This window comes from Besnoitia besnoiti, chromosome VIII, assembly GCF_002563875.1.
Source record: "Besnoitia besnoiti strain Bb-Ger1 chromosome VIII, whole genome shotgun sequence".
NCBI classification, from domain to species: Eukaryota; Apicomplexa; class Conoidasida; order Eucoccidiorida; family Sarcocystidae; genus Besnoitia; species Besnoitia besnoiti.
The window spans coordinates 535,934-671,167 of NC_042363.1; the positions used below are offsets into that span (position 1 = coordinate 535,934).

The 135,234-nt window shown below is 60.4% G+C and overlaps 16 protein-coding genes across 16 annotated transcripts in view; 6 read left to right on the forward strand and 10 right to left on the reverse strand.

The window, feature by feature from the left end:
• The window catches only part of BESB_082120 (uncharacterized protein), a gene marked incomplete at both ends in the record, with an annotated part of 5,545 nt that extends 3,782 nt beyond the window's left edge, over positions 1-1,763 (reverse strand). The window contains one exon of the mRNA XM_029366562.1: positions 1-1,763. This exon is cut by the window's left edge and continues 826 nt beyond it. Within this exon, the coding sequence (XP_029217022.1) occupies positions 1-1,763 (1,763 nt within the window).
• Positions 1,764-3,236: 1,473 nt separating this feature from the next.
• On the forward strand, positions 3,237-4,046 carry BESB_082130 (uncharacterized protein; the record flags this gene model as incomplete). Its single annotated transcript, XM_029366563.1, has 1 exon — positions 3,237-4,046. One exon carries the CDS (start codon positions 3,237-3,239, stop codon positions 4,044-4,046), a length of 810 nt encoding a protein of 269 aa, XP_029217023.1.
• Positions 4,047-8,073: 4,027 nt separating this feature from the next.
• On the forward strand, positions 8,074-13,540 carry BESB_082140 (uncharacterized protein; the record flags this gene model as incomplete). The annotated part of the gene is made up of 5 exons (XM_029366564.1): positions 8,074-9,396; positions 9,771-10,226; positions 10,652-12,067; positions 12,620-12,989; positions 13,404-13,540. 5 exons carry the CDS (start codon positions 8,074-8,076, stop codon positions 13,538-13,540), a joined length of 3,702 nt encoding a protein of 1,233 aa, XP_029217024.1.
• A 2,614-nt stretch (positions 13,541-16,154) lies between these two features.
• On the forward strand, positions 16,155-18,879 carry BESB_082150 (ribulose 5-phosphate isomerase; the record flags this gene model as incomplete). The annotated part of the gene is made up of 5 exons (XM_029366565.1): positions 16,155-16,187; positions 16,916-17,077; positions 17,522-17,695; positions 18,280-18,573; positions 18,775-18,879. 5 exons carry the CDS (start codon positions 16,155-16,157, stop codon positions 18,877-18,879), a joined length of 768 nt encoding a protein of 255 aa, XP_029217025.1.
• A 1,461-nt stretch (positions 18,880-20,340) lies between these two features.
• On the reverse strand, positions 20,341-21,835 carry BESB_082160 (BolA family protein; the record flags this gene model as incomplete). The annotated part of the gene is made up of 4 exons (XM_029366566.1): positions 20,341-20,473; positions 20,758-20,819; positions 21,354-21,398; positions 21,731-21,835. The coding sequence occupies 4 exons, from the start codon at positions 21,833-21,835 to the stop codon at positions 20,341-20,343; spliced, it is 345 nt and encodes a 114-aa protein (XP_029217026.1).
• Positions 21,836-25,238: 3,403 nt separating this feature from the next.
• On the forward strand, positions 25,239-26,976 carry BESB_082170 (ribosomal protein RPL37; the record flags this gene model as incomplete). The annotated part of the gene is made up of 3 exons (XM_029366567.1): positions 25,239-25,359; positions 26,267-26,342; positions 26,880-26,976. The coding sequence occupies 3 exons, from the start codon at positions 25,239-25,241 to the stop codon at positions 26,974-26,976; spliced, it is 294 nt and encodes a 97-aa protein (XP_029217027.1).
• A 2,222-nt stretch (positions 26,977-29,198) lies between these two features.
• On the forward strand, positions 29,199-38,727 carry BESB_082180 (uncharacterized protein; the record flags this gene model as incomplete). The annotated part of the gene is made up of 9 exons (XM_029366568.1): positions 29,199-31,025; positions 31,836-32,911; positions 33,378-33,921; positions 34,655-34,838; positions 35,520-36,340; positions 36,653-36,886; positions 37,473-37,634; positions 37,698-37,756; positions 38,544-38,727. 9 exons carry the CDS (start codon positions 29,199-29,201, stop codon positions 38,725-38,727), a joined length of 5,091 nt encoding a protein of 1,696 aa, XP_029217028.1.
• A 1,320-nt stretch (positions 38,728-40,047) lies between these two features.
• On the reverse strand, positions 40,048-51,518 carry BESB_082190 (RAP domain-containing protein; the record flags this gene model as incomplete). The annotated part of the gene is made up of 8 exons (XM_029366569.1): positions 40,048-40,495; positions 40,726-40,823; positions 41,280-44,290; positions 45,118-46,582; positions 46,802-47,992; positions 48,629-49,632; positions 49,933-50,209; positions 50,790-51,518. 8 exons carry the CDS (start codon positions 51,516-51,518, stop codon positions 40,048-40,050), a joined length of 8,223 nt encoding a protein of 2,740 aa, XP_029217029.1.
• Positions 51,519-54,258: 2,740 nt separating this feature from the next.
• On the reverse strand, positions 54,259-57,418 carry BESB_082200 (uncharacterized protein; the record flags this gene model as incomplete). The annotated part of the gene is made up of 3 exons (XM_029366570.1): positions 54,259-54,663; positions 55,302-55,931; positions 56,423-57,418. 3 exons carry the CDS (start codon positions 57,416-57,418, stop codon positions 54,259-54,261), a joined length of 2,031 nt encoding a protein of 676 aa, XP_029217030.1.
• Positions 57,419-57,462: 44 nt separating this feature from the next.
• On the reverse strand, positions 57,463-58,278 carry BESB_082210 (uncharacterized protein; the record flags this gene model as incomplete). Its single annotated transcript, XM_029366571.1, has 1 exon — positions 57,463-58,278. The coding sequence occupies one exon, from the start codon at positions 58,276-58,278 to the stop codon at positions 57,463-57,465; it is 816 nt and encodes a 271-aa protein (XP_029217031.1).
• Positions 58,279-61,037: 2,759 nt separating this feature from the next.
• Positions 61,038-83,157, reverse strand: BESB_082220 (uncharacterized protein; the record flags this gene model as incomplete). The annotated part of the gene is made up of 11 exons (XM_029366572.1): positions 61,038-62,521; positions 62,938-66,694; positions 67,198-67,289; positions 67,670-68,089; positions 68,215-68,701; positions 69,118-73,392; positions 74,060-75,773; positions 76,107-76,802; positions 77,222-80,545; positions 80,872-80,955; positions 81,302-83,157. The coding sequence occupies 11 exons, from the start codon at positions 83,155-83,157 to the stop codon at positions 61,038-61,040; spliced, it is 18,189 nt and encodes a 6,062-aa protein (XP_029217032.1).
• Positions 83,158-86,322: 3,165 nt separating this feature from the next.
• Positions 86,323-91,730, forward strand: BESB_082230 (uncharacterized protein; the record flags this gene model as incomplete). The annotated part of the gene is made up of 6 exons (XM_029366573.1): positions 86,323-87,573; positions 87,849-87,955; positions 88,618-89,365; positions 89,560-90,724; positions 91,098-91,138; positions 91,467-91,730. The coding sequence occupies 6 exons, from the start codon at positions 86,323-86,325 to the stop codon at positions 91,728-91,730; spliced, it is 3,576 nt and encodes a 1,191-aa protein (XP_029217033.1).
• Positions 91,731-94,214: 2,484 nt separating this feature from the next.
• BESB_082240 (uncharacterized protein) lies at positions 94,215-104,865 on the reverse strand (the record flags this gene model as incomplete). Its single annotated transcript, XM_029366574.1, has 10 exons — positions 94,215-98,857; positions 99,139-99,707; positions 99,797-100,128; positions 100,441-100,717; positions 101,052-101,135; positions 101,435-101,566; positions 101,910-101,989; positions 102,217-102,628; positions 103,094-103,206; positions 103,684-104,865. The coding sequence occupies 10 exons, from the start codon at positions 104,863-104,865 to the stop codon at positions 94,215-94,217; spliced, it is 7,824 nt and encodes a 2,607-aa protein (XP_029217034.1).
• Positions 104,866-110,049: 5,184 nt separating this feature from the next.
• On the reverse strand, positions 110,050-119,515 carry BESB_082250 (uncharacterized protein; the record flags this gene model as incomplete). Its single annotated transcript, XM_029366575.1, has 9 exons — positions 110,050-110,474; positions 110,815-111,663; positions 112,181-112,459; positions 112,999-113,155; positions 113,629-113,940; positions 114,420-114,556; positions 115,322-115,475; positions 116,064-116,455; positions 116,743-119,515. The coding sequence occupies 9 exons, from the start codon at positions 119,513-119,515 to the stop codon at positions 110,050-110,052; spliced, it is 5,478 nt and encodes a 1,825-aa protein (XP_029217035.1).
• Positions 119,516-124,384: 4,869 nt separating this feature from the next.
• On the reverse strand, positions 124,385-125,353 carry BESB_082260 (protein kinase; the record flags this gene model as incomplete). The annotated part of the gene is made up of 1 exon (XM_029366576.1): positions 124,385-125,353. The coding sequence occupies one exon, from the start codon at positions 125,351-125,353 to the stop codon at positions 124,385-124,387; it is 969 nt and encodes a 322-aa protein (XP_029217036.1).
• Positions 125,354-125,475: 122 nt separating this feature from the next.
• BESB_082270 (protein kinase) lies at positions 125,476-130,813 on the reverse strand (the record flags this gene model as incomplete). Its single annotated transcript, XM_029366577.1, has 5 exons — positions 125,476-128,098; positions 128,293-128,501; positions 128,838-129,333; positions 129,510-129,749; positions 130,134-130,813. The coding sequence occupies 5 exons, from the start codon at positions 130,811-130,813 to the stop codon at positions 125,476-125,478; spliced, it is 4,248 nt and encodes a 1,415-aa protein (XP_029217037.1).
• Between the last annotated feature and the right edge of the window lie 4,421 nt (positions 130,814-135,234).

The window sequence follows — 135,234 nt, forward strand, 5'->3', positions numbered from 1 at the left end:
CCTTGGTGGTCAGACAGGGCCGTCCTCCTCGGCTTTTTTCTCGGCAAGTCCTCGTCTTCTTCAGGCGACAATCGCAGCTCATCTGAATTTGCAAGCGGCTCGAACCTCTCGGCGCCGAACACCCCGGGGGCCTGCCGCAAGATTTCTGCCTCGCCGCCTCCTTCCTCGCCGACAGGGGGCAGCGGGGGGAGGACGCCGCCGCACAGGAGCGCTTCTTCCGCCCTTCTGCTCACGCTGGCGACGGAGAGCAAAGCTTGATCCTCTTTGGCGGCGAAGGGTCGCGAGAAAAAACTTTTCGGCACCGCGCCCTCCGCCTCCCTCGGCGCGCCTCTGCTGCCGCCTCCTGCCGCCATTTCCCCTCGACTTCGAGAGGAGCCGTTCGCAGCCCGAAAAGGGACAGCTCGCTCTCTCTCCGCGGCAACCTCTCGGCGGCTCCAGGCCGCCAGCCCCGAGGCAGACGCCGAACTGAGGGGACGCGCCGCCCCACGACCCCCCGAAGGCGCACGCCGCAGTCCACCAGCAGCCGCAGCAGAAGCCGACGAAAGAGACGCAGAGCTTGAACTAGAAAGAGAGAGTCCACGGGCGAGTGGCTGTTGACGCGAAGAGGCCGCTCGGTGCGTCTCCTCCTCCTCCAGGGAGGTTCTTCCGAAGGTGTCTGACGCAGCTTGCTGTCTGTGGCAGTTAGACAAGGAACGCGAGGAGCGGAGAGAGAGAGGGAAACGGAACGACGCGCCGTCGCGTTTTCGCTCGGCAGCAAACTCTCTTCGGGTCGCGCGGGGAATCGCTGAGGGGAGCGAGACGCGACTTCCGCCGATCTTCTTTGTCGGTTCGTCGAGCAGTCGCCCTCTACGGTCTGCGGCCGCCTCTATTCTAGAGAAGGGCCGACCGAAACGGCTCTCTGTAGAAGTAGATTCGGCGCTCCCCTCCCTCCGGTAGCGCTCTCCCGTCGCTGCCGGTCTGCAGGACGGCAGTGCCCATTCCTCGGCGTCGTCTGTTTGCCCGCCGCCTTCGCCGAGCTCCCGCCTCAGAACCGCGGCGCGTCGAGAGGACGCTGAGCACGCGCGCGTCTGCGCGAGACGATGCTGCTGGGCACGGGTTGTCGGCGGCAAAGGGGGAAGGGGCGCTTTTCGCTCGGCTCGCGGCACAGCCCTCTGCGGCGCCTCAGGCCTCCTGAGCGCGTCGTCGAGACGCAGGGAGGCCTCGATGGCCTGTGCACGCAGGCGAGAGGCGCGCGTCTCTCGGGGTTCCGAGGAAGGGCGTCTTCGATGCGGCGACGAGGCGTGCTCGCCTCTGCGCGACTCGGCAGACGAGGCACACACGGAGGACGCCTGCCGAACGGAGGGAGACGCCGAACGACTGTATGCCCTCGGAGGGGTCGCGTCTCCGCGCGGCGGCCTCTGCGAAGCCCTGCTCTCCCTCGACTGCGACCGCGTTCTCTCGAGCAAGCGCCGGCTGGCCTTGACACTGGGCGAGCTTGCGCGAGAGGCGAACTCCCCTCCCATTGAACTCGCCGACGAATCTACAAGGAAGCGATCGCCTCCAAATCGGGAAGCTCTCTCCTTTCCGCCGGAAGCCACATCCGCAGGGAGCAGCGCACAAAGAGCCTCAGTCGGCTCTCGAGAGGCTCGGCGCCGCCCCGAGGCGCTGCGAGGTTCTGTGAGCGTTGACGCGGCGGCATGACCTCCCAGAGACGCAGAGGAGAAAATCGAGCTCGACAGATTCCGCTGACGATTCGTCTCCCTCTCAGCGCGTAGGGTCGCCATTTCCTCTCGAGTTTGCGCGGCGCAGGATCATGGGGAGCGACGCGCGTCGCTCAGAAGGTGACTGCCCGCTTTCCAATCGCAGTGACCTCGTGAAAGGGAACTCGTCTTCGGAGAGACTCAAGAGACAGGGGAGTAGCTCCTCCGTGAAAGCGATTCAGAGATTCGGCGTGGCGCTCTCGAGATACACCTGAGGTCGAGGGATCTCCCCATTCTTCGAGTTCCCGGGGAGAAGAAGAACATTTGCCTCACAGCCTCCTGAGCCGGGGGACGAACGAATTTCAAACAAGAGTGGAGACGACCCCAGCGGGAGCGCGTGCCTGTGCGGCTGCAGGGAGGGCGAAACCCCCCTCGCGCACGCGTGGGACGGCAGCGCCAGTGTCTGGCGGCCGAGCCAATGTCTGAATCACGAAAAACTCTGAGCTGGACAGCCTGTAGTTTGAAACTCACAAGGTTCCTGAGAGCGACGAGAGCTGTTCACCTGACAACACACCCTAGGTAGCCCGGGAGACAGATAGGCAAGCGAAAGATTCGGGTGTATCGGCTTCGCGATTCGTCTTGAGCGGCAGCAAACACGGCGAAGGCAGCGAACACACTTTCGAGAAAACGGGGGCGCCGACGAAAGAATGCACAGCTCGCAGAGCTCCGCGCTCTCAACTACGATAAGGTTCTGCTGCGACCGGTTTAGGGAAGCTGTCCTCTCTCCCGGACGGGACCCGACTGCAGACACCCCCCTTGAACCTTTTCACATACGGATCAACGACCCCTTTATGAATAAAATGCGCAGCCAGGCCAGCAAGCTGCGAGTGCTTGCCGAGGCATTCCGTGCTAGTGCTTCCTGCGGAAGTACGCTGTCAAGACACCACACTGCGCGCTGCCGATCGCAAACTTGCGTGACTTTTCGCAGCGGCCTCGATCGCCGAGTTGCCCTAAAGCCGCGTGCAGTGGCAGGCTCATCATTCTGGCGCGGGCGCGCCAGGATGAGTGGCGCGGGCGGGTTGGGCGGTTTCTCTCTGTGTCGGCGAGAGTCCTGGCGTCGTGGTTTTCGCATTAAGGGCATAGGTCTCCTCAGCGTGCAGTCTTGACGTTCTTTGGATTGTGCATGCAGAGGGACGCTCCACCAGGCCCCTCGATTCTTGCCTCGGCGGCCCGTGCATTAAACCGACGCACTCCGTGCTTCCTCATTCCGGGACTTCGAACCGCCGGGTTGGCTGCGGCCGCTCGCGGCGAATTGAGACTTCTGGGCGACGAGGCTTCCTCAGACCTGACCGAGAGGCGTGGAGAAATCCTCCTCACCACAGCGTGCCCAGTCTGCTTCGGGCGTCGCGCCCGCGCAGATCCGCGCGCGGACTCAAACGGAGCCGGGACGCGCGGTGTTTGTCATTCAGCGCACAGAAGCACCACGTGGCGGCGTTGGTGGAGCAGTGAATACTCGAGTTCATTTTATCTTCGTGGAGACCGCGTTACTGAGCGAAGATGGCGGAAGCATTCGCGCATGCGTCCCTGCCGCCGCGTCGCCTGCTGGCCGCCTGCGGTTTCGCCGCGATGGCCTTCGCAACCCCTTTGCTGGCGTATGGAACTGAAGGTGACAGAGCACCGCAGAGGAGCCCTGAAGCAGCCACCAGCCCCTCTTTTTCTGAAGGTCGGCTGATGATGCGAAGGGGAGGCGCTCGCAGCGCCGAGGGCGCACAGAAGGACGCTGACCCTCGCGCGGCAGCGAAGCTGCGTCCGGAGGACGCGGTGAACCAGTTGATGGTAGAGCTCCTGGAAGACAACGCAGAGTATCAAGCGCTTCAGCGACGTCGCCACCTGGAGAACATTGTTAAGCGCTATGCGGATGAGGAGTCGGTGCACGTCGAGGACCACGCGCTTTTTCAGAAGGAGCGCCAACGCCTTCTTCGCCTCGACAAGAGATGGAACATGTGGGTGACTCTTCTGGGGACGACTCTTCTACTGACGCTGGCCGCCTCAGGTTCCGCACTCTTCCGCGAACACTTTTACGGCGAATGGCAAGACACGCCCGCGGAGCGTCTCCACGAAAAGTTCTTGACTCAACTCCTGTGGGCGACGGCTTTCTTGAGCGCCCTCGTGAGCGTGTTCGCCAACTGGAGACGACAGCGAACCAACAAGAAATTCACCGAGCAGGGCGCACGCCTTGAACGCATGACCTACGAGGCAGGCGCTGGCGTCGACCCCCAGCGTGAGCCGCTGCTCGGTCCCACCGCTGAGGACGAGAAGCGACACCAGAGGGAGATGAGGAAACGCGCAGCGACGGAACAGCAGTGATGGCCACGCCCGAAAGCCAGTGCAAAAATAGTTTTACAGTTGCGCTTTTTGTAAAAATGAAGCCTAACCCACAGACCACAGCGAGTGAACGCTCGGGCCAACGCAAAGGACCGCCCAGACCGCTTTACGGTTTCCGGTACGGATCCCAGTCGTGGATTCGTTGCGCCTGAGACGTTGCTGGCGAAGCGCGTGTTTTTTGACGAGTATTCTGTCCCCGTGTCTTGGTCCACACAGTTTGCAGCTGTCACAGTGCTATCAGCTGACGTAGCATTCCGAGACCCCAGTCCTGTCTGTCCCTAGACGCCCTCAGCGGGCGTTTGACTTCTTAGAGAAACTGTATCAATTGTTCGCAACTACGGGGTATGGGCCGCCACTCGCACCGTGGAAATGCGCCACCCCTCATTGGGAACTCAGACACAGAATGCCAAGACATTATACACTTTATTCGCAACCGACTACGCTGCCCGCTGCGTGAGTTGACCAGCCACTCGCCTTTCCTTCCATGCATTTAAGGGATGTGAGAGCTAACGTGCCTCAGATGGCAGTGCACCGATGCTATTGGATTTTTGCCAGAAGGGTTGAATGCGACGGAAACTCCGCCACCGCTGCACCAACGGGGGAGAACCGACAAAAGCTTGTTTGGCATGCAGTGCCGCAGTGAATAAGAGTGCCGGTTACCCACTGCTTCAGCCTGCTGACGGTGCGGACAGGCGCGCAGTGCAGCGCTCTGACTCGTTTACTACAAGTTTGGAGCACCCTGACAAGACGTCTCGGAGTTGAATCAGCAGTCGATGACGACAGCGTACGGAAGTGATGAGCCCTACGACGGACCCGAGCGGTGCGGGGGCGGGGGCGGTTTTTACCACCCTCCAGCCCCATGGTGTGGAATTTCTGAAACCCGCAACATACGTACAGCAGAGCAGGTCTCTCTGCCAGGAAAACTGCAAGCGAGACAACTCCGTCACAGCGTTGTTGCCCTCCAAGGATGTCGACGTAAGGGCACTGCCGATCCGGTCACTTCGTCACCGGTACGGGGTCTGTCTGCGCCAGGCGAAGAGGCACGCCATGCACTTACGGAAAAGATCTCTTGGGAGGCCAGACACATGTGGATCCGCGGTGGCAGATGCTTACACATCGAGATACATACATATCGCATAACGCTGCAGCTGTGCTCCAGCGGATAGAATCAACCAGGTAGTAGCCGACGCACCTAATACACAGAGCCACGCTTCCCTCCTTCCTCCGCCATTCGGAGACCGCATGAGCCTCTTAGTTCCCACAGTCTCACATCCGCAGAGTACGCTGCCTACATTCCCGTCTTCAGAGCCGCGGACACTCGAGCAGCCTACGCGCTGCGACTTCTGCGCTCCAGCAGATCCACGACTGTCAAATAGAGGTGAGACCGCTCTGTAGAGCAGTGCGAGGCCCTGTGCTGTGAGCATAGACGCGCGAAGTGACATCTTCGGCAAGAACTCAACGCCATAGACTCTGGCCGCCACGCCTTTGAACCTGTGCGGCGGAGGATCGCTCCGGGTGTTTGCGCCACTAGCGTCCGTTTTTTGCCTGGGGATGATGACTTATGCCACCAGGGTACATCTAAACCATCTAAACGTGGCTGCCAGTCGTGAAGGCCGAGGAGTAACTTGGGATTCGTGCAGCAATGACCAGGAGGAAGAAAGGTCACTGAAGTGAGGCCTCGATTCACCCGCGCGCAAGAGGGTCGCTCCCGCGCGCTCGTGAACGACGACGTTGCACCAGATCCGCGAGAAATGCTGCCGGTATGTCTTGTCGTAATTTTCGCGGGATGCTTGGTGAACACCGTCGTACGGCTTCTTGAGCGAACAAGGGAGCTCTTCACCTCCAAAATGCCCTGTCGAAGCGTCAGACTTTCTTTTGTGGACTTCGATGCTTGGCGGGGCTTGGCGCAGCCAAGGCGCGGCGCTGCACCGGCTCTCTTCGGGGTTCGATGCTGAGCTCCGAGTCGCCGCGGATGAGGGCGCGGTTCCTGCGCGAATGCAGAGTTCTGACTCGAAACCCTCGCGAAACGGCAGGGTTGAATAACCTATTTTAGCCGTGCTGCAGATATCAAGCCAAACATTCTACTTGTGTGCAGATCTCCAGTCCGCTGGGCACGTTCTTTACAACTTGTCGCGCACGGATTTCCCGTGGCTGGCTGCCTTGCGCTCAGTTGCGAACGCGTGGCGCCCGTTTGTGATTCTCCATTTGCTTTCTGCCGTCCTTGTCCAACCTTCATCTGTTGGCTTGAACATTTTGTCGCGCGTCTGGTAAAGTCGCCAGTTCACGCTTCTGCCGCTGAATGACCCTCTTTTTTTCCTTCACCAGAGTTGCAGTGAGGGCGACGCCGACGAGCCAGCGCATGTCCCCCGCAATCGCTCTTCTAGCTGTACGAGAAAGAGGCCTTGGCGTCGATGGCATGTCTCCATCCGCGGCTTCAAGCGACTATGCATGGCATTTTTCTGTTCAAGATACTCGATTCAGCCAACGCAAGCTCACGCAACCTGCATGGAGCAAGCGACTGACATTCCCTGTCCTGCGCTCTGCTGCTCCCTTCCAGCAGACTTCGCGCGCCCGTGCGGACCCCAGTCGCAGACTCAGAAACTCTCGCAGTTTTGAGCAACTCTCTGTCGACGCCGTGGGCGTTTTTTTCGTCGTTGAAGGCTGGTGCTGCACTTTGTTCCCGCCTCACCGACCGACTCAGCTGACCCTTCTCAACTGGATGCCTTCACTCGCCTCGTGTTTGCACGTTTTTTCGCCTTGAGATCCGCGGCACCTCAGCGCCTCCTCTGCGATTGCAGCTATCTGCATAACGGCTTGACACTCCCTTAACGGGGAACGACATCCAAGGTCTCCATCTCTTTCTCGGCCTAGCATCTGAGACTGCGTCTTTTCTGTCCTCCCCTCCTCTGCTGTCACCTGTCTTATGAGTCTGCCTGAATTCGCCGTCGCCATTCCCGATGTCTCGTTCCCGCGTTCCCTGCCTTCGCAAGCTAGGCACGGCGTTTCGCTCGCTGTCAGCTGCACCATGAGTCCATTGAATTCAGCTCTCGCTCTGGCCTCTACCGTCCTCGCAGACGCCTTCTTTCCTGTCGCAGGATCGCCACGCTCGTCTCCTCGCCCTTGTCCCCTCCCCCCCCTCTGAGGCTCTCATCATCCATCGAACGGCGACCTTGCGCATCCCATCTTCCCTCTTCACTCTGTCTCCATCTGCTCACTCCTGACGTCTGGAGAGGCGTCGGCTCTGTCCACGCATCGTCTTCCTAGCTCTTCACTAGCTACCGAGGGGAGTGCGCGGCGTTTTGTCGCACTCCTCCTACCGCCATTTTGGCGATACGAACTCTCTCAGCTTCCTGGTTCGGTGTTTTCTCCCTCGCTGCGGCTTTGCTCTGAGAAGGTGACAAAGGGAGACCCAACAAGGTCTCCCCTGACGGCTGTGTATCCTTCCATCGGAGGGTCGCGTCGGCTGCGTGACGGGAGTAGGTCACGGGCTCCTCCACGTCTTGTCGAGCCCGCAGGGCGAGATCGTTTTTTTTTTTTTTTTCGGTGGATGGGGTTTCAAATCACAACAAAAGGTCGTCTCCGTCCCTTTTGTCGTGAGCGTAAGGGCTTTGTTTCAGGGATCGAGAGGCGGCATCTGCACGCGCCGGGGTTGACCTCAACAGTTGCTGTCTCGTCGCGCATTTTCCCGCCACAACCGCAGCTAGGGCGTCTGGCGTAAGGACCTCTTTTTTGTCGCCTCGCTCGCGGACGTGTTCCTCTGCAGTCTCTTCCTGCTTTCCTTCCCGGTCTTCAGAAATAGAGAAGAGTCTATCTCCGTTCCGCTGGACTGCCGCCTCCAGCCGAGCCTTCCCACGGGCTACGCAGGCGTCTTCTTCCTTCTTTCGACGGCTTCACCGCCTCTCTTCCATGTTTCCCTCGAGACTTCCGTTTCTTTCCTGCCTGCATTGCCAAAGCGCCAGCTCGGCCAGCGCCCCTCTCGCCCTCCCGAGGGGGCTCGGTAAATCGGAAAATGGCGGACATCATAGGAGAGGCTCGAGACACCTCTGCCTCCCGTTACTTAATCGCGGATCTGGAGGATTTAGAGTCCTCCAGCGGAGACAGTCTAGTCCCGTACCGGCATTCGAGCAAAGTTTTCTCCGGCGCGGAGGTCTCCAATTTGTACAGTTCTGCTCCCGATGCGTTGGGCGGCTTCCGCAGGCCGCGGGGCCTGCTTGACGACGACCCCGTTGGGCTCCACGGCCAGGCGCTGTCGCCGGTTAGGGACAGCTCCGGCGTCGGCCGGCGCGCGGCTCCTCAAATGTCTCCAGCGGACTTGAAGGCCCAGGTGCGGCTGCGGAACATGTATGGCAAGCCCATGCGACCCGACGACATCCTCGTCACGCGGATCCTGACGGGGGAGAAAAGTTACTGGGAAGCCTTGGACGAGCTGAGGAACCTGTGTGCGACGCTCACCGTGGAGAATGAGAAGCTGAAGACAAACAACGCCAAGGCGACGACGCGGGCGCTGGAGCTCGAGCAGAAGAGTCGCGCGGAGGTTCGAAGGCTACAGACTCTGCAGCGAGTGACGCAAGACGAGCTGGAAATGAAGGTGCAAGACTTGACTGCAGAGAATTCGCGCCTCCGGCAAGCGCGAGATGCAGAGCGGACGCTGAAGGAGCAGCGGAGTCAGCTGCAGAAGCAGTTGGACCGGTTTCGAATGGAAAGCGAAGAGAAAGGGAAACTTGCCGTCCAGCGAGGGCGCGAGCTCCAGCTCCTCAGGGAGGAGGCGCGCCGCAGCACGGAGGCGGCTGAGGCCATGAAGGCGCGAGCGGAGAGCCTCCAAGCGAAGCTCGCTGAAGCGATCTCTCAGAAGAATCTCCTCTTGATTCGCGTGAAGAAAGACATACGAGACATCCAGGATTCGGCTCAACAAGCGCGAGAAGCAGTGCTGGTTGAGAAGGCGCGAAGCGAGCAACAGGCCGCCGAAGTCGAGAAGCACGCTCAGATGCAGATTCAGATCCACGAGCGCAAGATTCGAGACCTGCAGCAGACCGTCGCGTCGGAAGAGAGCCAGGGGGAGTACTACCGGCGGAAGTTTGAGGACGCCTCCAAGCAGCTCGCGAAGCTCAAGACGCAGATCGACAGCGCGCAGAATCGAACGGAGACAGATTTGGCTCTCCGGGAACGCAAAGTCCAGGAGCTCAACGAAAGCCTCAACAATGCGCAGAAGGCTCGCGACCGCAGTGCGCAGGAACTCAACGCCCTGCGCTCCAAATTCAACACTCTCCGAGGAGAACTCGAGCGCGCGGAGCAGAAGCGAAATCACGCTGAACAAGAGGCGATTCGAGCCAAGGTAAGAGAAGCTCCGTAGCCCACGGGAGCGCGCATCAGACTTCCTAGCCGTTTAGCCAGCCAGCAGGCGAATCCAGGCAGGCATGGGGATCCCCCCCCGCGAAGACGATCAGGTGGCGTCTATAAAGGCCTTATTCTACGTGAGAGATTTAGGCACTACTCGACTCCTCGCTTTCGTTCTTGGAGGGAAATCCAATTTTTCTGGTCGTCCTTTCCTTGTGGCGTTTCTGCGCTCCACTGTGACTAGGCTCGCTGCTTCCTAGAGCGGATGACGCGAAGCCCGAAAACCGTGGCTGCGGGTGTCTCTCACCATGTGCGTCAAAAGCGCCTCCCGCTGCGACACTCCGGCTGGTGTCGTTTTGTGTCTGCTCGCAGGCCCAAGTTGAGTCTCTGGAGATGGCGCGCAACACGTTGGAAGGCAAGACGAGCGAGATTCAGTTGGAACGGTCGGGGCTTCTGGAGAAGCTGCAGCTCGCCGAGCGCGAGGTCGCGGAGCTGCGCGAGGAGAAGGCCAAAATCAAGTCTTCGCTCGACCTAGCTTATCAGAAGGAGCAGTTTCGCCTCATGGAGGAAAACAGCCGCCTGGGGACGGATCTCAAGGTCTGCCAGCAGCAGCTGGAGTCGCTGACTCGCCAGAAGGAGCAGCTCCAGACGGAGTCCGAGCGTCTGCGCGGCTCCGAGGAGGAACTCAGAGACATGCAAGTCGACTTTCTGAAAATGAAGACGACTCTGCAGCTCGTTCAGGGTCGACCCTGCGAGACTTCGAAACTCGTCGCAGAGGGCGTTGTTCAAGTTCTTCGGGCCTACTCGGAGCTCAAGAAATCGACTGAAGTAGGCCACTCCTGCCGCAGTGAAAGCCCCATACAGACGTGCCGTTCCTTTTCCTCTCCCGGATTCCTGTTTCTCTAGGCTACTCAGCAGGTGTATTCGTCTGCCTTCTGCCCACGCGCGTCTCTGTCTTCTCAACCGGAAGCATCCAAGTTTTCTCCACTCGTGGACGCCGCTCTGCGGGAATTTGTCTCACTCCCTCTTGGCAGCTCGAACATATGCCCAGCGTTCTTCTTTGTTCTCAATAGCTTCGCACTCTCCTGTATCTTCGTTTTTTCTTCCACGCCGAGCTGTGCCTGCTACGCCCGTCGTGACCACGCTCCAGGTTGGTGGGGAGTGCAACTCCGCCGACCCTGACAGACTTTCCTTGCTGCTCGCTTTGCGCCGATTTCTGCGTTTTTTTCTGCGTCTCTGGCTTCTCCTCTCAGGCTCAAGAGCAGTCGATGGCCTCCCTGTCTCAGAAAAATCAGGCGCTGAACCAGAAGGTGAACGAAGCTGCGACGCTGGCGCGTGAGATCCACACGCTGGAGTCCGAGAATCGATCGCTGAGTGACCATATCGCCGCACTGACGAGCGAGCTGAGGAAGGTTGGCGACCAGCAGACGGCTTTGCAGCTCGAGAAGGAGGCGCAGGACGAGGCGCATCGCCAGCAGTTCGATCGCCTGCAGCGAGAGGCTGAGCTGCGTCGCCGCGACATGGAGAATCAGCTGGAGCACGCGCGTGAGAGGCACCGCGAGGAGAGCTCGAAGCTCTTGGGCGAGTTGGATCGCTGCAGAAAGTTTCTCGAGGCGGAGAAAAAGAGGTGCATCGACCTGCAGTCCAAGCTAGACGAGACAGAAATGGAGGCCAGACGCCACGCGGAAGACCTCGAGAAGCGCCACCAGGAGCAGCTGCGCGACCGCAAGGCGCAGCTCGACGCGCTGAGCACAGAGCGGGACGAGGCCGTGGAGGAGATGAAGGCGGAAATCGAGAAGCTGCGGAAGACAAACGACGAAGCTCTGAAGGCCGCCACGGCTGAGAAAGACCGAGCGATCGCGGAGATCGAGAGCCGGCACCAGCAGACGCTGGACAACATGCGAACACAGCAGGAGCAGCAGACCACGACGCAGCACCACCAGAGACAGGAGCTGCAGCAGCGCCTCCAGCAGATGGAGCTTTCTTTCCAGGACACGGAGGCGAGTTTGCGGCGCGAGCTCGAGGCGAAGAACGCAGACCTGCGGGCGCTGCAGAGCAAGAAAGACAGCCTGGAGCGCGAGCTGAGCGCTGCGAAGGAGCGGCTTGAGGAAGAGCATCGCAGCGCGGACAGGAACTTCGAGAAACTCAAGCGCGACAAGCAAACCGAAGTCGAGAGACTCCAGCGAGAACTGGACGAGCTCAAGAGCAGGGCAGCCGACGAGGCCAGCGACGCAGCCGAGAAGGTGAAGGCCGCCGAGAGCGAGCTCAAGAACACGCGCGACCAGCTGAAGGCGACCAAGACGACGGTGGAAGAGAAGGATGGTCTGCTGGAAACCGCGAAAGCCAAGTACGCAGACCTGGCGAACAAACACAATGAGCTGGTTCAGAAGTACAACGACCTCGTAGACGAAAGCAAGCAGCTGAAGAAGGACCTCAATGACGCCGCAGAGGAGAGGGAGGCTCACGAGAAGCAAATCAGGAAGCTCATGGACACCCAGGCCCTCGAGCAACAGGAACTTGCGGCCGTCAAGCAAAAAGAAAAAGACGCAGCTGCAGCTGGAGACAGACTCAACGCGGAACTTGACAAACTGAAAGCCGACCACCGGGCTGCCGAGCTCAAACTAAAGAAAGACATCGATGCACTCACCACAGACAAAGAGGCTCTTGAGGTAGGGAAACGGACAGCCAAAAACAAGCTGGCGTGCTTTCTTTTCGCCAGTCCTTGTGTGCTTCTGTTCTCGCTGCAGCCACACACTAGCGGGCTTCTTTGGGTGGGCGGGATGACAGTTCTTTGCCGCAGGCCTCCTGTTCCTTCATGCCTGTCTCGGGCGCCTTTCGCCGGGCGGTCTTTTTTTCCGCCTTCTCCTCCCCCGTTTTTTGATTCGTTTTTGCTTCTTCGTCATTCAGTGCAGCTTGGGAGGACTGCATTCTACACTCAGGGTGTCGTTGCTTGTCCCTGTACTTCGTTAACGGTTTTCCATCACTTCACTCTATTCATTGCTGCCTGTCCGTCTACTCCGTTCGCTCCTCTCTCTCTTGAGTCCACTGTTTTTTTTCCACCGCTTTGCAGCGTGCGTCTTCTTCCTCGCCGAAAACTGCACCTGAGCTGCGCCGCCTTCTGGAAGAAGCCATTCGTGTGCACCTAGACGGGTTCTGCGGTGCCTGGGCGATCGATGCCTCACAGGTTTTTTGAAGGGCTTTGTTTCTTTTTTTTTCTGCAGGCCAAGCTGAGCCAAGTCCAGCGCATGAGCGGCGAGGACGCGGACTCAAAGAATCGACGGCTGGAGCAGCTGACTCGCGAAAAAGCGGATCTCGAGAAGGTTCGCGAGCGCCTGGAAGAGGAGAAAGCGACGTTGGAGCAGCAGCAGCGAACGGCGGCTAGTGAAGCGAAAACGAAACAAGAAGAACTCGAACACAAGGTCTCGCAGCTCAACAAGCACGTCCAGAGCCTCCAAAAAGAACTCCAAGAAGCGCGAAGCGCCGCGAGCGCCGCAGGGGCGCGGCCAAAGGCCGCCCCCGCCGCCAACGCGCCACCTCCAGGCGCGCCGCAGCAGACCGCCCCGCCAGCTGCAGCGCCTGAGGAACCTCCTGGTAAGAGAGCCTGCATCATCAGCCAGTCTGCATCTCAGTCTATCTGGTTAGCCGCTGAGACGCATATACAACATTCCATGTACGTCAGCGGATCCAGGTTTCCTCACCGGTGCCAATGCATTTACGCCCCAGGCTTGGTCTTCCGCTGCACACGGCCGTCTGCTGTCTGCCTACCTAGGAAGTGCCCGCATCTGGTAGGGATCTGCGGATTACCGGGTTTTATCGAAGCCTGGGGCTTATTTCTTGCGAAGCTGCACTCTTCGGCCTGTTGGAAACCCTATATGGCCTCTCTGCGTCTCGTCTGTCTCTCCTGCGCTGGATATTCTTGTTCGTTTGTCCGTGTCTGTTGCCTCGCGATGTGCGTCCCTCCATCGCCTGCTTCGTGTGTCTCTTCGCTCTTCCTGTTGCTCGCAGCGGAAGGCGGATTATTCTCGTGGTTCGGCGGAGGCGCAGCGGAGCCTCCGCCTGCGGAAGAGCCCGCAGCAGCGGCTGGAGAAGCCGCGGCTCCAGAGAGCCAGCAGGAGGAATCCTCGGGCTGGGGGTGGTGGTAAGGAACTCGCAACTTCTCAGAAAACCAGAAAAAAGGCACGAGGAAGCTGGAAGCGGGCGCACTCGACCCCGGCGGCGCACGCTGGACACCCGTACGCGGGCGCCACCTACAGGTATTGGCCTCCCTATATATATATATATATATATATATGTACATATGCTTGTACGTACATACATATTTATCTATGCGTATGTATACATTTATATACACACACACATCTGTGGATGTGCGTGCTTGCCCGCTTGAAGAAATTCAGTGTGGTGGCGAGGGACCCGGAAGCTGACGTCCTAGAGGACTGAGCTGATGCAGTGGAACAAGGAACGGACAGGTAGAAACAGAAGGGCACAACTGCGCGCCGACGTGCGCCGTAGACGGGGACACGTGCCTGTGTTCTAAGTGTGGAACTTCCTCGAGAGGCGTTTTGTTTTTTGATGAAGCAAAGCTTGCGTGAAGCGTTCCGTGACCGCACTTTCGAAGGAGCGTTGGGTCGTTTCGCGCGAACGATTTCGCTTTTCTTGTCTGTGTTTGTCGTCTGCATACACGGAAACCTTCCGACACACACGGGGGGAGAGCGCACATGACGCGAGAGCCAGCAAACGCCGATGCCGTTTCCCTGCGTCCATGGCCGCCTGCAGAAGGCCAGCTTTGTCAGTCGAGTGCATGCACGCACGTACATTTTGCATCGCTACTCATACGAGTACATGTGAACACACATCTACGCCGAGCCACGTATCCGTTGACTGCAGTTCAGGAGAGCGCCTGTAGGGATATTCAACAATGTGCCTATCTGCGAGAGTCTGTGTAATTCAGCAAATCTTTTTTTGTGGGGGAGCAAGCCCGTCAGCGAAGGCGGTGAGGCGCCGCTGCCGTGATGTTATGCACGAGGTCTGCTGCCGTCTCGGTTCGCTTTTTTGCCTCGCCCTGTTGGAACGCGGACTGCTGGCTGGTTTCCTTCAGCGTTCGTCTGCAGGTTTCCTTCTGTAGACTTTGCTTCGAGTGCAACGCAGTCACAGGCTCTCGTTTGTTCGCCGTTTGTCCTTTTTAACGCAGTTTGCGTTTGAGTTGTAGCCGTTCTCTCGCCTCGTCCATTGGCACTGAGAGGTGTGTCTTTTCAAAGCCTGGCATTTTGTCCGGTTCAAGAATCTCTCACGCGCATGCACGCGGCTATACGTGCTCTCCTCGCAGAGGCAGAGGCTCGTGCAGTGTGCTCTTTGTTTCAGCAGAAAACTGTGGAACCATTCGGATGGGTATTTAAGGTTTCCTGCGTGGTTCGCGGTTCGCCTTGCCCGAGTCTGCGCGGCTGTGGGTGCCGCCTCAGAGCTCGTTCTCTGTGAAGCAAGGCAGCCTCTCGTGATCTTCTCGTAGTGTGAAGAACAGGTCAAAATGTGACATTTCTGTGCGCCGGAGGGTGCGCCCCGAGCAAGTTCCTTCCCTCCGCGGCTTCGCTCGCCGTCAACTCGTGCGACGTTTCCCAGCCCCTAGCGACAACATACACAGCCGAAAGACAAACAAAATTTCTTCCCCCACAGATACGCGTACACACGTGCGCGCAGCTATCCTTTTCGAGGGACGAACCGCTGCCAAACCGGTATATGTATAAATACATATAGGAACGCCGACACGTGCGAAACACTAAAAAAGTGTGAAGGAATTCGTAAGACCGATACTCAGAGCGCCCCGAGATGAGACGCTGAATCGAGTGTTGCGCGGTTGCTCAACAGGCCACAGAGCACATCGGTAGAACTTCAGTTTCCACTGCCGAAGGGCCTGCTCTTACTCGCCCGGCACATAGTTTTCAGCACTGCACTCAAGTCTTCAACTATGCTGCTGAGACTTCTTGCTCTTCCACCAGCTCCATTCCAACGAGCGCGAGGGGTCGAGTAGTTCCGAGTCATGGAAACACCGCAACAAATCCAAACAAGACACCGCGGCGGAGCCAGAAGCCGATTTTGAGAGTATCCAAGAAATGGAGACACACGCCTCTCCAGCGCCTCAGCTGGAAGGGAGGGGGGGCGAGGGGGGGGCTGGACCTCACTGAGACAGGACGGCGGCGACTTGGGGACCCAGAGCCCGCGCCCGAACGTTGGGCTCCGTCGATCTGCGGAGGCGTCGAAGCGAGGAGTTCGTTACCCAGCCCTCGCGGGCGAATACAGCGACCAGATCTAGACACACCCGCTTTTTGCCGTAAACTTCATGCTAAGGTGCACACCGTGCGTGTGCCTGTTGCCTCTGCGGGCACGCAACTTAGAGACAGGGCGACAGTCAACTGTCGTCGTCGCCTGTAGGTCTTCTTTGCGTCGGCACTCTTTGAGTAGTCGTCAGCGCGCGCTTCGCGCTCTTTGCGAAGGCGACTGAAGCCTCTCCGGCCGCAGGCTGGCAAATGTGTTTGCTTTCGAGTTCGAATGGAAACGCGTTTTTTTCTCCTTCGGCAGTTAGCTGCAGAATCTGTTCGCCTCTTCCGGTCGCCACACCGAGGGCCCCCCCGCAGTCCCTCTTCTCGAGACAAGACGTCGCAGCGCCGAGCTTTTCTCTCGCTTTTCGTCGTCCTTCTCTCTGTTGGCCTCTTTCTCTCCATCCGCGGTGAACGCCCTTCTGCTCCCCGTAATCAGGTCAAAATGAGCGCGCAAGACCAGGCAAAACAAGCCGTGGTAAGCAACAACTTTCGCGCACTCCTGTGACGGGCCGTGGGGGAAGGGCTCCCACAACGGCGAGCCTTCTAGAAATGGAAAACGCCTTCGTGGAAACGCGTTCTCATATGCACACGCATTTAGAAGCAGGGACGGGGAGAGACCAGGGAGAGAAGCGGAGGAGGAGACGACGGGAAAAGGTCTCGAAGCCGGCGGAAGAAGCTCACGCAACGCAGACACTCTGCGTTATTCTGTGGGGTGCAATGTAGTAGAGAGCGCCGGAAATGCAGTGCGCTTTCGGTTCTTTTGTCGAGTTTGTCTGGAAGTCAGAAAACGCAGCACTGACGGTCGTTGCCGGCACCTCTTTTCCGCTCTCTTGCGCTCGCCACGAGGCCATCGCACCTGCCTCAGCGCACGCATGCCTGCTCTGAGTTTTCACGGTTCGCATCTCGGACTTGACCGATTTTCACTTCTTTCACTCTTTTCTGTGCCTGACACGGCTTCCCTGTGAACCTTTCTTCCTGCGTTTCGCTTGAGGTCTTTTCCTCCTTCGCCGCGATCCTCCACCTAAATTCGCCGTTCCCTGCTCCACCCCTGTCGCCCTCCGCCGACTCTTTGAACCGTCGCCCGGTCGTCCTGTCTCTCTTGCGTATATGGGCGTGCCTCGCGTCCGCGTCTGCCTTCGTATCGGAGAGATAGTCAGCTGCGTCTGCATCTGCATTTTCGCACCTTCTCTGCGCGTCTCTCAGGGCTACTTCGCCGTTGACACGTACGTGAAGAGCGGCATGCGGCTCGGGCTGGGCACGGGGACTACGGCGAAGTTCGTCGTGGATCGCATCGGCCAGAAGATGAAGGAGGGGACTCTGAAGGACATTCTCTGCGTTCCGACAAGCGAGGCAACCAGGAAGCAGGTAGGTTTCGCGCTTCACGAAGGCGGCAACGCCGCCCGCCATCCCCCCCTCGCTCGCGAGTCTCTCCATATCCACTCGACTTTCGTGATTTCCATCACGCGCGCACTTACCGCACTCACATCCTACGGCTACTCCCACACATGCTAGGGTTAGGGTTTGTGCTGCGCAGCTGTGGAGGACTGCCTGCCTCTTTCTGGTCGCTGCGGGCGCGGCGCCGCGTCGGCTGCGTCTGCTGCGTCGGCTGCGTCTACTGCGTCTGCTGCGTCGGCTGCGTCTACTGCGTCTGCTGCGTTGGCTGCGTCTACTGCGTCTGCTGCGTCTGCTGCGTCTGCGGCGTCTGCGGCGTCGGCTGCGTCTGCTGCGTTGGCTGCGTCTGCTGCGTCCGCTGCGTCTGCTGCGGGCGGGTTACGGGATCTCGAGTTTTCGTTTCTTCGCTTTTCTCAGGCGGAGGCCCTGGGCATTCCGCTGACGACTCTGGACAGCATCGACGGCCGGCTGGACGTGGCGATCGACGGCGCGGACGAAATTCTGCCGCCCGCGCTGGGGCTCGTGAAGGGGCGCGGCGGCGCCCTCCTCCGCGAGAAAATCGTCGCGGCTGCTTCCAAGACCTTCATCGTGGTGAGCAGCGCAGCAGCGGCGCGCGGCCGATCCGCGCCGAGATGCGCCCTCCCCCCTCGAGGGAGGGTTGGGGGAGGGGGGAGGGGGGGAGAGCGAACCCGCGAGCAGCGAAAGGCACAGAGGCCGCGGCAGACAGTGACTGAGGTGGGGGGGGGGGGGGGGGGGGGGGGGGGAGCGAAGGAGGGGAAAGACGACGCTCAAGCGGCTGATGATACAGAGGAAACCTGCAGACTGCAACCTCGACGCAGAAGGAGACGCGCACCAGACAGGGGAAACATCTGATCAAAGTAGGAGAAAGGAGGACGAAGACGGCGCAGAGACAGCGGGAGGCGTAGGGTGAAGGGGACAAGCGGATAGGACAAGGCGGGTGAACGACAGAAGAAAACTCGATACTTTGGAGCCCCGGCTGTTTCGTGGACGCCGCGTGCCGGCGCGCTGTTTCAGTGTTTCCATGCGGGCCTCTTCGACGGGCGCAGAGGTCGCGTTTTTTTCCTCATTCCCCGGGAGAGGGATCTCTGCCATGCACGCGAGCGCCCATGCAGGCCTGATGTTTTGTGGAGTTTCCCTTTTCTTTCGTGTTTCAGGCCGCAGACGGAAGCAAGCTTGTCGAGAACGGCATTGGCTCCACAGGCGCGATGCCGGTGGAGGTCACGGCGTTCTCGAGTTCCTACACTAAGCGCGTCATTGCGAATTTGCCGGTCGTCCGGCGCCACGGCGGCCGCGCGGAGTTCCGGCGCAGAGCCGGCGTGAGCTCGAGCAGCGGCGAGGAGTTGAAAGAGGAAGATCGGTTCGTCACAGACAACGGCAACTACATCGTAGATCTTTACTTCACCGAAATCGTGAAGGACCCTCAGGAGCTTGAAACAGAACTCAAGAAGGTGAGGAAGGAGCGAACACGGAGGAGGGAGAGACGCCAGGCGACAGACGACACGAGGATGGAATAGGGTCTAGGTCGAGGGTGGGTACCGTAGGACTCGAACGCCCCTCTGTACACCTGTAGCCGCCCCAGTTTGGCTGGTGTGTGAGGGCGTCAACGGCTGCTTCTCGCGTTTTCTTGCTGTTTTCGGCTTGCTGTTCAGGTTGCCGGCGTGGTGGAGACGGGCCTCTTCCTGGGCCTCGCCTCCGCGTGTTTGATTGGCAAGCCAGATGGATCAGTACAGACGATGACGGCGCAGCGTGCGTGAACGCATTGCCATTTGAAGACTTCTCAGTTTCTTTTTCTTCGCCCTGCATGAGAAGATGTACATCCCTGCTTCTCGGGTCATGCAGGGGCCTCCTGGAGGCTCTGCGGCGTGTGGAAGGCCCCGAGAGCCTCTGCAGAGAAATGTCCACCGCGTCGTGGTTCAAAAATGCAGTTTTTCTCTGTGCCTCGGAGGAGGACCCTCGCTGGCGGTTTTGTTCTGCTCGCGGCATCTCCGCAGGCGGAAACGGGGCGCCGCTGTTGCGGCGTGTGGTGATAAACCTGTCACTGTGTCGATTAAATAATTTATCTGGAGGAAACTGAACACGCTGGCCGGGCCGCGTGGAGGGACTGCCTCAGACGCGTGTGCCCTGAGGCTGCAGATGCAAACGTAAACACACATACGTTTATGTATATGTAGGTATCGGCAAAAATATTCACATGCATGCATGGCGAAGAGCCAATAGAATACTCGATCCTGGATAGTGTGGATCACTTGTACACAGAACATAGCACAGAGAGCCCGCGTGGAGAGAGATAGACGCATCCGCTGTGAATACGGTTCTTCCGTTGCCACGAGCTCCGTTCGATGCAAAAACGTGGACTCGCCAGGTACCCCTGCAAAGGGGATCGCCACACAACTTGCAGGATTCGTGCGCTCGCGTGCGCCGTTTATACATACATGCGCGGACAGAGGCGCCCATGTACTGCGTAGATTTATATCTGTATCTGTGAGGGAGCAGTTACGTGTGCTTCTGCAAGCAACGCGCCGAGGCGATGTAGCGGCTGCCGGCCAAGAGACGACTAGGTTTCAGGGGCGGCGCTCAGCTCGCCTGACTCTACTATGCTTCGCCGTTATCAGAAGCCACTTTTGTATTGCATGTCCTGCATGCACGTCTGTATAATCCACGTCGATGAGAGGTCGCGGCCAGGACGCGCTCTCAGACCTCAGACATGCGGGCGAAGGCCTTCCGAGATGGGCTGCGCGAGTGCGAGGGCTCCCGAGCGACAGTGACAAACGATCGCGCTCGCGACAGCGCACTTTTCACAGAGTCTTTTGAGTAGCGAACGTGCGTTCCACTCGAGAAATTCCCTTTCATGCAGACAGGGGAAGTAACCGGCAATACCAAGACGGAAGTAGCTTGCCGCACATGTGTGCGCATGCCAACTTCTTCAATACGCACTAGGCGCCGTCACAAGAGGCAAGACAGACGATGAACATGAGTGGGTCTCTGCGGCTTCAGTCCATAAGATAAAAGAACTATAGGGAAAGAAAGAACGATGTCCTCCTCCTGTTCCGTTTTCTTGCTGCCAAGTGATATGTGAGGCAGCTTCGGCGGTGCGCGGGCAGGGAAAGCAGGGAAGGGTATGAGACCAAAATCCTCTTCGCAAGTACTGGGAGGAAACAAGAATACATATGCGTTAAAAGGGGCTGTGCGACACGTTTTCTCCGCCTTCTTGACCACTACTCCGAGGCTTCGGCGTGGATAGCCAACGCGTGGATGCCTTCGTCCAGCTCCTTCTGCAGCAACGCGTAGATTTTGCGATGCCTCTGCACGAGGGGGACGCCTTTAAAGTCCGGGCTCTTCACGAAGATTCTGAGAAAGGACAACGAGGGGAGAGAGCCGCGCAACTTTAGGCACACGCCTTGGCTCAAGACACGTGACTAGCAGAAGCCAGAAAAAAGGAACGGCAGCGGGCACAAACTTCCCGCGGTGAGCTGGTGTAGGCCGAGGGATGCAGACGAGAGATGCAGAGAACGCCGAGTGCGTCGACCTTGAAATAGACACAGACTGAGGGAAGAACGATGCAGAAATGAACTCAGACACGGCAGAGGACTAGAAAAAATACAGGCTCGCACAGCTAGAAACAGAGAACGCACCTGAAGTGCGTCTCCGCTGATCTCAGGCCTTGCGTCCCTTCGTGACCCGCGTGGAGGGGCGTCTGAACAGAAAAAAGGTAAGGGAACACACAGGGAGCAGGAAAAGGTCAAAAGCCGCGAGCAGAAAGAGCAGACGCCCCCAAACACCTGCACCCGCAGAAGGCTCCTTTTTTCCTGCCTGGAGCGGCAACATGTAAGCAGACAATACACGCATCAAACGGACAGCCACAAAAAAGAACGACAACCTCACCAATTGATTGTTTGAAAGGCGTACATCGAGCGAGAGAGTCCTGCTCAACAAGTGTGGTTCAACGCCGCCCACAAACTATATGAATGGAGGTATAAGTATGGCTCTAGTGGAATACCACGTTTATACACATATATATGTATGAATCTATACAAACACTAATTATAGTATGGATTACGGGAGGTCCATCGCCAAAGTGTGCCAAAATATCGACACGAGAAAAGTGACAACTTGTAACGATGTGCGCACATCGCTGGAGCGAAACGCGACGCAGGAATATACCAACCAAAGAGAACGATATCGTAGAAGAGGCATCTTTGCTTTTTCAGTGCTTTCTGAGCTCTCTCACCTCATCAATCACTTCGAGCTGTGCACATTGGAGGCCTTCAGTTAGCTGAGAAGAGCAAAGGAAAGCACGTTCACCGCGTTCTCTGTTTCTCTGCATTGAGAAGCCACACCGACTGCAGAGTTCGCTGGCTGGCTGGAGCACCTAGATCCCCACTCAGCGGACGCCTGTTTCCGTAGATTCTATATGGAGAAAAAAGCTAATACGCTACGTGGAAACCTCGGCACTAAGGACGATGCCGAATAAGGATGCACAGAAGGGAGAGAGCCGCGCTCTTCTTGTGCAGATCGGCAGGCGACGCAGACATTCCATGGCAGCCTGAGACGCCCTTTCCATTCGCGGAAGCGGCTATCTTCCCCCTTTTTTCTCCGCCTCCTGACCTTCTTCTCAATCGCCAGTGCGACGGGGCCCTTCGCGACGGCCTGACTGCGGGGCGGCGCGGGGAGCGAGGAGAACAGACGGCCGAGAGGACGCCGCACAAACATCTCTGCGGGCTGTCGCAGGCTTTTAGAAAACGGGGATTGCGCGCAGTTTCCTCTTGCGCCTGGTGCGGTTCGACAGAACGACGGCGCGAGTGTGTCTGCAGCCCCAGACCGCGCACGGACTCTGCACGTGGAGGGTGAATCCGAGGAAGTGTGGAGCGCGGCGGACAGCGATGAGATTCTCTCGCGCGAGGCGGGAAACACGAATGCTGGAGGCTGTATACTGGGCGTCCGCAGAGAAGAGGGTCCAAGCAGCCGCATACTGCCCGCCCGGAGATTTTTTGGGCGCTGGTTCAGGCCGCGGAAACCGAGGGAGACTGCGTGAAGACGCTGTGTAGACAGGAGGATGCTGAGGAAACAGACGAGCAAAAGGAAACGAGGCGCAGCCAGAACGGCGGTCTGACGACGCAGAGAGAAGAGGACGAGACCACGGCAGGCAGTGGAAGAGCCACGAGCTCCAGAAACGCAGCTGCTTGACGAGAACTCGTGAAGGACTGTCGGCGAAGGGAGCGGCGCGTGTGCGAAGAGGGCGGAGACATCCATGGCCTGGCAGGAATCGAAGAGGGGAGAGGCGCGCAGGTGCTGCGTGGAAAGGCGAGAAAAACAGGTGTCAGGCCGTTCTAGATCACGAAGTGGAGAGGAACGCTGCGGAGAAGAGTAAGGACAAGGGACAACGGTCTGTTTTACCGCGTGAGGAAAATGGAGACGGGGGAGTTCAGGTCCCGCGGGGTTCTGGGAGAGGCACGCGGGGCGGCTTGGAGGCGAAGAAGCGGACGAGAAAAGAGAGGCCGAAGACGAAACGGCAAGAACGCCACCTTTTTGTTCTGAGAAAGCGACGGCAGGTTGCAAATGGCAATCAACAGAGGACGGGACGACAACGGAAGGCCGCGCAGAAGCGGAGGGGGAGAAGACACACCGCGCGCGCATCTGCGCAGCTCGCCGTGTCTCGTCTCTCTCCAGCCTTGAGGCTGCGCTGAACGAGTGGCTCCCATCCTCTTGCTTCGCGTGGCATTTCGATGCAACATTCAACACCTATTGCTCTATCTGCCAGTTCTTGCGCTCCCGAAATCGCGGGGTTTGTCTCGAGGGTTCCGTGTTGCCTGGTCGGGGGTAGTGCGTTACTTCAGTTGAGGCCCTCGAGCGGCGTCGCACACACGCGAGTCTGTCCGCGGAGGAACCCGCCGCAGCGAGAAAGAGACGCTTTCCGGCGGCGACAAATGACCCTGCACGTATGCCTCGGCACTTTTGGTTCACTCTGTTCTGTACTATAGTCTCCACTTCGGAGCGCGCCGGTTCGTGCTGCTCACTAAGGGGGATCTCTACGCGGCCTGGCTGGCTGTCTCACTCTGAATGTGGCGCAGCGTTTGCCTCAATTCTGTGCAGCTTCAGGTTTCGCAGAGGCCATCTCCCGTAGAGGGAGGCACCCGCAAGCTGTCTGGTACGACGTCGCTCATGTCGCATACCTACAGCATGTGAAAATAGAAGTGGACTCGACGGCCGTACGCTGAACTCCTGTAGATCCCCTAATGCTTAAACAGGGCTTAGGGCCTAGAGCGCTGCACGCTCGCGTACAACTTGCTCTGTGAGACTCGGGCTGCGAGGCCAGATCCCAGTTCGAGCGTGTATGTCGTGACTCTCGTGGAGACATGCTTAGGCACCGCGGAGGAAATGATCGTGGAGGAAATCTATAGACCTTGGGGGCGAGAAAGGAATAAGATGACGCGGTAGCCAGACGACTCCATCAAGAGACGCACTATGCCGACGCACGACTTCCATGAACCGCGGCCGTTCTCCTTGAAGGGGCGTGACTCTGACGCGATATCCCCAGCCTCAGAGACGCCTACGAGGAGTTTCCGCGACGAAGCGACCTCTCTTTCACAGAGAGGGAAAGGAGGCTTCTTCCGAATCGCGTCGCGCGCCGCGTAGTCCCTTCTGCTGCGAGGCGTCGCACTGACGAGCAACTTAGGAAGATGACATTTGCGATGTCTGTGTCGTCGTAGATTAGAAACTGGTGCCAGGAAATGAATTCTATGTACCTGGCTATCATCTTGCTACTACCCGCCCTGACAACCGACGTGCGTGTTGTCCAAAGGACAGCCAGAGGAGTTCGTTTTTCGCGTAGCGTGCCACGGAGCGGCAGCGACAGCCGGCGGACGAATGCCTGGTTTCAAGCGAAGCTCAAGCAAACCGGCCAGCGCTTCTTCGTTGGGCACGGAAGACAGCGAGTCGGCGTTCTGTACGAGAAGTGTGAAGCCACAGAAGCAGCACTCACGGTATACCCCAGAGTTATGGCAGTGCTCTGAGTCGCTTTGTCGCGCAAACGACGCGAAATCCACCGACAAACCTGTGCGACCTGTGTGTGCACGACTGCCTCAGCGAGTGGGCATCTAACCCGTTCAGCTGCGCTCATGGCCGACCGGCTCGTTCCAGAAGAGTCAAGCAGCCGTGAACCGTGCGCAATGTCTGTACGACAGCACAAGGGTAGAGTCCTCCTGGCTACTGCTACTGCGGTCAACACGCGCGAGGCGACTGCGTAGAACGAAGGGACAACGACAGCCGTTTTCTCAGGAGCTTCTAATTCAGCCCGAGGTGAGCGCAGCAAGCAGCGCGCGAGCGCTCGAGGGCGATCGGCGGGCCCTCAGACAACGCGTCGCGTCTGCATGGAGTTTTGGTTAGTTTAGTTAGTCTCCGATGTGCGCGACGCCCGCCACACCCACCCGCATATGGAGCACGAGCTTCCAGACACACTCTTTGCAAAGCCTCTTGTCGTATGGGCTCGCGTGCCTACTGGAACCTAAACTGCGTGAAGGGCGGCAGAGTCCCAGCCCTGGCTCAGAGCCGATCAGACAAGAAACCACGCAAGTGCTGACGCGAAGTCTCCCGCTTTGTGGATTTCCCTATGCGTGCGACCCTCGCACTGTAGAACTTTTCCCGTAGCAGAAAAAACCATAGCGACCGCCGCAGTGGCATGTGCTGAACACAACAGCCCGCCTGCACGCGGCCGTGCCCTCTTTCGAGAGTCTCTGGCGAATGAAGTCGCACGACTCGCCGGTTTTCCATGTTTTTCATGCGACTTGCGGTTGCGCGCGAACACATCGGACCCCCCTCGGCTCTCCTCCCACTGCCGCAGGGCGAGAAAATCGCAAGCGGCGCGTGTGGGAGAGACCGACCACACACGTGCGAACGCGCAAAGATTTCGTAGAGGCGCGCCCTCTTCGCCCTCTTTTTTGTCTGGTTGAGCGTCACTTGCATGCCTCCGGGGTGTGAGCGCATACATTCTGGGGCGTAGAGCGGGCGGAGAAGCTGCGCGCGACGGCGGCTGCAGTTGTTCGGGCGGGTGCCGTCTTGTTTTTTTCCTCTTTTTTCGACTTTCCTCTCTCGCGTGTTGTCTCGAAGCTGCGAAAAAATGGGGAAAGCAGGAAAGGGAACGGGTTCCTTCGGTAAGCGGCACGGGAAGACCCACTTCCTGTGCATTCGGTGTGGTCGCCGCGCCTACCACACCCAGAAGAAAACATGCGCCTCTTGCGGTGAGTCTTTCTCCATGAAGTGCCGCTTTCTTCGATGCCAGGGACTTCCATGTCCACGCTCCTCTCTCCCCGCTCTGTCTGCTTTTCCCGGTCTCGAGCGACGCCGCTCCGCAGAGCAAAGCGGCCCTCAGGCCAAGCGCGAGAATTGTGGGGAGGCTGTTGGCCTTGATGGAAGACGAGAGAGACGCCGAGGGTCGCAAAAAACTGTCACCTTTTCGTGGAAAGCGAGGAGATTCCTCTCAGAGAGTGCCGTGGCTCCCGTACTTGAAGGAGACTGATTTCCTGGGGTCAACCCCTTAGATGCCGCGCTCGCTCGTGCATTTCCCTCGCCGGCCCGTCGATTCGCATGCTCGCCGTTCTAGAATATCCTGTTTCCACTTTTCTCTGTTTTCGGTTCACCTCTCGATCTTCTCTTCTGTTTATTTCAGTCGCATCGCCTTGCCTGTGTGCGGTGACGCCTCACCTCAAGGTGTATGTAAAGCTGGGAGCTCCGTGCGACAGTCCTCATTTCCGCAGCCCCGCGTTCCCTATATTCTTTTGCCTTTCATCTTCTCTGTGTTAAGCGTAACCTCGCCTTCTTCATGCTTATTTCCTCGAGTCGTTGCTTCCTCGTCTGCATGCACGGCCTACGAACCGTCTGCGGTTGAAAACATTTGCGCGAGGGGGCGGGTCGGCATGGAGCAGGCAACTGGGCATCTTCTTGCCCTGTTGAACACAGAGTTGCTTCTCCCGAATACTCTTCTTCATTTCGCATGACACCTGCACTTGCGAGGGAGCGGCAGCTCGACTGCTGAGACTTCCTCTCCCTGGTGTCGCCGTTCTGCTACCTGCGAGGATGCCTTCTAACCGACTGTGGAATCGTGGTGAACATTCTTTGGAGTTCGTGTGCTTTCTTCCGCTGGTGCAGGCTACCCCTCTGCTAAGAAGAGGACCTACAACTGGGGCGAGAAGGCGAAGCGCCGCCACACGACTGGCACTGGCAGGTAGGCAGACTGCAAGTCTTACAATGAGCATTATGTTCCTGTGTCACGGCGTTTTTGATGCCTTTCTAGCATCGCCATCTCGCAGAACCGCGACTCGTCTGTGTCGTGCTCGTGTCCTCCTGCGCATGGAGGCGCGTGACCCTGAATGCAGTTTGTCGCGCAGCACTCCACACTCTTACCGCGCGCCGTGCTCTCTCGTCCTCACTTTGGCTTCTGCTTGAAGTTTCTGCGCGGCTACATTCTGTGACTCGATCGGCGGAGCATGTGCCTGCCGTTTCCAGTATCGCGTGAGCGGGATTCTGTGCAGACTTTTTTCTCGATACGTCGCTCGACTCAATCTTCGTCTTTGGCGTCCTGCTTGATTTCCCCTCTTTTCTGCTTTGCCTCTCTGGCCTCGAGCGTTCATTCTGCGCTTCTTGTTTCTTCGTTGTCGGAGTGCGTCTCGTGGTTCACTCGGCAGCGGTTGTTTCCCTTGGATGGGGTCTGCGCGTGCTCACGGTTTCTCCTGACACTTGGGGCTTGCGCTCTCTTTTTCAGATGCCGCTACTTGAAGACTTTGCCTCGCCGCGCGAAGAACCAGTTCCGTGAAGGCACGCAGGCGACCGCTGTGAAGAAGAGAAAGACACAGAAATAAAGGAAAAAAGTGCCGGGAGGAAGACGTGTCTCAGCGGCGGGACACCTTGCTGAGAGGCGAAGATCCACAATGGAGAGGAGAGGCAGGCAAGCGGCGGAACGGCGCGCCCACGCGCTGCTGCGTGCGGCTGTCGGTTGGTCGGTCTGCCTCTCGCTGCGTTGCCGCTTTAAGTTTCAAAGGGCACTTTTTCGTGTTCCCTTCTAGCCACTCAACTGCGAGGTCCCCGCCTCCGTGCGTCGTTCCGACTTCGTTTTCTGTCTCGACTTCTATTTGTCTCTTCTTCTTTCTCTCTTCCTGAGGGAGAGAAACACGGAGAACGTACCGAACTCCTTAATTCTTTGTTGCGTGAAACGCTTGAACGCCACTGTGTTAATCTTTCCAAACGTCGACTTGCGGCCGCGTACACACAGAAACCCGAGAAATAACCGGCAGAGTGGCTCCCAGCTGACGTGTCGTAAACGTTTCAGTCACGACAGCCGCGTCCGCCTGCGGAGGACACAGCCGCTACACGCGCCCGACAGATACTCGTTCCTGAATGACGTCGCAGAAAACATTTTTCGTTCGCCTGTCGGTCTGAGCACGGCTCGCACACACCAAACCGCCCGTTGCATACAGAAAGAGGAAACGGATGACGAACATCCGTTCTAAGAGGGTTTCGAGGCACGACAACTGTAGCAACGACGTGCTGCGACACCCCGCCCTCCCTGCGGCGGCGTTGCACTCTCCGCGACCGCGGGCTCTGTCAAGGAAGCATGTATATATATACATACGTCTATATACTTATATCTATCCATATGTATATCTATGTATAGATCTACATAGTGGAACACCGATGTTGTGAGCAAAGCATGTCAAATAGCGACGGCAGACTGGCTCCCTCGCACGCCCGCCTGTCTTGGTGGAGGCCCGAGGGGCGACCCGCATGATTTGATGTTCCTAGTGGATCGATTTGCGTTCGCCTCACAAGGCTTTACGTTCCCGGAGATCTCTCTCCACTGCGCTGCCTTGACTCAGATCCTGCACACATCTGCTTCAGCTGGGCGTCGGGTGAGGAGACGGTGAGCGACTGCGGTTTTCTGTAAAACCCTCTGGAGCTTGCGCAGGAGAACACAGCAAGCTGCACTGCCTGCTTCGCCGCAGCGCGCAGGCCCTTCTCCCTTATTTCTGTTACTCCGGCGCCTCGCCTCTCCCCACCAACTACTAACTCGTCTGCCGTTGCGAATCTCAGTTGGAGCTGCCGGTCGCCTCGACGGAGGAGCTGTGCATGCGCCTGGAGACGATGCCCCACGTCTGCCTTAGGAGGCATGTTCTTAGACTCAACGGAGCTCGAGAGGAGAAAAATAAGGAAGGGAGCGAAGGGGAAGTCGAACGCAAGAATCCCCAAGACCGTGAGCTGCTCCGCCGACGACGAGGCCGCGGCGGCGGGTGTCTCCGCGACTGCTCGCGCCTCGCGTGTCTCCGTCTGTCTCTCTGCATCTAGGCTCTGGCGGACTCGGCCAATGAACTTCGAAATCCCGGCTTGGCTTCTTATCGAGAGATCCACACTTTAGGGCAATTGGCAACAAGCCAAAATCGATCGTCGGGGTCGGGTTTGCCAGAAAAATCACATGTAGTTTTGTGCCGTAGGAGCGACCTTCGTCCTTCGTACTTCTCGTCTTGCTAAAAAAAGAGAAAATCCTCTCTGCACACGTCTTCCGCCGTTTCACTTGTGATGATGTTGCATCTTTTTTCCGTTTCTTCGTGCTTTGAAGAGGTTGGGAAGGGTTTCTCTACAAGGCAGCAGGCCGGAAGACGTTTGTCGACCGCTCGAGCCAGCTTTTCGCGGTCTCCTCAGTCTCCGGCATACTTTCTCTCTCTATTCTTCCTCCCTCCGCGGTTTCTCTTTGTCCTGCAGTCAATGAACTTCGTCTTGAAGTGCTTCAATCACCTCGCTCTTTTCTTCCGCCGTCTCAGGCCTTTTCCTTTTCTCTCCAAAGACAATCCCGGTGGACTGCCTTCGCTTGCGCGAGAACTCTGGGCTTTCTTCTCGTGAAGCGGCCCCGTGCCTGTATTTTCGCACGTTTTCGACTTCTTCTTTTCCCCCTCTATTCCCCAGTTCTGTGATTCTCTCCGAAGCGACTGCAGCTCGCCGCGAGATGGAGGCACAGGGGCCCCCGTACCCTCGCAATTGGCCTGAAGGAGACTGGGAGAAAATGAGGTCATTCTGACCTCTCCGCGCACAGATGAACATCTTTCTCGTTTCCCGAGGAGGCGGTGTAGGTGGAGTCCGCCGTGATCGCGCCAGAGGCGAAAAAAACCCGCGTCACGCGCGCCTCCGTCTGCGCTCCTCAGCTGCTGCGGCCTTCGCGGAAAACTGGCGGCCTCGCCTCCCACCTCGTCTATTTTCGCCTCCCTTCCTCTCCGTCACCTTGCTACTGGCGAGCCTTTGGAGCGGGATCGACGCCTCTCGTGCCTTGTCCTCTAGCCAGGCCCGTGGAGCCCTGGCCTCCGTCCCTTTCGCCGCCCCCGCCGCCGCACAATGGAGACACCCTTCCCTTCGCCCGTGGTGTTCGCGGCTTCGTTCTGGAGGCGTGAGGCCCTCGAAGAGCCGCCGTGCTACTGGCGCCAAAGAAGAACGGCGAGGAGCTGAGAAAGAGCTTTTCCCTCTGGAGTGGGAGATTCGGTGCCACGTGCACGAAAAAGAGGCCGAAGGACCTCCGGGTCTCGTGAGGAGGCGGGAGGCAGCCAGTTCGCTCAGGCTGACTGAAGCGGAAAGAGACAGCCCGGTCAGAGGCGGAGCAAGGAGAGAGTGGAGCGGAGAAGATGGAGACGTGTCGCACTGGAAGAGCGCAGTTTTCTGTGAGGCTTTTCTTCCGCGCGGTCACCGCGAGTCTGACACGCAGCGCCGTTGCGCGTTCAGTGCTTCCTCGTCGCGGCCTGGCTCTGAGCTACAGGAGCTTTTTCAACGCAAGGATGCCCTTTCAGGGCTCTTGTCTTCACTTCCGTTCTCTCCGCGTCCCGCCCCCTCCGCCTTTGTGGCCTCTCCTTCCGTTCCTCTTTCGTCTTTTACTGCTAGTTTTTTTCCCTTCCTCTCGCTCTCTCGCTTGCAGCCGGCTCGGCGTCCGCCGTTTCGCTCTCTGCGCCCGTCAGCCCCTCCCCGCTGCATTCGCTGCGAGGAGAGCGGAAAGTCCTCCGCGCTGCGGTCTTCGCCGCCGTCGCTGCCTCTCTCCGGGCTTCTTCCGCCGCCATGGATGCTTGTCCCGCCTGCGCTAGCCGCGTACTACGAGCGCGGCGGCGACAGCGAGGCGCCAGGCAGCTCGCCAGCAGCTGATGAAGATGCAGAAGACGACGAAGCGAGCTACGCGGCGGAGGGCGAGAGCGCTGGAGACGAAGGCGCGGGCGCGTGCGAGGCGAGGGCGGCAGGGCGGCGTGGTGTCGCTGCGGCGAAGCGCGAGCCGGGTCCGCCCTCCCCTCACCCTCGCGGAGTTTCCCGCGGCCTCCAGAATGAGATGCCGGCGCTGCGACCGGAGCTTTCGTTTCTGTTTTTTCCGCCGAAAGTGGTCTCCGCGCAGGCGGGGCGCGGCGGCGAAGGCTGCGCGTCCTTCCGCAGAGAAAAGTGTCTGCCGCGGGGCGGACCCAACGGCGCGCCTGGCGGCAGGGGCGGCGACGTTCTCGTCCTGGTTAGGGAGCAGACGCCGGTCGCCTCAAACCCGCCGAGGATTCCGCGCAGACGCGAAGCAGCCGGAGATCCGCAACCACGGCGCGGCGAAGAGAGGGCGGGCGACTTCGACGAGAGCAGCGAGCAGGAAGCGCGCGCAGAAGATGAGGGCGCAGAAGACGACGCAAGCGGAGATCAAGCACCTGAGTTAGACGACACGGGGAGGTGGGGGATCGGAGGCCATGGAGAGGAGCCACTTGCCTCAGGCAGCCAGAGACGAAAGAGTGGAGAGAATCGCTGGCTGCTCAGACGTGCAGAGAGACGCGAAGAGACAGAAGACCTCAGCAGGCGACAGCGCGGCCTGTGGAAGGCTGAAGATGGCGGACGAGGCGGCGGCGACATGCGACAGGGAGTAAGCGTGACGCGTGAGCCACGGCTCCGCACAAACAGGAAAACAGAAAAATAGATTTCGCATGCCAGGAGGGTGGAGATCCAGAGTGCAATTGCCCTCCTCTCGAATCCCGCGAGCGATGCTCCAGACTAGGGAACAGACGCCGAGGAATACATGTCATCTATTCAGAGAATATGCTTCATGGTCCTCCATCGCATGAAGCGCCTCTCGGTAGGCGCAAGCGGATTCTGTCGTTGAAGCGCGTCAGACACACCCATGCATGACTACCTCTTTGTTCGTTCGCTTGTTTCTTCCCGGTTGCTTCAGGAGTCGTGTGCCTTTCTCCAGCCCTTTCTAGCCTCTCCCCATTCCTGTCTGCCTTCACGTGCCAGGCAATTGCCCACGGGTTTCGTACGCGCTTCATTCATGTCATTTGCGTGCGCTTGTCTGTGACCCGAGGCTCTCAGGCCCCCTGTCTGCGAGTCTGCTTCCTCACTCAACGGACATCCCTACATCTACACCTACTTAGTCAGAATATATATGGATATGTAGATTTGCGTACAGGCGCATCTGCTTTCCTGTGTTCCAACCTGGATAGGGGGGAAAACACTGTTGCGGCCTATGCATGCTTCTTTTCTTTGCGTTGTCGACCCATATTGTTTCGTTTTGCGAAGGGTTCGCGCAGGGCTTAAGTGGCGAATTGAGAGCTTCGGCTTACTGTACGAAGACACGTCTGAGAGACGCTGCAACCTGGAGAGTAACTGCGGGTGGGGGGCCTCCAGCCGGTAGCATGAGGATTAATTCTTTTTTTCTCTCGACTTTTTTTTTCAGAGCGCCGGTAAACCAGTGCGCATGTCGGTGCCGCCCAACACACTCGTGCTGGACGTGACAGAGATGGAGGAGGAACTCAGCGCGCTGAAGGAGAGGAGAAACGCATTAGAAGGCGACGAAGGCGGAGACGAAGAGGAACGGGTGATGAAAGACGAACTTCACAAGATGCTCAGCGACGCAGAGGCAGCTGTCGGCGAAGACGAAAAAGCGCTCCCCGGACGAGGAGAAAGCGCGAGCGGAGGCGTCGTGGAAGAGAAACCAGAAGAAAGCGGAGGCGAGAGAGATTGCGAGAGAGGAGAGGAAATCAGCGAAGAAGAGGAGTTTGAGGCCTTTGCTGAGATGTTTGGAGAGTTCCTTCTCAAAGAAGCGAAGCGGGAAAGCAAGCAGAAGCAGAAGCCTCCACTCGGTTCTAGCAGGGCGCTGCTGGTGAACCAGGCCACGAAGGACGCCAGACCGCGGCAAAGAAAGCGCAGAAGAGACTCACTCACCCTTGGGCAGGACGAGAAGGACAGAGACGACGGAGAAGACGCAGAGGAGGAAGGCGCCGAAGCAGCAGCCTTGGAATCTTTTTTCTGTTCTCTCTTCGGGCCGCCCAGCCGGCGCGCAGACGTGGCGAAGAGAAAGAAAAAGCAGGAGTCTTTCTGCGAATACGGCGACAGAGAGGGAGACAAGAGACGGCACCACGGCGTGCGGTCTCCAGAGGAATCTGCGGCGAGTTTTGAAGAGAGGGAGGGTGAGGGAGAGAGAGGACGCGGAGACGAGCGAAACGAAGAGGAACGAGGAGAACGAGAAGGCAGAGGCGCAGAAAAACGAGGCGCAGAAAAACGAGGCGCAGCCGACAGCGGCGGGACACGGCGCGGAGACAGACGCATGACACGCGGCGGAGCTGGGGAGAGCAACGACGCTGACGAGGAAGATGAAAAGGAAGAGCAAGAGAGAGACGAGCTGGGAGACGAAAACGGTCAAGAGTCTCCTCCGGCGATCCACGGCGTCTACCTCAGTCGAGCGGGACAGCAGCTCCTTCTCGCCCGAGGCGGAAGGGGAGGCAGAGGCAACGCAGCTTTTCTCACAAACACGTAAGCAACAAAAACAACCTCCTCCATCCTTGTTGCTTCCCCTATTCGTGTGTTGATGCCGACGCCCACACAGATGCAGCAGGTGACCGTGCGTCACCTATTTTTGGCGGGGCTGCGATGCCTCCACCTTTTTCGTCTTCCGTAGATTGAGCACTACATGTATGATTGCATGGCTGGCGAGGTCAAGAGATAGTCTGCGTACGACGCGCGCTGTACCCTCCCCTCCCCCCCTTTCAAGGAGGCGACATCACAGGTGCAGGACACCATGCGTCGTGTCTACAGAAGGCGGGGCTTCATCCGGCTTCCACGTCTCTATGGGTCTTGCTCTTGTCCGGCCTGCGCATGTTTTGGCTCCTTTCTCCGCCCTCTTCTCTTCCTTGACTTTGCCCCTGGGTGTGTGACGTTTGGTGGCACGCGACTCCGCGTTTCTTTGTGACTTCTTCGCGTGAGCCGCTGCGTTTCGCAGGAATCGATATCCCACGACAGTCGAGCGCGGCGAAGAAGGCGAGAGACGCCGGCTGCTGGTCTTGCCTAACTTCGCGGACGTCCTCGTCGTTGGATTCCGAGGATCAGGAAAGACTTCGCTTCTGCAAAGCGCTGCACAGGGGGTGGCTCAGCAAGACGTGCCCCCTGCGTCTGCGCTTCCTCCGTCGTTCCTCTCGCCAGCCCTTCCTGGCAGCGGCGCGACGTCGCTGGTGTGTTGGCCTTCTGTGTCCGCCGTGGCGAGTCCGCCCGCAGGGGAGTCGCAGCGAAAGGGCGAGAGAGGAGACTCCTTGTCTCCTACCGCCTCGAGCGACCGCGACGCCGCCCACGCGCCTCCGCCGCCGCGGCTTGGGCTGGAGCGCGCGAACTGCGTCTTTCTGCTGGATGCGCCTGGCCTCTGGGATGGCGAAATGGCGAGAAAAATGGGCGAAGCTGCCCCGGCCCCCCTCGCGCCCTCTGCGGCCGCGGTCCTCGGCGGGATGGCGGCGTGCCGCCTCACAGCCATGATCCTCGACGCCTCGAATCCGGTGAGTGCAGAACGAGGAACACCGAGAAGAGACTCCGCCCCTATGCATGAGCCCTGCTCCCGCAGCGACAAAAAGCAAACACGTACAACCGTCGAAACTAGGACCCCAGCGACTTTGCAGCTGCGGTACATTTTGCGGAGGAATACACGAATATATATATATATATATATATATATATATATATATATGTATGTATGTATGTATGTATGTATGTATGTATGTATGTATGTATGTATGTATGTATGTATGTATGTATGTATGTATGTATGTATGTATGTATGTATGTATGTATGTATGTATGTATGTATGTATGTATGTATGTATGTATGTATGTATATAAGCGCATACAGCTATATGTGCGGCGACGTTCAACAGTCCGCAGTCTCCTTCGCCGCCCGCAGGAGCAGGCTGTTGGCTCATGGTAGAGTGCGTTTCCCGTCTCTGGTTGGGGAAATCATAAAAATCTGTGTTTGCGGTGCTTCTATGGAGCCATGCATACATATAAATGTATACATAAATGTCTCTATATGCTTATACGTGCAAACGCGCGCAGGCAGGTATGCCTGCATTCGCCTCAGCGGCGGCGCATTAGGCATTCTTTGCCCGGTGAGTAGTGCTGTGACACCCCCTTCTCGCTCTGGCGGGACTGTCCGTTCTGCAGTCCGTATGCGGCGTTTAGTTCCCCAATGAGTTGCCTGTTTAACCCTCCACGCGAGGTTTTTTCTTTTTTCAGGCTGATCTCGTGGAGCAGTACAAGCGCCTGTGTCGAGCGCTCCACAGCGGCCTGCCGAGCGCGTTGCGCGTGCCGCGAATCCTCGTCCTGTCGAAAACCGATCGGGCGCCGCCTGAGACTCTGCGGGAGCAGGCTCAGGCCTTGCAGGCCTTCACTCTCAACCCCAAAATCTTCCCGGTCTCAGGTGCACGCGACACTCAGCGCCGGTCACCTCGCCAGCGACTCGCGTAGCTCTGCATATCACGTTTGTCAGGAGTCTCTGGAGAAAAAGGCACTAGCGCTCTAAAACATAAACCCTAAACCCTAAACGAATTCGCTGAGGGCAGCACCTGCAGCAAGGGGGGAGAGCCTCCATTGAACAGCCAATTCGTTTCTTTTCTCTAATTAGAGGAATGTCGCCGTCACAGAAGACCGAGTCATCTCCTCGCTGTCGCAGGGTCTACATGTTGACGCACACGTCGCCTGCAGACCCCGGCAGAGACGATCTCGGCGCACCTTCTGAGCTGACAGGAATATTTTCGAAACTCAATTGCTCAAGCGAATGCGAGCTGCAGCGCTTGCCGCGACTTGTCACTTGTGCCTGGCGTCTTTTCCCTTCCATTTTCTTCTGATTTCTTCCTCACTACGTTGCCCTGCTTCTCCGTGTTTCCTGCCCTCAGCGCGCACAGGAGCCGGCATCGAGAGCCTGGTGACGCACACTCAGGCGCTGCTGCGGAGTCTGTTTCTCGAGGCCACTCCCGATCCACCCTCTCGCCTTGACTCCCCACCACTTCTTTCTCTTCTTCTCCTCCTGGATTTTCTCCGTTCGTCCTCTCGCTTTCGCCTCGCGCGTCTTCCGCGCTGCTGGAGACTGACCGCTCGACAGGAGGCTCCGCGCAAAGGCCTGCAGAAGCCGGCCGTCGCGAAGTCTCTGCAGCGCGCGCATCTCCTGTGGGGGACTGCGGCGGCGCCGAGACTGCTGAGACCGCCTCTTCATCTTCCTCTCTTTCTTTTGATCGCCTGCTGGATGTGTATCGCCTCGTGGGCACGCGGCCGGTGAGCGTGCACACGTGGGACGCGCTGGAGGCAGAGCGGCAGCGCAGGCTGCGGAAGAGGAGAGTCGAAAGCCAGGCGAGCGGAGCCTCCTCGTTGCCGCGTGAAAGGCTGCGTAGCGAGGCGGCGAGCTCTGCGCGGTGGTCGCCGACGGTGTACGAGAAAGTCAGCCACGGCCTAAAGAGGCTGCTGGCGAGCCAATCGGAGATCCACATGTCGCGCGGCGAGGAGAGAGGAGACGCCGATCGAGAAGTGAACAGGCAAGACGACGCGACAGGCGCAGGAGGAGCGAGGCAGTGTGGTGAGAGGAAAGAGGATTCGGCTGAGCCCGGTGAAGAGAGGATGCCGGCTTCAGCCTGGAGCGTCAGTCCCGCGGGAGACCCCGCGCTGCGTCTTTTATCAGCAGTGGCGAGAGGCACACAGAACAGAGACGAAGGAGGAGAGAAACGAAGACCAAACAAGAAAAAAAGGATGAAAACCTCAACGACTGGCCTCATCTCCTCGAAGGAGAGAAGCCTCGAAGACCGCGAGGCCGGCGACGCATTCCCCGCCATGCCAAGGATCCATCGCCCGCTTGAATGGACGTGGGAAGAAGAGGAAGCGACGCCGAAAAAAAGTGAGAAAAGAAAGACCTACACGTTCACCTCAAAGAACGTGAGTGGAACCCGTTCTCTGACTTTCTGGTGCTCCTTCTGTAAGTTACATGTCTTCTTATCTCGTGTCTCGGCGACAGTGACTCCATGTAACCCTCTGTTCCTATCTCCCTGCTGTCCCTCCCGTTCTGTCTGTGCGCGCGTAGGTACGTCCTGTCCGTATATGTCTGACTCCGCCGAGCTCCACCTGCCTCTCTCAGCTCTCTCCTTCAGCCTGCCGCCCTATACCCTCCGTACAAAGCACGCGTTAACATATAAAGATCACAGCAATGTACCGTCACTACTCCGCAAATGAGCTGCTGCCTCTCTACAGAATCTGCCTCTCTCCAGCTCCCTGCCTCAGCGAGCGGCCCTGGTTCCCGTGTCCTCGCGTGCATGCGTTGGAGCCTGCGATGTCTCGATTGTCTCGTTTCCAGAAAAACACGCGGGCCGCGTCTTCCGCGTCTCTGGGAGTTTGATAGAAACGCTCACTGGACAAGTGAAGGACTTCGACGGCCAGGCGACTATGCGCCTCTACAGACAGCTCGCAGCGCGGGGGGTCATCGAAGTAAGCGGTTCTCTGCAGCGTCACAACACATACACATATGCATGAATATACCTACATATATATATATATATATATATATATATATATGGATATACACATTTATATATATATATATATATATATATAGTTACATGTATATGGTACATTGTTCTGCATGCGCATGCACGGGGAGTCAACGTCGGCATTCATAGATACGATCAAAGTAAGCGACTCTCTGCAGCGCCACAACGTGTATACATATCCGTGAATGTGCATATATATCTGGAAATACACATTTACACACATATATGTATGCATATGTCTTGGAGAGGTCGCCTCGACCTGCTGTTAGGTTGTGTGCCGCCGGCCTTCGCATACACGCGCAACAAACACACAGGCGAACGCTCCGATGAGTCGCAGGAAAACCCATATATATCGGTCTTCACTCGCACGGGCTTCGAAAGGGGCCGGCATCTACGCAGGCGATGGAAGCTTGGTAGCCGCACATAGGGTCTCGGCGCTAGCTTTCCTTTCCTCTCCAGTGAACCTGTTTTGGGCCTCTGCGTGCACGCGCCATCCTGCAATGCCGCGGCTTTTCACCCCTCAGCAACTCTTTCTCGAGGCGGGGGCCGAGGAGGGCGACACCCTGCTTGCTGGCGACGCGCAGCTCAAGTTCCTGCCGTCTTATAGTCGGAGAATGGAGAGCTTGAAGCCTCTGCTGGAGACAGAGGGCCTGCAGCCCTTGGCTCGCGAGCTTCACGACCCAAAAGCGGATGCAGGCTCAAGAACTAACGGCCGAAAAAAGGAAGGGGAAGGCCTTGGAGAGCTGGAGGAGACGAGCGGTGAAGAAGAAAAACTTGAAACCTGGCTCAACACCGAAGCCGAGATGCCGTAAGTCTCGCTCTCTCTGCACGAGTGCCTTTTGGGGCGTAGGGCTGTCCCCAGAGATTTCGAATCGCGCGGAGCGATTCCGCTGCGTGAGCCGTGACTCGCTGTTGAACCGCATGCCTGTGCCGTGTGTTGCTGACTGCGAGAGACGGGTGCGTATTCCGGATCTCTCGAGCGGAATTGAACTCTGTTGAGAAGGAGGAGAGGCAGATATACATAACGTTTTTTCATAGGGAACAAGACGCCCTTTTTGACTGTGCAGAAAGCGGCAACTCAGCCGCCAGGTCTCGACGCCGTTTCCCCAGTTTCTCTTCGTGCTGGGGATTGCCGCCGCGTCTTGTTTCGGAAACTGCCATGCCCTTCTGCCCACGCCTGAATTCTTTGTAAAAGTTCGTCGGCTTTCGCGTCCTTGCGTCACCTGTCTGCTTCTCGCGTCGTCTTTTTGCTTCATTTCTACCTCTCGTGGTGCATTTCTCGGCCTCCGCCCTCTTGGCTCCTTCCTTCCGTAGCACGTCGTTTTTTCACCACCGCGCTTCAGTCTTTTGCACCGCAACTGCACTGCCGCTCTCCGTCTCCTGGCGCGTGCACACGTTCTGCGTACGCTCCGTCTCCACGTATCTGTGCCTTCGCTTCCTGTGCGGCTTGCTTAGACTGCCGAGAACTTGCAGCTGTAGTTTTCGCTCCGTTCCTGTGCCTTGCGTAGGGAGCGGAGCGCGGTTGTGTGCTTGTGCTCCACGGCAGCTTCCACACATTTTTCTGGATTTTTCGTCATTTCTTCCCCTTTCTTCAGAATGTCACTCTACGATCGCGAGGCGAGGCGCATGTGGACTAGACGACGGCGGAGTTTTTTCAAACACGCGCGGTCGCTGAGCCGCCAGGCGGGCGGCGAAGCGCTCGCCAGGGGCACAGCTGCTGTGCCTTGGAAGCTCTACGGGGCCACCATGGGAGCAGCGGAACGCGAGAGGAAAAAGTGAACACCGCGAGTAAAAAGAGAGAAAGAATCGAGCACAAGATGTCTCGCCGACGCAGCGGGGCGGATATCCACACCTGTGAAGTCTCAAATATCTATGTTCGCAGCCGTTTCGGGCTTGTCTCGCTGGCCTAGCGGCGGGCTAGCCGTTTTGGACATGCATATATATATGCATGTGTATGAGGACGCATGTGCACATTTACGTATCTTCGTACTTGTACAAGTGTCTGTATGCGGGGGCTCCCAAACTGTGGATGTGATCCAGATCGCACTATTTGTCTTATTTTCGTCGTGTTTCCCGCGTTGTCAACCGAGAAGGATAGCTCAGATTGCATTTTGCCTTGTCAAAACGAAGTTGTCGTTGTTTGCCTTGCTTTTGTTGAAACGAACGACATCATTACGTTTTCCCCGGCGTCTGGTGCTGAGAAAGCCTTCTCACAGGCTTCCCAAACTCTCCAGCACGAATGAGACTCCGCCGTCAAACACTTCCTCATCCTACTATATGTGTTTATATATAACTAACTACATATTTGTATATATATATGTATAGGCATACGAGTGTACTGGAGCGTAGCAGCAAGCGGCGCAATCTATGGGACTACCTGTTTCTGTGGACATGCACTCACTCACGAAAATCACCTCTCCAAAATGCGAGGGCAGCCAGATGGGCCTTGTAGACGCATCGTGCAGCTCTGCCATACTTGACACAGCACAAACCGCCGACTGCCGAACTCCAAAATATAATATATATATATATATATATATATGTACTTACCGCACATACATTGCTGCAAGGCGGCGAACGCACTCGTGCCCATAGCCGGCGTCGCCAAAACGCACAGCGACGTAGACTGATCGTTTGACAAAGAGCTCCGCGTACATGTGCGGCTCTATGTACGTATTTACATGCTTTTCTCACAGACAAGAATGTTTCGAACAGATGCATACGGCGGGAGAGGCTAGCGATTCGCTTCTCCGCACAAGTAAGATCTTCGCATCTCTCGGCGTTTCAGCGCGGACATGCCCGCCCGTGTTCGCGCAGGCATGCACAGAAAGATAGAACCGTGAGTTCACGGATCGACTACTCTCTCTGGACAGGATGAAATATGGCGCGAAAAAGGTGGTCGCGCGTTGAGACCCAACACGCCCGCCGTCTGTCCCTTTCCAACCACATCCGCCCCGTACTGACAGTCACCGCAGTGTTTCTCCTTTTTTTTATTTTCCTCTCCAAATCGATTTCGCAGGACGGAGGCTGTCTGGCTCTCCCCCTTTCTCACTTCGCCTTGTCCGCGGTCACCTCCCTTGCATCTCTCTACCGCGCGCGTCAGTATCTCCTGTCCTCTCTCTTCTCCACGCGCTTGCCGCCAATCTTCGCAAAAAGGTTTTCTCGCGCGTCCTCCAGGGCTCCCTTCAGCTCTGTCCCTTTCCTGCTGTCTCGCGCGGTTCGGGCTCCAGTCCCGCCCGCCTGACCGTCTCCTCTCGAGGCTGCCTCGTCTCTCTCCGCTGCAAACGAGGCGCCCGCCGCGGCCGCTCGCCCGCCGTCCGGACCTCCATCGCCTTGAACAAACAAGTCCCACGCAGGCGAGGCTGTCAGGCTTTCCGCGTCTCGCAGGCCAGTTCTCGCCTCGGATGAAGGGGAGGCGCCGAAAGAATAGGTAGAGGCCTCCTTGGGGAAAAGCGCCCTCAGCAGCTGGCGCCGCAGGTAGTGGAGCCGCGCGAGGCGATCTGGCAACGCAGTCCACTCGAAGTGAGGAATCGCCACGACGCGATATCTGAAGGCAACACAGATCAGCCACCTTCGACACAAACTTGCCATCCACACAGTCCCTCTGCGACTACGCATGAATATAAACAAATATATACACATTTCTGAAGTTTCTGTGCACCTTGACGTTTCGCCGCAAATGGAGATCCTGTGTCTCCATGTCTGCTTGTCAGCCTTCACACTGTCCCGAGCGAAAACGGTTTCTATCGCCTTCAACGGATCTTTCCTTTGGGTTACCCTTGAGCGCGCAGGACGCGGTGCCGCAGAGATGTCCAGGCCGTGATCTCAACTTCTGTGCCTTCTGGATCCCGGAAAAAATGATCCGGCCCTCCCACCTGAAAATTCGGAGACGAAAAATAGACGAAAAACCCACTGAAGGTTTCTTACACTCTTCACGTGCAGTCTCATCAGATAACTCAGTCCTTCCTCACATATATATATATATATATATATATGTATGTATACATATTTATGCATTCGTGCTTCCGTGCGCGCTCTCAATACATTTATCCACCCCGCATGGAGCCACATACACGTTTCCGCCAGCTCCTCCTCTCTGTGTAGAACCCTCTGCTTCTACAGCTGTCACGGGAAGCACCTGTGCGCCCTAAACACTAAACCCCTAGATCCTCGAGGGTTCAGATTCTCGCCGAAAAGGCTCGGCTGTCAAGCTCTCTGCACACTGGAGTGAACGCGGTTGGGGCGAGCGCCACAGTTTCACGTCTCGGAGTGTAGAGTCCCTCGCTTCGCGTTGGAAGACGCATGCGGGTCCCTGGACATTGAAGACTTACCTCAAACGCGATTCGGTGCGTCGCATCGATGACAGGCACCGTATACGGCGCCGCGTATACCGCCGTTTGCAGTCTGAGTCGCTCGGACGAGGCATGCAGATGCGAGGAGAGAAGGCGCAAATGCTTCAAAACGTCCCTCTCCGTCTCCGTCAAAGTGGAGACAGCGGAAGCGGGGAGCGGAGACTCTGAGGCAAAGGGAGATGACTCCTTGCTGGAGTGCACCTGAGGCCTGCGAAGTCCATAAATCGACTTTCGCGACCCGAGGCATCGCAGAAGGTCTCCGCTTCGTGCCTCCGCGAGAGACGACAGCGCGAACTCCTGCGAAAGCGAGGACAGAGTCAAGGCCTCTTCGTCATCGCTGGCGCTGTCATCGAACACAGCGGCTCGCTCATCGAATGCGAAGGGAGAAGACGGTGCGTCGGTGCGCTCAATTGCGCCCGCGCCGGCTTCTGTATCTTCGCGGCAACCGGCCTCGAAAAACGGGCTCGCTTTGCCTTGCGCGTTCCCCTTCTCGCTGAGCGAGCGCGTCTGCGCGCCTCGGCAGTGCGCTTCTCCGCGCCTTTCGTCTCCTTCCGAGTCTGTCCTGCGTGCGGCCGCAGAGACTGAGTCGACGGCGAAGAGCCACTCAGGCGTCTCTGCCTCCGGGCTCCGCAGCTCCTGCTGCGCGGCCTGCCTGAGTCCGTGTGAGCTCGGCTCTGAGTCTTCGTCACCCTGTGCGAGGTCTGCTGCCGCTTCGCGCACACGACCCGCAGGCGCACGCGCCGCCGAGACAGCCCGATGCCGGAGGCGATGACGCAGCGCGTCAAGCTCCTTCATCCGACACGCGAGTTCTCTCGTCGCGTCTTGCGCGTCTCCTTCGGCTGTCTCTCCTGGACTGGTGCCAGCGGAAGCGCCGCGGCGGCCGGCGACGCCCTGCGCTGCTTCTCCGCCTGGGGCTGCCGCAGGGCTCGAGCCCGCCTCCCTCTCGCTCGCGCCGCTGACTTCCCACGCTGGGCTCGGTCTCCTCGGCTGTTGATGCCTCTTCGCCGCGCAGAGAGAGGGATCTAGCGCCCTCAGGAGCTGCGCGTACACGTCGAGGACTTCACCCCCCCCCCCCCCCTCGCCCACGGCACGTCTGCCGTGGGCGAGAATCGCCTCTGCAGAAAGATCCAGTTCGAAGACGCAGCGCGAAGCGAAGAGTTTCAGTAGATTCGCCGCGCGCTGCTGTCTGCTGTCGCCTGAGCTCAGGCGCTCGCTCCCGCTGCTGCGGTCGCCTCTCGCCCGGCCTCTGCGCCTCTCCTTCCGCGCGCCTGCCGCCGGGCTCCACGCGCGCTGCGCCTCGGCGAGGATGCGGAAAACCTCGGGAGAACGATGAAACGCAGACAGGTACGCCGCCGCGACCCGCCGGCCGTCGAGCTGCGTCGCCGGCTGCCACAGAACGAACGTCGCGAGAAGGCGAAGCAACCGATCGAACGACACGGAGGCAAGAGGAGAGGAGGAAAACGACAGCGGAGACGGCGAAGAAGACTCCCGAAGAGGGGAGAAAAAAGGGGAACCCGCAGGAGACGCCGGAGAGTTCGCCTGCGATACCGCCAGAGCGCCAGATGAAGACACCGGCGAACAAGGCAGGCCGACCGACGGCGAGATGTCTGCCGCGGCGACCGAGTTCTCTGCTGCCAGACTCTCCGCGTGCGCCAGTGGTCCTGTGCCTTTCGAAACAGAAAAAATCTGCCCAAAAATTTCCCCCAAAATGTCGTTCGCGACCGCCTTCAGCTGAGGGTGCGCGTCCGTCGTCGTGCATCCGAGCCGCACGAGGCCGAAGGCTGCGTCGGAGAGCATATCGAATCGAGTGCCCAGTGGAACACTTTCGCTGCGGCCTCTGCCTCCATCTCGAACCGCCTTCTCCGCCGTTTCCGCGCGTCGCGCGTCCCTCTCTCGAGCGTTTTCCCTCTCCAACTCGGAGTGCAGGAGGCCGCGCCTCAGCCTGGAAGCTGCAAATGAGAGGAACGGCATGTCTCGGCACCCTGCTTGACCCCATATGTGGAGAATGCGACACCAGAGCTCGACCGAGTCTTCTTCGCTCTCCGTGCGTCTACAGACCTCCTCTCGCTCCTTGCTTTTCGCCTTATCGAGCCCGCGCATGTCGTCTTCGCCTTGCGTCCGTGCCGCTTGCCCATCCTGCCTAGGGAAGGCCCTCGCCTCGCGTCTCTCCGGACGCGCGTCGTCCTCGCTGCGTTCCCTGCCGCAGCGCCGTTCCTCCTCGATGGCGCGCGACTGACCAGCTCGCGTCGTCGCGGCGCCCTCCCTCGCAACGCCGCCTCGCTCGAACTTCGCCTTTTCGCCTGCGCGCCCATGCCTGTCGCTCGCTTCGCCGGCGCCCACCCTGAGGACCGAAAACCGGTCATGGATGGCGTCGCCGAGTCGAGCGAACTTTCTCCAGGCACTCGGGCTGAGGCCCTGTTGCTGCGGCGGCGCCGGCCTCGTTCGGGCGCCGTCTCGCCCTGCGTCCGCCCCCTCGTCCGCCTCCTCTCGGTCTCGCCTCCCCCCCCACAGCGCCCGTCTCTCCCGCTCGAGCTGCTTCTCGAGGAAGAGGAAGGCCGCGCTGAGCTCGACGAGCTGCGAAGCAGGCAGCGCTGTGCGCGGCAGCTTCCAGCGCACGTGGCGCCAGAGTTCGTTCAGGAGCCCCTCGAGCTTGCTAACGTCGCCCTCCGCACCCGAGGAAGGGAAAGCACCGTCCTGCGAAGAAGACGCGAAAAGAGCCTCATCCGAGAAGGCGCCCGCAAGCGAACGGGTCGAGGAGTCTCCAAGGTGCGCTCCAGCGACCTCCAATGCCGCGCGGAAGCAAGGTGGGTAGCGAGTGAGGCTCGAGAGCGCGCGGAGGAGATCGGGGAGACTGTACGACGGGAGAAGAAGAAGAACGTGTAGCATCAACGGGACAAAGAGAGATTCAGGAGGGCTGAAGGGCACAGCTGGCGAGGCCGCGAAATGCGAGAAACAGGAAAGTAGAAGAGCGACTTGCCCCGGCGTCCATGCTGAAAAAAAAACGAGACGAAATTACAACGGAGGACAAACGAACGCGGTGTCGCCCCGACTGTGTCTCCCTTGAGGACGCTTCTGACTGTCCTTCTTCCGAAAGCTTTTGCGAACGAAGAGAGAAGAGAACCCTAAAAAACTAAACCCTAAACCCTCGGACAGAAAACTGCCCTTGGCTCGGCCTGCAGGGGTCTCGACATTACACGCCTGTCTGCCCCGCAGCGTGTGCGCGGAGCCTCTTCGCAGGCAAATGCCTGCGGAGGCAATCCGCTACCGCACCCGCATGCATCAGCGTGCTTCGCTGTACGACAGACAGGCTGCCGCCCGCTCGAAAAACTTCCTCCCCTCCCGCAGAGACAGATGTCAGCGTGTGCGCGCTAGCAAGTATATACATGAGCAGCCTCGTTCACGCTCTAGTGCGAATCTCGACGCGCACCTATGCACTCCGGAATGCACAATGACAGACCATACGTTGATATACAAAGGATACGGGATGAAACCAATCATCTACACTACGATTTTATGTTTGGCATCTATCGCAGAGATATTTTCGGAGATACTCACATCAGGCACGCGACTGCCAAAGCAAAGGACATGATATTCCGAGCCTCAGGAAGTACGCACGCATGCATATTCTTAGTCACATGCAAACAGTTGCGTGGAGACATATATGGGAAACACGCCAATGCAGATGGTACAATATTTTTTGGTAAGCCTCTTGCTGGAGGCAGATTTTTCTTCTGCCTGTATGCGCACGCGCGCCCGCCCCTGAACGCCTGCCTGGCTGCTCTCTTTGCTCAAAGAATTATCGCTCAGAGGAACTTACTGGTAGCCAGCTCGCCGTCCTCTGGCCGCAGCGCTTTGCTGCGAAGCGCCACCGCAATTTTTCCTCCGGCGGAGTCACCCGGGGCGGGCAGACTGCCTGCCTCCTCTTCCAGCTCGGTGGCTGATCTTCGCGTTTGCTTCGAAAGCGCCTGCGTGCCTTTGTCTTGGAAGGCCACGATCTGGAGCAGACCCGCAGAGGCGCCTTTTCCCCGTTGCATCTTTTTGCCTCTTTTTTGCTCGCTGGCTTCCTTGCCGAGAAGACTCAAGCGGTCTGCGGTGCAGTGGAGCAGCGACGCCGCCAGCGCACCTTGGAGGGCTTCCCGCGGGAGAGCTCCGAGAGACAGTTGCGAGCGCAGACTCGTCTCTTCTCTCGCGTTTCCTCCGCGCGCGTCTGCTCCTCTGCGTTCTTCCTGCAAGGGCGCCCGGGGGGGCGAGCCGCGCAACTCAGAGAACCAGGAACTCGACTCCACAGCAGCGGGAGGCGAGCGCACGACAGACTCAGACGGAGAGCACGAGGGAGGGGGGCCCAGGGCAGAGAGGCCTTCAAAGAGGGCGAGGATATCCTGGGCCTCGAAGGCGGGAAGCTGCTGGAGCGAGCGCAGAAGAATCCAGGCGAGGAGTGAGGAGGAGGAGCTTGCACGGGAAGGAACCGACGAGAACAGACAGGAGGGAGAGCCTGGCACAGAGGAAACTGCGGGAGGCGAGGAAAGCCAAGGAGAGGAAGCAAAAGACGAAGGGATGGGGAGGGGAGACTCCCACGAGAGCAACGCGCTGGAAGCGTCGAGAGGGCGGCGCGAAGAAGACGAATGAGCAGCCTCACCATACACGAGCTCCTGCCCAACTTTCCCGCTTGGCCCCAGACCTTCTACCTCGAGCTCCACGCGACTCACATCGCCGCTTGGAGAAGGCGTTGCGACGGAGTCTTTGAAAAAACCCATTCCCCCCGTTGGACGAACGCTTGCCGGGCGCAACTGCGTTAGAGCCCAACACGCGGTCGAAAGGGCGATGGGTCCCACCTGCGGATCCGCAGGGGGCTCCGCTTCTGCCACGTCTTCAGGAGACAAGACAAGCGAAGCGCAGGAGGACGATGCGGCAGACAGCGAAGGGCAATGCGAAAGAAGAGTCCGCCGAGGGGCCTCTGGGAACTCGTGCGCGTAGGCGCATTCCCTCGCCTCCTCGCGCTTCGCGTCCCTCCGCAAGAGACACGCCGCATACGCCGCGAGAGCATCGGAGGAGGCCCGCGCCTCGATGCAGTGTGGGGTGTCTCCTGACAGGGTCCCCTTACTCGCCTTGGAGCTCCACCGCGGTCGAAGGGACACAAGAAGGTCTCGAGACAGAAGCGGAAGCAGGGCAGCAAGGCCCTTATCTTCGCGCAGAAGGAGAGACGGCGCTTGATGCTCCAAACGGAGAGCTTGGCTCGGCGACGGAGACGCTTGCATCAAAGCAGCTAACAGTGCAGTCATCGCCTGCGAGAGGACGCCAAAGAACAAGAGACTCATTCGAGAAATGCTCGTGAGGTCTTCTGCGCCTCAGCCTGCAAGCTTGAAAGATGTAGCAGCTCGCTATTTGTTTAGATACAGTGAGCTCTCGACGAATTCCTGCACACTTTGCGGAGTGTGCTGCCGTCTGTCGGGCTGTCGCACTTCAAACCGCGGCGTGATGAAAGATTGAGGAGAGCTGCTTACCTGCGCGCCAAGGCAGGGACCCTTTCTGCCGGTGATTTCGGATTCTCGCAGCTCTCTCAGCAGGCTTTCTCTTTCGCTTGGGCAAGCTGCGAGCTCGCCGCCGTTCGCGCTGTTTCCGCCGACGCGATTTGCGCCTTCTGCTGCAGGGAGCCGCAAGCCATGAAAGACGACCAGCCGGTCTTTCAGAGCGGCGCATATCGCGACGAGAGTCTCCTCCACGAGGCTCTGTTTGTCGTCGACCGCGGTCGCGCCTCTAGTCTCCGCAGCGAAGGGCCTGAGACGGGCGACGTCGAGGGCGAGCGCCGCGAGCTCTTTGGGTTCCAAATCCTGGACGCGGCGTCCGGCGTGCAGGTTCTGGAGGAGACTGTAGAGGATCGCTTGCTCCTGTTTCCGCTGGCGACTGGAGAGAGCGTCCCCGGCAAACGCGCCGGTGCGAAGCGGGTCTCCGCCCGTCCCCCTCGTCAGCCAGCTCGACTTCCGCTCCCGCGCCGGCGCTAGGCCTTGGCGTCCAGCGGAGCGTGGCAGGTCCCCTGCTAGCCCCTCCTGGGCGAGCGCGGGGGCTGGCAGAGCGGTAGCCGGAGACGCGGACGCGAGTTTGAGCTGAAGCGCGAGGTGCCGATCTCGAAAGCCCCAGATGCGCGGCAGCGCAGAGAGCAGCGCCCGCAGGTCCTTCCCAGTCGCCCGCGGCAGCACCGCGAGAAGCGCAGTGCCAAGCACCCCCGACCCATCCAGGCGGCGCAGCGAGAGAGTGAGAGAGGAGGCGAGAGCGGCGTGCTCGGGCTCTGACTCGCCCTGCAGGGAGCCGCCGGCACCCGCCACCGTTCTCGCACTGGCTGCAGCGTCCGCCGCACTCAGTCTCTCCTTCGCCCTCAGGAAGTGCAGCTCCTGCGCACTCCGCAGCGCGTCGGTCTCGCGACTCACTGCCGAGAGGAAGACTGCGAAGTCTCGGCAAGAAAAATCGGCGAGATGAGCCGTCGCAGCGTCCAGCAGCTGGTCGAGAAGCGTCAGGCCCGACGCAGGCGGCGGAGCGTAGAGCCACGCAGGCAGCGCAGAAGAAGAATACGCAGACGCAGGAGACGCAAAGGAGAGCGCAGAGGTCGATGAAGGAGAGGAGGATGGAGAGGAAGGAACGAAGGGCGGCGCGGAGGCCGCCGCGTGGCGGGGGGCGAGCAAGCCGAGGCACTGGAGATCCTGAAGAGACAGGAGCACACGACGCCGCGTACCAAAGGACGTGACAATCGAATCATTCTTTCCTGTGCTGCTTTGGTGTAGAAGTAAAAAGCATGCATTTGAGACCCGCTGCTCCGTGCAGACTCAGTCGAACTTGACATTGCACTGTTCCGCGAGTAGATAAGACAACCTTGGTTCTTTTTTCTCGTCTTCTGCAAGCCCCGAAGCTTGCTTGACTTACTCATTGTCTTTTGTGCGCCTCTCTGCCCGCCACTACTGGTGCACGGATGCCGCCCCGCCGGCGCTCGTCGTGTCCCCCTTTCCTCGTTTCCGCTCTTAGCTGTTCTGTCTCTCTTTCGCCTTCCTTCCTTCCAACCTTCACTCCCTTCGCCTCCCTCCCTCTCTGTCTACACGGTCTTCTTCTAATCCACATCTGCGTCGCGTCACGGCTTGGTCTACCCGTTTCAGTTTCGAACCGAGGGCGGAGACCGCTCACGACGTTTTCCTGCTTTACCATTCTCTAAATGAATTCAATTAAATGAAATCGTTTCATCGTTCAGAAAACGTAGAGGATGAAGTTGACATACAAATTTTGGATATATATAGGTTAATTTCCATTTGAAATATCTGCAAAAGGGTGCGTCATGTGCCTCTTACGTGAGCAATGTTTGAAATCTGCTTCGGCTTCGCTGTTCCCAGAATCTGCGGCAGGCGCCTCAGCAGCTGCTCCTGCACAAGGCCAAGCAGCCGTGACAGCCACTGCACCGCTGCAGGCCGCGAAGCAGACGGGGGACATCCGCTGCAGACTGCGGAGGCCTCTGAGCCGCAAGCTGCTACGGCGGGCGCGCAGCTGTCGACAGCCGCGTCTCGCGTCTGCCGGTCGCCACGCGCCCTGTGGCGGGGGTCGCGCGGAGAGCCCTCGATCCCGTGGAGAGAGAGAACGCAATCCTGCGCCTGGAGAATGCCCCAGTGCGGCGCGAGCGGCGAGAGACTGGCGGGCGGCGCGTCTTCTGGCGCGGCCGCCGGGCGCGGCGGGGACGCGCGCGCCGAACTCGGCGGCTCCGCAAGGCGCAGAACGATCGCTCGGTGCAGGACGCGCTGGGGCTCCAGCAGCGCAGGCCACGGCGGCGCCGCGAGACCCCCCGCCTCCTCCTCGGGCACGAGAGGGGCGGAGGAAGAAGCAGACAGACGCAGAGACAACGAAGCGGACGCGTGCAAGATGCCTGCGACGGCGATGGACGAGAGCGAGGCGAGCTCGTGCGGAAGACGCCTCAGCAGCTGCGCCCACAGGGCAGGATAGGGCGGCAGGACCGACGGCAAAGAAGAAAGACAGTGGGGAGGAGACGCGAGGCTTGTCGCCGCGGAGGCAGGGGGGGCAGCGAAAGTCGAGACAGCAGACGGCGCAGGAGACGGAGCAGGAGACGGCGCAGGAGACGGAGCAGGAGACAGAGAGAGCAGAGACGCTTGAGCGGCGTTGACCGTGTCGATGGTCTCGCAGATCTGAAGCGGGAAGGTCGCCAAGAAGGACGCGACACACGTCAGATCGTGGCCGTTCGCAGAAAAAGGGAGAAAACTCGAAAAACTCCGCACCAACCCGGCAGCGAGATCCGGCGGCGGATAGCGCCGCAGCAGCGTAAACGACGAAGCGACGATGCAGACAGCTGCACGCATGACGAGAAAGAGAAACGCATTCAGCGAGAGAGAAATTAACCTCTCCTCCTCTCCGGATAGACATACACACCCACTTCCATATTGTAAAGAAGATGTAGAGGAGCCCGCTGACGCGTCCCGCTGGACACGCGCTCGCGAAGAAGTCAGAAGAGGGGCAACGAACTTTGAGAAGCAAACATGGCGGACTCGAAAATAGCCACGCGCAGCGCCGAGACAACGGTGGCAGACAGATACAAGTCGATGAAAGAACAGCCAGGCACACCGTCAGTGCGAGTTCGCTTCGCCCTTACATTTCGGCTCCATGAGGTCGAGGCGCTGAGTTGCCTTCTCGGTCAGGAGGCGGAGAATCCCTGCGACTTCCCCAGGAAGCTCGCCTTCTTTGGTGCTTCCTTCTTCTCTCGCTCGCCCCGCCGTGCACCCACTCTCCGCAGCAACTGACGGATCCCGAGGACCGAGAGGGACAGAAGAGAAAGAAGACACACACGCCCGTTTGCCCTTCTTCGAACTGAAAGCGCTTGCGAGGACGTGGAGCGTTTGCGAGACCTCAATGGGGCGCTCTGCGCTTTGCTGCACACGCGAAGCAGGAGAGAAGAGTGCCAGGAAATGTGGGCGGAGGAACGAGAGGAAGAAAAATCGCGACGCGACGAGACCAAGCAGGAACGAAGCGGAAAGGAAGCAGTGCAGCGAGGCGAGAGGCAAGAAAAAGAAGACGCAGAAGCACAAGAGAGAGGGAAGAGACGCAGGCAGCAGACAGCAGGGGCAGGCGCCAACAAGAGGAGGCTGAGCTCAGAGAATGAGGACTCTGGAGAAGCAGAGAATGCAAACAACGACGTCACTCACGCAGAGGGCGAAGCATGCAGCGAGAAGGAGAGATGGCGCACCTTCGGCACATAGCCGCTCGGGAACGAAACGAGAGAGACCGCCAAGAGTGCGAATGAGAAAAGCGAATGGACATCGAGGATGGGAGAGACAGAGAGAGAATAGAATTGCGGAGGAGAGAAAGAATTCCCCGGGGAGACACGAGCAGAGCCAAAGACGCAGAGAAGAAGTCGAGCTTGCCGGCGAAGTTGAAACGATTCTCCGCAGAGGAAACGCGAAGGCGGAAAAGCGTTTAGCGATTGGGCTTGCGAGACTGGGGCTAGCTTACCGCGGCGGCAGAGAGCGTTGTGAGGAAGAGAGAGGTGTCTCCGGTTGAAGCATGGCGCGCGGCCTCTCGACAAAGAGACGAGGTGACAGAACGCACATTTTTTTCGGGTTCCCTCCCGCCCGAGCGGTCTCCCCTTCTCGCTGCCGGGGTGCTATCCCACGATTTCTCCCTGTTCTTCCTCGCCTCTTGCCTCTCGCCTTCCTCGTCGTGGAGGACTTCCAGGTCTCGGCTCCTCCTCCCCTCGCGGCGCCACGCCCCCGTCGCTTGCCCAAGAGAGGCTCCGTAAACAGGACCAGAGGACCCAGCAGAGGAGAGAGAAGCTTGCGGACGCGCAGAAGACGGAGGGCGAACAGGGCTCGAGGCAGCGAGCTCTGCCTCGCCGGAGCCCCGCGCCTCGCGGCCGGGGCGTCTCCTCTCGTTCGCGGGGGGCGGGGCGGGAGGGTCCCGCCAGAGAACGCGCGGCGCGTGCCAGCGCATGCGCGCCGGCTGCCTCGCGAAGACTGCACTGGTCAGCAGCGGCATCTGGAGCGACGCGTCGGTCTGTGTGTCACTCTTTTTCAACGGCTTTTTCGCGGTGGAAGACTCGTGCCGCCGGGCGGACAAGAGAGGCAGCTGGCAGCTCCGCGGCGCTCCAGACGCAAGCCCTGCCGCAGGCGGCGAAGAGGAGACACTGAAGACGCCGGGGCCCAGCGCCCGGGACCTCAGCCTGTTGACGACCACCGGCGCCATGTCACCTTCAGGCGCGAGCAAACGTTGCAGCTGTCATCTTCCGTGTCTACGAGCGCTTCACCTAGCAGACTAGACGAGAGGCGTTTCGAGGGCGGCGTAGTCTTTCACATGTGTGGACGCACAACTGCATCTCTGCAACTTGATAGATCGATGTATTTACTCGCGCAGAAATGCGCCGCTGACTTGGGAAGGAATCGCGGGCAGACACATAACATGAAACAGCGACCCCAAATGTCACTCGAGAACGAAGAGGAGTCAGCTTGCGCCTGAGAAGGCGTTAGAAACAAAGGGTGAGACTGTCGGGACGGCAGGAAACCCCGGAGGAGGCCGTGAAGTCGTTCTAGTCGCGAACAATCGTCTCTTTTCTGTTGAATGGTCGCCAGTCCGCGAGGCAGCAGAGCGGGATGGAGGTAGAGCTCAGTGTGACTTGGATTCCGCACTCCAAAGAGCCCAAACAAAGCTGGAAACAGAGTTGTCCCCAACTGCGTCCGTTAAATACGCGTAGGGCAGCTAGTGTTCTCCGTTTCTTGGTAAACGGGATCTATTTCCACAGGGCCCAGCCCCGATTTTGAGTCCGCATGTTGCAGAGATGTGCATGCATGCGCATGCGCGCCACGCGCGACGGTGTTTCCTGACGAAACTGCTCTCCACCCCCGGCTCGAATCCTTCTTTAATTGTGTTGTGATCTTACTTTTGTCGGACTTTTTCACTCTATTCATGACGAGAGTCATCCGTGACGGAAAAGCTGGCGCCGGCAATCGGCGGCCCGTCGCGCCCCTGGTGCCCGTTTGAGAAGACAGGGCCTCGAGACCCGACGGGTTTCCGTGGGGCGTCTGAGAGGCGAGGAGACACGAAAGCTCTTTAATCAGGAAAGAATCACACCACACAGATCGGCAAGAAGAGACACTGCGGCATGCAGAGACCTCTGGCAGCATCCTCGCCTTCGCTCACCGCATGCGGCTGCTGACGAAAGCTTGGATACGGTGTCCTTCTTGGCATGAAGTTGAAGCCTGGGATATGCTCCTAGGAGCTCTAATGTCTTTGTTTCTTCGGATCTACACTTTGTAGAAACCATGTGGATATCAATCCGCACTACCTTCAGATGATACCTATTGTGGATATAGAGCGAATTGAACACCATGTATTAATACGTGAGCTGCGTTAAAACGTCTCTAGAAGGCGGCTGCATCCTATGCGTTCCTCTGACTGGGGTGCCACAACATAGTCGAGTGTCCAGAAATACTGCAGTTTGCAGCTTCTTGGCTCTAGCCAGGCCAAAGTTGCCTTTCTTGCGGACGGGGCAGCCATATGCACGCAGCTTAGGAAGACGCGCAGTTTTCTGAGCGCCTGTCTGCGGCTTCAGTTTCACGCCAGCAGGCAGCTCGACTCGATCTCCACGGTTTCTGTGCGTATGTGAGGCTGGTTTCTGCTTCCTGGTTGAGAGGATCGAGGTTGCGACCTCTTGTAGTCTCGCATATGTGCTTAGAAGCCTGCCTACCTGCAGATTGACCCGTTTCGCAGTTGCGTGCGCGAGTTCACTACTTCTACTACTCAGCACAGACACTTCGAGTTAGGGGAACGGCGAAACTACACGTCTCCTCCTGAGAGTGGGCGGCCTGCGATGCCGCGGCCAGACTCACCCTTCTGCTTACCATTGAGACAGATGTGCATTCCAGGAGGATGCCTGTCCCTCTCTCCCTTCAACCTGACAAACTTCATGCACTGATGTTCGCAGCCAAGCCAATCAAACTCACGTAACTCTACGCATGCGCACGAGCAGACAGATACGTGCCTGCATAATCATATGTATGTCGAGGATGCACTCACTACCATGTATGTACACGTTCGAGGGAGGCCCTCGACGATGCCGGGGCAACGCAGGCAATTGAGGATGAAGGCCGACACAGGGGAAAACTCGCTGCTAGTCTGAGCTCTTGCCCTGTCAAGAGCAACGTGTTTTTTCTACCTCTGGCCGCAAACTGCGACAACAACCAGTCGTCTGTCGCCAACTGGAGTTCGTTTGACCTTCCTTTTCCCCGAACACATCCGACTTGCGCGTGAGGAAGAGAGGCGGCTAGCCGGAGAATCGAAATCGGTTTTTGCAACCTCTGTGATTTGCGTTGCAACTTGCAAACGGCAACTGCGTGCATCGAGAACTCTATGAGTCTCTTTGTAGGCAGACTGTCGATTTCAACAGGCGAACACGCCTCACGCCGGGGGTTTTCGAAGCGCGAAATGCGCGCCATGACGTCGAGCAGCTTGTTTCATCGCCTCACTCCTGCCGCTGACCGGGTCTCTCTGCGCACGCCAAGCTTTGAGTTCCGATCTCTCTTCGTTCTACGCGCGTGCTTTCTATACGCAGAAGAAGCCCCCCCTCACGGCCCCGTGCCTGCTCTCTGTCCCTCGTCTGTCTCTGCTGCCTCGAATTCGCCTACGCAACTCTCGCTCGTCTCTCTCTGCTGCCTCGAATTCACCTGCGCATCTCTCGCTCGTCTCTCTCTGCTGCCTCGAATTCACCTGCGCATCTCTCGCTCGTCTCTCTCTGCTGCCTCGAATTCACCTGCGCATCTCTCGCTCGTCTCTCTCTGCTGCCTCGAATTCACCTGCGCATCTCTCTCTCGTCTGCCTTCTCTGCGCGACAGAGAGGATGGAGAGGATCGCGATTCGTGATCGCTCCGGTGAGCCGCGTTCCCTTGGCCGCGGCTGCGCGTCGCCTGTGTCAGTTAGCTTCAAGGGCTCGCTAGCCCCTCGCCTCCTGGGCCTCGAGGCCCCAACCCCACTCGTCGGGCGGGTCCCTGGGGCACCAGGGGCAGGGGGCCCGCGTCGGCGGCAGCTCCGGCAGAGGCACCGGCGTAAGCGGCTGGTGGTGCGGCGGAGGATAGGACGGCGGATAATGCGAAGGCGGCGGATAGGATGGCGGCGGATAGGATGGCGACGGATAGGATGGCGGCGGATAGGATGGCGGCGGATAGGATGGCGGCGGATAGGATGGCGACGGATAGGATGGCGACGGATAGGAGGGCGGGCGAGGCGAGGGGACGGGATACACGGGGGTCGGGTACACGGGGATCGGGTAGTAGTACCGAGGCGGAGGCTGACTGGGGTGTCGCCGACGCTGAGAGGGAGAGACGTCTTCGAAGGCGGCCTGAGAGGACGCACATCGTTGGCAGATACAACGGACGATCGCCGGAGTTTGGATAGACGCCGGCAAACAGAGAGAGTCAGCGGCCGCCCCAAAGGGGTACTTCCGCTCGTAGGTCGACCCGAAAAAAATCGGGGACCTCCTTCTTCACTTTACTGGGCTTTCGCGCGTGAGCCAGCGCGGGAAGCCGCCCGGACCTGTTTGCATGTGCCTGACTATCTATCTTTTCAGCAGCGGATTGCCGTCGACGCGTGGCTCCGAGGCCCACCTGTCAACTTCGTTTTCTATATTGACAAGAGTCCCTTAAGCTGCCATTAACTGCTTAGAGCGACATCTCAAGGCACTCCATGCCCAGGTGATGGTCTACTGCCTGCGATAGGGCTGCGTACGGGGGAGTACTCGCCTTGCATCAGCGACTGCAATGAAATCGGAACATCCCTGCACATGCCCCCCGTCTCCGTACACAGATGCATATATATCCGAGAGCTGACACAGCAGCAGGCTGTGCACAAGCGAGAGAGGCGCAGTCCTAAACCGAGCGAAACGGGCTCAGGGAAGGGTAGCTCAATGCATGCGCGGAGCACGGGCGATGCACGACACGCGCCGCCGCTGCGTCAGACTCTCCTTCCTTTTCGTTTTACCTCCTTTCCGCCTTCAGGCTCATCTTTGACGGAAGGTGACATCGTAGTGCCGGCGCGGGCCGCTTTTTGCACCTCGTGAGCAAACCGTTTGCTATTCGCGTGTCCCGCATCCCCTTCCGCTTCTTCGGTCCAGCCAGCTGCGCTGTCTTCAGCGGCCGTGCTGTCTGCATCAAGGTTTGCCCGAGCTTCTCGCTTCGCGAGAGGGCCCCTCTGACGCACGAGAATTTCTTCCTCTTTTGAAACGAGGAAGCCGTCGGTTTCGCGTTCACGATCTCCCGCGCGCGAGTCCAGAAGCCAACTGGGAAGGGCGGAGGGAGCGACGTAAGCGTAGAAAGCCGCGCGAAGTGCCTCGGGGTGAGAGGCGTAGGGAGAGAACGCAGGAACCGCCGCGACGAAGGCAGGGAAATAGTGCGGAGGCGCAGAGCGCTCGGCGAAGTCAAACACAGTGCCAGGAGGAGGGCGCCTGAAGAAGTGCCGAACGAGACCAGGCCACCATCGGCCGCGGGTCTCCGTGCGGTTTCCGCCCAGAAACTCAGCGAGAAGCTCCGCCTCGCGTGGAGCCCCGTCCGCGAAATCCGGAGGCAACGAAGGGGGAAGAAACCCGAGATGCGACTCAGCGAAGGAGGCGAGCTGAAGAAGAGGCCAACGCAACGCAGACGCCACGTGGAACAGAGCGGAAAACACTCTGCGAAGCAAGTAAGGCTTCCCAAACGCAAGTCTCTGGTGGCACGAAAGACCGCGCGACAAATAATCATAAGAGATCCCAGGGGACGAATACGTCTCTATATGAATATATATGAATGTATATGAATATATTTATGCGTGATATTCGTGCCATGGATAGACCAGCGGAAGGTATTGGTGTTCGCAAACTGTATGCAAGTCCACACCAGAGACACTCCTCCGAAGTTCTCCGCAGCGCCTTCTCACAGTGTGGTTTTCTTCTCCTACAAAGTCAGACCCCACCCCATTGCCACATAGACTGCGAGTACGCTTTGCAGGACGACCGTACCCAACAGAAGTGTGCATGTTGAGGTTTAGGGTTTAGGGTTCGCTCACGTAAAGAGCCCACACAGTTTCGTCGCACCACAATCCCCCCGGCCTGGAAACGGACTCTATACCTCTTTTTCAGCTTCGCTCCGACCGCGGAACGCGTCGTCGCCTCTCGCCCCGTGGAGAGTGGGCTCTCGTTTTTGCGTTTGAGCGTCAGGAACCCCTCGTTCTCGTTCGCTTGCCCGGTCCTCTGGGGGTCGCGGCGCTTCTCGCCTTTCGCCTCCCGGGCTCGTGGCTTCGCGTGAGTCTTCGTCTGGGCGGCGGGCGCCGTCGCGCGCAAGGGAATAGTCGTCTTCTTCCCCAGAGTCACGATATGCATCATCGCGATGATCATGACCTTCATCGTCGCGGTCGTGATCACTGTCGTCCTCATAGCCGTCGTCACTGTCGGGGTCGTGTTCATCCCACGGAAGATCCCCCTCGTCGTCGCAATCATGATCGAGTTCTGCCTCGCGATCGCGCTCATCAGCAGGACCGTAGTGTTCGTATCTGCCGTCATGATCATGATCTTCGTGGCCGTCACCGTGATCGCCATCATCGTCACTGTCATCATCTTCGTCGTCATCATGGTCACCATCGTCATCGTCATCACCATCATCGCCATCGCTATCAGAGGGGTCGTCATCGTCATGATCGTGGCCATCATCAGGACTATCTTCGTCGTCATCTTCATCGCGACGATCGTCGCACTCTCGTTCATCAGAACTGCAGCCTTGGTCGCCGCGGTCGTCGTGGTGTGGGTCGGTTTCTCCGCGATGACGAACGAATGCTCCCCCCGCGGCTGGATCACCTCGCTTAGGGCCTTCGTCTCTCTCGTCATCTTCGTGGCCAGGCTCGTGGTGATCTGCTTGATCCTTATCTCCGCTTTCCTGTGGCACGTCCTCTTCGCGTTCGTCTCCCATGCGCCCATCTCCCCGGCTTAGCTCTTCAGGCTCCTTCTTGTCTTCAGACACTCCCTCCATGCTCTCCGCGTTCCTCTCGCTGCCCTCAGTCTCTGACTTTCTCGTCTCTTCTGCCTTCTCATCTTCCGCCTGGCTCTTCGGCCTTCCGGCGGTTTCCTTCATCGGCGCCGCCGCCGCCTGCGCCGTGTCCTCGCTCTTCGGCATCGTCACAGCCTTCTGGCTTTTCTCCCCCCCGCTTGTGTGACCTCTTCCACCACGATCTGCTGCTTCTCGTCCGTTTTCGAATCAACCGAACCCGCACCTGCTGGGGTCTCGCTGGCGGCTCCACTGGCCTCCGGTGCTGGGGCCCTCGGCTCTTCGCTCGCGGACTGCTTCTGCCTTTCTCCCTCGTCTTCTGCGGGACGCTCCTGTCCCAGCGCTTCCCCCCTTTCTCCAGTCTGCAATGGGCTCTCTAGTTTCGGCGTTCCTGAGTCGTTTATGCTTCGTTTCTGCCTCGCCGCGTCTGCGTGGGGCCCGCTCTGCTGTCCAGTGATATTTTCTCTTTCTGCGCATTTTTCCTCCTCAGCCATGGGCTTATCTTCCCGCAGGCTTTTCTCTGATGCTTCTTGGCTTCCCTCTCGAGGTTTTCCTGAGTTCGCTGGGCTTGCCTCAGAGACATCTTTTGTTCGGGTGACGTGTTTTTCCCTTACCGCGCTGGGCTCCGCCGCGCCCAGCTCGGGCGGGGTAACGGAGGGCTCGATTTTCTGTGAGTCGCTTTCATCGGCGGACTCGCGTTTGACGCTCCCGTCGCCGCTACCAGGAGAAGCTGCCTCTGGTAGCGACGAAGGCGCCACCTCATCGCGCGGCGCTTCGACCGTCGCTTCGGCAGCTGCGTCAGCGAGGACCGACTTGGACAGATTCACAGACAGAGACAAAGCTACCGCCGAAATGAAGATTACAGAAATGAAACCATGTCTCTGTAACCGTGAACCCCCACACGCAGGGTGGAAGGGCCGCAGCCCCAGGTTGCGCGTTACCTTCATTTATCCTGCTAGAGAGGATGCAAACGAGGGTACGCGAGTTGAGTTGACGCCTCCCTGCAGGATACACGAGGGTGTAGGGAGGAGTGATTCGCTGTATCAACAGGAGAGCGAAAAGATATGCGAGAGACCCGGACTGTTCAGAGTAAAGGCGTTTTCCAGTCTAGGAAGATTTCACGCGACTGGGGAGCCAGACAGTGGGCATCAGACAGGGTCGTCTATAAACCAGAAAACGCGGGAGGGTGGCGCACAGCCAGTCAATGCGCACGCGTGTATGTATGCGAACTCAGAAGGCAGCTGGCGACCTTACAGCCACACACAAACTTCAGCCAAGTCTTGACGAAACGCCTTGTCCTCGAGACGAGTGAGATTGTCTAAGTGGTGCTGCCACAGCGCCCTTTCACGAAAGGACGGAAAAAGTGCAGCATGCGACAGGACCCCGTACTCACATCTATATGACGGCATGAAATTAAGCATATGACTATATCCACATGAAGGAAAAATGCTAGCAGGGAGACATACCCGACGCGTTTGCCAGCCTAGACATGCCATGAATCCGAGAGGGACGCCACACTCGAGCCAAGACGCGGACGCTGAGGGCTCAACTTGTTTTGTCGAACGACGAAGCCTGGCACTCTGTATCCACCGACTATCGCCGCGAGACAATGTTTCCTTCCGGTAACTTTTGCCAACCGTTACACACTCGAAACATTATCTGAAGGGTCGGACAGAAAAGGAATTCAGACACTGCCGGTTGACGAGCCACTTACGCGGGAAGCCAAGAGGAGTCCGTGTTGACTCGACACCGAAAACCGCTGTCAGCAAAGCAACCGACTTTTGTCCCGACCACTGACAAGACTGCACACGCATGTGAAAGTCGCTTCTGACTCGACCAAAGAGCGAACACGCGTGTTTCGACGGGAATAAAGGCACCAGTTCACCAGCTTTCTCCAGAATAGGATTTACCAACGAAAAGGGAACGTGTTCGCGTCGGCATCGCCAGGGCTACGGGAGCCTTTCCTCTACAGCGCGGCCCCGAAGACCGTGTGGCGTTCATAGACGGCTGATTTGCCATCAACTCTTTTGTTTCGCCCTGGTCCGACTGTCTTATCGTACCTCAAACTAGTTCCCAGCTTAAGGCCACTCCCACACACCAGATCGCGTTGGCTGTAGGCAGACACATGCCCACCTGTGCACTAGATGTCCTAGACCCGAAACGTAGATCTGCACATGCCTACGCACGCAATACGAAATATATATACCTGGCAGTGTCGATTCCCGGCGAGATTTTCTGTCCTGGGGACTCGTGTCGGCGACACGCTCGACGCAGGCCCCCACGGGATTCAGATAGACGACGGCGCTGCCCGTGAATATTCAGGAGCGGGTGAGCATCTGGGACTGACACTACTTCCGCGATGATTTATGTTGCCCACGGAAGATGCGTTCTGCTCTCATCCACTTCGTGAACGTGCAGGCGCCCACGCGCGACATCTCTCCGTTCCAGCTTCAGGTATTAACCTGTGGGGTTCGTTCACTCCAGTTCTTTCCCTTCCTATCGCACTCACAAATGGCCAGGACTTGGTCTCACTCGCGGATGACTCTCCACCCGCCCCATCGTGGCCGTGGCACTCCATAGTCTGTCAAACATCACATGCGTGAACGTAGCAACTCTACGGCGCCGGCGCATGCTTGACAAGACAAGTCTGTGGAGATGTTTCAACGCGAACGCAGCATGACGACGTAGAGGAAAGATGTCGAGAGAAACTAGCTGCCGTGAGCAGAAGTGCGATACGGCTCGGTCTCTTCACTCGAAAAGCGAATGGAGGCGTGGACTCGCAACCTGCTGCCTTCGATGCTTAGCAACTTCAGCCTGAGGCTTTCGGTTTCTGGCAATTTGCCTGTCCGTGGCTCGCACAGGCGGAGGGAGGGAACTTTAGCTTTGAGAGCGGCGCTCTCTCCCGCGGGTCAAGGCTTGCAGAATGGACTTCAGTTTGCGAGGAGCTTCTGTCGTGAATCTACACGCCGCACAGACTTGTGAATCAAATACTGAACCGCCAGTTCGTCTCTCTTTAGACAGAGCCCCGCTCTAAAGCTGTTATGCAGTCCTCTCACGTGCGACCTGTCGAAGGCAAGAGAGGCACTGCGCATCCGTTCCTCTCATAGACAGAGGCTGAATTGTCATGTCAGTGGAAAAGCCTGTAGAAATCCATACCTAAACTCGAGGACTGCCGTGCGAGATTGCGCATAGCTTCCTGTCTGTCATGAATAAATCCGGACGAGACCAGCGACGTGGCGCAGATTTGTTTTTCGTTACTATTGGCATCTGAAGACGCCTTAGAGCTGCTCTCTTCTTTTTACACCCTGGTAACCTCCAGTCTGTAGTTCGAAACTATCTCTGGCCGCCAGTTAGCGCCGCCATATCTCACTCCTCCGCGGGTGTGTGCTGGTCGCGGGCGCGACTCAAGAAGCCGAGCCAAATGAAGAAAACAGACACCACAGAGCCCAGCCAGAGAAGGAATGGCCGCAAACGAAGGGCAGCTGAGTTGTTTATGCGGAGAACAGACACACGTGAGGCCATTTTTATACGGAGCTGAAACCGATACGAAGGCCCTCGCGACGAGTGGAACACACAACTTGCAACCGGCGACTGGAGGAGACCTCATGACTTTGATCACGCGACGCTGACACCTACAAGCGAACACATGCAGCGCTAAACCGCGTCGCGCTGAGCAACTCTGCCTTCGCTGAGAAGAACAATCTTTCTACTCTCTGTCTCGATAGAAGAGACAGTCGCTCAGGCCGAGCTCTGCGAGGACCGGACGCCTTGCAACGGCCGTGTCCTTCCCATCGCTCCAGTCTGAGTCACCTTCGTCTTCACGTTCGCTCCCTGATTTCTCCGCTGTCTCTTCGTCTTGGGTTAGCCAAAGACCTTCCGCCTCCGCCTTCTGCCTCCGCGCCTCTGCGATTTTCTCATCATTCTGCTGCGCGTCGCTGTGGCGACTTCCCTCTGCATCTTCGTGAATCATCACCGCCCCCGGGCCTTTGCGGCCGCTCCCTTCGCGTCCAGGCCTCGCCGTCAGACGCGCCTGCGCAGAAAAGGGCCTGGCTGCTTCCTCGGGACTTTCACCTCCCCCCCTCCTTCCGCGCGCGTCCTCCACGGCTCGCGCCGGGCTCTCTGCGAGCTCCGCTTCCGGCACAGACTCCCGCCAGTTTGAAAGGAAAACGGGAAAGGCGACTACCGCAGAAAACGCAGAGGGCGACGCGTTCGCTGTGTCTGGCGCAGATCGATCGCACGCAGATGCTCCCTCGCCTTCGCGCGCGTCTTCCACGGCCTGCCGCACGCTGCTTTCTTGCGGCCTCGCTGCCGCGCCCGCTTTGTCGCTGGGAGCCGAGACCGCCGCGGACGCGGAAGGGAGCCCGACAGCGAACGACAGCAGATGACAAATGCGACAGCGGAAGTACCTCCACGTCACCGAGGCCTCCGCTTCCTCCCGGTCCGCGATCGCCGCACAGAGACAGCGGGGACAACTCCGTATTCTCTGCGCCTTGTCGTTGAGAACGCTTGAATCCGGTGGCAGTGTCTCGGCACCGAAAGGCCCTTCTTCCTCCCTTCGCGCTCCTGTCTGGCGTCGAGGGCGCTCGCGTGAGTCACCCCCGAGCTTTCCTCTTCTCGCCCGACCTTCTCTGTGTGCACAGACACAGCTGGAGAACGTTGAGGAGCGAGCCGCGGGCGAAGCGTTCGACGCCGCAAGCGTGTCTCGCGGCAGCAGCTGACTGAGGCGGACCTCCTCCGCGTTTGCGAGAGGACCCTGCGTCCCGTCTCGCAGTCCGTTGTCTCCGCCCCCCGCGCGGCCTCTGCTGCCGCCAGCCAAAGCCTGAAGAAGCGAAAGGAGTCCCCCAGCAAGATCTCCTTCCCGGTCGTCCTTCTCGGCATCCGCTTCGCCTGCGCGACGAGGGCGAGGCAGCGGAACAAACACGAGGCGCCATGACAAGCCTCGCAGGCTCGGGAGTCTGTATACCCGGCGCACGTGGAGGGTATAGACGCTGCAGGATCCGGCGAGCGGGCAGCCGCCACAGCGCCAAGACGCGGAGGAGGGCGTTCCACCCTTCTCCGCCTCGTTTACGCGACCCTGCTCACGATCTGCGGGCTCTGAGTGACCTTTGCCAGCATTTTCGTTGCCTCGGCCTTCACCAATTCTCGCCAGGACGCACCACGGCGCTGCCTCTACGGGGGGTGGCGCGGCGCCTAGAGAGGCACAGTGGCAAAGACAGTCAATTCGTCTCTGTGGGTTTAGGGCTGGTGTCTCTTGAGGCGATCGAGGGAGACTGCACTTGCGGGCCGCCTCCTCCGCGCAGCAAAAACGCCCGCGTCTAAGAGGCTGAAGCGACGGCAGTCTCCACGGTGAAGCGCCGCAAACACACGAAAAAGTAAGCGCCGAGGGCATGAGATGCCGCACAGAGACTCGCCGCGCATCACCCCTGGGGGGGCCCCAGGATCTGCCTCGTCGCCGTCTCTCCTGCAGAGCTCCACAGAGAAGTTGCTCCATTCGGCGGACGAGCTCTCGTGAAGGCAGGTTACAGAGGCGCCAAACAACTCGTCGGCGCCAAATACACAGGACGACTCTCTCTCCTCTTCACCCGAGAGCGCTGAGCGCCTCGCACCCTCGAGGAGTTGCATGCGGGGACTGCGGCCTTCGCGTATCGAGAAGCACGCGGGCAAGGTTGCGCCTGGACGCGCGAGAGGCGCTTGCTTTCTAGAGGCCGCAGTTCTCTCGCGAAAGAGAGACGAAAGAACGTCGCGGACGCCAGCTGTCAGCGGAGTGGATATACACTGAGCGCTGAGGAGGCTCGCGGCTCGGAATGGATCAAGCGCGAAACCCTCGATGACAAGGGCAATCGCGCAGGCCACAGAGATTCGCTCGTTCCCGTCCACGTTCTCCTTCTGCTCCTTCGCGAGCTTCTCCTCGCTCTCGCCGCCTAGCCCTCCGTCCTCTCCCGCGCCGGCTGCCTCGTCATCCAGAAAGAGGACGCGCGCGCCCGCGGCCGCCGCCTCCCGCAGGAAATCGAAGAGAACCGGAAGAAAGCAAGAAAACGCCTCCGCCTTCCACGGCCTGCCTCGTCGCGCGGCGGGAGCCCGCCTGCTCTCTACGAGCTCAGTCGCCGTCTCCGGCGCGGCCGAGACCAGACAAGAGGCGCGCCTGCCGGCTGCGTCTTTGAGAGCGTAGATTTGCGTCTCGCTCCGCGCAGACGCAGGCAGGCGCAGACTCGGGCTCTGCAAGTCCCACGCCGTCCGCCGCCCCGAAGAGCGCCCGTTGCGGGAGGGGAGGTCTCTCTCCCCGCCTCCCCCCAGACGCGATTCTGCCGCGGCGAGCGCGAGGGAGAACGCAGAGAAAGACAGCACGCGCTTCGATGCGAACAGCTCGGCCGGCAGCGGACGCGGAAGGAGCCGCGGAGACGCCCAGCGGCCCCCCCCTCCCTCGTTCCCCGTCTTCGGTCGGTAGGAAAGAAGCGGACTCTCTCGCGCCTGACCAGGAGAAGAAGATGGCGAGCTCCGATGAACAGTTTCGCGCGGCGAGACCCCAACCGGCATCCGACAGTCGACGATGTAGGAGAAAGAAGCGACGAGGCAGCTCGCGCACCCAACCTGATGACGCCAGTCGTCACTCGCGCGGGGGCGAGGCCGCCGCGACTCAGAGACGTTGGAACCGCAGAGCGAAGAAGAGAAAGGCGCGGGTAAAGGCTGGGCGAGAGAAGGAGGTTTGTAGGGAGGAAGAGAAGCAGCAGAGACTTCAACACAAGCTGAAACGCGGGGTATCGCCCAAATCTCCACGTCTCGCAGAACACGGAGCGTGTCGCCACGTGCCGCGGATGCGTAGATCGAGGTGGAAAACAGATCGCGAGAAGGCGGCAATACAGAAAAGCCGAGAACGGTGCTATTAAACCAGTCTTCTTCTTCCTCTTCGTCTTCCTCTTGATTCTCTTCGAAAGGACTCGGACTCGGGACCCCTTCTCGCTGTCTCACCGGCTTATTCCCCTCGCTGTCGCTTGAGCGCGCTCCGCGACACAGCTCGGCGTCTGTCTCTCTCTTAATCCTCGCACGCCGCGACGCCGTCAGCTTCTCCGCCATGTGGTTTTCGGCCGCCACTCGCCGTCTTCCGCCCCCGTCGTTAGACTCGCCGTCGCTCTCCGTGTCGAGAGCTGCGCCCAGAAGGGCTGCGCCGCTTGAGGGGGACGCAGGCATCACACTCAGGTAGAAAGGTTGTAGGTTTTCGAGACGAAGGCCGCGTGTCCTGTCTTCTACCTTGCCAGAGGCTGCCCCTCCGGCGCTGCATGCGTCTTCCTTCTCACCCAGGGTTGTCTTCCCTAGCTGCAACTTTTGCCGGCCTCTGTTGAGTTGCACCTCCGCCGCGACCCCGCGCTTCTCTTCCTCCCTCTCGCATCCTTCCGCAGCTCGGATCTCCGCGCCTTCTCTCGCGGGCGCCTCGGCCTCCAGGGCAGTCGCGGCCGCGCGCATCTTCTCCGCCTCGCCTTCTCCACCTCCTCTGCTGCGCGGCTTCCTCGCGTGCGTTCGCGCGCGTCCCTCTCGCAGGACCGCGCAAAGCAGAGAGTCCACAAGGGCGACAACCTGAGCCGCTGCGGGCCTCTTGCGCGGCGATCGCTGGAGAAGAAGAAGAAGGAACGGCGCGAGTAGAGGGTTAATCTTGTCGAGGCTGTCGCGCGCCACGTCGTCCAAGAGCGGCAGCCTCCCCGACAGCCGAAGATAAAAGCACGGATTGCTCAAAAACAGACAGTGACTCGTCACCAACTCATAAAATACACACCCCAGCGCCCACACATCCGCCGCCATCCTCGGACTGTATAAGCCCTCGGAAGAGGCCGCGCACAAAACAGGCGACGCGAGCTCGACGGCGAGAGGGCCTGCGGGAGAAGCAGAGGGCGAGGCAGGCGCCGAAACAGCCGCAGACGACAGAGACGGCGACCCAGCGTGCCTCAGCCGCGCCACAAATCGCCGAAGCGGCCTCGAGGAAGCAAATGCACAAAGGGTGGAGCCGACGACGACGCCTGCGCGGTGCGAGGAAGGCGAAGACGGCGCCACAGGGCCACGCCGCCCCCGCTCAGCCACCGAGGCCCCCGTCCCTGGCAGTCTCGTCTCTTCGCTGTTTCCCGCAGTTGCCGCGCCGCTGCTGTCTCTGTCTCTCCCTTCTTCTTCTTCTTCGCCGGCGGCGGCGCGCTCTCCACCGCCCTCCACTAGCGCGGTTTCGCTTCCGCTCTCGTAGTCGGTCTCGTCGGTCTCCACCACGACAGAGACGTGAAGAAGCTCAGGGCTCTTGTTCACTTCCGTGCCCCTGGACCGCGCGTTCAGCTCGGCGCTCCGCGACAGCAAGCAGGCCTCGCCGAAGTCTGCGACAGCCACCTGCGGCATCAGCAGAGGGCCGTCAGGAAGCTGGACGGGCACCAGCCGGACTGGCGCCTCGCCCGCCTGCAACTCGCAGAACCTCCGCAGGCGACGCTCGGTCTCGACAGCGGAGAGCCGCGGAGGAGATCGACTGCGCCGCTCCTTCGCAGGGCCTTCCTCCGCCTCCGCCTCGCCCCCCGCTAGCGAGCGGCCAGACACAGTTCCAGACTCGCAGCCTTGAGCAGAGACAGAGACGCCGCAGGCATGTTCCCTGTCTGCGCCGCGACCCTCCGCGGCGCCCTCGCTGCCTGCCGCGCCTCGCGCTCCGTGTTTTCTTGATCTCTCTGCGGTCTCTACGGCCGTGGCCTGGCCAGGCACCGGCAGCAGCGTGGTGAAGTCCACGAGGACGTTGTCGCACTTCAGGTCGCAGTGCGTGATGCCTTTCGCGTGGAGCTTCGCCACCGCGCATGCAATCTGCCGGAAGATGCCCAGGAGCAGCGGCAGGAGCGCGCGCTGGAACTCCAAACTCTCCTCGTCTTCGTCTCCTTCATCTCCGCGCGCTGGCATCCCGTCAGGAGCACTCACGAAGAAGGATTCGCGTCCAGCAGCGCGTTCGGAGGCGGACTGCGCCTCCCGCGCGGAGGATCGTGCCGCGCAATCCGCTTCGTCGGCGCGCCTCCTCCGCGCATGCTCCTCGTCGCTGTCCTCGTGAAGCTCCCCGAGCCTGTCGCAGAAGGAAGTGTCTTTTTCTGCCGGCGCGTCGTGTGGGCTCTGTCGGGCGTCGCTGCGCCCTTCGAGGCCCGGCAGGCGCGGGGACGAGGCCTGCGCGTCGCACGCGTCGCGAATACTGCGTCGCCACGACCCCAGCGTGGAACCATACAGCTTCATTTGAATCGCGTAGGTTAGCAGGCCGTCGTGCGCTGAGAGGCCAAAGTCAAAGAGCTCCGCGACCAGCGGCGACGCGAGCCGAAACGTGTCGAGACACACCACCTCGTGGAAAATCGAACTAAAAATCAAGTGACTCTGCACAAAGCACACACCCAACACACTCCGCATGCAGGAAAGAGCCTTCTTGCATGCAGAGCAGAAGCGAGCTACACACACGCCTCACACTCTGCACGCCACGGAACTCGCTGCCTTACGCCCATCGACTGGAAGCATATATATATATTTATATATGAATACATACTTATACTATATATATACATACACGCATATATATATATATGTAGAAATGCGCTGAGAGTGGCGGACTATGTACCGTGCTGCCGCGACACGACGGACAGAGGGGATTCACGACACGCGAAACAAAATTGCATTTAGGCAAGCGAAGTATGCATGCGAAGGATGTCTCCTGAGATGCACACGCAAAAGGGGGGACTCTGTCAGAGAAGGCAATCTGGGAATCTCGATTCAGAACGCCGCGTCTGCGTCCACGCGCCTGCGCCAGTCGATACCCGCGACAGCTCTCCACGCCTATGAGATCGCGATCACAAAAAAATCCGTCTCTTCAGACCTCGCCATACCTTCTCGTCCATCGGCGCAGACACCTGCTTGACGGCGACGAACGGGACTTCGCGAAACGCCGTCGTGCACTGCCATACGCTCCCGTAGGTTCCTAAAAAAGAAAAACGCCGAGAAAACTGAAAAAGCAATGATGCGTGCGCAGAAACGGCGACACTAGGTGGCCATCCGAAAGATGCCGAAACAGAAGTACACTCGCACATGCACCAGTTTACATACATATATGCATATATATACAAACATTCATACATGCATATATACAAACATTCATACATATATATATATATATATACATACATATATACATACATATATACATACATACATACATACATTCATACATACATACACAAATACCTACATACACACATACGTGGTAAGTGGACAGACAGCTCGTGCACCGCGACACTGCGGAGGCGAGTGCAAGGGAGCCCGGATAGCCGCCGGACCCGAAACGAGAGGAGAGACGCTTACCGGTTCCCAGCTTCGTCTCGCGTGTGCCCAGTATCTGCGGAAAGAACTCCGCGGCTACGAGCTTGAGCAGGCGACAGCCGGCCAGCCCCAGGTGACGCGATGTCGTGCAGAGGAGACACCGGAGGAAGTCTCGCGTTTCAATCCGCGTTTCCTCGTCTTCTTCTTCTAGCCTTTCGTCCGCCTCTCGGCGCAACAGCTCTCTCTCGTCTTCTCCGCTGCCTCTCTCGGATGAGGCGTACACGCCGCGCCACCACCGCGACGACTTCGTTCCCCCCCCCGGGGTGTACGTACACTCGAACTTCTCGCCGAGCTGCGCCACGTCTTGTGCCGTGCGCTTCTCTCGGCGCCGCTCTCGTCTCTCCAGGCCCGGTCTCCTCTCTCCCCGGTGGCGGCCCTGGCTGAGAGCGCCCTCCGGCGATTCTGGCGCGCGAACGCGGGGAACGAAAGGTGATTTTGCAGCAGCGGCAGAAGCCGCGCGAAGCCGAGAGTGTAGCCCCCCGGAGGGGCGTGCCCAGGCGAACACAGCGCGTGGGGAAAGAGTGTACGTACACTCGAAGGAGAAGGCGGCCACGAGGGCGCAAGCGTGCTTCTGAAAACATCAGTCGCCCACCCCTCGTCTCGCCAGTTGTTCCCTCTCCAGTCTCGCTCGCTTCGCCTGCCTTCTCTTGCCGATGCCCCAGTCTCTCCGCGGCTCTCCGCAGCCGCGACGCGCAGGCAGGCAGCGTCTCCGCGTTGGTCGCTCTCTTCTCGGCTGTCACTTCCTCCTGCTCCCCTGAGCGCTTCGCGGGGCGCCGCCTCTAGGGCCCGCGCCTCAGCTTCATCGCGGCCGCGGGCTCGCGAGGGCTGCCTCAGCCGCCGAGAAGACTGCAGGCCATCTTTTCTTCGCGAGGAGAACGCTGGCGAAAGCAGGTAAGGCAGCGAACGCTCTGACAGCGAGAAAAGAGGGTGCTGAGCGAGCGAGGAGGGCGGCGAGACGAGCGCCTCGAGGCCTTCGCCGCCATCCAACTCCGACGACAGCAGGCCCCGCTTCCCCTGAAGGAGGAGCGAAAGAAACAAAACCACCGCGACCGCATGCAGGGGCGACTCCTGGCACAGCTTCTGCTCGCTCTGCGCCGCGACCGCGCCCAGAATAAGTTCCTCCAGGGACGGAGTCGAACCAGCGCCGCCCCCCCGAGGCCGGGGCCATCGCAGGCCGGAGAGGGAGCCCGCGGACGGACGCCACGCGCACGCATGGCGCAGCAAAGCGGCGGCGAAGAACGGGGCGCCGCAGACGCTCGCAGAGACGGCGGCGCTGTCTGTAAGCATGTGTGGAGTCCTCCAGGCGCTCGGGGAGGCGTGCGGAGTGAGCGGATATGAAGAGGAGACGAAGCCGCGGGAACACACGAGGCACCACGCGGTGCCTGGCGCTCCTGCGTCGCCTCCGGGGATTGGCCGCTTCCCTGGCTCACTCGCCATCGCTCCGCCTCCTCGTCGCGCGCTTCCCACGAGGTCCCTTCCTCTTTTTCAGCGTCTGCATGCAGTGGCTCCTCGCGCCCTCGCTCTTCGCCGTCGACGGAGAAGACCCGTCGCGCCTTGTTCCACGCGACGAGGAGGCCGGGAGCGACGCGAGCCGCGACCGCGCTGACGGCTGGGGAGATGCCGAAGGGGAAGTGGAGGGGCGGCACGCGGGATACGGACGGGAGCCTAGGCTTCGCCTCTTCGCTGTCCGCCTCGCGCGCCGCCTCTGCGTCTCCGGTTGGCGATTCGCTGTCTCCTCCGCTCCGCGCCTTCTCCCCTAAGGGCCAGAGGACACCTGCAGGCGTTTCTCTCTCACCCCGCGCGCTTGACAGGTTTCCTCTCTCAGTTTCTCCCCCTTCCACGCGGGCGAAGCAGGTGCGTTCTCCACTCGCCCCTTCGGCTTCTCGCGGGTCGCATCGTTCGCCTGCGTCTGTCTCTCCCTCTGCGGGTTCGGTACCTCCGCGTTTAGGGGCGTCGCCTGCAGCGCTGTTGCCTTCTAACGCGCCTTTCCCTTGCGTGCAGTTCGCGACCCCTGAGTGCCCAGGGTCACTTTCGAAGTTTTCTGCATGCGGCAGAGGCTCGCCGCCTCCGTCTGCGACACGCGGCGATGCCTGTCTCGTCAGCAGCACCCGCGGGCCGTGTTCTGCGTGTGAGCTGAACGGAGACAAATCGCGCCGCGTTGCGTCGGTGCCGCTCGTGCCGCTCGCGAGAGGCAGCTTCTCTGACGGGGAGTCAGCGCTCTTTCTCTCTCCATCTCCGACCGCAGCGACCGCGATTTCTCCTCCTCCTTTATCTTCTTCTTTCCGGCCGTCTTCGCCTCTTTCGCCTTCACCGGTCTCGCGCGTCCGCGCCTCTCCGCCGCCTCCGCTCCCCTTCCGCGCCGTGTGTGCGACTTCTTCCTCGCTCAGCGGTCGCTCGGCTGCCGCTGTCGCGGCCGCCGGCCGCACCCAAGAGGCGCTCTGCGAGGAGCTACGTGCTTCACCCTCTTTCTCCGCGCGTTGCATCAGCGCTGGCGGACTCGCTGCTGCAGTCGCTGCCAGACCTCGCCCCTCGCCGTCCGCTGCGCGGCCTGCGTCTGCCCCCGCGCTCGCTGGCAGGGGTCGGGAGGCGTTCTCCCCGAGGGCCACCCATTTCGACGTCTCTCTGTGCGACGGAGACGTCGACGAGGAAGACGAAGGCGCGGAGAGGACGGCGGACGACGGCGAGAAGGAGGAGGAGCCCGCGGAGAGCCCAGAGGGCGACGCGGCGGCCGTCTCGGGGAGCGAGGGCTGCCTGAGGGGCGGCGCGGCGCAGTCGTCGGGAGCCGCGTCGGGCTTGAGCGTTTGCTGCTGCAGGCGCGGGGTGACGAGGGCGGCGAGGAGACAGAGCTTCTGCAGCGACTGAGGCTGCAGCGAGAAGAAGCGGCTGCTCTGTGCTAGCAAGCCCCCAGGCGCGCCGCCTGCAGAGGGCGGAAAAGGAACAGCCGCGCTGGCCGCTCCGGAGGTCCACGAGGCCGGCAGGCGCTGCCTGGCGGCCTGCGGAGAGGAGAAGCGCCAGAGAGGCCGGCTGCCGCCCGCCAGCGCCGCGGCGTCGACTGAGGAAGAGAGGCGCCCCCACGCGTGACGCGCGCTCGCGCTCCAACAGCGCGGGGGGATCGCCGCGGCGAGATCGCGCGCCGAGTCGCCAAACGGAGACCGGAGTTCCTCTTTCCCGTCTACCGCCTTCACAGTTCTCTGCCTGCTAGGCAGTTGGAGCCACGCCTGCCTCTGGGGGCTCGTCCGCCGCTTCGCCCGCGAAGCGGCGGACGAGCCGTCCCGGGCTGCCGCCCGCGCGCCCCCGGCGGCAGAGAGCCTCGGCGAGTGACGCCACCGCGCTCGCGGAGGGGCAGCTGTCTCCGAGGCCGTCGAGGAGAGCCTGGAGCCTTCGGCTCCGGAGTCGTCGTTTGCGAAAACGAGGCAAGGGCGGCTGCCGTGCAGCGGCAGCGCGAGCACCGCCCCGGCAGCGGGATGTCGAGCCCTGGAAGCCTTGCCGGGCAAGAAAGAAGAGAGAGGCGCTGGGCGCTTCGGCTCTGAAGAGGGAGAAGAGACAGCACCACGCGGAGTCTCAGGGGTGCCGTTCCAGCGGGCGCATGCGAGCTCTGAGGACCGCGCTCCACTGCTTCGCGTCCGCGGTTCCCTGTGGGGATCCTTCGCCGCGTCTTCGTCTCTCTCCCTCGCACCTCCGCGCCCGTCGAACTCTTCTCTCTCCTGCGCCTCGAACGCCACCGGCGCCCCGCCTCGCGGTCCTGCCTGTCCTCGGGCTCTCTCCGCGCTACCCCCCTCCGCGCCGCCTTTCTCTGGTGTATCTTCCGCAGTCTCCCAGGAGTAGCGCCGATGCATGGGGTAGCCGCCGGGCGTCCACCGCCAGGCGATATCCTGGCCTTTCTCGGATTGGCTTTCTCGGGCGCCCTGCGCCGCCGCGCTGCCGCCGCGCCCGTCGGCCTCTCGCGCGGAGACGCCGGCGTCTCCTCGCAGCAAAGAGAGAAGGCCAGACACCTGGCGGCGCTGCGCGGGTGGAGGAGACCCCTGGGCCTCTTTTCCCCGCGGGGCGCCGGAGCCCGCGTGGAAGAGCGAAGACAGCGAGAAAGAAGAGGACCCTGGTGCCGTGGAGAAAGGTGAGAGCGAGGCTGAACAGGAGGAACGAGAATGCAACTGCGGGAGAGACGCTGAGGCGGAGGCCGGCGGAGACAGCGCGCCCGCGGCGGCGGGGCTCGCGGCGAAGAGCGGCTGGCGGGGACCAGCCGCAGCGGGAGCCGAGCAGGGCGAAAGCGGCGAGGGCGAAGTGGGGCGCTTCATAAACGACCACTTCTGCGACTTGACGGGCTCCATCTCGTCGCCTTGCAGGGGAGCTCCCGAGTCCGGCGCTGCCTCGCTGCTGGCTGCTCGCGCAGTTGCCTTGCTGTCGCGCTCTCGCGCGCTCCAGGTCCGAGAGACGAATGCGGAGAACGAGGAGACCAACACGGGAGAGGGAGGCGACGAAGCGGATGAAGCTGACCCCGGCAGAGACTCTGCCCGCGACTTCGAGATGGACTCGCCCGCCGCCTGCGCCGGAAGCGCGGCGGAGAGCACCGTCCGGTACTCGTGGACGGCGGAAGTCGAGGACGACGCGCGCAGACTCGTCGCGGGGATGAGACGAGGCACGAGGCGCTTCGCGCCCCTCCGCGCCGAGCCCTCGCGGCCCCCCGCGGACTTCCGGCGCGAAGAGACAGAAGCCCGGAGCCCAACGGGCTCCGGCCAGGGCGACGCCGGCGCGGGCGAGGACGAAGAAGAAGTCCGAGAGGACAAGGAGACTCGCGGAGGGCTCCGCGCGCCGCACGACGACGACGCGGCGGAGAGATGCGGCGCGGCTGGCGACGTAGCGGAGGACGGTGGAGAAAACAGAGCCGCAGCGGGAGCGGATGAGGTGATGCCGAAGGCGGAAGAAGCCGTGGAGACAGAGAGAGACTTCCCGTCCGAAGCCGCTACTTCCAGGACGTCTGATCGCCTCCTTTCCTCGCCGTTTCGAGCTTTCTCCGCCTGGCCGCCTGCTTGAGTCGGCTCGGCGTTGGCGTCCTGTGGCTTCCGCCTCGGGTTCCCTGCGGTGCCTTCGTCTCGCCCGGACTCACCACAAGGGCCTTCTCTCATCCTTGCGGCATCTTTGCTTTCTTGCGCGGCCTTCCGCGGCGCACCGGCGCCTGCTGCTCCCACGGGAGTGACAGACGTCGCTTCTCTACACGCCGCCGCTTCCACCGCCACTCCCTTAGCAGCCTGGTCCGCCGCGCACGCTCCAGCCCCCTTCACCGCCTCCGCTTCTCCCTCGCGGCCGCTTTCTCGATGGCCTGTCCTCTCCCCGTCCTCGTCTCCCTCTTCGTTCTCGATTCCTCCATCGCCGGCGTCGTGGTCGGCTTTCGTCTCTGAGGCGCAGCGTTCGTCGCCGTCTCGTCCGCGCGGCGGGGTCGCTGCCCCGAGTTCCTTCGCTGCCTGCCTCTCGCCCGCAGCTGCCGGCGGTCTCTCCGCGGGCGCTTCCGCCGCGTCGCCGCTCCGCAGCGCCCGTCCTGCGGCCTGCGCGTCGTTTTCTCCGCCGCTCCTCCGCGCGCCGGCGAATCCGCCGTGCCGCGTCGAGAGGGCGTGGTCGACGAGGCGCTGACTGGAAACCGCTTTCCCCGTCGGGGGGCGGGGCGTGGGTCCGTAGCTCACGGCACCTGCCTCCGAGGGCGGCTGCTGAAGATCCTGCGAAGAAAAAACCCGCAAACAGCTGACTCTGCACACTGGGAGCCCCCGCAGGAACCCGAGACACCGCAGCCAAAACACTCGGACAAGCTCGCGGACCTCTCCAGAGACAGGGCCTGGAAGCCACAGGCAGCTAAAGATTAATCAGCCAGAAAATAGCCCATCCGCTCCGGTAGGAGCGGGGGGCGGCGGCCGGGGGGAGGGGGGGGTAAGGAGGGGTTTAGCCTGACGCGCATCCCAGCGCCGCACAGACTCCGTCACAGCGGGAGTCTCTTTTGCGCAGGCGGGAGGGATGCCCGCCAGGTGATCACTTGGAGGCGAACTGCGCGTCTCCCCCGAGGCGACGACACGGAGACGGCGGCTCTGAAGCACACGGCCGATTCCGGGGAAAGAGAGACGGCCGCGAGGCGACACAGACGACACACGCACAGCAGAGAAGCTTGCCGCCGGATTCATCGCTCAGAGCCGCAAACCCTCAACTCAGATCGCAAAGCAGAGAGGGGAGGGCGAGGAAACGTCGCGTCGCGCTACGCGCGTTCTGGGGACTCTGTGGGATCGCTTCGGACAGCGGGGCAGAAGGCGCAATGGCGAGGCTGGTTTCTGCGCATTCTGAGGCGCTGGTGAAAGCGATCCCCAAAGCTTCCTCTGGCTCGATTCGTCGCCTTACCCGGTACGAAGCTGGCGGCGGCAGCGCGTCGAGACGCAGCGGAGGAATGAAGGGCCTACGCAGCCGACCGGCAGGAAACGCCTCGGCCGGTCGGTGGTCATCGGACCGCGCCGACGAGCGCGAAAGGCACCTTCTGTGTCGTTCTCGCGTTTGCCTAGGGGTGCACAGTTTCGCCTCTGGACTCCTTTCCTGTGCGCTGGAGCGCGACTGGCGCCGATGGCTCCGCCTCTCGCGTCGTTCCTCTGCTCTGCGCTCTCTCCCGCGTCGTTTGGGCTCGCGGGAACCTGTCTCCGTCAGCGTTTCTGCCGGCTCTGTCCCCTCCCTCCGCGCCTCCAATCTGGCGGCGCGCGCGTCCCCCCGTCGCCGCCTTCGTCCCGAGTCTCCGTCGCCCCCCCGCCTCAAACTCACTCGCCGTCTGTGCCGCTGCGCGCCTTCCCCGGAGGCATCTTCATTTGACCTTCCAGCTTCGGCGCTTTGAGCAACCGGTTCGCCTGCTGCATTGATCTTAAGCGGCGGAAAGGAAGAAGAGCCTCCAGCGCCGCCTCTGTCTCCGTTCACCACATCGGTGGATCGCGCCCACTCGCACGTCCCACCGTCCCCTCCCGGAGACGGCACCGGCGCCGGTAGAACCCAAGTAGCGGGCGACCCCACAGCGGGGGAGACAGCCGCGGCTGGAGCCGCAGGGGGCTGCGGCTCGAGGCGCGAAGGAGATGACAATGGAGCCACTCGCCACGTCGGCGCTTTGGACGTCGAGAAAGCCGGCGGCAATCTAGCGGAGGCGACGAGGCCCTCGTCCCTGAATGGAGCCCCAGCCGACTGATCGGGGTCGCCGGGACAGAGCGGGGGCGAGAGAGACAGAGAAGACGAACGCTGTTCCGCGTGCGATGGAGAGGAAAAGGGAGAGGGCGAGGCGCCGGAAGACGGCGACGACGTCGTGAGAGGGCCGCTGGATGAAGAGGAGAGCGACGCCGGGTGACGGTTGCTCGGCGAAGCAGGGCAGGAGCAGCCTGAAGAGGAGAAGGCGCTGGAGAAGGACTTGGAAAGAGGCGAGCGCTGGTGAGAAGACGAGAGCGGAGACAGCGAAGACGAGAGCGAGGAAAAGGATGATGAAAAGGAAGACGACGAGCAGCGACTTGACAGCGAAGAAGGCGAAGAGGAGAAGGAACCCGAGAACGCGGAATCCCCAGACAAGGATCGACTGCGGGGGGCCTCGCGGCTCGCAGAGATTCGAGGGCTCTGCCCCGCGGCGTCCGCTCCTCCTCGCTCTGAGGGGAACGCGACGGGAGGCCGTCTATTTGGCGAAAGTCTGCGTGCTCCCCCTCCTCCCTCTCCCTCTCTTCGTTCTGCGGCGCGCATCTCTTCTGCCTCGCCTCCGTCCTGCGAACCGCCAGCCGCCCGCGCTGCCTGCGCTTTGCCTGGCTGCTGCGTCCGTTGCCTCGCGTCATCTTCCGTCGCCTCTCCTGCGCGCAGTCGAGGCATGCGCGCCTCGAGCTCTCTGTGCAGCGGCCAGGCGTCGAGGAGCTTTGGGCGGTGTGCGCCGCGTCTGGTCTCGCGCCTCCTCGAGTCTCTTCTGTCTCTCCGTCTTGCGGAGGAGAGCAGACGCGCAGAGGAGCGGTCGCCCGTCCGCGCTACGCCGGACACGCAGGGCGATCCATCCAGCGAAGGAGACAGCAGGTGGACTGCGAGGAAGTCGAGGACGCGAAAGAGCTGAAACCTGAACGCAGCGACGCATGCACGCCGAACAAACAGGCGACTTCCCCGCCTACGCGCCTACGCAACTCATCGATTCAGCTCCAGGTTCTGCCTGCCGCAAACCTCGATCCACGCGCCGGCCGGCAACGCATTCCTTCGGCGGAAGCATCCCTCGAAACACTCGCCCTCCGCGCCGTCAGCTACACACCGACGACGCACCGACACGCATCTAAAGGCCGCACTCGAAGCATCTAGACAGCGACAAGGAAAAACCTACACAGAGGTTGTCTGCCCCCAGCGTTCAGCTGCCTGCGACCCGTGCGCGGCCCTCCGCCCCATCGCGAGGACGTCTCACCGTCGCATGGCGGCCGCAGGTCGCTTGGCGGCGATGAGGACGAGGGCACGCAGGTGAAGCTCGCACACACGCGAAACCAGCGTTGGAGTTGTCTTCCTCGCTTCTTCTTCGCGCGCCGTTCGCTGTCCCGGCGAGCAGTAGGCCAGGAGAAAGAGCAGGTAGTGCAGGTCGACGAAGGCGACGAGAGCCTCGCCCGCGCTGCAGAAGGCCCGCGAGGGCGGGAGGGCGAGAAAGGTGCGCCCCGCGTCGCACACCTGGACGATCAAGCGCGTGACTCTCTCCTGCGTCGCTTCCTCCTCGCGATCGAAGCCGGCAGAAAGCGCGCCTGCGCTCTCGCGCAGCACCTGGCCTTCCACGGACGACGCACAGACCCGCGAAGGGGAGCAAGACGAGACGCCGCAGGAGGGCGAAGGCGAGGAGGAAGGCGAGACCGCGCAGGACGCGTCGCCGACACGCGGAGGCCTCGGGAACACTCTTGCGGCGTCGTTTTCGCGACAGCGGGAGGGCGCGGACGCGTCCGCTCTGCCGAGTTCGTCATGAGTGTGCTCACTCGCGGCCCCCCGTGCACGCAGACGGGCGAACGAAGCGAAGAGCGCCGAGTGAAGAGCTGGAAGGATAAGGTGGAAAACGCCCGAGGGAGGCTCGAAGAAGAAGTGCAGCCAGGCGAGAAGCGCAGGCGCGACCGCAGAGTTGAAGCTGAGACACGCCGAGCAGACCAGACACGCCGCACACGATGAGAAGGATCCTCAACCCCGAGGGGGAGGAAAGGGGAGGGGGGGAAGACTCGGACCGGAACATCCACAAGAGACGGCGAAAGCCCTGACGCCCGCTTATGAAGATGAACCAGTGGAGAACAGAAAGCGAGTTGGTAACCGAGGCGAAGACGTGGCGAGGCCGAAACAGCACCCCGTGGAGGAGAGGACAGCGCGGAACGACGCGTCAAGAAAGTCATTCATAAAGACAACCTGCGGGACGCCCCCACAGCGCGAATGCATACGATACACGAAATCACATCAGCATGCATATGCATGCGGATATATCACGATGCATTGAAACCCGAATTGAGAAGCCGCCACCAGGCAGATCGGCCGACTGACGCCTCCTCCACGACTTACTAAGCGATCTGGGCCTCGATATGAATATCCCAGAAGACAGGAGTCTTTTCCCCTCTCAGCGCAGCCGCAGCAGTCGGCAACTGCCAAAAATCTCTCTCCTCGTCTTCATTTCCGTCGTCGCCCTGGCAGTCGCCTTCCTCGGCGTCTCCCTCCGCTTCGTCGGCTCCTCCACCTCCAGCCCGCCCCAATTGGCCTCTTTCTTGTAAAACGGATGGTGAAGGCCCAGCGCGCCCAGGCTGTCTCTTCCAGGCCTCGCTCTCGCCTTGCGTCTCCTCGGTTGCTGCGCGCCCTGCCGCGCATGTGCGCGCTTCTGCTGCATGCGCCGGACCATCATCCGTCTCGCGTGAGGCTTCTCGAAGCGAGTCTCGCGCGGTGCGGTCGCCGAAGAACCCAGACGCTGCCGGCGCGGCAGACGGAGCCGCGACGGAAGAAGACGCCGCGCGGGCGTGCCACACGAGGGGGTAAGGAGCCGAGGAAAGGCCGCGGATAGAGCTCTCTTCCTCCGGCGGGTGTGGAGGCGTTTTCAGCGCCGACTCGGTTCTCTTCGTTCGCTTTTTCTCGGCGGAGTCCGAGCCTCGCACTCGCCTCTGCTCCGCGAAGGCGGCACGCGCCAGAAGCGTCGCCAGCGCGCCGACGAACGCGACCGCGGCCAACTGAGCCCGTGAGAGTGAACGGCGGAAAACCTCGAACCAATGCGGACACGCCGCTGGCAACCCACTCGAAGATGGAGCAGGCGGAGACGCAAGAGAAAGAGAGGACGACACGATTTTGGAGGACTCCGGCGTCGATGCAGGGCCATCGGTCCAGTGGCTTGAGCCAGAGAAGCGACAGCGCGGGTCTTCAAAAGGCAGAGAGTTTTGTAGCAGGAGCGTAATCAACGAGGCGAACGCCACAGCCTTCGGAGCTTCTCTCTCCCCCGCTTTCTCCCTCTTGGATGCTGCATCTGGCGTTGCTTGTTTCGTTCCTTCTTCCTCTGAAGAGACGCTGGTCGCGGAGCCGGCGCAGCACGCCGGGGCGAGGTCGAGGAAACGAAGCAGCGCGCAAGCGAGAAGAAGGTGGCGGGGTGACGAGGAGAGCGACCGGAGGAGAGACGACAGAAGAGCGAAAAAGGAAGAAACGAGCTGACAAGAAGCAGAGAGACGAGCCAGCTGATCACGGCTCGCCCCAGCCTGGGCTCCGCCCCAACAAAAAGAAGGGAGTTCCGCGGAGCCGACTGAGCTCGAAACCGCGGCCGCCGAAGGCTCGGAACGAGACGCGCGGCGAGACGAATCCCAGACAGAGCCGCGCAGCAAGAGATTGGAGATTTTCACAAAGGAGGAACAGCAAAGATTCACAGTGGAGGCGGCAAGTCCAGGCGACGCGCCGCAGCGCCGGAGATACTCGCTGGACAGACTGAGGAGCTGAGAGATAGACGAGAGACGGGATACGACAGAGACAGCCGCGTCGTTTTCGTCTCGTGCCCCCGCGTGGCACGCAGCGCGGAGGCTGTGTCCGCTCTGCCGCCGACAAAGAGCTGCCTCTGAGCCAGAGAAGAGGGCGACGCTCGCCGCCCGCGGCCCAGACGCGGCCGGTGTGGGCGGTGGAGACGCCTTCTTGAGGCTGCCACGGCGAGAGGAAGAACGAGGAAGTTCCTGCGACGGCGACGACAGACTAGACAGGCACCCCGCGTCGTCGTCGAGTGCAGTTAGGTGCCTTCGCAGCAGCGCAGACACTGAGAGGAGGAACGCATCCTCACGCTTCGCGTCTGCGGTCGCCGGTGTTTTTCGAGCTCTGCCCTCGTCCTCTTCAGTCTCCGGGCCTCGCCCTGAGGTGTCTCCTCCCCCGTCCTGCCACCCGGCACTGTCCTGCGGCCCCTCGCCGCCTTCGGCGCTGCGACTGCGCCTCTGGGTCTCGCCTCGCTCCCGCGCGAGTCGGCGCAGCGTCTGCCGCTTGAAACCGATGACGAACTGGCGCGCAAAGAGTGCGTGGAGGCGACTGTAGAGATCCATCCAAGACCACACACAGGCCCGAAGTTCCGCCTCGCTGCGAGTCACGTACGCGTCCCGGGCGCCTCCAGAAAAACACGCGCAGACGCACGCGCAGCTCCCCCGCTGCCGGCCGCAGGCCTCTTCGCGCGTCGCGGCGACGCGGTGAGGCGAGACAAGAGCGAACCACGAGCGATGGGCGTCCCCCCGCCTGCGTGTTTCGTCCTGAGGTTCCTCTTCTGGGACAGGCGCGACCCGCGGAGACGCCTGATGCGGCAGCGGCGGCGCGAGAGGAGAATGCGACGACTTATCAGCGAAGACGAACAGCGCACACGTGATTTGACAGGCCGCTTGCGGCGTACATGCCTCAGCCAGCGCGGGCAAGATCCGCTCGTCTTCCACAGCCGCGCCGCCGCTTTCTGGCTGCTCCACCTCGCGATGCGGCTCACGCTTGACGAGTCTTCGAAGAAGACGCGCAAGCGGCAAAATGCCTTGTCGCAGCGCCGTCGTGGAGGACGGAAGAGGCCCGAAGTCCCCCGTCGCCCCTCGGGGCCCGCGCTGCAGGGACATCCCTGGAAGACGCGAATCAGGCTCCACGTCTCTGTTTCGCTGCGTCTCGGCTTCGCCTCGGCCTTCCCCTGCGCCACTGTGCTTTTTTCTCGTTCCATGCTCGGCTCGAAGAGTCTCTACGTCTCGCGCTTCCTCGTTCTCCCCCGCCCACTCGTAGAGGGCAGCGCCATGGAGGATTTCGACACCAAGCGGAATCGGCAGATCCCGTTTCACCGCCGCCAAAAGCCGCAGAGAGGTCCAGTCGAGCCCATTCGCCCGCACCGGCGCGGAGACACGCGAGCCTTGTAGAGCCGCGGACGCAGCGGAGCTCCAGGCCTCGAGCCGCGACACGTGGCGGTGCAAGAGAAACGCACACAGAATGTCCATCGCGGCGACCACCGCTCGCTGCGTCGCCAGCAGCCTGAAGAGGCCGCGGCTCGCGACCTCCTCGACGCCGTGAAGGCCGCTGCGGAGCCTCTCTTCTGCGCAGCTGCCGTCCTGGCGCGGCTGCCACGCGGCTCGCGGCCTCCTGCCTGCGCTCTCCGCGGACGCGCAAGGCGGCACCGAGGGAGAGGCGGAGGCCGCGGCGGCGCAGCGCCTGGAAGACGGGGAATGCGATAGACAACGCAGAGCCGCAGCTGCGCAGGCGACCGCAGTGCTCTGCGCAGAAGACGAAAAGACGGACTGCGCGCGGGGCGAAGGGAGGAGCTCGCGCCGCACCGCAGCGTGGACTGAGGCCAGCTCCGCGCCGAGGAGAGAGAAGAGAGAGCCCTGCGTCTCGAGGAGAGACTGAAGAAACGGTTCCGAGGATCTGCGAAGACAGCGAGACACCCGGGAGCGCACACGAAGAGAAAACAGCCAAGTCTGGAAAGAGACCGACGAGCGGAAGGGAGATCATCCGGAGAACAAACGAGAGACACCGGCTGGAGCGCAGCCAGCAGCAGGTCTGAGAGGAAGGCAGAGGCGCGCCGTCTCGACGGCAGGGCGACCTGCATCTAACGAGGCGGGCAGGATGACGGAAAACAGGTAAAGATACAGCACAACCTCCTGGGGGACGCCATGCCAAGTAGGGGGGGGGAGGGGTGCGAGAGAGGATGCCGCACAGAGAGGAAACCGCTGAAAAAGAAGAAGTCTTACGTGAGCAGGAGAGGAAGGACGGCGGTCGCCTGCCAATGCGACGGAGATATGCGAAGTCGGTCAAGCCACGAGTTCCAAAAAACCCTGAATAAACAGACACGCAATCGCAGACCACGAACTCAAGACCTGCGTAGAGAGTGGGCCGAATCTGAGGAAGAGTTAGCGACATGTGTGTCGCATGTCGTTAAGCCGCTACTCAGGCCCGGTCTAGCCAGTTCTGCGTGCTCACAGTGAAGTCTCTTCCTTTTCAGACGCGAGTATGAGTAGGAGGATCTTCCTTGGAGTGATCCCATCGGAGGCAGGAGCTAACCGTACACCAGCGTTTCGAAGCAGGCCGCACGACGAGTAGGACACCGTGACAGAAACACGCCAGACGACACATTTCCTCGGCACACAGGGCGACGAAACGAAGGCCAAGTGAACAACTTACGTCGAGAGACGCCGCGGGTTACGCTCGATCGCGAGGGTGAGGAGAAGCACGCTGAGAACGTGGGGAGAAGAAAAGTTCTCCTCGCCCAGTTGCACATCTCCCCCGCGCCGCCCCTCGCCTTCTTCTTCTTCCAGCAGGCGTAGGTCACCGTGCGCGTCTCTGTCTCTCGGCGCTTCGCCCTCCGGTGTGTCTGTCTCTGCCTGCTTTGTCTCCAGGGCGAGGGCGTGGGTCGCGCACTCCGCAGCAAGCTGCCCTCCCACCCACTGCAGCAGCGCGGGGAAGAGCTCCCGCGAGAGGAACTCCGCTTGCGAACCGGCGCCCCGCTCCTCGCTGCCGCGACAGGACTGAAAAGAGCCCGACTCCGAGCCACGTCGCGCGGAAGAAGGCGCACAGCATGGCGCAGAGGACGCGCAACCAGGTGCAGCAGACGCCGCGCGCGCCGCACTCGAAGAAGCCGAGGTGGGCGGAGTTGACCGCGGAGCGGAGGCGTCGCTCGCGCTCCAGCGGGAGGGAGCTTGGCGTCTCGACTCGCGCCGCCGCACCGGCGCGAAGAACGACGCAGAGAGGAAGGCGAGAGCGAGCTCGAGTTCGAAGAGGAACGCCGCCAGCGAGGAGAGAAACGCGCGACAGGCCGCTCCGCCGCCGAGGGATTCCTGGCTTTCGTGCGCGAAGCAAAACGAAACGCTGCGAGATGTGGAGCCGCACGGAGACGTTGAAGCCGAGGACGCTGGAGGAGGAAGAGAAGACTCACACAAAGCTGAGTGAGCAGATGCGGACAAACACGAGGCCGGAGTAGCAGGAGACGGCTCCCGCGGAGACGGAGAAGCCAAGGCAGACACAACAGGGGACGAGGGAGAGAGAGAGACCTGCGAGATGACGAAAGGCGGCGCGACCGCCCCGGTTATGGGACCTCTGAAGCGCACGCGAAGCTGGCGAAGCTGTCTCTCGGAAACTGGGTACCTAGAGACAGCACAATCTCCTGTGTGGCTGTTGGTATTCCCCTTCCTCTCGTATGCCTGTTCTTGGTGACCGGTTTCATCCGCGAGCAGGTTGACAGCATTCCTTTCTCCTGGTGGTGTCTTTCTTGACTGCGCCTCTCTCGCTCCTCGCCCGTCCCCTACGCAGCTGTCGCGCGTATCAGACGTTCCATTTGCGGCCTCTTCCTCCTTTGCGCCTTGAAAGGACGCGCGCGCTGGCGGCGGCTCGCGGCGTGACCCGTTCGGGAGGTCTGCCTCTTCCGAGGGGGCTACATACAGCAGAAAGAGTGGCTCTGAGGACGGATGTGCGGCGAGCAGGCGCCCCGCCTCCGCATCGGAGAGGCAGTAGACATAGAGACAGTCATCTGCTTCCACGACGAATCGGCCATTCGCCACATTCTCCCTCCGCTCTTCACGCGAAGACCGACCCGCTTCTCCGCTCGCGCTGCAACGCGCACAGAGGCTTGCGGTGGGGAGTTCTGAGGGAGGTGAGGCGCCATTAGAGAGAAGCGAAGGCGAGGCGCGAGGCGGCGACTGCTGGGCGCCCGAGGGAGATGAAGAGACAGGGCGATGAGGAGTGCGACAGGGCGGCGAAGAAAGACGACGCGGAGCGGCGGACGGCGGAGGAAAACGACGAGGTGATGAGGAAACATGCAAACGAGAAGACGACGCAGAAGGAGAGGAGCACGAAGCAACATCAGGCAAACAGCCGGCAGCGCGGAGCGCAGGCCTCGTGCCCACAGGAGGCGGATATAAGCCAGTGCGCGGAGTCGCAGGGCGCAATCGAATGGCGGCGAGGGGCAAGCCGCGGAGAGGGCTGGAGCGCGGCGAAGGAGGCGAGTCCCGTCGGCGACAGGCGCCCGCCTCTCGAGCGCCCATGGTGTTTGGAGGCCTCGTGGCAGCCAGAAAACCGAGAAAAACCGGGGAAAAAAAAGTAAAACGAGCTAGGGGAGGGCGGCGGAGACACCCGCATGCAGAACCGCAACGGTGGCAGGGCCAGAAAGAAAGAGGAGAAGGCAAGAAGGCGCCAAAAAGATAGGACAAGGGGAGAGAAGAAAAACACAGGGGAAAGCCACACGGGAGACCCGGATCGCGAGCTACGCGCGGGCGAGCGAAAGACACTCAAACGCGAAGAAACACAACTAAAAAAAACCTGTGACGAAAGTGGCAGATCTGTGTTTCCGCTTCAGAAGAGAGAGCTCAAGGGGCAAAGGAGAGCGCCTTGTTTTTCCCTGACTTTCTCACTTCCGCTGGCCATCTTGTCGCAGATGCAATGACTGCAGCACATGCGACAGAGAGATTCACGAATGCATGTTCGATTCAGTTGTCCTGCTGGCTCCCGGCGAAACAGGGAAGCCGCAGTCTTTAGCTGTTGTGCCTGCTTAGTCTCGCCTTATCCATCACCAAAAATGCTTTGGGTCACTTTCGCCTCTAACATGCGCTCTGCTCGCGGCACGCGCCCTCTCAAAGGGTTTGTGCCGCCGGCTCCGCCCGAGGGGGGCTCGTGGCAGGGAAAAACTCAGGCTAAACGGTCGTTTCCGCCGAGCCCACGGGCGATTTTCAGAGCTGCTTTTGACACAAAAACACATGCGAGGTCACGCAACGAGGGTAAAACCTGTCCGGTTCAGCAATTCCAGCAAACACGAGAGGAGTTGAGAGCGCGGAACCCCACGTTTCGAGCCTCGTCACCCTCGTCCTCGACACGGGCACGGTGTCTCCGCCGAAGCATGGCTGTCGAATTTTTGAAACCGAACTGAAGTGCGTGAGACTTTTCCACGCTCCCGTTTTGGGAATTCTGCGGTGAATGCATGCTTCCTTCTCCACCTCGAGGGGGTCGTCTTTCTTCAGGATCCCGCTCCTCTCTATCAGGCTCTGCACACGGCAGAGAAAAGCCGTCATGCGTGAGGGCCTACCTCGCGCGATCAAGCAGATGTGTGCTCAACCCCTCTGTAGACTTTCTGGGTTATCTCACTGCATGCCCCCGCTTTCCTTGTGTGCGGGGCTCTTTGTGGCGGTGAATATGAACTCGAAGAGACATAGAACGCTTCCTTTCGGGCAGAGCACGCAAGCGATGTATTCGTATAGGCATGCTTGAGTGCCGCAGATACGCCACAGGGGTGACCTCCATGGCAAATATCGCTAAACAAAGAGCAGGGCGTCGTTCCTTACCATCTCTGGTAACGCAGTCTTCTTTCGCGAAGTATGTGTGTGCCCTCCTTCAGTATGAAACCGTTTTCCTCGATCTCTGCATCATAGCTAGTGCGCCTGCCTGCAGCATTGGGGGGGTTCAGATGAAAGACACGCCCCAAATAAGTCATCACCCAGCAGCTGACAGCTACCCACGAAACCAGAGAGAACAGAACGGTGCACAAAAAAGAAGAGTCGATGATCCTGGCGCTCAGGCACAGCTACAAGGCGGGCCTTCCGCTGCTGGAGCTCGCGTGTTGCTTGCGATGTACGCACAGGTCAGGGTGTATGTACAGCTGGGGGGGACAGAGTAGGAGGAAAGTGCAAAAAGCCAGAGAAAACAAGCACTACAGGCAGCTGTGCGGCAAGGAAGGCATAGAGAAGGGAGGAGGGGTCCTAGTTGTCCAGTAACAACGGCCGCAGAGCCGGACACCAGCCAAAACGAGCTTGTGCCTCTCTCGTGCGTTGTGGGTGGCGGCACTACAGCCTGAGGAATAACCCTTTCCACCTTCTGAACCCTCCCTTCTGCTGGAGGAACGGCTATGCCATCGCCTTTTCTCTTTCTAGATGTGTTCAATCCCTTTTTTCAAAAGGAAAACTGTGGTCTGAGCAACTTCGTCTTGCCGTTCCCGAGGGACAGTACAGGCGCAGCCGCGCGAGGTCGCCCGCGCCACCCGCAAGCGTGTAGCTACACAGAGGTTCGCCTCACATAGTCCAGGTCAGCGACACACCTCAGCGACACCGTTTTGTAGTTTTCCTATCTTTTTCTCGGCAACTGAATTCGTCTTCAGGCTCTTTTTGCCCCGAAGCACGTGTCGCGGACGACGGGGAAACGCCGTCGCTCAACATCGCCCGCCGCGAACTGCAGGATGCCACGCGAGGGAGGGGCACGCGGTCTGCCTTTCTGCTCGCGTGGCTTTTGCCTGTCGACCCCACGTTTTCTTTTTTTCTTCCTTCGGTGCGCCACTCTGCGGCCTGCACGGGAAAGCCCTTGAGATGCGGCCACGGCACTGACTCGTCGTCGGGACGGCGCGGGCTGCTTCACGGGACAGATGTGCATTTTCTCTGGGTTTGCTAGCTCGTGCCTATGTCAAGGCCCTGCGCGGTTTCTCGTGGTTTGCCCGCTGTCGTCTCGTTGTCCTCGAGTTTTTGATATCTTCCCTCAATCCTGTCCGACCCTTCTCTGCGACTTGCAGGAAGAAAGGCGCAGGGAGTGACAGGCCTCGCCAGCTCTCACTTTTTCGGGCCGCCCCGGGCGCCGCGCCTTCTTCTCCTCCGTCCCTCCCCGGCTCGCCGCCTCCCTTCTGTTGTGTTTTCGTCCCCTCGAATTCCTCTTTTCCTCGCTAGATTCCACTCTTTCCCTGGAACGTTTTCACTTGGTGTGTCGCGGTTTTCCATTCCGTGCCGCCGCCGCGGACGTCGCTGCCAGGCGCTGCATGGATGGGTGAGCCTCAACCTGCGACACTCGCATGCTCTCGCGCGGATGTAGGTCCCGCCATGTCCGCCAACGCATAGGGATAGCGATGTCTCTGTGAAAGTATGTTTTCTTGCTTTGAGGCCTTAGCGAAGGCGCCGCGCAGAGAAAGAGCCGGAGACGGCAGGGCGGCCGCCGGAGCCTAGACTCATCGGGGCAATCCTCTTTTTCACCTCTCCGCTTCTTGTTTGCCACGGGTTTTGTTCGCTGGTTCATCGAGCGCGGCTCAAGACGTCTCCGCTCAGTGCATTCGGAGTCGCTTTCCTGTCGTTCGCTTTTCATTTTCGGTCGGCGTGAGTTCAGGCAGCTTCGTGCTTTGCGCCCTGCATCCCTGCCGCGGTGAATCCCTCCCTCTCTGGGTGTTCGCTCCTTACTTCCTCACAATGACAGCTCTTCCCGACAACGCAACTGCGCCCGTAGGTATCCTCCCCCAGCAGCCGTGCCGCGCGGCTCCCTCTCCAGGTTTGCCTGTCTCCCCGCTGCCTCGTCGTGTGGAGCCCTTGCCAGCAGCCTCCAGCGAGCTGGCGCGAGCGTCTGCGCGACCTCTCCTGGCTGCGGCGGCGCCAGCGCGCCCGGAGGCGAATCCCCGGGGGTGCGCGGACAGAGAGGCCGGCGCGAAGGCGCTGCCGTCTGCTTTCCGTGGCGCCGCGCCTGATCCCTCCCTCGACGCTGCGCCGAGTGAACTCCCGACGCTAGCCACTGCGGCGTCCCTCCTCTCCACGCAGGGCGAGGAGAAGGGTGCCGCTGCGCGTCCGTCTGTCTCCTGCGCGGCGGCCGCGTCCCCCGTGCGAGGCGCAGGCGCTGCGAGGGGGGACGCGGGGCGCGACGCCCGCCGGGGGAGACAGACGGACGCGCCCGCGGCGTCTGCGCAGCCGTGTGGCGCCCCCGCAGCTGCTTTCGCGCCAGCGGCGAGCCTCCAGGGCGCCGGCGGGCCTCAGGCGACCATCCCCTGCGCAGGACATTTCACGTCCGCCGCAGTCGACGGCGCGTCTCCTGGGGTCGGGGGCGAAGACGGGGGCGAAGACGGCCTTGTGCAGCGGTTTCTGAGCCTTTCGAAGAACCTCGTGTTTCGCCGGCGCGTCTTGACGCCAGACGAGCGCCCGTCGTCGCGTTTCGACGGCAACGCGTACTACACGTGGGTCGGCGCGACGCATCTGCCGCACCACGAAGGCGCCAGAAGGACGGAGAGCTCGCTCGGCAGCCACCCCTCGGGCCCCGCGCCCTTCTTCTTGGCCTCGGCGCCCAGCCCCTCTTGCGGCGGCGCCGCGCCTCCTCCGGTCTGTGCGACGAGCCCTGCTGCTGGCGCGGCGCCGGTTGCGCCCTCAGGCACCCCGCGCTCGCTGCGTACGCCGGCTGTCGCGGCGGCGCGACTCGCCGCGTCGCAGCCGCGCGACAAGTCGACTCAGAGCGCGGCGAGCGCGGGGCCGCGTCAGTTTCTGGAGAGGCGCAGCGGCGAAACGGGATCCGTGGGAGCGCCTGTGAGAATCCGACATCTCATCGAGCTCCGCGCCAGCGACAGAGCCGCGGGCGCCGCACGAAGACTGTGCGTAAACGGCGAAGGGGACATCCCGGCGACACTTAAGGCACAGGTGGTGCAGCACATCCCCGGAAGAATTGCCGTCTGGGTGCGGCAGGTACGCGGCCTGCGAGAGCCGAGCCTCACATTCACACACCTATATATGCTTTTACATGCATACTTATATAGACTCACATATACAGGCATATAGTTACTTATACATATATAGATTATACCTATGTATGCTGATACATATTATTTATATAGACTCATATATACACGCATATAATTACTTATATACAATTACACATATACATCTAATGCCCGCGTTTTCGGCTACACGTGTATGCGATCAGATGGCGCTGTGTTTTGTCGCGCTGCCTCCATTTTCAGAGCCGCCGCTTCGAGGCTCCACGCCGCGTGCCGCAGTCGGCAGCGACGGGCTCTCAAGGCGTTGAGGCCTGCAGCCTGCCTTCCTGCGTCATCACCTATGTCCTGCGGTAAGCGTGGAGCGGGTGAGCAACTAGAGCATCCGTTAGCATGCGAAGTCCGATGTCGGTTTACCTCCCGCTCTGGCGTGTTGACTGAAAGCCCGGAGATGCATGCAGAGGGAAGCAGATCTCGACACGGGGTGCGCACTGGGGGCCGTAGGAGGGATACAGAGTCTACGCCGTCGCGAGGTGCATGCGGGCCGTTATTCCTTTCTGCGTGAGCGGGCGCAACGCGATGAGTTCGAGCCTCATCTTTATCTGGTTTTCTCTGGATTATATATATCTGTCCAGGTATATCTCCGCGCACGCGCTGCAGAGTGTGGTGATTGACAATCGCATGCACATCTTGGCGGCTGTCGCGGTGTCGGCGCCCGGCGTCTCCTCTCGCTCGACGGGTGAGGCGGGCGGCGCCGGTCTGCAGCACCGCCCCTCGGCGTCTCAGACGTCGCGGGCTCAAGGGCCTGTAGTGCCCTCTCTGTTTGGCGCGCATGCGCCGCGGCCGTGCGCTTGTGTCTCCTCCTCGCCGTCGCCCAGTCTGCCTCGCTGTCGCCCGGCGTCGCCTCTCCCTCGCAGCGGAGGGTCTCCTCCTGACCGCCGCCCGGCGGCGGTCGGCGCCTCAGCGACCGGCGCGCAGCGCCCCTTCCCGTCGCTCTCGCCTCCGCTCTCTGCAGCGCCGACGTTTGCGGCGCTGCCGGCGCGGCGGTGCGCAGGGGCAGCGGACTCGAGTCTGTCGCCCTCGCTCGACGCCGCCGCCGCGGAGTTCGTGCCGCCGACGCCGTCGTCGGTTTCCAGCGACAGCCTCGCGGGGTACCCGCGCACGACGCGGTGTCTGTCCTGCGCCAAGGGGGGCCTGTCTGCCGCGCGCCCCCAGACTACTATCGTCCGCTGATCTCGTGCTGCTTCGAGAACACGGCTACCCCGCGAGTGCCGGCGTCGTTCTTGCCCCTGGAGGCGCAGCGGCTCCTCGTGGAGGCCACCGCACGGTCGCCTTCGCCGGCGGCGGCGCGTCTCTGCAACGAGGCCTTCCCCCTCCTCGCGGCGACCTTGCCGCGGACACTCTTCTTCGACCCGCCAAACGCCGCCGCGCTCTTCCCCTTCCGCGCAAAGCCGCTGGCGGGCGACGCGCAGACCGCGCCCCAGCGCCTTCCGTGCGGAGGCGCCGCGCGCGGGCGCGCCGGGAGCGACGCCGAGAGAGACAGGCTGGAGGCGGCGCTCCGAGCGAAGGAGGCGGGCGACCGATGCAGGCAGCAGGGCGACGACGAGGCGGCGCCGGCGCAGCAAGACTCCGCGACCCTCGCCAGGCGCACGATGTCGCTCGTCGCCGAGCGGCTGGGCGACACAGACGCGAGACGCCGGGAGGCGCCTGCTCGTCGGCGGCGCCAAAGCAGCGACGCCTACTGCCCGACGCACCTTTTCGAGGTAAGACCGGCTGGGGTGTGGGGTGTGCGTGGAGAACGAGCCACCGATGATTTTCAGGCGTGCAGGGAGTCGTAGAACGTGGGTGTCAGGTTTCGGTCTAGCGCGGCTGTCCGCCTCCGCTTCTCAAGTCTCGCCTGGCGAGGCGCTGAGCGCCGATTGCAGCAAAAGGAACTCGGTGTGATCTTTGTCCTCAGACCTCGCCTGCGCGTCGAACGGACTGGCATCCTCCCTTCTTGGACTCGCGCGCCCTGGAACCCGAGCCGAGCAAAACTTCGTCGCCCTCTCGGCGCGTGGAGTACTACTTCCTCGCCGCGTCAGCGGCAGCCAGGCGCCGCCGCGCGGGGGTCAAGGCGGCGCAGGGCAGCCGGACGCGGGCGGGGACGGGCCCGGCGGTCAGAGATAGGGAGGCCGCCGGCGACCAGCGGGCGGCGGAGCTTGATGACTCGTTGAACCTGGCGGATAGCGCGGAAGAAGAGGAGGAGGTTCCCTCTCGGTCTTCGTCGAGTTTCTCGCTTTCGTCGCGGCTCGTGTCGCGCGAGAGTTTGGGCGGCGAAGCGCTTGAGCGACTCTTCAGCCACGAGTGCCTCGCGGCGACCGGGAAGGAGCCGCAGCCGCGTCACTACTCCGCATTTGTCCAGTGTCGGCGCGCGACCTGCGAGATCTACTCGATGGAGGACGAAGCGTCCAGCGACGGCGTCAGCCTGTCCTCGCGCGCGCCGACCGCGCGGACTGCACAGGGCGAGGAGGCCGCGCAGCGGCGCGACGGCGACGCCGCGACCACCGCCGAGGTGACGCGTGAGAAGTCGGGCGACGAGCGGGGAGTCTCCAGCGGGCGCGCGCTATGTCCCACTCTCCCGCTGCAGGACAACGCCGTGGAGGAGTGGCTCCTGATCAGCGGCGCCAGTCTGCCGCCGCTCGCCCTCGCCAAGCTCGTGGCGCCGGACCGCCCGCCCCCCACCGGCCTCGCGGGCGACTGCCCCGAGGTGGGCGAGGAGACTCCCGCGGCGGCGCAGCACCCGGCGGGCGACGCCGGGAGGGCGTTCGACTCGCCGCGCGACTCTGCGCTGGCGAACGGAGACGCTGAGGCCGAGGAGGACGCCCAGCCTGACTCAGAGCGACGCAGGACGGTGAGCGCGCGAGCGATGCATGCCGGCAAGGAGCAGGCGGGGAGCGTCGAGCCGCGGCGCGCCGCGTCGGCGCAGGCAGAGCCGCAGGGCGACAGCGGCCGAGCCGAAGATGCAGAAGAGCGGAAACAGACTTCGCGTGTGAAGGAAATGGCGCTGAAGTGGGACAGGGCCGCGGCGAGCATTCAGTATAGTCGCGGTTCCTTGAGTCTCGCCTCTCCCCGGACGCGACCCGGTGAGGAGGAACGAAAAAATCGAAGCGCCAACGTTCGCGCTGATGAACAGATGGAGCGCTTGCGTTTACCCACGTGTGAAAAGTGTGCTTCGCCCTCCCGCGGATTGTCCGCGGAGGCTGGCGAGCATCCTGCAGCGCACCGGAGATGGGGTGGGGGGGGGGGGGGGGGGTGTCACACACAGAGTAGTGGTTCTGGATGTCTCTGGGATTCTGCAGGTTCACGCGTGCGTCGCGGTTCTCCAGGTGTATTTCAGGTGTATTCTTATACATTTACATTATTTTTCTGCAGTTGTAAATACATGGAAATGTGCCGGCAGGTCGTGCGTTCATGCATGACTGAGCTCGGGTTCTTGCTGTGGTTATGTCTTTGAAGGCCATGAGAGGGCAGCGTCCGCCGATTATTCCGAGGACGGGGTAAGTTCCCGAGACACGATTCAGCTTCACCTGTGAACAACATCGTATATATATATTTATATATATTTATCTCCTACGAGCATCAAATATACGTGTATGTTAGACCAATCTTCGAGAGTTAAGCATGTGTGTATTCGCACCACATAAAAAATGTTGCGTGCGTCAAGTTGAGCGACAAATTTCGGTGCCCATTCGTAGAGTCGCTTGTAGGCAGCTTAGGTGCGCATCCGTAGTGCAGGCGCAGCGCGAACCCTACGGCTCGCGTGGTTTCGTGCGCGCGTTCCCCATCGATTTGTCTTCAGGTTTTCCGCGTTTTTTCTTGACTCAGGCTAGCGCGTTGTATGCGCGCTACGGCAACGTGGCAGAGAGATATCTTCAGCATTTGAAGCGCACGGGAGGCGCTTCTGAGGAGACTCACTCCGCGCCGCCGGCGCCGCAGGCCCCAGGCCGCAGGCCCGCCTCCCCCGCAGAGGCCTCCAGCGCCCCTGCCGAAGTTCCTCTGCGTGCGTCTCGGCGTGAAGGCGGAGGCGACGCCCGCGCAGCGGATGCGCCGCAGGACGGCGCAGGCGCGGCGGAGTATGAAGCGGCGTGAACGTGAGGAAGCGAAAGGATCGTGGGATCGAGACTAGCAGCTACCGCATGGGCGCCACGGAGGCCTGCGCGAGTAGTGCAGCCTCAGATGCAGTGGACGTCGACTGCACGCCGCAGAGAGGCTGAACGGACGCCGCAGCGGAGGCGCGGACTCCGCGCACTCCAGCCAGAGATTGCAGAAAGGTGGAGAGGAAAGGAGCGTGGCGGACACGGCGACGAGCCCGCTATGGGAGGGGCTGCGGCCGCGGGCATTCGAGGCAGAGTTGAATGAGGAGGAGGAAGAAAAAGGAACAGAAACTAACGTGAGACGGAACGAGCGCACCGCGCCCGTCCCGCTTCCTGCCCCCCCCCCCCCCCGCCCCCCAAACCGTTCCCCCCGGAGGACAGATACGGAGGGGCGAGACTCTCGTCCCTCAGGAATGATGTGCAGGGGGACGTTCGTGCGAGCGGATTGAACGCATCACTCACTTCTGTGTGGATTCAGGCGCGCCGTTTCCGCCCGCCATCGGCCTAGTCACATACATACGAATGCATTCGTCTACGAATTTGAATGCATATTTGTATAGTTGTGTGACGGCAGGTGGAGAGCTGCCGGCGCAGCTCCGCGTACAGACACACGGCCGCGTGCGTGAGCGCCCCGTTGATATTCGTGGCTGTTGTATGCGCGCTTCTGTGTACGTATTTGTATGCCCGTGACCCCGTCCCTTCTCTTGTTCCCCTGCCGTTGTGCTTCGTGCCTCGGTCGCGCTTTCGGTTTGTGGAGTGGGGCGGTGCGGCCCCGCCCACGGCGAAGGCGAAGGTGGAGAGAGCGAGTCTATAGCGAGGCCGCCGAAGCGGCGTTGCAGGCCCGCCGCGCGTGGGTTGCGCAACTAGCTCGCCGCCGAGTGCAGCTAGCTGTCTTTATGTGGAGCGGGAGCCCCTCGCGCGTGTGGCGGGCGCGCCTTGTTTTGTTCGCGAGTGGCGATGAAGGACGAGAAGCGGCAACGACACTGTATAGAGTGAATGCTTCTGTCGGCGGCAGTTCCGCGGTGTCTGCGGCGCGGCTTCCGCAAAGTTCTCGCGTGAGACGCCTCGGCGTGCACGAGGCCTAATGCCGTCGTCCCTCCGCGTGTTGCGAACGCAGCTGCGCTGGAGCCTTCTAGAAGCCGAGGCAGGATGCCAGACGCACACATAGGAAGAGGAAAAAGCAAACATCGTGGTAGGCAGAGACGCAGAGGCGGCCACGCCCTAGGTGTCACCAAAAAAGCCGACACCAGACGAGAGAATTACGCAGGCAGGCAGTGAAAGTGTGAGGCTGCCACGGGCAAAAGTAGCCCGGAAGCGAGGCGAAAAGTGCGCATATAGGAGCGCAGTCGCTCCCTACGCTTAGTGGTTCTGTGTCCGCCGAGACACTTCTAACGCTCAGAGAGTCAAATGATCTTTCTCTGAGGCTATCCAAATGACTCGCCAGCCTGCTAGTCGTTTTTGAGCGATCCCCTAATAAAGTAAGCGATGTTGTCTCCATCGGTTGGCGCCTCGCAAGCCTATCACTACCTACCTTCGCTATTTGCAGCTATACGCTACTAGCGTAGGGCGCGCAGCACGCCAATAATTTTTCTTCGCGAATTTAGCGAGGTGGAAAAAAAAGGACTGGAGCGTGTCTGGGAATCATAGGCTACTGTCGAGGGAGTTTTCCGCACAGAAGAAAAAGGAACGGGAGACCCTCACAACGCGGCGAGAGGAAAAGAGCGAGGCAGCCACATGCAAGTGAGGAAAAGCAGCGTCGCCGTGGTGAAGGAACAAAAAAAATCGGAGAACGAGGATTCCGAAAGGCTGGCTTGACAATAGCGAACGGGCAGAGCGAGCGCAACTCAGAGAGATCGACAAAGCAGCCGAGCGATGGAAACGAACAAGCAAACGGCTGACGGCCGTCGTGCGATGTGACAGAGCAATACCACGAGGAAGAACAAGAAATGATAGCTCTCTGCAGGAAGAATGTTCACACGCGCAGGCATCGCGACACGGAGGACGCCCGCGGGCGGACAAGGAGACTTGAGGAAAAACAGCGCCAGCCGTCGGGGGCATGCAGAAAGGCCGACGGGCTCAGAGGCAGCAGGCATGTTGAGCAAGGGATGTGCGAAGCACGGAGACACGAAAAAAGGAATAAACTCGCCAAAAGAGATGCCAGCACACCAAGGACTTCTACGAAAGACATGGCTTCAGGAGCGCAGCAAAACTGCAGAGGCACGGGCAGAGAGAAGAGACTCCGCAGAGCGCTGTACGGCGCGGCGCGACCGGATGCGGTGTGTGGGTCGATACGCTAGGCGTGCTGTAGTGCGCGAGTCAAAGCTCTTCTGGTTCGTCCCTGAGACACTGAGCGCGACAGGAAGTTCACAGAGAGGCTGTTGATGCCTCTCCGTTCTTCTCTCTGCACTCTCTCTTTCTCTCTCTCGACTCGCGTTTGTCTCCCTCTCTTTTGCCGCTGCCTTCTCCCCAGGCGCCCGTTTTATCGGTGCCGCGCTCTCTGGCGGCCGTCTTTCGCAGATTTGCTATTTGGCTGCGCAGAGACAGCTTTATTTCCGTCCGTCTGCCGTTTTTCGTCTGCTTTCTCCCTTTTCTCCTTTCCAGCTCCGCCGGCGCCTTCGCCTGGCTTGCCCTCGTCGGCGCGCTTCTTGGTCTCCTCCTCCTTGTCGCCCTTCGCGGCGTCGCCGTCTCGCTTTTCGTCCTCTCCGGCGGCGGAAAGCGTCTTTTTCCTCTCCTCGGCGCTCTCGTCTTTGCCTCCCTCGCTGCCGCGCCTGAGCTCCTCGTCGCCTTCTTCCTCCTTTTTGACTCGCTGGCCTCTCTCGCGTTCGACTTTCCGCTCTGCGGCGCTTCGGTGCGAAAAGTCGTCTTTGCCGCCGAAGGACCCGCTGGAGAAGGGCATGAAGGAGGAAGAAGAGAAGGAAGAAGAGAAGGATGAGGAGGACGAGAAGGACGAAAACGCCGAAAAGACTGAAGCCTTCTCAGGCGCGCCGCCTCCAGACTGACCCCGAGGGCGACCCGCCGCCAGCGAAGCGCCGGGGCGCTTTGTGGCAGCAGAAGAAAACGAAAACGACGCTTGTGCGCCGCTGCCGCCCGACAGAGGGCGCCGAAGAGCTGCGGAAGCGTCTGCGCCTGCAGGGCGGGACGCACCGGAGAGACCTGGCGCCGCGGCCTCCTTCGCTCCGCTTCCTCCTCCGCCTCCGCTCCCTGCGCTGGAGCCGACGCCCGGTCGCTTGCTCGAGGGATGTGAAGAGGAGAGCGGAGGGAACGCAGAGGGCGAGAGCGGCAGCCCCGCGGCGGCGCCTGCGTCCACGTTCTTTCCTCCTCCTGGCTTCTTCTCGTCTTCTGGGGCGGCGCCGGCCTTATCGGCTTCCGCCTTCGTCGCGGACGCCTCCGCTCGCTCTCCCTCGCTGGGCTCCTCGCCGCTCCCCCGCGTCCTAGACCCGCGCCGCGCCGCCGCCGGCCGCGCGCCCAAAACGCCCTCCACGCTCGCGGCGGACGAGCTCACGGAGGAGAAGGAAGCAGACGAAGAAAGCCCTCCCTCCCAGGCCGCCCGCGCCGCCTTCTTCGCCGCGTCGTTCTCTTCTCTCTGCCCCGCTGCGAAGGCACTCGCCCTGCCAGTCCCCGCCAGGCCGGCGGACGACGCGAGCGACGCGGAGAGCGACGAGGAGGCTGAAGAGCAAACCGAGCTGTTGCGGCTTCGCGCGCAGAACGTGGAGGACGAGGTCCCGTCCGGCGCGACGATGTTCACGTTGGCGTTGGGCAAGAGCGACAGGAGAAACGCCAAAGCGCTGTTGTTCGCAGTCGAGGCGTTGGACTTCGCGGCTGCGCTGGACCCCGCCGCCCCCGCCGCCCCCGCCGCCGCGCCCGTGCCCGGAGCGTGCCCTGGAGGCGCCGCAGCGTACGCCGCCGAGTCCTGCGCGAACTGCGCAGAGAGCGGCGCCATGTAGTCGGCGCGCTCGCCCGCGTCTGCAGCGCCTGGGCGCCCCCCAACCAGCTGCGCGCCTTCCGCCGCTTTGAAGGGGAGAGGCCGCCTATCCCCTTCAAAGCTCGCGGCGCCCGGAAAGCCTACAAGCGACCCGCGGCCGAACGGCTGCGCCTCGTCTGCCTTTGGCGCCGGCGCACCGCCCCAGCGCTCGCTCAACTTGGGGAAGAACGACGCTGGGGCGCCTCCGTCCCCGTGCGGCTGGGCAGCGCCGCCGAAGGCGCGCGCGACGCGCTCAGTTCCGGTCTCCGCGGCGAGTCTGTCGCGCTCCCCCGCGTCGACTCCGCGCCCTTCCATCTGGCGCCTCATGGCAGACGCACCCGCTTCCTGCGCCAGGAGCCCCGCTTTCTTCGCCTGCAGCTTCGCGTGCTGCTGATGCAGATGCATGAGGAGCTGGTGACCGCTCCTGTAGCCGCCGCCCGCCGCCGCGGCCCTTTCTTCTCCCTCCCGCCCCGCATCTCTCTCGCGCTCGTCTCCGTCGCGCAGATCTGGCTCTCTCTCCTTCTCGCCCTCCACGTTTCGGCCGCCGCGCCCGCCGCCGAAGAACGTCTCGGCGATGCGCTGGGCGGTGTCCGCAGAGGTGGCGGAGGCGCCAAGGCGTTCTGAGTCGCGCCGGCCGCGGCGCGGCTCACGCTCTTCGGCGCCTCCTCGACCGTCAACTTCCTTGTCGGAGAGAAACGACGACGCCGACTGGAGCGAAAAGTAGGAAGAGACGTGATCCGAGGGTGGCGACAGCCCGACGCCCGGTCCGAAGGTCATCTCTGCGTGCGCGTCGGCTGCGTAGCCGCGAGCAAAGGGGACGGAAGTGGGCACGTAGTAGTAGCGACCGCCGCGCGGCGGCGAGAAGCGCGAGGCGTGGTAGTTGTGCGCCGAAGACCCTCCCGGCGCGCCCGCCCCCCCGCGACCCTCGCCCGCATCTGCGCCCGCGCCTGTGTCCGCTGCGGCGCCCGCGAGGCCTCCTGCGGCCTCTTCGTTGCTGCCGCGCAGCGAAAACGCCGAGGGCAGCGATGACACCGAGGACGCAGGCTGCGGCGTGGCGGCCGCCGACGAGTTGAACGGGCGAAACACCGAGACTTCGCTCCGATACGACGCGGAATCTGTGTTGGCGGAAGACGACGGCGCGAGAGAGGACGGGACAGCTGAGGACGGGAGACGCGCCCCGCGAACGAGAAGCGAGGACGCATGCGACGCGTTCTCTCCGGGGTGGGCGCCCAGCAGCGCGTCCTGCGCAAACGGCATGGATGTCGAGTTCAGCGAGTTCTGCCCCGCTCTCTCGCGCTTCTCCCTGCCGTCATCCGACGCGGAGGACACGAAGACGCGTGCGCGGCCGCAGTCCGATAGCGGAGGTGCCGCCCCCTCGCCCTCTCGCCGAGGATGCAGGCCTGCAGCTTCCAGCACCGCAAAGTACCTGTCTCTCTCGCTCGCGCTCAGCCGGCCTTCGTCGGCGCGAAGCAGTTCGGCGGCGGCCTGCTGCGGCTCGTAGGCCGCGTGCCGCTCCGGGCGCCCCCCGAGGCACTGCGCGGCGCCGTAGCCGTTGTGCTGTGCTGCCGGCTCCGTCTGCGGGTAGCGAGCCGCCGCGTCGCGCTGGGCGTCGTAGGAGGAGAGGCCTCCCGACGCCTTTTTCGCTAGCAGAGTCGCGAAGAATGGAGAGGACGACGCCAAGCCCTCGCGCTCGCGGTCTTCCTCCTCCAGCCTCGCGTCGCCTGCGCCGCCCGCGGCGCCGTAGTACCTCAGGGAGGAGGCCTCGAAGCGACTCCCCACGTCGTCGCTCGCGAGCCGCCCAAAGAGCGCAGACTGCCGTCCCCGGGTCTGGCTCGCCGCGTCACCCAGCGCCTGGTGCGGACAGCGGAAGGCGCTCCCTCCCTGCGCGGCGGCCGAGAGCTCTTTCGCGGACGCGGAATAGAGCGACCCAGAAGGATACGCGGAGGAGGGGAAGAAGGCGCTCGGCGGGCTCTGTCGCTGGCGCAGCTCCGCCTCTTCTTCCTCTCTGTGTCGCTGCAGCAGCGACGAGAGAGAGGGCAGCAGGGGCGCCTGCCCCTGAGAAGAAGAGAACGGCGGGTCGTCGTCGCGCTTGCGGTACGGGTCGCCACCACCCATCTCGCTACCCAGGAGACCGCCGCCCAGCTGCGACGCAGACGCAGGCTCCGCAGAGAACGTGCTCGGCGGCGAGTGGAAGGCCGAAAACGGGGGGAAGTAAGACAGATCTGAGTGCGCACCGCCTTCGATTTCGCTGTTGGCGCCGCTGCGTTCTTCACCGCGACCCGGCGGCAACCCCGAGACCATCTGACCCAGAATGTCATCGAGTCCGGGGACGTCGAAGAACTCTTCATCGTCATCTTCCTTCTCCCTCGCGTGTCCTGCGCGCGCGCCTTTCTGCACATCGGCCTCTGCTTTCCCGCGGTCGTCCTCTCTCTGCCGCTCGCGCGCGTCCGCTTCACCCTGACCGGCTGACACCCCCGCAGATGCCGACGCCGCCGGCGCCTCCGCCCTGTCTCCAGTCTCCTTCTCGCCGCCGCCCGTCCGCGCGAGCGCGGACAAGGCAACCGAGCGCGCGCCGTCGCCCGCAGAGGCCGCAGACGCGCGTGCGAGAGACGGAAACGGCGAGAAAAACGGCGCAGATGCCGCGCTGGCTGCCGCCGCGCCTTCGCGCAGGTCTGCGCTCTCTCGCCGGGTTCCTCCGGCGCCCGTGGCGGCGCCGGCCGCTGTCGCCGCGCCGCCGGGCCCCTCGTCGCCGGCAGGCCCCCCCCTCTCAGGGGCCTGCAGGAAGCCAGTCGCGCCCGCCGCGCCCGCGGAGAGCCCGAGGGAGGAAGCGGTCGGGTGCGCGTGGTGCGCGGTCGCGCCAAGGCCGCGCGACGCGGCTGGAGGGACGTCAGCCTCTGAGACGCTGCTGCGGTGCGAGAAGGAAGAGAAGGAGAAGATGGGAGACCAGGCCGCGCTGCCCGGCTCTCGAGCCCCAGGCTGCGTGTACGCCGAAGGCGGTAGCGGAAGCAGCGGCGGCTGCTGCGCGGCGAGCGCCGAGACCAGCGATGACGACGACATGTGCGGCAGCGGACGCGCGCCGACGATGCCGGGAGAAAACGAGGCGAACGAACACGCCGAGGAGCTGCCTGCCCGCTCGCGGTCTGCAGGTCCTCCATGCCCAGCTGCGGCACAAACGCAGAGAGAACGAGCCAAAATGAACACAAACGCGCGCCTACCGCGGCCGCCCCTCACTGCTCAGGGGCAGCAGTGAGGGCAGGCGGAAGATGCCGCGCGTTTTGGCGAAGCGCGCGTGCGCTGTAGACAAGGATGTATATAGGCGAAGCCAGTTCTTGGATACGAGATAGAGACGCCCGCCTCCGGAGTTTCAGAAAACCGGCCAGCGCGAATGCGTCATAGCGGTGGGGGTGCCAGCCTGGCGCTCGGACCCGCGGTTTCAACTCACCAGTTTCCTCGTCGGTGTGGTCGCCTTCGTGTGCGGTTAGCGACGAGCCCAAGAGGGAAGCGGCTCCAGGCACCGTCTGGAAAGATCGCTTTCGACCCTTCTCTTGCGCCGCGCCACCCGGCAGCCCCTGGAGGGAGGGTACTGCCGCGTGGTGCGCGGGCCGCGTCCCTGGCGAAGCCAAGAGTCCCTCTTTCTTTCTCTCGTCGCGCGCGTTGCCTCCCTTCGTCTTCTTCGCTGCGTCCTCCTCCCTCTCTTCTTCTCCGTCGCGCGCGGCCTCGGCCTTCTCGCCTCCTGCCGCTTTTTCGCGCGCCTCTGCCGCCTCACCCTTCGCTGCGTCGCCCTTCCTCGCGCCCTCGCTCTGGGCGGAACCTTTCTTGGCTTCCTCCCCCTCGCCCGTAGGACCGGCGCCGCCTGTCTCCTCGTCCTTCTTTCCGCCCGCGCTGGCAGCCACTTGCTGGGACTTCGCGCTGCCCTTCTCCTTCTCGCCTTTCTTCTTCCTCTCCTCTTCCGCCGGTCGCGCATCGCCCGGCGCTCCCCCAGCGCCCCCCCCCCGCGGGCCTTTGCGGGGCCTGGCACCGCCGCCGGGAGGCCCGCCGGGGCCTTGGGTCCGCTGCCCAGGAAGGTCGACGAAGGCTTGGGCCCGCCGGCGGCGACCGACGCCCAGCTCGCGCCTCCCTTCTGCGCGACGCCTGAGGAAAACGAGGCCTCTTTCTTCTTTGCGTCGGGCGCGAGAGCTGCAGGCGCGGGCCCCCGGCTCTTCCCCTGCTGGCTCGCCGCCCGGTCGGGCGCAGCCCCAGCCGCGGGCTCTGCGTCCCTGCACGGGTCCGCCGCCACGGCCCCTTCGCCCTTCTCGCCCCGGGCGCTACCTCGTCTCTTGGTCGAGGCCCCCGGAGCCGCAAGCAAAGCAGCCTCCGGAAGAGGAGGAGTGGAACCGCTGGTCGCAGCGCCTTCCTGCGCCGACACCACGCCCTCGCTAGCGCGCGGACTCTCCTGCAGAAAAGAAAAACGAAAACAGGCAAAACGAGGAAATGTGCGGCCGAACGGAGGCGACCGCGGCAACTGAGCACGCAGGCGAGACCGCGCACGCCACGGAGGCACCCCGCGAGCCTCGGGTTCCATCAAAATCCATCGAGTTTGCGAACTTATGGTTTTGGACGCGTGGCGAGCGTCTATCATTAACTCGCTGAGTGCTTAGCTATAACTGTTAATGTGCAGTGACTACTGGATGCGCGAGCAGCGGATGCGCCCGAGGATGGAGGGTCCTTTTTCTGACGCCGGCTTTTTCCCAGTCCCCTGCCTCACCTTGGCTCCGCTTGCGCCGGTCGCTTCGCCGGCCTTCTTCTCTTCCGATGCCGCGCCGGGCGGCAGCACGCCAAACGTCTTCGGGGGCTTATCCGCGGCACACGCCTCTGAGGAGGCCGCGAGCGAAGGAAAGCCAAACGCAGGCGACGGCGACAGCGCGCGGGGTGCGCTAGAAAGCGCGCCGGGCGAGCCCTGCGCCGCCTTCCGCGTCTCGTCCGTGGGAAGCGTCAAGTCGAGGAACTGGTGCTTCGCGCTGATCATCGCCTCTTTCGTGAAGCTGCGAAAACACCACACCCGCGCAAAGGACAAGCTCTCGCACGCATGCATGCGGATGCAAGCTCGAGCCGACTCCGCAGCTCCACTTGCGGCTCGTTCTCTCTCGAGGAGAGGCATCCATCGCCTCTGTACGTGCCGCCTGCAGGACGCCGGAAGCGGGTTGCACCCCGCCGCGCAGGCCCTGCGAGGCGCTCTCAGGCGACAGCAGAAGGCCGAAGAAGACATAGAGAAAAACGAAGACAAACCGTGAAAGGCGCTCGCGCGCCACGGCGTGGGGACTTCAACCCCGCGTGCGTGAACCCTCAGTCCTCGGTCGGTCGCCTTGCTCTGCGTACCTGTCTTTGTCGCTGCCCAGGTAGTGGAGGTAGAAGCAGTCCGGATTTTGGCACTTAATCCCCTTGAGGAAGTACGAGCAATACCTTAAGACAGGAGACAAAAAAGGGGGCACTGCGTGTAAGGTGAGTCCTCATGAGACGCGCCCAGAGACATGCAGCGGCGGGCACATAGAGTCTGTGGAGGTGGACGGGAACCGTAGGAATTTGGGTGACTGCACCTCAAAACCGAAGTCATCTCAACTACTTTTCGACATCGGCGTCCTCTGGAACGCCGCCGCGCAGGAAGCGGCTGCCGCCACAATGGGCCCCCCACCGCAGAAGCAAAAGAAAGACTCGTCGCACCCAGCGTGAAACAGGACAAAAAACCAGCACACGAAACCTACTTGGTTGTGCCGAAGGAGGCTTTGAGGGTCCGACCCTCGTAGACGGCGCCGTCGATCGACTGGATCGCCGCGACTGCCTCGGAAACTGTCGAGTACGTCACATACACCGCGTACGACGGCCCGCCCCAGGCGCTGGAGAGAAAATGAAAAAAACGCGTCGGGGGGGAGACAGTGAAGCGACAGAAATTGAGGTAGCCACGGACGCGACGGAAAAGACGAAAGAGCAGAGGCTCAGCGAAGACTCGAGACGGAAATCAAAGACAGAGCCAGAGCGAGAAAAGAGAGCGCTTCCACGCCGGGCGCCGCGGGCAGTTCCCGACTCAACCTCGCCGCGGACCTCAGAAGAGACAGCGAGAAAACACCGAGGGGGAGAGGAGGAGGAGAAGGTTGTTACAATTCGGTCGGTTGAGGCAGGCGAAGGAGGCAGGCGGAGAGGAAACAGAATCGCGAGGGGCGGAAATTCCGCAGCGCCCACCTGTTGTAGCCTTGCGCCTTGTTGATGACGATGTGGAGAACTTTGCCATACTGCCCGAAGAACTCGGTGCGCTTCAGAATCTGAAGGACACACGCAGGCACAAAAAAGTCGGAATCGTCCGATTCTCCGCGTGCGGCGACGCGAGTCTGGCAGGAAGGAGCCGCCTCTGCCCCCCTCAATCTATCTATCTGCCTGAGGTCGCCCGGCACCCACGCCTCTGTCACCGCCTTGCGCGCGCCACCACATGTGCCTCGTTCCCTTCTATTCTGCCGGCTTCAGCTTGGCCCGTCCGCGCGGCGAGCCTCACCTCTTTCTTCGCGATGCTCTGCGGAATTCCAATCACGTATACGAGGCTCCGCTGAATCACGCGCATGTCCTTCAGCGCCGCGGTGTTGGGCAGGCCGCCGCCGGCGCGCTCGCCTCCTCCGGCGCCTGCGGCGCTCGTCTTCAGCGCCGAGGCCGGCAGACTTCCGTGCGCAGCGTGACCCGCCGCTGTGCAGGAGGGCGACGAAGAGAAGTTCAGAGGAGGAGACAAATTCGACGCCGCGTGCGAGCCCGAGGCGCCTGAGCGCCCCCCCGCCGCATGCGCGGTGTGCGGAGACGCCGAAGAGACCGCGGCGGCGGACGACGACGGAAGGAAGGAGAGACTCTGCGACTGCTGCGAGCCTTGCTGATGTCGGTCACGGGCCCCGCGCTGCCGCCCCGCCATCTTCTTGCCCCTAACGACGCAAACAAACACGCTGGAAAGAAAAGATAAAACAGCAACGAGACCCCGGCCGCTATTCTTGTGGCACCGCGCACGAGGGAAGCAACCGCAGCGAGTTTGAGGGGAGTCGTGGCCGCAGCTGCGGCGAAAGCCCCGCCGGCATCGCGAAAAACATGTCACGGACGAGCTGCGTGGCTGCAGTCCAGCCTGTCTGTTTGCCTTCCCGCCAAGATACCAAAACTTCCTCGAACTTATCGACGAAGAAAAAATGACACACCAGAGAGGGGAAGGACACTCCAACGCTCGTGCCCTACAGCCCTGCCTCACACGCCTCCATCCGCAGGCTCGTACCGAGCCTCTCGCGAAGGGTGCAGACGCCACATGCAAGCTAAACCGTAATCCCCCCAGCGATGCCCTAACTCGCACTCGCAGACTTCCAGAATTCTGAGTTAATCGACAGCACACGCATTTGCCTTACTCGTTGACGCGTTCTTCGTTGAATTTGAATTTCTTCTCGTCGTACTCCCGGCGGCAGGCCGGGCATTTGTTCCCGAGGCGCTCGCGAATGTGGTGCAGACACCAGAGGCACAGCTGAGCCCAACACAGAAAGAAGGATGAAACACCTAAAAACGAAAACTCGACTCCACACGCCCATGAGGGTCTCACTATGGACGTCGTGTCTGCAACTCTCGCAGCTGCGAGAGGCGGACACACGCCCGTCCAGGTGAGGCAAATACACCTATACATATATATATGAATATGTATTTATATACGTATATATATACGTATATATATAGATATTTACGTATATATACAGGCACGCGTGTTGTTAGGTTCGTTTGTCGATGCGAATGTCCCACGAAAAGGACACGGACTCGAGGGCGCGTGCCCTCAAGAGTGCGACATTCAGACAGGCATAAAGATGCACCTTTGCGTGTATATATATATATATATATATGCACACGTGCACGTCTGCAAATATGTCTGCATGTGCGTATGCATATTGCATGCGTGGCCGCTGGCGTTTTCTGTGGAGATTGGATGCGTCGCGCGTAAACGTCTGCGTACCTGGTATCCGCATTCACAGGGATAGAGGCCGCGGTCGGTTTCGTCCATGTCTTCGAGGCAGAGGGGGCAGGTTTCAGCCTCTTCGCGCTCTTCTTCGGCTGCGGGAGAGCTTCGCCCGCAGGCTCCAGATCCGCTCGCGCCGCCCCAAACCGAAGAGGCCGGATGACTGGCGTGCTGCGGCAGGCGCGCCTCGGGCGCATGTCCCTCGTCTCGGGTGTCGCGTTCCCGCCCTTTGGGCTGCGAGCGCGGATTCGCGGTGGCGACGAGGCTGGGTCTTCGATCCCAGCAGGACTTCTTCGCGGGCGAGCTCTCGTCCTCGGATGTAGTCCGGTGCGCTTCGTCGTCGCTCGCGCTCTTGTGGGCCCCCGAGATCTCCGAAGGCGAACTCCGTTGCTTGCTGCTGCTTCGACTTCTCTGGGCCTCCTGCGCAGTGCGTTTCTTCTTCTTCTTCCGGCCTCCCCCGCCGTCGCCTCCCTTCTCGTCCTCTGGCTTGTGCCCACTCCTGTCGCCTCCTCCTCCTCCCTTGGGGTTCCCCGGGCCCCCGCTCGAGGCCGCCGCGCCGCTGTCACCGCCCGCAGCAGCCCCCTTCGCCGCGGCGCCGCCCTTCCCTCCGCAGGATGAGCAGCCTGTGGAGGCGGCGGCCTGGCTTCTGTCGGATTTCTTCTCCGACTTCCCGCTCTTTTCCGCCTCAGCCTTCGCGCCCGCCGGCTTCTTCGCTCCAGCCTTGTGCCCGCGCTCATCGTGGCTCGGCGCGCGGCGCCCGGTCGCGACCAGCGTGCCGTCGCCCGCAGAGTCCACGTGCCGCGCGCTCGTGCTGCTGCTTCGCCGCTTGTCTCTTCCCCCTGTGCCGGCGGAAGGCTGCGCGCTCCCCCCTTCGGCCTTCACGCCCTCCGCAGCGCTGCCGCGGCGGCCCTTTCCCCCACCCGACATGCCGAGCGTAGAGGCTGAGGCGCCCTGCGCAGGCTTGGAGGCGAGCGCGTTTGCAGTCTTTTTGTTCTTGTGAGAACTCGACGACGCAGGGGACGCCTTCCCCGCGCCGTCTTCGCCGGGCATCGCGCTCAGCCCAGCGGCGGCCCGCGACGGCGAAGCGGCCGCGCCAGAGAGCCCTGAGGAAGTCGCCGCAGAGGCACTTTGACGCGCTGCGTCGTCTGGGGCGCCTCGCGCCTTTTTCGACGTTCGCATGCTCCCGAAAAAAGTCGCAGACGTGCAGCGAAGGAATGCCGCGGGCGGCCTGACGCGGCTCGCGTGGGTTCGCAGCAGGCGATGGAGAGAACGTCAGGCCGCTTCTGAGACGCGAGACAGACAGAAAGACCGCCCAAGACGTCGCGCGGAGTCCCAGAAAAGAGAGGCCCGAAAGGAAATGTGGACGAGAACGAAGAAGACACGGGGGGGACGCGCGTAGACGAATCTGGACGAACAGACGCGCCTCCTCTCGCAAGCCAGCCAAGCGGACAGACCAAAGATAAGGAAAAAGACGAATCCGAGTCACAGAAAGCGCTCCCTCACGAGGCGCCGCACGCAGGAAAAGCGCAACTGAGGCCGCGCCGCGTCTCCGCACGCACGGCACACCCGCGTGTCGCTCGAGAGGCGCCCGGACGCGCGGAGAACGGAGAGAAACTTTGAAATCCGCGAACTGCCACAGCGTACAGGCAGCGGCCGGCCCCTACGTCTCCGCAGCGACGGCGACGACCTCCGCGCGGGAGCCAGGAGCGAAGGAAAACCTGACGCACGAAGACTAGGCCTTCAGTCGAGGAAGCGGACTCTCCTTTCCCAGAAAGCAAGGGAGACGCGCGCTTGATCACCGGCAGGACGCACTGTGAAACGATGTGGCGGTCGCTAAGCAGAGGGAGCGCCAGCGCACGCGAGGGAGAGACGAGACCAGCCTCGCGCCCCACAGCACGCTGCGTGTGTGGCAACGGGCCGAGGGCCCTGCGAGCCTCGAGGGCAGTCGCCTAGGCAGAAAACAGAGAAAAGAGTCCCGGGAGGCAGACTTCGACTCTCACCGGAGGCCGACGCACGGGGCAAAGACGGCAGGGCGCCGAGCAGGTCGAAGGAGTCGAACAAGCGATCAGACGAAGTAAACGAAGCACCAGGGGAAAAAGAGAGACACGACGAGAAAGCTTCCTTTCCAGCACGGCCAGCGTCGTTATTTCTTGCCATTCTGCTGACCGAGAGAAATGCGGCACGATCTGCTCTCCGACCTGCAGCTGATGTCGCGGGTGCTTGGCGAGGCATGCGAATCGCCTGGATGAGCGGCGAGAGCGGCGAAAAAGCGTCGCTGGAAGGACGCTCTGCCTTTCCTCCTTCGCCTCTCTCTTGGGCGAAGCCTCGCGCGCGCAGAAACCCGCAGAGAGGGAGAGGCGAACGCGATCCACGCCGTCGCTGCGTCAAGCCTCGCTGCCGAAAAGACGCAAAAGCAAGCTCCAACAGCCTGTCACCTGACACAGTCCCTCCCCGAGGCTGCCCCTCTTGAAGAAGGAAACGTCCTCGGTCGTCATCGAGTCGCGTACAGAGACGAATTTCTTGCAGACAGCGCGACCCCGAGAAAAAACCGGGGGGTGGGGCGAGACCTGGGGGACTCGAGCGGGCAATGGCTGCAGAAAAAACGGCAGCGAGACCGGAAAATCCCCACGGGAGAAAAAGTCTGAAAGGCATGCTATGCCGCATATACCTACGCGCTCACACTCCAGGCAGCCAGACGCGAGCCTGCCGGACGGAAACACCGGTAGGAAACCGGGAAAATATCTTCGCATCCGCTCCCGGTGGACTCTGGAAGGATCTTTGAGCGGTGCGACGGCGAAGCCGCGACGATCGCAAGAACGCTCAGGTTTCACTCGAGCAGCAGAGAGAGCCACGAAACATCAACACCGCCCAGGACGCACAGAGGAAAGCAGACTACACCTTCTCGAAGCACGGCAGCGACAGCTCCCGTTCTCAAGAGTTTAAAGGGAGACCGAGGAAGACAGTCCCGGACTGGACTGCGCGAAGAGGCATTAAACGGCCAGTCTTCTGCGTTCTACATAAAGGTTATTGCTCTCGAAGCATTCTGGCGCTGCAGCAACTGCTGCCGATTGCAGAAAAAGCCTTTTCCCGTGGTGTCTCTACAGTCAGAAGTGGGAATGCGAGAGAAGCATGCAGAGGTGCCTTACCGTGTTTGGGGTGTCCTTCAGAAGGCAGCTCGCGGCGTCGGTAGCCTAGAAACGTGACAATGGCAAACCGAGACAAGCACAACGCGCTTGCGAAGAAGACGTCGACCGGCGAAAGGCGCATTCACGTTGGGATCGTGAACGGGCTCGGCGGAACGAAAGATCGAACGCCAAACATGTGGCAAAAGGGGAGACAGACAGGAGAATGAGGGGGCAAGAGAATGTCAGACAAAACAGGAATGGCGTTAGCTGTCAAAGAGAAGACACTCAGAAGCGCCAGAAAAAACGTCAAGAGATTTTCCCCAGCGAATGCAGTTCAGGGAAAACATGGATATGCTGGCTCTCAAGTAGAATCGGATTCGGAACTGTCGAAAAACCAACAGCACAGGACGTATCCGCTGCGTCGCGCGCGTACGTTTTTCGATCCTCCCCTCCCCCCTCGCCGCATCAGACGACTTTCTTGTGGCCTTGTCTCCGTGCGCCACGCAGAGAAACCTGCCCGTTGATGCGTTACAGTTTTTTTGATCACAAAGCGTGACATCTCCATCGCGCAGCTGGAGTAAGAGTTTCATTAATAGTTGCGCAGCGCCTTCCGAATTATTCGAAGCGGCTGTGGACAAAGCAATCGGCACACATCGACCCTCTACACTTTCCAGAGAACGACGTAGGCGCGCTGACAAACCAAGAGCCAACAGATTACACCCGTTTCTCCTGGGCGAAAATGGACTCTGAATTTCAGCAGAAGCCGACGATCCTCGTGGAGAGGTGTTGCAGGCATGTTTCTGTCTCTAGTTTCGTGCAGCACTCTCGTCACAAACCCGTGGGAGCACTGCGTGCAGTTTCCGAAGTACACAGCAGATGGGGGAAATGACGAGACACAGCCCCTTACCACGTCGTAGTTCATATTTCTTTCACAGGGGCTGATCTCTCTTCCCACGAAGTTCAACATTTGTTAGCCTCAGTGGCATGCTACTCGGTGCAAGTCTGTTGAGTGGGTGTTGGTCTTTGAGGAAGCGTTCGCCTTGCAGTGAGGGCGCGACCCCGTAGCGACGCAGAGATTGTAGAAGAACCTGACTTGAAGTACTCCATCAGATGGTAGCTTGGGCCTAGGGCAGTACTAGTGCCGCCGCGCAAACGAGGGTCATTATTTCCTGGCGGAGAGCAGCGCGCGGTAGGCCCCAATTCCGCAGCCGTTATCGCCAGCGGGGTCGGAGTGAAGCAGCAGGCGGGATATCCTTTTCACAGTGATGGTTAGGGGCATCCAGTTCCATGCCATACGGTATGTGACCTTGCTTTCTGACCCTGGACGGTGCCTCGCTCTGCGCGGAAGACACGGGTGAAGGAGAACCGCTCTGCGATTGATTCAGCTGTGGCAACAGATCTGAACTTCAACCATGGTTTTTTGCTGACTCGTATAACGGCAGCCACCACCAGCCCAACATAGGCACCTGGAGCTTGGGCAACGAACTCAGCAGAGCGCCGCCGAGAGGCCAACTGTGCACATCCCGTTGAGGCAGAAAGTGGGCGCTCCCTACCGCATCTCCGAGCAGTCCCCTTCAATTCCGTGACGAGTGGAGGGCTACACGCACCAGTGTCCATATACAGCACTGAAGTGACTTCGCAGGTAGAGTAGCCTACTGCCATCGAATGAATAGCCCATTCAGGCGCTTCGGCGGCGGACCTGCGGTCGGAACGGCTCTCGGTGGGCTGTTACGTGTTTGTCATCTTACAATCCGGTAAAGCGGAAGGCAAAGACGCTAGGTTACATGTAAGAAAAGAAAAGGTATTTCTCAACAGGAATATGGGGACTAAGTGTCCCGCATGGAACTCCCCGCAAGGATTTTGACAGACACCCAAGGACCACACACTCTCCGGTAGACCCCGAGGTGCTGGGCGTCGATCCACCAAAGTGCTGAGGGTTTACAAAATGCAGAGCAACATAACTGTCCGTGGATGGGCTCAGTCTGCGTGTTCCGCTGCCTCGTCCTCCCGATGGCGGGTGGCGGCGCTCGGCTGCTTTTTGGAATCTTGGCTGTGTCTCCATGCCACGTGTCACTGGTGCATTCTGCTGCAAAAGTGCACCCGGATAGCCGCCGGGAAGCAGCTTCAACGAGCTTCCCAGTTCGTTCTCCAAGAGAGGGCACATGTCTGTCAGCCTTTGCATGCTCCCGGCAGCATGCGACTGGAACAACGCAAACCGCTACGCATATATGATGAGGAGCTGCGCTACATATCTGCGTCCAAAATCCGAATGCTGATAGTCGTTACCCGTGGAGTCGCGTAGCATATTCAGTCTTCGCTGATAGTGGCCCCCCGACCTTGCGAAAGACGCTCCACTCACTTCATGGATGTCACCTTCGCCTCCCTAGGGAGGGATGGAGGGAAGGGGAGTGGAGGCGAGCGTGGTAAGAGGTAAGGGGCTCGAAGTGCTGCTGAGCAAGGCTCTCCGCAGCCACTGCGGCAGCTTTCGGCGGGATCACTGATTTAACGTGTTCCACTCGGTACCACGGATACGCTCCAAAATACGTTTCGAGCAGCTGAGTGACAGTACACCTCGATTTTGATACCACACCGATGCAGACGGAACTACCGTTCTACTGAGGGCAGAAGACCGGAGGTGGACCGCGTTATTCCGAGGGACCGATAAACAGACGGATCTGCACAAGGCGGGAAACAGCGACTTCTTGTACAACTGCCGCAGCAAAGGCTCCACACCTCGCATGGCCATGGAACCCCGGTATTCCACCTGACGTCACTATAGCGAAATGCTCACACGAGCCGAAAAATGAGAATGCCTTCTCCCTCGCGTCAACCACTCTGTTGCGATTCTAGGCTTTCGAGACAACAACAGCCCCACAACAACCGCACAGACTCTGCGCATTGAAAACTCACACGCATTGTTGTCGCACAACACGAATACGTCACTTAGGTAGTTCCAAATCAATCTACATTCCAGCGTACACGCGTGCGGTCAGCAGTAGTGGGGCGTAGACAGACGAAATTCCTACGGAAACTGCGCGACTCCAAGGCGCTTCATCCCCACAGCACGATTAATCGAGGTATCCAAGGCGCCGCGGACGCCTGCCTCTGCACATCTCAGCTGCCGCCAGCAGCATGCCGCTCCGCACGTGTGTCAGCTGCGTTGCCGCAACCCCGTCTGTGGCTTCCACGACCTTCCCGAGCTGCCTAACGATGAATCTTGGCACCGCCCCACCGCGACTCAAGCCCCAGGTGCCTTTGCTAAGCTAGGCTTCGCCGAAACCGATTTCTGTAATGTCGGAGCCTTCACCACAGACTTGGCGGCAGCAGGAGCCGCTACAGGCGCTTTCGCAGGCACTGCTGGTTTTGCGGGCACAGCGGGCGCAGCTTGCTTGGCGGGAGGCGCCGGCGCAGCTTGCTTGGCGGGAGGCGCCGGCGCAGCTTGCTTGGCGGGAGGCCCCGGCGCAGCTTGCTTGACCACAGGGACAGCTGTGGGAGCTGTCTGCTTTGCTGCAGGTGAAGCTTTAGGGCTTCCGGGCGGCGGAGTAGCCTTCGCGTGTTTTGCACCTGCGCTTGCTTTTGACGCGAAGGCCGCCAGCATCGCAGCGTTCTTGGCCCCGACGTCGTCCTTATTTGCAGCCGAATTTGCAGGTTGTTTTGTTTTACCTGTGAAGCAAGGGCAGGAGCAGACATCCACTATATATGGAGAGTCAAAGCCGACCTGGACGCGCATGTAGCGCACTAGACGGAGGTGACACGATTACCCGTAACACACACGACAGAAAAAAGTTCTTCGAAAAAAAAAATGCTGTGGCCCAGCCGCTCAAAAGAACTTATCGCAGAGTTCCCCACCCCTTTCCCGTGCACCTCCGCCCAACCTTCCCCCCCGCCGCCCTCCCAACCATCTGGCTCGTTTCACACTGCTCGCCCCGCCATCGTTCACCACCGGTGGCCGTATCCGCCACGCTACTGTGAGCCTGGTTGTTACCGTCCCATGCTTCCTTACTCCAAGCGTAGTATCCTCCAGCCACGACGCCGATTACTCCGATACACAGAAGGGCGTAGACCCAGGTTGGCACGCCGGCCGCCGGTGCACCAGAGTCGGAAACACCGTCGACACCTCCTGCGATTCCGACGCTGATTGATTCCCCATTCGCGTCCTGCGAAAGGTCGGCGGAGCCCGCCGTCCCCAGCTGTCCTGGGGCGTCACTTTGAGCCGGCCCCGAGGCATCGCTGTCCGTAGCCCCCGGTGTCGCGGTGTGTGCGTTCTGGGCATCCGGAGTGCCTGACGACGTCCCACTGTGCGTGGTGTCTGGCGCTCCGTGCGTGGCATCGCCTGCGGGCTGGCCGCTGGTGTGGGAACCTGCACTCTCTCCTGTGTGTTCTGGTGCCGTGGGCCCTGTGTACGTTGGTTTTCTTCCCGCCTCGGCTCCCGCCTGGACACCGCCGGAGGGCGCAAGTTCTGTATCGGCTTCCTCGCCTGCAGCGTGAACCGGCTCCTTGTCAGGCACGGACGGGTAGCTTCCAGTTTCACCGGACGAACTCGAGCCGGGCTTCGCGATGTCTTCCTGGGAAGACGTGTCCAAGACGGCGCCTGACTCTTGATTCTGGTCACTCATGCCCTCCGCCGTCGGAGTCGTCGCGGCGCTATTGTCTTCCGAGTTTGCCTCGCCGTCCGGAGACACTTTCTTCGCAAGGATCAGCGCTTGGTGCACACATTTATCAGCATCCGGAATGCCTCCGTACTTCATGGCATTCGCCAACAGCTTCATCGGACGAACGCTGTCGTAAATAATCTTGTAGGTCTGTTCAGGTGTCAGCTCCGAGTGAATGGAGACCATCAGCGCCACCAAACCTGTTGCGCAAACCCCAACACGCTCGGTGCCTTCGTTTCCGCCGATGACTTTCACCTTCCCCAGGGGGAAGGGATGCTGGACACGGCAATTGCGAAGGCAACCGTGCTCCATTCGCCTTTGCACTGCCACGCTTAGAGCGTTCGGCACTCCAGCCGACAACAGGCGGCGCCGCGCTGCAGGCTGGCAAGGGCCCGGTCCTCCGTTACCGCGGCCGAGCTGGTCCAGCGCAGTCGGCCGAGTCACCGCACTCGCATCCCCCACAACTTCAGAGCCGACTCGCACCAGGTGTCGACACCTCAGCTTTTCCGCCCTAGCTGCTAGACATAGCCCATATATACATATATGTATCCGAGAGTTGAATGCCGTTGTCACACTCAGGACTCCGTAAGGAGAACCATACGGCAGACGCTTGCCGCACGCACACGGGACTTGCATGTATGGACAGGCATACGCGCAAAAGCCTTCCACCGACAAGCCAGCACCACCTAGGGACTCATGTACACGCTGCAAAATTACCTGTGATTTGGGGGGCCGCCATTGAAGTTCCAGATTTCTCAGCGTAGTCCGGGGAGTCATCTCCACTGAGAGGAACCGTGGACTGAATCCAGGTTCCTGGAGCAGCGATCTGAACCGTGCTGCTTCCGAAGTTGCTCGAGCTAGCTTTCTCGAGAAACGGCCTCCCCAGCAGATTCGAAGTCCACTTCAGGTTGGCGACCGTGATGCAGCTGGGAAGCTCCAACGAGAAACTCGGCGGGAAGATGGCTCTGTCGTTGTCGAGATCGATGCCTTGGTTGCCTAGGGGCAGGTCACAAAGTTGCAGAAGTTCCGAATCCACAAAGAGAATCTTTTTTTTCGCTGGCATGTATTGTCACTTGTTTGCTGGCAGGACACGCTGTGTCGATACATGCAGACTTGGGAGATGCCTCGTCACATCGGCTACGAGACGTAGAGCATTTCTTCGTGTCTACACGCGCCGCCACGAACTGGACAGACGACATATCTCCGGTGAAAGCAGACTGTGGCGTCACGTCCCGACACTGCTGTTGTGAACGTCGACGTGGAGTAGCAACGAAGGGATGAGAAAACAAATCTTGCAGCCCTCGGAGCCCCGCTCCGTCCCTGTGGGGCCCGCGACGGCGCTTACAACAGAGTCTCAGTGTACAACGAAGCAGGCTTTTCTAGTCGCCGATGCATCCACTTATATACTATGTTTCCGCCTGGCTCGCCTGCACCTTCACTCGACAACATCGTCATCTCAAAACCGGTGACAGCACCAAAGTAACGAGATACCCCCCTCCTTAGCCAGCATCCTCCAGCGGGAGCCGTTCACCGACCTGCGGCAATAATGTGGAAGGCCCCTGCGTCCTGAGCACTCTTGAAGGCGCGCTGTAGGGATATGCTTCTTTTTCCTCCTGCCCAGCTGTGGTTCATGATTGTGGCCTTGCGCTGCAAGCAGTAGTTGATGCACTTCACCGCGCCGGAATACGTCCCCTACGGGCACAGCAGGCACACAGCAAATGCGAAAAAAACTCGAAGCAATGGCCAGCTGCTTGCCCGTACAGGTCGGCGCGATGTGCGCTGCAACAGGCAACAAACACTCGACCTGTGCACGCAAGCCTAGTGAAGATACAGTGCAGCGAGCAGCTCAAGGCCTGAAGGCTTCTCGTACCCCCACACTGTCAAACCAAGGAGAGCCGCTTTGCCGAGACTGAAATGTCCCTTCTTCTCTCGGCAGTGCGTCACCGGGAAGGCGGCACCGTATCGGAATGCGATACGTATGTAAAGACGTCTCCGATGACCGGAGTTTGTGGCGAGGCCACTCGACACGGATGCTCCATCAAGTTCACACAGGAATCACGAAGCACGGCACGGCTGCTTCGAACCCGCCCAGCGGCATCGCGGCCACCTATACGCCTTAATGCACGACAGCCGCGAGGACGCGATGTGTGGCGGAGTCTCCCTACTGCATTATTTGCGTCGAGGAATTTGCAGGCGACGATCTTGGGCTTCCAGATGACGCCCACGACACCGTTGTCGTTGTTCGCCGACGCGCCGATGATGCCCGCCACGTGAGTGCCGTGCGAGTGGTCGTCCATAGGATCGCCGTCGCCGCCGCTGAAATCGGCTCCATAAATATCGTCAGCCACCCCGTTCCCGTCGTCGTCCACGCCTGGCTTTCCGTTGAGCTCCGCCTCATTCACCAGAACGTTCTCCTTCAAGTCTGGATGGTTGTAGTCGATTCCAGTGTCCAGGATACAGACGTTCGGCGAGGTCGTCTGCAGGTGCAGCACAGACAGAGCGAACCGTAACGTGGGGGGGCCGAGGGGGGGTGGGGGGGGACGGCTCGTTCGTCTGGCTCAGACTCCCAATGCATGCAACGCCTTTCGGCTGGCTCCCCCCAGGCGGCCTCGCCGGCACCAGGAACAGAACGCGCCTTCTAACGACCGTGTACTCCCGGCGAATGTGTGTGCGCTGTCGCTCCCTGAGTCCAGCCGTACAATTGGGGCTTCACGTCCACGAATCGCACATAAACAAACACGGCGATGCGGCGACTGGCTCGGCTGCCATCACGTTTCGATTCCACCGCTCAAGGCAGGCTGCGGCCTTCGAAGTCGTGCGCGTCGGCTGCCTGAGCCTTAGCTCCATTGCTTCGCATCGACGCTTGCCTTGCACCAGCAGATGTGTGCATCCTCGCATATTATCATCCGTACGCGTGCACATACAGGTGGGCGCCACACGGCTGCGGAGTACCTACTTCGATGCCTTTGAGCCTGCCCCAGGCTTCCTCAAGATTCAGCGCACGCGGCGCCCAGAGCTCTTTGTAGAGCGGATCGGTTGGCACAACCTTGTCATTCTGTCCTTTGGCGACCGTGTCCGGCTCCACGATTGCGCCTGGATTTGCAGCCCAAGACGCAGCAGCAGGGCGACAAGCAAAACTATCACACCCAGGTCACGTCCCTGGAAAGTGCAGGAACAACGCGCACACTCGACAACGCCAGGGGAGCCGATCTAAACACAGCAGTGGAACACGGGCTACGTTCCTTCAGCTCGCTACAACGTGGTTTACGGGTCCGACAGCGCTTCGCCAATCGGCGCGAATGCTGCAGATCCCGTCGCTACCCGTTCTTGGCGCACTGAAGGCAACGCGCTCCCCGCGACGCAGGCTGCGACGCCGTGGTCGGGACAACTGCGAGAGGGCGGGTGTGCTTCTGCGGCCGGGATTGAAGAGGCGCGGAGACTCGAGGAGACAGTGCATAGCAATACACGCTGAGTCAGGGCCGCAACTACTTGTTGAGCCTGCCTCGCCCTGTTTGTTCCCGGCATTCCCAATCACGCCTGTTGTGCTTTTCAGGGTACGATGGACAGGAACCAACCCCTGTTTGGGTGTGCCTGTTTCGCCCTCGAAAGCGCCCCTCGCCACGACAATGACAACGTCAGGATCTACGCGCCACAGAAAGGTTTAGGAGCCGACCAGGCGTCGCCTGGTGCATTCGAGGCCGTGCCGCAGGCCGGAGCCTGCAAGGTGCGCCCGGGGCGTGGCAGAGGCCGCACGCCTGGTGCGCCTTAGAAAGCTCCGATGATGAAGCCTGGGGGTGCGTTTACGCGGCACAGGCGCAGAGAACACAGCGGCCGCAGAATACTCGAAAACAGACCTACCTGACTGCTGCATGCGCTCGATAAGTGTTGTAGCCTGGGCATCTGTGACGTTCACAGGCAAGCTGACAACCGTCACCTGCGCCTCGTCTAGGCTCTCCACCTCTCCACCAAGTTGGGCTGTCATGCTCTGGAGGAGTGACACGCTCGAGGCAGTCTGGTCACAACAGCGCATCGAAACGCAGCAGGAGCCTTCGAGATAACTTCCCCAGGCGGAGGCAGGCAAGCCAAATTCGATATGTGAGAGGGCTTTCCCGACGCCCCATTCGTCTCTGGCGCAGTCGAGATCTTTGGATACCGAGCGTTGGTGCTGGCGATCCAAGCAAGGTTCGGTATCACCTGTTAAGGACGAAAACGAGCCTTCACGCACGGTGAGGACGCGAGAGCCTTGAGCCCGACTGGAGGCCACGGCGAGGCACTCACTGCCACTATATTCCCCCTCATCTCCAGGTCATCGGGCGCCGCGGGCAGGCCACGGCTCCCGTGTGAAAATACCACGTTCTATGCAAGCTTTGCACGCCAGGCAGGCGCGCAGAAAAGTTAAAGTGCTCCCATCCAAAACCGGTCGTATATTTAAAAAACCAACATTTGTATACAAGCTGTACGAATATCGTGACATTCACTTTGGTCTACGATGACCAAAACTCGTGACAGGAGGCGCTCCCCCGGCGCGCGAGACCGCTTGAGTCCTGCCACCACCGTGAGTGTGCGCCGGAGGGCTTGCTGCCCCGCGAAGCTTGCTCACCTGAAGGAAAGATTGAGGCGCGTCGGGATTATCGATGATCATGAACTTGAGCGGTCGCTCCCCATCCGGCACCTGGGGGGGCAGCGTTCCGGGGTTTTGGTTTTCTTTTCCAAGCCCCGCGGCTTTTTCGTCGTCTTGGATTGCCGACACGAGCTCATCGACCAGCGGAGCCCCTAGGGCCAGCTCTGCCTCTGCTGGGGTGAGAGGACCCGTCGTGGGCGGCTTTGAAGGATCGGCATCCTCCGGACTGACAACACCTCCATCTTTCTGCTCCTGCAGCTTCTTGACTTCCTCGGTCACACTCGCCTCCTTTCTTTCCTCCAACAGGTCCTGCACCTTTTTGTCGTCCTTGGTAGGGGGGCGGATCGCGTCGCTGTCGGACTCCTCCACATCTACACAGAAGCAGAGACACGGCCGGAGACGACGATGAGATGGTTTGGTGTCAGCACACTTGCGGTATGCACGATTGTCAAAAAGAGGGGAGAGGCTAATGTCTAACGAACTCCAGCTCTACAATATTGCGAAAGCGAGATGTAGAGCCGCAGGCGATCGGGGCGCCTCGTGGTCTTGAAGCAACGGCAAGTACACACCACCCCAAGTCATGCCGTCGTCTAAAACACGCCATTTCTGGCTCCGTTACCAGGAACAGACACCTACACTGTCTGTTGGATGCACTTACTTGCCAGCTTGTTGCGCCCGATCTGCTTGTGCTGCATCTCCTCAAGCGTTTCCACGGCTGCGTTGAGAAAACGCGCAGTCGCGCGTGCAGCCGATATAATGTCCACTGTGGTTTTTCCTTCCTCGGGCTCAGACACTTTGTTTTCGCTGGCCTGAGCAGCTGTATCCTTGATGTTGTCCTCAAACGCATCTCCAGCGCCGTTGCCCAGCTGATCATCGTCTGGCCTAGCCAGCGGCCCCTCCTGTTCACCTGCTGCCTGCTCCGGCTCACTCGATACCACGCCGGCACCCTCCTGCCCTTGCACAGCGCCAGCATCACCCACTGAGTCGCCGTCATGCTCATCCAAAATCTCGACACCATCTTCATGATAATGGACGCTGTGATCGTGGTCGTTAGCGGCATCCGTCGCCAAGTGCGTATCGTCCTCTACATGCTCAGGAGCCTCGACGTCATGGTGTTCTGCAGCCTCGACACCTGCTTCATGATCATGGACGCTGTGTTCGTGGTCGTTAGCGGCATCCGTCGCCGACTGCGTATCGTCCTCTACATGCTCAGGAGCCTCGACGTCATGGTGTTCTGCAGCCTCGACACCTGCTTCATGATCATGGACGCTGTGTTCGTGGTCGTTAGCGGCATCCGTCGCCGAGTGCGTATCGTCCTCTACACGCTCAGGAGCCTCGACGTCATGGTGTTCTGCAGCCTCCACACCTGCTTCATGATCATGGACGCTGTGTTCGTGGTCGTAAGAGGCATCCGTCGCCGAGTGCGTATCGTCCTCTACATGCTCAGGAGCCTCGACGTCATGGTGTTCTGCAGCCTCGACACCTGCTTCATGATCATGGACGCTGTGTTCGTGGTCGTAAGAGGCATCTGTCGCCGACTGCGTATCGTCCTCTGCACGCTCAGGAGCCTCGACGTCATGGTGTTCTGCAGCCTCGACACCTGCTTCATGATCATGGACGCTGTGTTCGTGGTCGTAAGAGGCATCCGTCGCCGAGTGCATATCGTCCTCTGCACGCTCAGGAGCCTCGACGTCATGGTGTTCTGCAGCCTCGACACCTGCTTCATGATCATGGACGCTGTGTTCGTGGTCGTTAGCGGCATCCGTCGCCGAGTGCGTATCGTCCTCTACATGCTCAGGAGCCTCGACGTCATGGTGTTCTGCAGCCTCGACACCTGCTTCATGATCATGGACGCTGTGTTCGTGGTCGTAAGAGGCATCTGTCGCCGACTGCGTATCGTCCTCTGCACGCTCAGGAGCCTCGACGTCATGGTGTTCTGCAGCCTCGACACCTGCTTCATGATCATGGACGCTGTGTTCGTGGTCGTAAGAGGCATCCGTCGCCGAGTGCATATCGTCCTCTGCACGCTCAGGAGCCTCGACGTCATGGTGTTCTGCAGCCTCGACACCTGCTTCATGATCATGGACGCTGTGTTCGTGGTCGTTAGCGGCATCCGTCGCCGAGTGCGTATCGTCCTCTACATGCTCAGGAGCCTCGACGTCATGGTGTTCTGCAGCCTCGACACCTGCTTCATGATCATGGACGCTGTGTTCGTGGTCGTAAGAGGCATCTGTCGCCGAGTGCATATCGTCCTCTACACGCTCAGGAGCCTCGACGTCATGGTGTTCTGCAGCCTCGACACCTGCTTCATGATCATGGACGCTGTGTTCGTGGTCGTAAGAGGCATCCGTCGCCGAGTGCATATCGTCCTCTACACGCTCAGGAGCCTCGACGTCATGGTGTTCTGCAGCCTCGACACCTGCTTCATGATCATGGACGCTGTGTTCGTGGTCGTTAGCGGCATCCGTCGCCGACTGCGTATCGTCCTCTACATGCTCAGGAGCCTCGACGTCATGGTGTTCTGCAGCCTCGACACCTGCTTCATGATCATGGACGCTGTGTTCGTGGTCGTTAGCGGCATCCGTCGCCGAGTGCGTATCGTCCTCTACATGCTCAGGAGCCTCGACGTCATGGTGTTCTGCAGCCTCGACACCTTCTTCATGATCATGGACGCTGTGTTCGTGGTCGTCAGAGGTATCCGCAGTGGACTCTGTTTCGCTCACGGGGACGTCGGTGTCTGTGTCGGAATGGGAGGCGTTCGAGGTTTCTGCTGTCTCTTGGTCACTTTCGTGAGGCGTGTGTGCGGCTTGGTAGTCGTGGGAGACGGTGCTGGCGGGGTGGGCACCCTCGGTGACGATTGCGTCTGTGTCAGCGATGTGGTCATGGAGCCCGACATTGGCACGTCGCGTTGGGCTGGCGCGCAGAGCCTCACTGGACGTGCTGTCCTCTGTATGCTCAGGCGTCGACGGAGCCAGCACAGAGTCAACTACGGCTTGAATGAGGTTTTTGATGTGGTCACTGGACTCGGTCTTGCCGTGAGGCAGCGTAGGACTGTCGTCGTGCGGAGGAGGGGCACCGGGAGAAAGCAGTCGTTCGCTGCCGCCGGTTATACCCCTGGTCAGAGGCCGATACGCATCTGCCAGGCGAACGCTTCCCGGGAGGTCAGTTGGCAGTTGCACAGAAAGTAAGGCAAACATGAGAAGCGACAGCGAAGGCAGACTCAAGCGTCGGAATGTTCCGCGAAAACACCACAGGCCTAGGGGTACGGACGCAGAAGAGGTGCGAGGACTGCCGGAAGCATGAAAAAGACCTGCTGCCCACGGAAACGCCGTGACGCCTGCGTGGCAGCCCGAGGCCGGCCCCCAACCTGCTTTATGCTGGGCATGTAGAGATGCATCGAAAGAAGAAGAAGAGCCACGGGGGCTTTTCATCTTGCCAGTTTCTCGAGAGGGGAAAAAATTAGAGGTGGGAAGGAATCGGAGACTGCTTCCTCAACCCGTCATCAGCCACAACGCTGCGAGTGCGAGACAGGTTTCAGCCTGAGGGTGCGGGACAGAAGTCGAGACTACAAGATATAGTCCTCTTCCGTGTCATGGAAAAACGTCGCCCTCCGTTGCGGGTGGGGGCCGATATGACCGTTCACACCCTCGTCGCGATGCCGATGACCCCAGACGCGTAGGGGCGAACTTCGAAGCTCACTGCAGCTTCGTTGCTCCGCGCTGCGACACGACAAAGGGAGACCGCGTTCAACCGCTTGACAAAATGCGCTGACGCGGTTTTCGCTTCCGCAGTCCTGTAATTGCTTGCCAAGCCTAGTTCACAGCGACATAGCCATCCAGGTACATGTTCTTAAACAAAAAAACGGAGAAAATGGCTCCTTATTGCAACTGACTCCGCACGTTCGGCGGCGTATATAGGGGTCATCTACCGTTTGAAAAAGCTTTCAACAAAAATGCCGCAGACAAAGAGCAAGCTGCCGCCCTCACCCTGGATAGCATCGGCTACTTCCGGAGGATCCACACGGGCGGCGGTACTAAACGAAGATTAGCGAGAAAAGCCAGACCCACCCCACACCATTGAAAAACTCTTCAGACAGCGGGGAAAGAAGCTCAAGCGCCGACGTTTTTAAATCGTAGGGGGGTCTTTCTGCGCGGATCTCCTGGCTGCCTCGACCTCCCGGCGCCGAAAGCATACCATCAGACCGGATTCCAACTGGCGCCCACGTGCAGTGTTTGCCACAACAGAACAGACCACTGCACGGCGATTGTAATAAAAATCACCTGCTTTCAACTCTGTCTTCTGACATCAATATACCCAACAAAACGCTCGAGATACCCCTCACCCACTCGTCTTGCGGTGCGCAACCGTGACGGCATCAGAAATGCGACTCGACGCGCACGGATCCGTGGTGGTTTGTTGACGCGAAGCTGTCAATGCACTAAACTCCACGATCCTCCACACAAATTTGCAGTCCGCCGCTTCGCGTGTTCACTTCAGAATGAGACAGGTATTGACGCTCTTTTCAAGATGCAGAAGAACGGCCCCACGCACGTCGATTCACGCTGCAACTCGGCAATTCAGTACGGTCGTGCGCGCAGTGACACTGGCGAGCGCCCTGCGTGGAAATCGCGCAAGGTGGGTTAACTCTCTTCGGGTCCACAGCCGTCGCTAGCTACACTCTCCCGTCTGGCCCCCCGTAAAAGCTGCCGTTGCAGCCGCAATGCTGGATGGAGGTACCTTTAATGGAATCTCTCCTTGGAAAGCCGGTTGAAACGAGCAGGGAAATGCCTTCATTTGGGGACTGCCAGCAAAGCTGTGTCGCACCGGCAGCCTGCAGAAGAAGTTGGCCCAAAGCATATGGGTCTACACCACATGGGAAATGGTTAGCGACCGTGGTCGGGTTCGTGGTGCTGCGACAAACACGACCGCGTCGCTGGGTTTCCCCTGCCTCAAAATCAGGCCGGTGCCACAACTGTGAGAAAATAACTGTTGAGCACCTGGGCCATGGCTCTGTCGTTGTTGTGATGAAACTACTACATCGCAACGGTGGGAATTGAAAGCTTCGGGGCCTTCTGCGGTATGTAGACGGGTGCAATCGACAGGGGGTTACACTATGCGCGTGTTAAGTCTAGCTCACCTATGTGCCAGCCAGTGACATAATAAAGAAGAAAACTCTTGCAATTCCGAGTTGCTTTTGCTCATACAGAAATGCGTAGCTCCACGGCGTTTTCGTGACTCCCCAGATACGTTTTCCTGAGTCAGAACTTTTTGGGTCGAGTCCAAGATTCGCGCTTCGCGTGCTTTCCGAGCGGTTCCGCATGCAATGTCCTCACATGTACCCCGTGCTTTCCTTCCCCTCGAGGCCTGAATTCGCAATTTCCTGCATCTCACGCGTATGGCGTTTCCCGCTGCAGTGTCTGCCATATCAATCACGTTTTCTTCACACCGCCGCCCGCAGTCACCGAACCAATTTAGAACGTGCAATGGCGGTAAGCAGGTCCACCCACGCGCCTAGTACTGGCAGAACTACCATTAGTCCGCCGCGAGGACCATGGATATATTGGCGCTTTGGTTTCTGTCCGTGCTCAGGTCTCAACATACGGCTACCTGGTGTCATGTCACTAACGGGGACACACCCGTGAAAGGACTCTTGTGCCGCCCTCAACGTTAACTGCTAGGCGCGTCGTTAGTTGTGCTGCTTCCTCAAATGCAACACACAGGGTATTGCCACGCACATACAGCAGAATCCGACCCAACGTGTCTCGTAGGAAGAGGACCGCATCGTCACACATTACCACACACTCTCTGAGCCGCGTTGGTGAGTACTGTTGCCACCACCTAGACCGTGCCCTTCGGTATTGCAATGTTACCGGATCTGGAAGAACTCGATGTCCCTGACGGAATAGTTAACTCGGGTGGAGACACGTAGTGCTCTTGCTTCTTGATGTCATCTCAGGCGGTCCGCAGTCGCCGCAAGAGCTACACATGTACCGAGAACCACCAAATACCCAGAATTCTTCAAAACCCTGCCTCCTTGTCTGGCAGAGGTTCGTGGGCTCGAGTTCTGGTCACACACCTTCGGCGCAGCGGTCTCCCACCAGCGAAAGTAGCGAGGCGTCGAAATAACACAGGACCGTCAAAAGGGTGACCGTCGAGAGATCTAGCAGGCAGCGGCGGATCACCCGTGTGTTAAAGAAGAACTATCCACTAGTTTGGAAGAGTTAACATGGTACCCTTATTGTTTCTATCGTGCCCTCCGTCGTAAACATGCCATAGGAGGTCTAGACGGATAACCAGCAAGGCCGGTTTGAGTCACTACCGCGGCGGGGTGACTGTAAACTGATTGTATCTCGATTCTCGATTGGCAGTTTGAACCGTCACAGAACGTTCTGTTCGTGCAGAAACATGCCCAGGAATGCCCGTAACGGCGTCTCGCATAAGATACCCGCTCGATGGGGAAGCCGAGCGCTGACCAAAAACGTTGTCGGCTACAGACTCAGCTGGCGACACCTTCCTTGGTTCGTCACCGGCGGTCGGTGAGCCTTTCGACCTGTGTGTCCGTACACCACACCTGCTGAAGCTCTTTTGAGTGAAGAGCCTTTGCGCAGGCCGTGGATCTACCAAACCGCCGCAGTGACCGGACTCTACTACTTGAAAACGCGGCCCCGACTAGACGTCATCTGTTGTAATCTGATCGATCACACCCTGGAACCCAAGCCGGTGCCGTTTCTCCCCTCCCTGCTGTCTAGTCGTGGTCGGGCTGCGCAATTCGCGAGACACGCGTGTCACCGCCGCTGCGTAGAGAGACTCTGGGTACTGCTAGCTTCCGGCACGCACGTAATGCTGACGTCGCCCTCAATAGAAGGTATTGGCTTCCTTTCAGCTACCACCAGTCTGCAGAGAACGCTGTTCTTCTGACCATACGACTACGTTGATGTGATGTACTGGCTACTACGCATCTTGATCCACGTGAACAGCTGCCAAGTGTGTGCCTCCAGAAACGTTTCCAGTCAGAGCCGAAGTAATTGAGAATACAGAGAGGAACCAGCTATGGAACGACGATAACTTCATGATCGTTTGCCTTTGCTCTATACCATCGGCGTTCCCCTGTCAACTCAAAGTACAACCCGGACCCCCCTGATGACAAGTGAAAAAAATACACAAAAGCATAATGGGCCACCGCACATTTTTCGTTGAGTCGCCCTACGCGCTTTTCCCGTTGGCAAACTCGTTCTGGTTCTTGCTCAGGACGCACGAATGATCCACCGGCCAAAAAAGCTCCTGTCCTGTCGAAACCGTTATCCCGGACGGTGTGTCTTCCCAAAAATACTTCATCACTTGCACCGCTAGGCGCAGACGCCTTCACGCTTCTTCGCAAAGTACCATGTGGGACGGATCCGTATGCACTGCTGCCCACGGCACCCATCGACCAAGAGAGCAGTTGCGCCAACTTCGTCAGACATCGATTTGCTTCTCCTCCCTGACTCGTGCGCCGAACTAAACAGGATATTCGCAGCCCGCACGCCGCTCGCAAGATTCCTCAGCTTCCATCTTGCAGACTCGTTCGCAATCAATTGTAAACGTATGTAGACCAAACACCCGTATTACCTAAAAACAGGGTCAGGCGCATACAGCCTTTGTCCAGTATCGCGACCATACAGTAACCACGCTATAACCGGCTTTCTAAAAATAGAACGAATCGCGCTTAGCAAAAGGGTCGAATCAACTCCCGTCCGACAAGCGCACACAGGGAACACCCGGCAGTGTTGCAGCCGACAGGTGCGGGGTCAGCTTCATCACCACACGCCTTCGATGTTCGCGAATTTTACAATCAAGCAGCGATCACGTGCATTATTAACAAAGGAACCGCCTCAAGGCTCTGGCGGTAGGCACAAAGTATCGAAACGAAGCTCTCTACACGCAGAACGGGGGACCAGGCCTTCCTTCTATTTCAAGGAAGCGTTGCCAATTGCACATCAGTGCCCTTTTCCCTGATGATAAAAATGTCTTGAAAAGCATAAAAGCGGAAAACTGGCGATGGCGAGTAGCCGAAACTGCGACGGCACCTTTGCGTCACAGCTACTCCAGACTCCTCATGTACGGTCCCGCAATCTTCGCCCCACAGTCCTGGTCAAGCCACCCCACGCATGCTTCGCAAGAAGCGAATCACCTTAAAATACACGTGGTACGTGTGTGTGTTACCGAGACGACAGGTACTTTGCCGCGTTCCTTCTCTTTATCTGCTGGACTGAGCTGCAGATCGGATTTCTGGAACGCCTCGAAAACCTGGAAACATGACCCTAAAGGGGCGACGGATCTGTTGCTCCCATTGAAAAGACATCCTCGGCAGCTTTAAGGAGAGCTTGAAGCGTGTCTACCACAGACACCGCCTGAGTTCCGCCTGCTGCTGACAGCCGCGAAACGCCGTACTGTCCATGGTCCGCTTCAGCCTCGCTATCGCTGTCATTCTCCTCCTCCTCCCCAGCCGAAACTTCACGATCGTCCTCTCCACAGCTCGAAAGACCCCTTTCGAGCACTCGCCCACGAAGATCCACTCTCGTCGAAGGATCTAATCCGAAGATATTTTTGGCAGCCGTCAGATGTGCAGCGGTTTCATGCTCTCTAGCGAGGGAGTGGCAGAGTCTGTCCAAAGGGAAGGCGGACGCGGCACCGTAGGCCCCAGACTCTTCTGATCTCGCTTGCGGAGCCAAACACAATGTCTGCGGCATGTCGAAGTCGCTGGCATGCGCTACATCCATTTCACACGAATCACCCCTTCTCGCACCATGTCCCGAAAAAAGATCGCCCTCGCTGACCGGGCCGCCCGGCCCCCCTTCAGGTTTCCCTGAGCCTTCCCTGTAGGGATGTGAGCTCCCAAACGAAGCACAACCCGCTTGAAAAGAATAGTCTACCAGTGAATTGCCGCTGCTCTCGCAGCTGGACAGTCCTCCGTTGCACGCATTCGAGGACACGCCCGACGGCGACTGTGGAGGAGACGCGATGTACGAGGAACCGAGCGACGACTGGCCTGTTGCCATGCACATGCTGCGGCGCAGACTGGAGGCTCTCGTCGTGCTGCTGCCACACGACGAGAGCGAGAATGGAGCCGAAAACGCCGCATGGGGCTGTACGGCCCCACCCGACTTGCCCGTTGGAGAACGGAGACCAACTGGTCCGCACGCAACAGATCCTCGCTCTTTGTTCGAGTACGCGCAGCTCATGACAGATCGACGCTTTCCTGCCCGCATGTTGCTCGACCGTCCCGCCATGGGGGGCGACGAGTAAGGAGCCGCCGCCGGGGTGTTCACCGACCCGGAGCCTGCTGAAAACTGAAACGACGACGGCAGGGCCGACCCATGTACCTGCTGGTATTGCAAAGCCTGTTGAGGGCCTATAGGGCGAGCTCTTGCTGAGTCACCCGCCGCCAAGCTTCCCCCCCTAGCCACGACTGGGCGAGACTCAGTGAACTTGTAGTTGCCTTCGGCTGTAGAGGCAGCGCACACGACGCGCCGGAGGCGGGCGCCCCGGGGGTCGCTACGCTGGGAATCGCGATGTGAGACAGGGAAGACGCAGTCGTTGTCGTCGACGCGGGAGAGGAACACGCCATGCCAGTTGTCTGCGGACTTCCAAAAAAGAACGGGCGCGTCGGCGGATAGTTGGACGGAGAGGGTATCAGCGGCGTCTGCGCCACATGCTCCTCCGCTATATCTGGTGCACTGAATTCGCGCATGTCAGAAAGCACGTCTGAGCAGACAGCATCGCACGTGGCTCGCCCAGGGGTGCTAGTAGTGCCCACAGTGTAGGAGGCTGCATGTGCCGTTTGTGCATCCTCCCCAGGCGGTGTCGCAGAGGAGGCGGAGGAGCCTCGACTGTAATCCGGTGACGCCACACGCTTCCGCCGGCTGCATGGACTCTCCTCAAAACTGTTGCTGGAAAAACTGGTACAGGGCGAGCCTGTCCGTCTACTCCCTTTAGCTCCATCTGGCTGAAACCCCGAAAGGTTCGCGGGGTGACTGTAACCGCCCACAGCCTCGTTTCCGCCTGCAAATCTCCCTCCGGGCGAGTGCCGCGGTTTGCACAGATGACGGAGATGCACGGGTCCTCGGTTCGACGGCGTGCACGTAGTCGACGAGGTCGAAGACACCTCACAAGTCTCATGGCTCTCTTCCAGACACCGCTTCGCATACGAAGGAGATAACGTCTCGTGGCGGCACGACGACATCCAGTCTCCATTCGGGCTTGCACAGCTTGGCCCCGCTTCGCTGCGATCTCTCATCTCCACGCACGACGCATCCTGCACTGCCCCCGGCTTCGGGCCCCGCGCGAATTCACCGAGGCTGCCCGCTGGCACACGGCTGCCGCCTGCTCTGTCCTCTCGTCTACTCTCGTCCACACTGTCTCCTGCGTCTCCGTGACTCGCCATGTCGGACTCCACTAAGAAGTCCGTGGCCGTCTCCCCCCCTGGAACCCCCACCCTGCCCTCCTTCAACTTGCCCCTCTCTGCTGACAGCGACCTGCTGCGGGTGCCGCTCGTCGTCCCTGCGCCTCGGTGCGAACTCGAGCAACTCCCGACAACCTCCATCATCTGCGCCTCCGCAAGGGTCGCCTCTGGTCGGGTTATTCCAGCCATGGTGCACTCCGGGTTCGCGAAGCCAAACTCTGCTGCGCTGCCGCTCGACATCCCAGCGTGCAGCGAGGGTTCGAAGAGAGCCGCAGCCGACCGGTCTGGGCCGGAGCCACTAGCCGTTGCCTTCTTCAGAAGCTCTCCTCCGAGCTCGCCGCCTCTGCTCATGTCGCGCAGCAGGCGAGCGGATGCGTCTGTAATGTCCGACAGAGAGACACAGAGATTGAACGAGCAGCCCGGCGGCTGCTCTACGGTCCTCTCGCCTAAAACGCCCGACTCTACTGGTGCAGTGTGGTCGCCAGCCGATGGCGACGCGCTGGCGAAACCAAGCGAAAGCGCCGAACGCATCTTCGAAAACGCTGCAGAAAAGCGATCTTCCCCGAGTCGCCACGAGAGACTTCCAGTCCCGGACGTCCCGACGCTGGGAACATCAGCTTCCTGCACTCGCCCGCCTTGACCCGTCGACGCCACTCCCTGGACCACCGCTTCGTGGCTTCCGCCAGCAGGCTTGCTCTGCGCGCCGGGGGAGCCTAGCCACACGAGGGGGCTCTCCGGCCGCGGCTGCGCATGGCGCCTTGCTCGACCTTGTCGCGACAATTGATCAGCAACCCCAAAGTCTCCCACCAGTCCATCAGCTGAAGCAGTGTCATCATGTCCCGTTGTCATGACGCCGTCGAGGGTCGGCGTCACAGCATCCGGGTCCCGCACACGCGCGGGGGACAGCACGGGAGGCGCGCAACATGGAATCGTCGCGACCGTGGAGGGCGCACAACACGGCGACGGCAAGGGCATCGCACCCACGCGTTCCTGTGCGGGGAAGCAGGGCAGCGACGGAAGAGGCAACGCAGATGCGCTGAGCCGGTGGCTGGCCGCACCGACCCCAGGCGCAGAGTCTCCGAACAGATCTTGAGGGCGCAGATGCGAAACCGACACGCAGGGACGCGGAGCATCGCTGGGGCAGTCCTGAGCCGGATGCATCCCGGAATCAGCCGCTCCCAAGACGGTCTGGGCGGACGTTTCAGGCCGTCGGCCACATTCCCGGTCCCACTGTCCCTCCTCTGCTGCCTCGCACCTGCAGGACGCAGCTGACCCTCGCGCACTCGCTCGCCCTTTCTCCGGTGCATCCCTCCAGGACCCCGGAAGACCGATAATCGGGAACGGATTGGACTGCACACAACAGTGCCTGTCTCCTGCCTGGCAGTTCCTCCCGTCCAGCCCCGCCTGGTGAGCTCGTGCACACTGAAGCCGCGTCGAGGTAAGGCTTGGGGGCAAGCGCCCACACGGAAGCGACATCGCCTCTCCGAGCACTGCGCTACCGCACCCGCAACAGTGCGGCGCAGGCACAGGCGTCGGTCCGCCCTCGCCAAAGCGAAGCGTGAAGTCCCGAAGCCTGACAACACAGAGAGACGCACAACAGCTCATGCGAAGGGACCGCGGACCTCGTGTGACACGTAAATGCCCTGGCTCCATTTGCCCCGTCAGTGCACACAGCCTCTGCACGCCTCACTGCGCAAAGCGGCTATACCGAGTTGGGTCGCAGTTGCCGGAACGCGACCTGCAAGTGTCTGCCGCTCCATGGCTCACCAGGGATGCGCGAGGGCCTCGCGAGCAGACGCTATGCGTTGCCTCGGGTTGATCTGCAGGAGCTTCTGGCACAGATCCCGAGCCAAAGGGAAGTCGGGGAGTGGAAAGACGCCGTAGTCGATTCCCCCTTGCTTCTCTTGAATCTGAGAGAACACCATGAGTGACGCCCGCGCGGAAGTCAGCAGCTCCATCGGGAGCGGGGGAATTCCCTTAGCAGAAAACACACACACACACAAGCGCGCACACGCCGTCCGGCTCCCCGCAGCCTTTTCCCCCACTGCTGGCCGCGGCAGCAACACGGGTCCTCCACGCCGTGCCCATAGAGCTGACTGACAGCTCCCCCGACGCTACATCGGATTCTACCCCGGATCGAATTCTGCGGGAGCCGAAAGGCCAGCTTGATTTCGCCTGTTCAGAAGGCACTCTCCTCCGATTCACTCAAGCATCGCCGACCCCCCGACACCGTCGCCGCATCTCTGAGAAGTACGCTGCCCTCCGCGCAAGCTTTGTTGTAATCTGTTGTTCAGCCCTGTTCGCTTCCTTACCGTCATCAAAATGTAGAGAATGACTCCCACACTCCACAGGTCAGACTGCACGGTGTACTCGCCACCGCGAAGGACCTCCGGGGCGAGATAGCCGTAGGTGCCCACGAGTCTTCTCTGCCCTCCGGTGACTTCCCCGTACTCCTGAGGGAGCACCTCCATCATTTTGCACGTGTCGAAGTCGATCAGAACAAGTTCATGTTCGCGCTCGACTGGAGTCAAAGCTGCGTGAGGGGGGCCGCCGGGGGCCCCTTGATACGCACACGTTGAATCCGACGGGCACGAGAAGAAACCGGAAGATGCGTCACTTGACGCGGAGCAAAATGACGGCGCCGCTGCTCCCATAGTGCTGTTGTCACACTCGCTCCTCGCGTCCCCCCCGTGACTGTTTGGCGGCGCCGAAGAAAGATCGGACAACTCCTTGTCCCCAGAAGCATCACACGGTGGTGCCGCACCCCGACGTCGGCGACGAAACATCAAATTCTCCGGCTTGATATCCCTGACGAAAACCAGCACACGTAGAGAAAAAGGCGGCATCTGAGCCGAAGCCAGAACTGTAAACGCCTGGGTAACGTCCACTCAGTCCGTGCCGTCCAGTATTCGAAATCACACAAAGACTAGAGGCGGGTCAGGCACCCCGCAGCACGAATCGTGGGCCTTTGAGTCCTAGCCTACCTGTGCAGAAGTTGGTTCGAGTGCATGTGGTGAAGGGCTTGGAGGATCTGGAATATAATGTACTGGCAGATGTGCTCCTCCACAGTCTTCTCAGTCAGCAAGAAGTCGAACAACTCCCCTCCTTCCAGCTTCTCGCTCACAAAATAGAACTTGTGCTTCTCCTCATAGACCGCATCCAGAGACAGAACGTTCCGATGCGGAGGAAGGTTCAACAGACGCATACACAACCGTCGCCACAGCCTGGGAAAACAAAGACAAGATATAACGAGAACGTGGCGCGCACCGAAGCAGCCACTCACGACAAAAACACAGCAGATGCGAAACCAGAAAATACCCCGGCAGCTTCTATCCGCCTCGGCATCTTGAGCAAGAGCGTGCACAGAAAGCAGTTCCATGCGTGTTGAAGAGTGAACCCAGATTTCACCTAAAAGCCACAGCGAGTCCAGTCCATTCATCACAACTGCATCCTGTCGCAACGGCTATCTCCCAGTATGCGTCCTTTACACACAGCCATTCCCTTTGCGTCTCCACGGCTCACAAACTCTCGGTATCGTCTGTGCCAATCACTGACAGGACACGTACATCACCGCCCCTCAGTCGTCACCGTCCTGTCTGACCTCTCACCTGTCTCCTCCAGCGCTTGCCGGAATCCTTTGTTTGTCGATGCTCTTTATGATTTTTGCCTGATGAGTACCCCTACTCACGGCATGGCGGAGGACCGGCCGCGTCGAGACGGGCGGCGGGGCCGCTGCTGCAGCGTTCGCGGGCTTGCCAGTCCCCCCTCCACAGTCCCTGCCGCCTTCCCCCCCTCCACGCCGGCCGTCTCCACGACCGCCCTCAGACCGAACCTGGCTAGTTTCTTCTCCAGGCGCTCCTCTCGCGCGGTCTGCGCCGCCAGCCGCTTCCTTCGCACCTGCCTGCGCTGCAGCGGCGCGCTGCTCTTTGGCTTGCTGAACTTGGCAGACGGAAAGGATAGGCCCGAATTTGTACAGCGACTCGATCGACGTTCCTGGAGGCAAAGGCTGAATGGCCCGGGGCTGGGCGTGGCCACAGGCCCCGCAGGCGCCTGCGGCCGCCGCCAGAGCGGCGGCTTCCAGTGAGTTTTCAGCGTCGCTGCAGCATCGCGTCGAGGCCAGAGACGGGGTGAGGGGGAAGGGCAGAGACGAGGGAGGCGGATGCGAAGCCGCGGAAACTCCAGAGAAGGGTGAGCACGGACACGCCCGCCTTCCCTGGTCAACCGCCCTCGCGTGAGCCAGCGAGACGGCCACTCCCGGGGACGGAGACGCAGAACAGCACGACGCCATTGCGGCTACAGGTTGGGGCCGGAACCCGTAGCAAGAAAGGCGGTGACCGTGGAAAATCGATCACAGATGCAACCTTGAAATAAGAGACCAGACCAAATCCGGCGACGAAGGCGTTCCTGCCCGCCCCCTGTGACGCAGATACAGAAGGTAAAAGGTCGGGTGTGTAGCAGAAAAAGGTTAGCATGAACGACTAGCCGACAGGTCTCCACGACCAAACACGCATGTGACCGCATGCAAGGAGAGACTTTGCAGACAGAGAGACTACTGGGTGCTGCATTGTCTCAACGGGTTCCACACAACGCAGTCGCCCTCCTCTCTATCTCCTTTTTTCCGCCTTCCATGTACTCGCGACAAAGGTCCCTGGCTTACGGCAAACTACGACGGCGACCGCATGAGCAGAAAAGCCACATTCCCTGTACTGCCAGCCAGTCAATGCCAAACGACTCCACTTTCTCCCTGAAACTCCACACCAGAGCGTCCAACAAAGTAGGGTAGTCGCCTACGCACGTACGAAACAGGATTCGAATTGCAGCCGAGGCAAGCTTCCGCCCGTTCTGAATGAGCTTGCTTTGCAATTTCACAATTAGTGAAAATCCCCGTCCACGCGAAACGGTTCGCCGGCATTCTTGCGGGATTTCGCCCCATCAGCACCTCACATCGAACTCCTCCCGCCGGAAGACTTCGACAAGAGGAAGTCACACTCGAAGATCAGGGCGCGACCTGCAGATTTCACTAGTCTTCATACTGCCACCTCCTGTGTCCGCGAACTGTCGGGTTCAGCAGAGAACCGCTGTCCTTCCTCTGTACAGCTTCGCGGCGAGAGCCTGCCACCCGATTTTACGGGGCTTGACTGTAGCAGAGGTCGCGCACACGCCTTCGCACCGGCAGTGTAGGCGCCTTCTTAACAAAGGCTCCGATGGGTTCAGCTCACGCGCAGCAACGCGTCACCCCTAAATAAACACGCAGATATCAATGGAGCACTTTATCGGGTGCCTCCAGCTTGCCGACTAAGCCGAAGCGAAGCAGGGGGGGGTGATGAAGATTCCGGAGGAAGTGCGACGCGAATGTGCTTCTCCAGCGCTCGCGTGCACACAGAAGGAGACACAGAGAAGGAAAAACGGCGAGACAGGTCAAGCCCAAACCCTTGTGGCAAGAAACGGTGACGCCGACTGGAAACGGGGCCGCTACAAGCATGTCATTTCATTAATACTCCATCCGGAGACGGACCCGAACGGGCCAACTGGCAAACCCGAAACTGGTACGGGAAGCCGATGCTTAGCAGACACTACCCTTCATCCGGGTGCGGTGCCTCAAAATGGAAAAGAGAGGAAAAACGAAGACGAAAGCCTGGTGTTTTCCCCTAGAAGAGACAAAAAGCGACAAGCGGAGCGCCCGGTCAGAAGCAAATGTGACGGACTGTTCGCAGACAAGCACGCCGGCCCCAGAATCCGGTTCTGGCAAACTGTCGTCTCGCGCTCTTTTCTCTAGCGAAGAGGCAAAGGATGGCACGGCGAAAAACGAAACGAGACGCGGAAAACTTTAAACGAATAAGATTTTAAGAAAATGCACAGGCGGAAAAAAAGGGAGCACAACGATGATTCATGGGCAATATCGTACCCCGTCGCAGGCCGGTCCTGCATTCATACTATTTCCAGATAAACTCTACACTGTCGTTCGAGCAGTAAGGCACGTTGATGATGAACGCGACGGGCACAAATCCAGAGGCGAGTTATTCGAAGCCGGACGCGCGATTCGGAATGACCAGGTTTCGGAAAGACAATACGATGGCAAGGGACAAGGAAATCTCGGTCACTGCTAGCAGAGACGAGGGGCCGAAGAAGGGCGCCTCACACGCGGATTGTTCCTCTCTCCCTGGCGTTCTAGGCATCTGCGATCTGGGGATGACGAGACCCTCTCTGGATCACGGTGCCCAAACCCGGAAACGGCTCTCGTGACTGTCGCGTGCACACGCCAGCAGCGCCCCACGAAGCCTCCTTTTGCATAATCGGCCCCTCTCTTTACTAGGCACCCGGAGACGCGGCGTGCTTTATATAGCCCTCGAGGAGAGACAGTTTATTCACATAGCTTCCGGGTATGTCAGCATTCCCGAGACAAGTAGCCAAGTTTAGCGCTCTCCCTGACAAGGAACTCTATTTTAGGGGAAAAGAACGGGGATCTAGCGGTGAAGGTGAGCCAAGCCAGCAAGAAGCGAGTCAGGGTGCCTCTCCTGTGTGGTACGTGGTTACACGGGCAACGCGCATGTCGCCGCGTGTGGAGCGGGGACGGCGGTCGTCCCGTGGTACGTACTGGGAGGGGGCATGGTATGCGTGCGCGCTTCTAAAAGGTGTTCATGGCGCGGATGAGGAGGGGGGAGACGAGCCATCCGCCACGGAGCGTTCCGGAGCCAGGGGGAAAGCGACCTTTCGTGGTGGTGGTAACTCACCCGAATTGCGTGTACGGGGGTCGAACGGTTAACGAAGTGGAAGCGAACGGTGAAGCCACAGACGAAGCTGGCGCCGTCCGTTCGTAACCGCCAAAGAATTGAGGTGACTCACTTTCCTCGCCCTGTTTCAAAAACCGATTCCCTACGCTGTTCGCGGGAGTAGAAGAGCAACCCGACGCCAACCTAACGCACCTAGATAGGAAACATGGGCCCGCGCGCAGGTTTCCGAATACGGCGACGCACCTTTACCAATAGGAGGGATGCGCTGGTCCTTTCAGGCACAGAGGTTGCAAGAACTCACTATAAAACGGACATGGACGAAGTAAATATCATAGTGGTTGGGGTGCGTCAAGGTTTGCGCGACGCTTGGAATGTTGATGCGAAAAATGCCCGGTAAACGTAGCAGAGAGACTGTCCGCGCAGGGAAAGCGCCAGCCTACAAGCGGACCAGGGAGCAGGCGCGAGGTAACCCTGCGTCGGGTCAGCGGATGAGGAACGAAGCCGTTTCCAGGAGACCTTATGCAGCAACACCGGTTACGCTCTTCTCCGTCGTTCTAATTCTCCTTGACCACATGAAACTGCCACAGTGTCTCTCTCATACGTGCACCTGAACCGCAGCCGTTGATTCTCGGCAGGCAGGACCGGATGTTGCTAGCAGCAATCGCTACCCTCGAGCAGCAGCCGTTTGCACATGGAAGCGCGCGGAACAGTCACAGATGACACAAGCGCCTCCGTCATCAAAAGCCGCCTCAGAAACCGGCACAACCAAATGGCGTTTTTCAGACCGGCGAAGCGTGTTTGGGAGGAAGAGCAGCGGAACTCGCAACCGGATCCGGAACTCGCACGCCTGCTTGTTGCAAGCCGGCAGGCTCCGTCGCGCCTTACCATGTGTGAGGAGGCATCGACGTGCAAGCGGCGACGGCGCGGCACCGGGGCGAATTCCCACTCGCCTGGATCGGACCAGCCCCATGAAAGGCGGCAAGACCCATCTACTGATTGCAGATCAGAATAAAGCCTTCAGTAGCCATTTCTGTCGATTAATCTGGTAGCGCATCTCCAAGCGGTCAGATAGTGACGAATTTCACCGTTCTTCTGTCCGGAATATCCTCCGTAGGATCTCAAAAACCCCGGCTACGGGGAAGGCTGAAGGTCACTGGTATCTGACACACTGTCGTGCAGTTTGCTGCGGCAGCAGAATGCGACTCCTGTTGTAATGTACCGGTCAAACGTACTGCGTCATGTTGCTCTTATGGTCGGACTGCAGCCAGCTGCGGCCCGACAGCAGAGAGGGTGATGGCGTTGGGTTGGGGTTACCCTAAACCCTAAACCGAGTCAGTTTCAAAGCGCAGGAAGAACCACGTGTCTGACATCTGAAGTTTGCATCGTGATCTAGGCCGGAAAGAACCCTAGAAATTCAGTATCCCTGCCAGTGTTCAGCCGTTCTGGGATCGGTGGAGTAGTCTCTTCTGTTGAGCAGTTCTGTCGTCTTTCTTTCCCGGGGTCCGCTGTCAAAATTCAGGTGTTTTTGAATGGCCCGCCTTCTCATTCTGCGCCAACTGTCGCTCTTACGTCTCTGACAAGAAGAAAAATTTGGGATATGGTTGCCAGTGTCGCTCACCCTCGAGAGAATGCAAGGGAGCGCAGTGCTGTGGCCTGCTCAGAGCAGCTTGTCTGTGCCCCTCAGACGAAAGCGCAGCAGAGTGCTTTGCGAAAGTAACAGGTAGAAAATTCCTCGTGCACAGAGTTGGCGCGTGCCTTCCAACCTAGTGAGCAGAACAGCACTGATTACCGTATCGCAGAGCGTCACTGGCTCCGTGTATCCTAGCTCCGTGCGCAGTTGCTCTCTGTTGGCTCCTCGCCGCGAGAGCTCATTGCTGTATCTTACGAAAATATGGTGGAAATGTACGCTTTCCGCAGTGCAGCGCAAAAGAATGCTCAGCCGGTTCGGGGTTGCTTCGTTGTACGGTGCTTTCTCAGA